Here is a 137408-nt window from a genome sequence, read left to right as displayed (position 1 = left end):
CAGGCAGGTGGGGGCGAGTGGGGTAGGAGGGCCCAGTAGCTCACTCTGCCCACCGCAGCCCCAAACCACCAAAGGGCATTCCTGGCAGAAAGCACTGCACTAAGGAAGACACGGAGGCGGGACCACATCTGCTACAGTCTCCCTCCTGAGGTGGCTTCCAGGCCCTTCCATCACGTGGTGCCTTCTGCTCTGCTCCCTTGACCCCCACAACCCTGACTCGCAGCGGGGCCTTGGGGCCAAGAGCCTTAAATAGTTCATCGCTTTTCACAGAGCACGGACTTTAGTCCCCTCAAAAAACTGACTGGTTTTGCCCGTTCTTCTAGGTCCGTGGTCGGCAAACCGCGGCTCAGGATGCACATGCGGCTCTTCGGCCCCTTGAGTGTGGCTCTTCCACAAAATACCATGTGTGGACGCCCATGAAACTATATATAACATTCCCCACCCCGGCGTTTGAAACTTCATGGCCCATGTGCAGAAGTCAGCATTTTGTGGAAGAGCCACACTCAAGGGGTCAAAGAGCCACATGTGGCTCGCGAGCCGCGGTTTGCCGAGCCGCAGTTTGCCGGCCACTGTTCTAGGCCCATCTCCCAACCGCTGTGCCGCCCTTCCTATCCCTGCCTCCTCATGCATCACCGGCCTCCGGTCCCGGCACTCCTGAATGAAACCCCTTCCCGTGACTCCCAGCTATAGAAGGGTGCTGGCTGCAGCCCCAGCGGGTCAGCTCCTCCAGGACAAGGCTGGAAGCTCGCCTCGCCCCAACAACCAGGGCCACAGCAGGAATAACGCTTCCCACCCCAACCTTGTACAGATTTTCGGAGACAGGCCCTCTGGGGGGAAACTTTGACTCCAGCTCTCAGAGGTAGAAGGGTGTATTCTATTGGTGGAGGAGCCAGGGTTGGGGCCGTACCTGGGGTGGGGTCAGGTGGCCGGGGTGGGGAATGTTATATATAGGAAAGTGGTCATCTGGGTAGCTGCAGAGGTGGTTGCAGCTCTGGGGCCCAGCTAAGGACGGAGGTAAGGGCCAGCCTGTGAGGGCGTGGCCCAGAAGGGAGGGGAGCAAAAGCCTGGGGGAGAGAGGCTAAGAGTAGCTGTGGGCTGACAGTTGCGGCTGGAGGTCCGACTGAACATGGTCTCACATCTGGGGTCTGGGTCAAGCTCAGCCGGCCCCCTGGGCTGCCCACCTGCATCTCCACCTCAGTGGCCAGAAAAGTGAAGATCTCATGAAGTTCACGAATGCTGCGTTCAAGCTGCTGGATCTCGCTGTGCCGGGCCGAGATCTCATTTAGGGCCTGCCGCGTCACCTGCGTGTCCTTCAGGATCTGGGGAGTGGACAGGAGTGGAGGGACAGGTAACAGGGAAGCCAGCAGCAGGTCAGAAGTTCGTGTTGAGGTTTATGGCAGCCCTCGGGTCTAGCACCGGGCCAGGGCCCTGCTGACCGACTCCCGGCATGCAAATCCATTCCCTCCTGGGCCCCAGTATCCCCTCAATCAAAGAGGACCAGAGCTTGGAGAGGACGGGAGGCCCAGCAGAGGGAGGCTGGCTGTGGCCACTCACATTGGACACAAACACCTCGCTCTGCCCGCTGTCCAGCATCTGTTCTAGCTCCTCATCAGACACCATTCCAGCATTTGCTGTGAAGGAAAAGGCCAGGTTGAGAGCTGGGTTGGGCTCGCCCGCCCTGTGGGCCAGGCTCCACAACTCACTGATCTTCAGCTGCCTCCGGATCCGCTCCACGTTCTTCTCCCGGTACTCGGACTGCATCGAGTTGCACTTGTTGATGAGCTCCACGAATTGCTGGGACAGGACCCCATGCTGCAGACAGAGAACACAGGCTGTGCCTTGCTGCGAGGATCCTTGCCCAGTCTGGGCCTCAAGATCGCCACCGGGACAGCGAGCAAACAGCATGAGCTGGTGTAGGTGCTGCTGCCTTCCCAACCTGAAAGGCCCCCCCATTCCCTCAAAGTAAAAGCCGAAGTCCTTACCAGGGCCTACATGACCTGCCTCTCCCCCATCTCCCCTCTGACCTTACCTCCTTCCACTGTCCCTCCCTCATTTCCTCCAACCACAGTGGCTCCTTCCTCCTCCCTGAACAAAGCACGCCCCTACCTTGGGCCTTTGCGCTCACTGCTCCTTCGGCCTAGAAAACTCATGCCCCACGAAGGCCTTGAGTCTTTGCTCCAGTGTTACTGTCGGAATGCAGTTTTCTCCACTTGACTGAAATTGCCACCTGCCTCTGACAGCGCTCTCAATCCCTCTTCCTGCACCTTTTTCCTTAATACGTAACAATGTTCTAAAACACCGTAAGTCTTTATTACGGTGACTGTCTCTCCCCACTGGGATGTAAGCTCCCGGAGGACAGGGATCTTTGGACTGCTGTAGCCCAAACAGCTAGCACTCGATACATACTTGTCGAATGCTTGCTGGACACCAGCCTCACTGCTTAGACTGGGGCGGGGGGGGGGTGTGCTGGTAAAGCCCGGCGTTCAGTCTGTTGCCCAGGTTTACAGGTCCAGCTGGGCCCTCAGCCTCTTACGCTGATGACCACACAGGCCCCCCTTGCAGTGCCCTCTCACCTTGTCCATTTCCCTGATCCTCAGTCCTTGGAGTACCTTCCTCAGAGACACACCTGCTCTCCTGGCTTCAGCACCCTTTCGAGATGCCCAAACCGCTCCACCTTCCATCTCGGCCCTGCTGAGCTCTGGGCCCACTCACTCCAACTCTGACCTCCAGGAACTCCAAACCACTCCTCACAGGGCACCCAGAAGGGGCCAATCAGATCACCTCAAATCTTCCTAAGATGTTGATTAAATGACCTTCCCTCCAGGGAAGTTCCACTTCCTGACTTCCTGAATTCTGCCCACAGGGCAGAGGCTGTCCGGCATCCCTGTCATTTATCACTGCTCCTTTTTTTTTCCTCGGACAGAGCCATTAGCGAACAAGTCCTACCTCAGTAATGTCTTCCTCACCTATTCAAGCTTAACTTCCCATCTTGGCTCCTAGAAAGCATGTCTCCCATAGCTGAGCCCAGGTCAGATCTGGGGACTCAGCAACTTCTCATTGAATGAAGAAAAAGGCAGGGTGTTATAATGGATTGGGAATTCTTGATGTTAGGGGAGTCCTTTCTCTCTCTGAGCCTCAGTTTCCCCATTTGGAAAATCATTAGGCTGGACTTGCTGATCTCCAAGTCCCTTCCCTCTTACTTCCATAAAACACTTGCTGAAATGTTCTAGTTCTGGGAATAACAAACCCACCTGTGTTTTTCTCATTCTTGTGTTGACTGAATTATAATTCTCATCAGCTTCCTCCTTCTGGGGCTCAATGGCTGTGGGAAGACACAAGGGTATTGTGGGGGACGGAGGGTGACCTGTGGCTTCTGAAAATTGGGGATCAGGACGCAGGGCCAGTGTCATACCCAAGCCACACTACAGAGAGATGCTTATATCCATACGATTTGGGGGGGAAATATAATTTATCATTAAATGACTAATTCTAAGTCTCTGACAGGGGAAAGCATATTTTTTCTTTGCAATACGTACATCAGCTAATTCCCAGAAGGATGCAGAGGCCTCCTAACAAAACCCCAAATGCCTGCCCAAAGAATGCACACTGGGCGGCAAGAATTTTAGGAGTAAATGGTTTCATAGTAAATAAAAGAACCCGAGAGGCAGGCATGTGCTGTGGAAAGTGCTATGGGCTGGAACACGGAGACGGAGATTCTAGGACTGCTGTGTGACCTGGATAGATCGCTTGGCCTCTCTGGGCCACAAACTCCCCCAGATATGCCAGGAGCTGGGCAGGACCAAAGGGAAGGATCTGTCTCAGGTGCCAGGAGCTCACCCTTTAGCTGCCCGCGGATCTCCCTCCCCAGCTGTTTGATCTCTTCGCGCAGGTTCTGCAGGTCCTGCTTCATGCCTGAAAAAAGAAAGCAGTCCCTACCTCAACAAATCTCCCTTGCCACCACCTGCGTGGAACTACAATACCCAAAATGCCTCTGGTTGAGCATGCGTTCTGCACCCAGGTTTTCACTCACTCTCCTCGGGAAGGGGCGTGGCCAGGATGGTAACCTGCTGTTTCTCCAACTCGCGGACTTTATTCTCCAGCTTGACAATGGTCTGCCGAATTGTCCGGACCTGGGGAGGGTGACCGAGAGGGCTGAAGGAGATACGAAGGCCCCCCAGACCGCGCTGCTCCTCGGGTCCTCCAGCCCCCTCGGGAATCCAGGCAGAGACCCCAGGCTCATACCTTCTGGAAGAACTCATCGTCCGGGCTCCCCAGCCGTGCCGTGCCCGGGTGAACCACCAGCGCGACCCGCTCCCTGTCCTCATCGTCCGAGCTGTCATCCCCCTGCCAGGGCCGGGGTCATTAGCATCACTTCCTTGCTGTGGCTCTCCCCGCAGGACTCACGGGCTTCCGGGTCTTTCCTTCCTCGCCCTCAGCCACCCCTCCCTGCCCCGAAGACCAGGAATCCTGCATTCCGGCCAAACCCCACCCCGTCCTCCCGTCCCAACCCTGCTGCCCCGACTTCTCACCTGCCTCAGCTCTTGGGTCCTGTCCCGCATGGCGGCCCGAGCTCCCTCTCCCCGCACCTGAGCCCTGAGGGCCTCAAGATTCTAAGTTTGGAACTCCCGTACTGCCCTCACACCCCGACACTGCCCTCCGCCTTCACCCTGCGGGCCCCTAACCCCCCACGAGCCGCCAGAGGCTCTGTCCCTGACACCATCCACAGTCAATGGGATGGTGCTACCCACGGGGACCTCCAGGATTCCACAGGTTGGAATTCCCTTTCCTTTCCCCCCCCCTCCCGCTCCCGCAGCCTAGGCCCCACCCTCTTTTGGATGATTCGGGGCATGCGCACGGGGTTGCGTCTCCTTCCCGTGGGAGGGAGAGGCGAAGGTCGGAAGCTGCAGCGCCCCGACCGGAAGCAAAATTGCCAGGATGTGAGAGCCCACCCCCTTTACCGGAACTGTCTTCCCAAGGCAATCGCGTTGCCAAACGGGGTGGAAATGCCTCATTTGTACGTAATCTGAGAGGCCCTGCATCTCACATCACCCCACGGTGCACCCCCGCGTCACGTGACCGGTCGGGTCCCAGACCACAGAACGTGACGTTTTGACTGTCACGTGCCCCGGCTTCTGTCAACCCCTTCTCTGGAACACCCATGTCCCCACGACAGCTCGAGCTGCGCCCCTCCACCTCCCACGAGGCGGGGAGGGGGCGCTAACTAACTCCAGAGACCTTTTGAAGCAGTGGGTCTTAGGACCCTTGATGAATTCGGCTCTATTTCTCTTGGTCCAGAGGCGTGGGCAGACTGAAGACTTAGAATTTGGAGCTGTCAGCATCATGGGACCTTGAAATTCAGAAAATAATAAGATCCAGCGTCAGAATTGCAGGATTTTGAAGGCAGAGAATCTGGGGGTGGGAAGTGACCTCACCCTAGCAGAAATCTCTTTTCCCCGCATCGTCCTGGCGCAGCCTTCGACGACAGGTGGGCGGCTGGCGCCCTGCTTGGGCACAGCAGTCCCACCGCACTCACCACCTTATGAGCAGCCAGGCCATTTCAGGTTAGCTCAGGCTGAGACAAGTGTCTGTATTATACTGAGCAGTTTGCCTTGCACCTGGCTCTACCCTCCAGGACCCCCCCCCCATCCCCTACCCCACCCCGCCTCCACCACCACCACCCACATAACCAAAAATCTGCACATATTCCACATCATAGTTGACTGTGAGTTCTTGAACTCAGGGCATGACTGACTTTTTTAACCTGAGTTCCCAGCACCTGGTTCCCTACCTAATGGACCCTCAGGAAATATCTGTGGACAGGATTTTAGCCGTTCATGTGTCTGAGGGTAAAGCTCATGTTCCTTGGTTTTCTCTATTAGGCTTCAGACCCTCACAGTGACACTTCTCTAACCCTGGCCGCTAGACGTTCATTCAATAGTTATTTATTGGGCACTTACTATGGGGTAGACGCTGTTCTAGGGGCAGGAGATACATAGGGCCTAACAAATAAAAATACCTTGCACTTGTGGAACTTACTCAGTAGGAGGAGTCTTATAGCCACTGACTGAGTCTCAGCGAACCTGGAATGCATATCAAGTCTCCTGGACTCCACAGCTCTTCACAGGGTGCTTATAAAGGGTGTCCCAAAATTCACGCAAGAAGTAATTTTGATAGAAAACACAGGTTTATAATTAAAAATTGTAAATTTTTTATTGATTCATAAAGTATACAGTATAGGGTTATGTATGGAATAGTATATCGGGTAAATGGCCTCCACAGCTTTGCTGGCACATATGCACTCTTTTGTTGAAATTTTTCATGACCGTTTTGCATAAATGTGGCTGAATTTCGATGAGGCTCATTTTCATCTTGATGGCTTGGTTAATCGACAAAATTGTCGCATTTGGGGTTCATAAAATCCACGAGTGATTGTTGAGAAACAAATGCATCCACAACGTGTCACTGTTTGGTGCGGATTTTGGGCTGGAGGCATCATTGGACCATTCTTCTTCGAAAATGCGGCTGCTCAGGCAATAACAAAAGAGTGCGTATGTGCCAGCAAAGCTGTGGAGGCCATTTACCCGATATGCTATTCCATACATAACCCTATACTCTATACTTTATGAATCAATAAAAAATTTACAATTTTTAATTATAAACCTGTATTTTATATCAAAATTACTTCTTGCGTGAATTTTGGGACACCCTTTATGAAAGTTCAAGCAGGGGAAGGTAAGACCCCTCTCTAGAACGCCCTGGTAAGAAAATCTAGATTCCTATGACTGAGTTGCTGTGGCCTCTGCATAGTCACTTGTCTCTGGGCCTTGATCTCCCATCTATAGAAAGGGGGTGGGGAGATCATCTTTATGGGTATTCCCTGCTGTGAAGTCCAACGATTATGAGTTTGGAAACTGTCAAATGCTGCCTTACCCTATAGAAGGGGCTTTGATCCTTCTCTTCCCTCTAGAACCCGGCTCGCCTGGGGGTCAGGAATGAGGATGCTGCCACTCTGGTCAGCACACAGGGGAAATGAGAGGTTGGAGGGTTTCAGGAGGCCAAGCCTGTTCCGTGGGGTCCCTTGGAGATCAAGAGGAAGATTTCTCTGCTCGTGGGTCTTTCATGTCAACCTCTAGCTCCGTGCCTCCCTGTTCTCTCCTTCTCCCTCTCCCTCGCCTTCTCACTGTGTCTCTCTCAGACTGTCTTTCTGTGGGCACAGCGGAAGGAATTTTGGGCATCTGACTCCCAGTCCTGGGTGTGATCTTGAATAAGTCATTGCTCCTCTCTGGGACTCAAGTTCTCCACTGGACAACTTGGTCAGGTCAGCTCTGCCTTGCCTAAGGTAAAAGCTGAACAATATCAAGTGAGGTTAGGAAGGATGCGGAAGGGCCTGGGAACGTGTTGAGTGTTCTGCCTCTTTGGGCTTTTACTGCTGTGACTCTAGCACCCTCTCAGCCCTGCCTCTCTCTGCTTCTCAGCCTTTTTTGGTTTGTTTTGTTTATTTTTTCTTTTTTTTTTCTTATATATTTTATTGCTTTTTTACAGAGAGGAAGGGAGAGGGATAGAGAGTTAGAAGCATCGGTGAGAGAGAAGCATTGATCAGCTGTCTCCCGCACACCCCCCACTGGGGATGTGCCCGCAACCAAGGTACATGCCCTTGACTGGAATCGAACCTGGGACCCTTCAGTCTCCAGGCTGACGCTCTATCCAGTGAGCCAAACCGGCGAGGGCTATTTTTTCTTTATTGATTAAGGTATTACATATGTGTCCTTATCTGCCCATTGCCCCCCACCCCCACCCCCACTTCTCAGACTTTTTTTTTTTTTTAATCCTCACCCAAAGATATTTTTTCCATCGATTTCTAGAGAGAGCGGAAAGGAGGAGGGCAGGAAGAGAGACAAAGAAACATCGACATGAGAGAGACACATTGGTTGGCTGCCTCCCACACGCGCCGCCTTCTGTGGCTGGGGAACCTGCAACTGGCGTATGTTGCCCTTGACCGGGAATTGAACCCATGACCCTGCGGTCTGCAATGCTCTAACCCAGGGGTGGGCAAACTTTTTGACTCGAGGGCCACAATGGATTCTTAAACTGGACCGGAGGGCCGGAACAAAAGCATGGATGGAGTGTTTGTGTGAACTAATATAAATTCAAAGTAAACATCATTACATAAAAGGGTACGGTCTTTTTTTTTTTTTTAGTTTTATTCATTTCAAACGGGCCGGATCCGCGGGCCGTAGTTTGCCCACGGCTGCTCTAACCACTGAGAAAACCAGCTAGGGCTGCTTGCCTTTAGGTGACTTGCCTTCCTGGTCCTCCCTCGGCTGTGATTTGGAGTTGTTGCTGCCTTTGTTAAATGGCCCAGGATGATGATAGTCACCGTTTTATTTGTGTTCTCTGGGTAGGATCAGAGAGCTTTGGGATGGTGACTGAAGGTCCCAGGAGGCTGGTTCAAAGGCATGAGGAGTGGTATGTGGAGGGGCGGGGAGCAGGGGCCACCTAGAGAGAATGGCGCTGCGGACGGGGCTCTCCAGAGCTGAACCCTTGCCTTTGTTTCACGGTCCTTTACTGCTCAGGCCCTCTGAGGAGCCTAGAAGTGCGTACTAAGTATATTGGCTCTCGGATGTGTCGGTATTGGTGATGTATGCAAATTTTTTTTCATTCGTATAAAGGTCAGGCCCTACCTGATCCTGAGGCTTGGTAACCTGCCCTGTCCTTCCCCTTGTAGGTCCATCCTACACACACTGGAGCTCGATGACCGGGCTCAGAATCCCAGCTCCTTCACCTTCTGTATAATTCTATAAGGCAAGGTGCTTCGCCTTTCTATGCCTCAGTTTACTCGTTTGAAAAATGGGAACAATAACAGCACCAACTTCATAGGGCTGCTGGAAGGATTAAATGAAGCGATGTAAGTGCGGTGAATAGGACAGTGCCGGCTACTGCGCTGTGTAAGTGTTTGCTGCTATCACATGACCGTGTGATGATGATTGTTACTCTGAGGGTGTCAGCAGCCCAGGGTCTCCGCCAGGGATCCCACTCTGCTGCTTGTCCAGGGCCTCCCCGCCTTCCCGTCTCCTGACCCCACTGTGCACCAGGCCCTAGGCCAGTGGCCTTGCTAACTCCTGCGAGTCTCTCATGCCTCCACTCGGATCCGGCACACCATCTATTGGGCTTATTTATTTTACATATTGTTTATATCTTGTACCCCTCCTCTCCACCTACCAGAATGTAAACTCCATGAGGTCAGGAATTTTCACCTGCCTGATTCACGGCTGTGTCCCAGGCACCTACAACCATGCCCGGCACATAGTAGCTGATCAATAACTATTCATAAGTGAATGAGATGATCCCTTTTTAAATGTTTATTTGTTGATTTGGGGGAGAGAGAGAAGCATTGATTTGTTGTTCCATTTATTTATGCATTCACTGGTTGATTCTTGTATGTGCCCTGACTGGAGCTTGAACCCACAACCTTGGCATATCAGGATGATGCTCTACCCAACTAAGCTACTCAGCCAGAGCCAAATTGTTTCCTTTTAATATAAAATTTATACAGCATTTACTATGTACCAGGTACACAGTAAAGCCCTTCATAAATATTTACTTATTTAATCTCCATACTAATTCTCTGAGGTAGATAGAAACTGAAGCACAGAGAGAGTAAGTAACTTGCCCGAAGTTACCCACTAGTACGTGAGAGAGCTAGGATTTGAACCCAGAGAGGACGTTCCAGAGTCTATGCTCTTAACCGCTACCCTAGGATCCAAGGGGAGAACTCATCAGAGGGGGCTCCCGGGGCTCCATCCACCTTGGGGGCTTGCTGCTACCTATTGAGGCCCTGCTCTGGGCCGGACTGCCTGTGAGTCCGAGCCTCCTTCCTTCCCACACCCTCTGTGGTGGGGCCGACAGCTGGGGAAGCTGTGGGTCCTTTTCTCTCTCGTGTTAGCTGTGTCCCGGGAGACACAGATACTCACGCATGCCTCAAGTGAAGGGGCTCTGCTCACCCCACAAATGTCTGTGAGGCTGTTTTTGTGCCAAGCCCCAAAGACCACAGAGACGACGCCCCCACAGCTCTTTTCTTACGGTGCGCTTTGGGCCTGACCTGGGCCACTTCCTAGAGCTTCACTGAGAGCCTCTCCTCCTCAAACTCCCCGCCCATGCCTCTGGCTTTCACTGGCATCCCCATGCTAGCTCCCGAACCCACGTCTCCAACTCAGACTTTTCTCCTGAGTTCCAGACCCTGGAATCTACTTGCCTCCTAGACATTCTAGAGGCCCCACAGGCATCTTAAACTCAACGTGTCCCAAACAGGATGCATCCCCCCCCCCCCGCCCCGAGAATTTCCTAAACCAGCTTCTGATTTTCCTGCTTCTTCTCTATCTGGGTGACATAAGGTCGCCCATGCCATAACCTTGGTCTTAAACTTCACTCTAAAGGTGATGGACCAGCCTGGCCGGCGTGGCTCAGCGGTGGAGCATCAACTTATGAACCAGGAGGTCACGGTTTGATTCCCGGTCAGAGCAAATGCCCGGATTGCAGACTTGGTCCCTAGTGTGGGGTGTGCAGAAGGCAGCCAGTCAATGATTCTTTCTCATCATTGATGTTTCTATCTCTCCCTCTTCCTTCCTCTCTGAAATCAATAAAAATATATTTTAAAAAAGTAAAGGTGATAGATTACACAGTTGTCAGGATAAACTTCAAAAAATTCTAGAAGAAAATATGGGCAAAATCCTTTATAACTCTCGGAGTGAGAAAGGCCTTTCCAACTGCCACTCAAAAGTCAGAAGCTATAAATAACAGAGTAATGCATTTGTCTACATGAAAAAAGGTCTGCATGGAAAAAACATCAAAGCAAGATCAAAAGACAAACAACAAACTGGAAAAATATGTGCAATTCCTATTATGTACAAAGTATTAATATCCCTACTAGTTCAAGAGCTTCCACATATTGATAAGAAAGACCAATCGTTCAATTAAAAAAATGTGAAAAGCATCACAAAAAAGTAAATGGTAAGGATTTAAACACATATGCAGATGTTCAACTTCATATGTAATAAGCGAAATGAAAAGTAAGACAATACTGAAGTAACATTTTTTATTTCATTAACAAAAATCTATATGTTTGATAAAACACGCTTTGGGTAAGACTGGCAGAAACAGTGACTTTTACCCATTGTTGGTAGAAATGCAAAGTGATGCAACCCAGATAACATTTATCAAAATTCTAAATGCACATACAGTTTGAAGCAGCAACCCCGTTCCTGAATCTGTCTGAAGGGTGTTCCTGAGATATCAGGCAGCTGCTGCTCCATAAGACACCATCTCAGTACTCACCGGCGTAAAACAATGATTTATTTTTCCAGATCCTAGGGATGGCTGGGCGGTTTTCTGCTGGTCTTACCTTCGATTACTCAAGTGGTGACAGGGGCTGGCACCTCCGCTGGAGCTGGTTGGCCCATGATGGTCTCTCTCACACGCCCATGTCTGGGATCTTAGCCCTGGTGGCCAGGTGGATGGGATGGTTGAGCCACCCTCTCCGCATGCTGTTTCATCCTGGGTTTCTTCATAGCACAGTGGCCTCAGGCTCCAGGAAGGTGAGAGTAGAAGCTGCAAGGTCTCTTGAGGCACTGCTCAGAAGTTACACATTACTTCTGCCATATCCTTTTTTTTTCTTAATTAAGAAAATTTTAATCCATTGATTTGAGAGAGAGAGAGAGAGAGAGAGAGAGAGAGAGAGAGAGAGAGAGATTTGTTGTTCTACCCACCCATGCATTCATCAGGTGATTCTCATTTGTGCCCTGACCAGGGATCAAACTTGCAATGCTGGTGTATCAGGAGGATGCTCTAACCAACTGAGCTACCTGGCCAGGGCACTTCTGCCATATTCTATTAGTCAAAGCAAGTCACAAGTCCACACCAGCTGCAAAGGGAGGATAAATAGAATTTTCATTCACATTATGAAAGGACATATATCAATGTTCTTTATTGAATATTATTTGCAATAGGTCAGAAACTTGTCCATCAGTAGGCATGCAGCTCTCAAAAAGGATGAGGGTGTTCATTATGTATAAATAGGAAAGAGCTTCAAAATATATTGTTAGCAAATATCAGGGACCAAGGTGTGGAGTGAGTGTATCATGCTACTGTTATATAATTAAAGTGTATGTGTGTGTGCGCGTGCGTGTGTGTGCGCGTGCGCGCGTGTGTGCGCGCACGTGTGTGTGCGTGCGTGTGTGCGTGTGTGTGTGTGTACTAGTATTTGCTTGTATTGTCATAAAGAAATCCTGGAAAGTACATAAGAAACTAATAAAAGTGGTTCTCTATGGGTGTTTTGTGAGAACAAGGTGGCGAGTACAGTTGTTAGAGTAAGAATTTTCACTATACAGTAATATTTAATATTATTTAGATTTTTTTAAAAATACATTTTTATTTATTTCAGAGAGGAAAGGAGAGGGAGAAAGAGATAGAAACATCAATGATGAGTGAGAATCATTGATCGGCTGCCTCCTGCACGCCCCCTACTGGGGATGGAGCCCGAAACCTGGACATGCGCCCTTGACTGGAATTGAACCCGGGACCCTTCAGTCTGCAGGCCGACACTCTATCCTCTGAGCCAAACCAGCCAAGGCTTATTTAGCTTTTTTGAACCATGTTAACGTATTGCCTATTTTATGTAATTAAATCAAGGGAAGAGTGGTAGAGAGGTACCTTTGAATAACTTTAAGCAATGGAATATGTCTTAATGAGCTCCGGCTGCTATAACAAAACACCATAGACTTGGAGGCCTAAACAACAAACATTTATTGCTCACAGTTTTGGAGGCTGAGAAGTCCAAGGCCAAGGTGCTTGCAGATTCAGTTCTTGGTCCAGCCTTCTTCCTGGCTTGCAGGTGGCCGGCCGACTCTCTTCAGGTGGCAGCGGGAAAAGGCTTGGTCTCTCTTCCTTTGCTTCTAAGGACACTAACCCAATCAGGGGCTCTGCCCTTTGTCCTCAACTAACCCCAATCCCTTCCCAAAGCCCTGCCTCCTGATACCATTACTTTGGGGGTTTGATATATGCATTGGGGGTAGGGGGTGGTGGACATTCAACCCATCACAGAATGCTATGATCAGACTTTCATTTTGTAAAGCTCTCTCTGCGGCCGCGTACAGGGCCACCAATGGTGGCTGAGCCCATGTGCACTGCACGAGACAGACACACGAGGGGCACCAAGTGCATTGTAGACATCGTATATTTGAATATTTATTGCAACAATTACCTGACAGAGGGAGGTAGAGCGTCATGAGGAAGGGACTCCTTTTTCTATTTGCACAAGGATCCAGCTAGGGTGGCAGTAGCCCTGCCACATGAAGGTTGATTGGCAGATCAGTTAGAAATCACCTCAGGCCAAAAATAGCGAGGTCTACACTGAGGCCTGGAGGTGGGTGGAATACCCACTGAAGAGAGGGCCTCCGTCAGACACAGCGCCACCCGCCGGGAAGTGCTGCCGAGGGGGTGGGCGGGCCCTAGGTCACTCCCGGGGCTCTGGCTCTGGCTGAACGCGGAGGCAAGTTTGTTGGCATAAGAGAAATATCTTAAAATAAATTGCCTTTTTAAATCACAGCAACAGACTTTTAGAAAATGTAAAAACATCATTTACAAAAGTATGTAGTACCTGAGCAAGTCTTTTAAAGATATGTTAATATCCTTTACGTGAAAAAATTTTAAATGTTATTGTAAGACTTTAAAGAGGTCCTAAACAAATGGATAGGTATACCATGTACATGGATAGGACAGCAGTTCTCAACCTGTGGGTCGAAACCCCTTTGACGGTTGAACGACCCTTTCACAGGGGTCGCCTAAGACCATCCTGCATATCAGATATTTACATGACGATTCATAACAGTAGCAACATTACAGTTATGAAGTAGCAACGAAAATAATTTTATGGTTGGGTCACAACATGACGAACTGTATTTAAAGGGCCAGAAGGTTGAGAACCACTGGGATAGGAGATTCAGTGTCCTAATGACTTAGTTCTCCCAAAATATATCTACAAAGTCAGTGCCGTGTTTCTGCTGCCGGATGTTGACTGTGTTTTTTGGTGGAGAGAAGGGCTGGAAGGAGCCTCCCGGGAGGCAGATAACCAGTTCACCCTGAGAACGAGTCCATAGCCAGGACTTCTGCTGGAGGGGACCCCAGCTCCTGCCCTGAGCAATCCACTTAACTCTTTGTGCTTGAGTTTCCTTGTTTGTAAAGGGAGAGAATAGTGGTACCCTCAGATGGTCGTTATGAAGATTAAATGAATTAACAGAAATAAAACATTTAACACAGAGCTTGGTACATGATAGGTACTATGTAAGACTGCGCTGTTGCCCTTGCTAGGTGCCTCGGTTGGCTAGAGCATTGTCCAATATGCCGGGGTTGCAGGTTTGATCCCCGATCAGGGCACATAAGAAACAATGCATGCATAAATAAGTGGAACAACAAATTTATGTTTCTCTCTCGCTCTCTCCTTGCTCTCTCAAAAATAAAAAAAATCTATTATTATCACTATTAGTATTAATATTACTAGAGGACTAGTACACAAATTCATGCATGGGTGGGGTCCGGCCAGCCCACCCGATCAAGGCTGGGCCGTGGGTGGTTGGCTGCCCGTCTCCTGATCAGGGTGGCGGTGGGGTGGGGGGTGATCAGGGGCAGGGCAGGCCAGGGGGAGGGGCAGCCCGTGGTTGGCCAGCCTGCCCTGCCCCCTGGTTGAACTCTTGGTCGAACTCCTGGTAGAGGGGGAAATTTGCATATTAGCCTTTTATTATATAGGATATTCATGCTTCAGGTTTATGATGATTTGAAGGGGAAGTGGAAAAAGTGAGCAGAGGGTTGTGCTACTAAATTCCAGGGGCCCAAGGAATAAAACCTGAAAATGGGATGTGTGGGCTGGGGGAGCAGCAAGGGGCACACACCAGGGTACCAGTGCCCATTGGCATCCGCTGGCATTGAGATTTTAAGTTGCAAATGGCTTCCATGCTCATTTTCTCAGTAAATCCTCTCACACTGTGCCTGCGGGGTGAGGAATATGGCCCATTCTACAGATTTGTAGATTAGGGCTTAGAGAAGCTAGGTGACTGGCTCCATGGAGCAGGTTGATGTCTGCTTTGCTCATCACTGTGTCTCCAGCATCAGAGCATAATCCCAGTGCAAAGAGTAGTCTCCTGAAATACGAGCTAATGGGTGAGCAGGTCAAACGGGTATTCATTCTTCTCCTGAGCACAGCAGGCGTGATCGGTCCTGTGCCAGGTACCACGGGGAGGCAGAGATGAATGAGATGGGGTCCTTGAATCCGAGGCTCTCCGAGGCCAGCATGTTGCTAAGCTGTGTATAAAGTTCTCCTTCTACAGCACTGAGATTCTCTGAAGGGCAGATGCTCTGGGAAGTAACCCAACCTGCTGCAAAAATAGAAATCGAGCCTTGTAGAGAGACGTCCCTGAGATTTGGGGGGTGTTTCTTACACAGCGTAGCCCAGCCTTAGCCTTGCCACCTGATAAACCCGGACTTGACTGAAAATAGACTGGCCAGAGGTGGTTGTGAAAACCCAGGTTTCTGGGCTCCATCCCAGATTCCTGAATCAGACTGTCCAGGGTGGAGGCCTGGCAATCTGTATGTGTAGCCAGCTCCCCCCCCCCCCCCCCCAGCTTCAGGAGGGTCAAGAAAATCCCAACAGCTAAACTCTGAAAGAAGAGGAGGAGTTGGGTTTGGAAATATGAGAGGATAGGTGTGCCGGGGTCAGGAACACCCCGAGGAAGCACATGGGACTGGGAAATGCAGGGACTGGAATCAGGGTACATGAGGATGGCGCTGTGCCCAAAAGTGGGGAGTCAAGTTAGAATATCTGAGCCTTGGGGGGCTGATGCTTTAGAAAGGCCACATAGGCAGGAGCCTGGACAGGAGGTGGGTGTGTGGTCCAGGCATCCCACCTCACAGAGTTCTGGGGTGGACTTTAAGTGGTCATGGATGCAATTAGTTCAAAATCACTGAACAATGAGAAGAATTACCATTGTCGCATTGTGTGTCTGTGTCCGTCTTTAGAACTGTAGTTAGATTTGAATTGCACACCTTTCACTCATACATTCATTTAACAAATACATGTTTATTGAACACTAGAGGCCCGGTGCATGAAATTCATGCACAGGGACGGGGTGTCCCTCAGCCTGGCCTGCACCCTCTCCAATCTGGGACCCCTCGGGTGATGTCCAACTGCCAGTTTAGACCCAATCCCTGCAGACATCCCTCTCACAATCTGGGACCGCTGGCTCCTAACTGCTCGCCTGCCTGCCTGCCTGATCACCCCTAACCGTCTCTGCCTGCCTGATTGCCCCTTAACTGCCTCTGCCTACCTGAGTGATCGCCCCCATCTGCCCTCCCCTGCCGGCCTGATCCTCCTAACTGCCTCTGCCTCAGCCCCACCACTGGGGCTTGGTCTGGAAGGATGTCTGGAAGGTCGTCCGGAAGATGTCTGGTCTAATTAGCATATTACCCTTTTATTAGTATAGATCTACTATGTGCCAAGTGCTTTAGTGCCACTGGAAAGCCAGCAATGAACAAAACAAATGGAAATGCCTGTCTTCATGGAGCTATTTTCCTTGTCTGTATGCCTGGGTAAAGGTGTGAGGGAATATGGCATCCACTCACTCAGCCACTTAGATTTTTAGTGAACATGTACTTTGTGCCTGACCCTGTGTTGGTTGTTGGGGAGAAGCAGGCATGAGTCAGGCCCAGTCTGGTCTAGTGGGGAAGCAGCCTCAGCCCCCACCTCGTAACGTTGTCTGCCTGGACTGCTGGGAGAGGCTGAACTGGGCTTTGAAAGTCACCATCAGAGAAGGGATGAAGCAGGTACCAAGCAGAGGAAATGGCACAATGACAGACTTGGAGGTATTGGGGATCTGGGACCCTTTTGTGTGGTTAAGGCCTTGGGTTTGTGGCACAGGGAAGGAAGTAGTGGGAGAGATGAGGTGATGGCGGTATGATTTCAAAGGCCAGAGAAGCTACTGAGTGTCACAGGGGGCGGTGGGGGTGCAGGGGGTGGATATTATCACATTGGTTTGGGGACGTCACGCTAGCAGCGGGGATGAAGTACGATGTGAAGGAAAGAGTCCGCAGGTGGGAAGACCAGAGGGGAGGCTTTCCCTCGGGCCCAGGGGAGCGCAGATGAGGGCCTAGACCAGTGATGGCGAACCTATGACACGCGAACTCATTTTTGTGGTTGATTTTTTTTTTGTTACATGGCATTTATATATATAAAATAAATGTCAAAAATATAAATCTTTGTTTTACTCTGGTTGCAAAGATCAAAAACTTTCTATATGTGACACGGCACCAGAGTTAAGTTAGGGTTTTTCAAAATGCTGACACGCCGAGCTCAAAGGTTCGCCATCACTGGCCTAGACTGACCCACGGTGGTTGCAGTGGAGACCCAGGAGGCAGCTCCGGGTTTGGCCCCTGAGGCGAAGCTGTAACATTGTGGCTTCTTCACCAGAATGGGCTCTGTCACCCAAGAATGCAAGTGAGACTCAGCTGAGTGCCCTGCACCGTCCCTCCACGAGGTCAGGTGCCGGGGCTGCTGTGGAAACTAGTAAAAATGTAGTCCCAGAAGATGAACTCTTACTGACACCTCCCAGGAGTGTGAGGTGTGCCCTGGCCAGTGTTGCTCAGTGGTTAGAGTGTTGGCCTATGCACAGAAGGGTCACGGGTTCAATTCCTAGTCAAGGGCACGTAGGGTTGCAGGTTCAATCTCTGGACCTGGTCGGGGTGCGTGCAGGGGGCAACCAATCAATGTGCCTCTTTCACATTGATGTCTCTCTCTCTCTCTCTCTCTCTCCCCTCCCTCCCTTCCACTCTTTCTAAAGATCAATGGGGCCGAGACCGGTTTGGCTCAGTGGATAGAGCGTCGGCCTGCGGACTGAAGGGTCCCAGGTTCGATTCCAGTCAAGGGCATGTACCTTCATTGCAGGCACATCCCCAGTGGGAGATGTGCAGGAGGCAGCTGATCGATGTTTCTCTCTCATCGATGTTTCTAACTCTCTATCCCTCTCCCTTCCTCTCTGTAAAGAATCAATAAAATATATTAAAAAAAAAACAAAAGATCAATGGGAACAAATATCCTCTGGTGAGGATTAACAAAAAAAAAAGGAGAGTGCGAGGCGAGAATGTTGAAGTGAGGAGGGGCTGGGCCTTCTGACCAACCGTGGACGTTTTGCCGTGTTGGTGAAAGTGCGTGAGAGCCCCAGCCCTGGCCTTTCCTAGCCTTGTGAACCTGGCTTCCGTGTTTAACCATTCTGAGCCTCAGTGTCCCGATCCGTACACCCCGGACGATAGCAGCAGCTGCCGTGAAGGAGGGAGGATTATGGGAACGACTCAGCATTGCCCCTGGGACAAGGTGGATGCTCAGATGGGTGAGGGAAGGTGCCCCAAACAGCTTTCTGTGTGCTTTGAGTTCAGGAGGCACAGAGGGGCCATCGCTGCTGGGGAATGCAGGAAGAAGCGCTGGGGAAGGCGCGGCCAGCACGTGTGGCGGTTCGGACATGGAAGCCTTGGCCTCGCTGGTCACACCTTTTGCCTCCGTCCTTGGTGCCCAGCCCAGGGCTCAGGCACGCAACAGACGCTGTCTTTGAGGAGCAGGATCTGGCTTGCGCGTAGATGTCAATATTGTGGACACGTAGACACACAGCCGAACCCGGGGAGGTGAGAGGGTAACGAAAGAAGACGGGATGGGGCCTGGGGAACCCGCTGTTGAGGGGTGTGGGAGAATGGAGGGGTCTGGAAGGAGGCTGAGAAACAACATCCAGAGGTTTGTGTGTGTGTTTTTTTTTGGGGGGGGGCGTGTAGAGGCAGGAGACAGGCTGGGAACTAAGGAGAGGGTTTAAAGAAGAGCCCTGGCTGGTTTGGCTCAGTGGATAGAGCATCGGCCTGTGGACTGAAGGGTCCTGGGTTCGATTCTGGTCAAGAGCGCATGCCTGGGTTGCGGGCTCGGTCCCCAGTAGGGGGTGTGCAGGAGGCAGCCAGTCAATGATTCTCTCTCATCATTGATGTTTCTCTCTCTCCCTCTCCCTTCCTCTCTGAAATCAATAAAAATATATTTTAAAAAATCAAGAAAGAAAGGAGAGAGAAGTCATCAGGGTCATACGTCCCTGAAAGATCCTGGAGGATGAGGCCCGACAGGTGATCAATGGATCTCCCATCAGAGAGCTCACTGGTGCTTGGCAAAAACAGGTCCAAGGCCTGTTGGGGCCAAAGCCCCATCACAGGAAGGAGCAGAGGGGGGAGGCCAGGCTGAGGCCGGGAGACAGGAGAGGTGAGGTGGGCGCCAAGGAGAGGGATGCAGGCACTGGATGGTCAGGGGCATCGGGGTTCCCCTCCCAGTGTGGATGAATTTCCCTTTTAAAAGGCAGCTCTATCTTAAAGGTCGGCCAGGAGGTCTGGTTAGGCAGTGAGCACCCCGTCCCTGGAGGTAGACAAGCAGAGCTCTGAGACTCCCTGCTGCCCAGGGACTCACACTTCGAGTGGAAAAGGCTGTGCAAAAAAAAAAAAAAAAAAATGCCCCTTGTCCTTCTCAGCGAGGCTTGGCTGATTCCTCACATCACAAAAGCCACCTAGGGTCAGTCTTGCTATTTCTAGTGTCCAGAGAGTCTCCTGCAGGGCCACGCGCGCACGAACTCACACACACACACACACACACACACACACACACACACGCAGAGGGGGTCGTGCACAGGCTCACACTGATCCTCCCAGACACAGAACATAAAATCTGTCCGTCCCGCCTGCTGTCGGATTCGCAGCCCCTCTGCCAGGGTGTTCATTCTCTCGCCCCTTCTTGCTGCTGCTCCGCCCCCGCCCCACCGCCTCCCCGGCATCTCAGCCGCCGCTGCGCCTCCTCGTCTCCGCATCCCTCCGGCTCCTCCGCTCCGCTCCTCCCCGCCCCTCCTCGAGGACGCTCCCTTCTCCTCTTCCTGGGTCCCCCTCCCCGGACTACAACCCCCAGGCGCCCCCAGACCCGGGTGCTGCGCATGCCCCCTGCTCCCCGCCCCCTCCCGGTTCCCCCCTCCCTCCCGGGCTCCTCACCTCCCTCCACCCCCCTCCCCCGCGCCTCGGCTCCCGCATCCCTCCATCCAAGCCTGTGCCGCAGCCGCATCGCCACCGCAGCCCCGGCAGAGCCGAGCCGGTCCGGGCCCTTGCCCCTGCTCGGCCCGCCGCCCGCCGCCCCCGGCCCCGCCCCCGCCCGCGGCGCCTCCCCCAGCGGCTCTGCTGCGCCCCCGGCGCCCCCAGACCCCAGCCTCCGGCGCCCAGCCTGAAGGTAGGAGCGGCAGCCCAGGCAGGAGGACGAGGAGGAGGAGGAGCCGTCGCAGGATGAAGGATCGGACTCAGGAGCTGCGGAGTGTGAGCTTGGGGGTGGGGAAAATGGGGGGAGGGACCCCAATATTTGGGGAGCGCGTGGGGGTGGAGTGGGGCAGGTGCTGGGTTGTGGGGGCAGATGATGAGACTGGAGGCGGGTGGCAGGGGCACCACAATTTCTGGGGGCACCTGATGTTCCCCAGTGAACCTGCATTTTGGGGACAGTGGCGGGGAGGTGCTGGGGGCCGGTGAGACGCCGGGGCCGGAGAGGCTCCAGGGCCTTGGACACCCCCATTCCCAGGAGGGCCCTGGTCTAACCTGGGATGGGAAGAGTGAATGTCAGGAGGGAACTGGAGGGTGCTGTCCGCCCGGCGGCGGATTTCGGGATCGGAAGGCTGGGCTGTTACTGGGCCAGGCTGAGTCCAGCAGGACCAGACGTGGGGGTGCTCTGGGGAAGGACACAGGTTGGGACCGAGATGCCCACACCTGGCCGTGAGTGAAGTGTGTGTGTGAGTGTGTGCGTGAGTGTGTGCGTGCGCACGTGCGTGTTGCTCCACGAGAAGGGGGCACCTCAGACGCAGGAGGGAGGGGGCTGCCTCGGGAGACGGCCAGAGGGCCCGGGCCTGAGCCGGGGTGACCCCGGAGGCTGGAGGTGGGGTTGCAGAGGAGAAGGAGGAGGTTCCAGGCACAGGGCGGCGGAACTGGGTTGTCTGACATGGACTGTGCTCTGCGGGGGAGCTGCCCCTGACAGCCGGGCAGGCGGGCGGCCCTGGGCCCGGTCTGCAGGCCCGAGAGGCCAGGCCCCGGAGTCTGGCCCGGCGGCGAGTTGTGCTTGGGGGGCTGGTGTCTGCAGTGAAGGCTGCCGATTGGAGGGGCTGGGGAGAGGGACCTGGATGAGCCTGGTGTGTGGTGCGGAGGAGGCTGGGGATTTGGAGAGATGACCCGGGGCTCCAGGAGGCAGAGCTGACCTGCTGTGGCCCCAGGTCTTGTGGTGAATAAAGCACCCGCCCCAGCTCCTTTACTCCGTTTGACGGGTCAGGGAAACCGGGGCTCAGAGATGGGCAGGGACTTGCCCAAGGTCACCAAGCAAGTGAGTGGGAGGATCAGCCTGGAATGTGGGTTTCCTGTTTGCCAAGTTGACACAGGACTCTGCTTTTTTGGCCTTTGAAACAGTCTCAACATGAAGGGGGGGGGGGGGCGCGGTGAGGGGCGGGGTAAAAACTCTTTGGAGAGCCCCCTGGATTTGGGGGTGGGGAACCAGGTTCCTAAGACAAGAGGTAGGGGCTTGAGGCCAGTGATTGCTGTCTCTGGGGAGAGATGGGCTGGCAAGTGGGAAGGAAGCAGGAATTGGTGGTCAAGGGAGGGAATGGTGAAGGTTTATTTCTTTATTAAACTTACTGAATAGGCATCAGGAAAATAGCAATAATAAAAAACAACCAACACTTATGTGCCAGACACTGTTCTAAGGTTTATACGTATTAACTCATGTTGATTGTCACAGCAACTCTAGGAGGCTGGAACTAGTGTTAGCCCGTTTTAAAGATAAGGAAACTGACGCCCAGAGAGGTTAAGTAACTTAACCGAAGTCACGTAGCTAATAAAAGGCAGCCAGGCAGGGGCTCCATCCGGGCTCTAAACCGCCCTTCTCTCAAGAAGTCGTTTTCACCCAAAGCAGGTTGCCGTCCATGATTTTTTAGACCCTCGCCCGCCTCCTGGAAAGGCGGGTAGACTGAGAGACTCCCTCATTTCATAGTTGAGGAAACTAAAGCCCAGAGATGGTTAAACAACTCGCCCACGGCCACACGCACAACTAGCAAGTGAGGAGTTGAGATTTGAACCCACAGCCCCTGCTGCTAAGACTATCCGTGACTCCAAAATCCAGAGAAATGGAAAGTGGGTTGGGGTGAGGTGGTGGAACTGTGGTGGAATCAGAGAGAGGAGGAGGGAGGGGAAAGGGATGGAGGAGGAGGCAGGGGATGGGAGTCTTCATCTGAGTGGGTCAGGGGACCCTGCCCAGAGGTGAGGACTCTGTCACTCGGGCTCCTGGGGGCAGTGAGGCGGGCGGGGTGGGAAGTGGTATGGAGGGTGAAGGGCTGGGTGCCTGCGGGTGGCTCTGCTGTTAGTCATAGCTCTGGGAAACTGGAGATTTGGGAGGGGGTGGGTGGAGAGGAAAGAAGCTGCCAGATGCAAGGAGTGCTGAGGGTCTCCTGCCAGAGTTAAGAGCAAGGAGGCTGGGAAGCAGGAGAAGCTGCGTAGGGCGTGGGAGGCCTGGGAAAGGGCTCTCTGGGAGGCTGAGAGGGATGGGGGCAGTGGTGGGAGGGGATGTCCGCCCAGCAGGTGATTGTCTTTCCAACAGTGCTTTAGAGTTCCCAAGGGGTTGTCGGGTATGTTTATCACATAGCAGTTGAGGGCACAGATTTGGGAGTCAGACGGTTTGGATTCAAATCCTGACTTTGCTACTTCCTGTGTGACCTTGGGTAAGTTGCTTAACCTCTCTGATGGTCAATTTTTTCACGTGTGAAATCAGAGTAATTGACAATTTGCAGGGTTATCCTAAGGGTTGAAACTAGTTACTTTGCAAAAAGTACCTAGAAGAAGGCCTGGTGCCCAGCAGTACTCGAATGTTTGTAATTCCACAGCTGACTTGTTTATTTCTCTTGAACCCTTGAGATGGGCAGGATGTGACCCTAATTTATTTTAGAGTAAATTGAGGGCCACACAGGTAACCTGACTTGCTCAAGGTCACACAGCTGTTAATGGCAGAGCCAGGGTCAAACCAGGATTTTCTGTCTCCCGTGTACCAAACCCCTTTGGTTGGGAACTGGGAGGTGCTTGGCTGGAATGGAGGCTGCAGTCGGGGTAAGCGGCTGGATTGGTGTCCCGGGATCCACAAACGGGGGCCAGGGACGGGGCTCTGGAGGAGAGGAGGGGGGGCAAGGGAGACAGAGAAGGTCGGTGGGAGAGACAGCACCAGGAGAGACGCTGTGGGCTGAGGAATGGGAAGGCTGGGAAAGGGAGGCGGGCGAGGCCTGCGCTGAGGGAGGCTGGACGCTGAGGCCCGGTGGGAATGGGGGCTGTTAGAGGACCAGTCCTGTGCCCGAGGGCCGGCCGAGTCCGACCTGCAGCGCTCGGGTGTGGACCGGCACAGCGGGCGCTTTGGAAAGGCAGACCTGAGAGGACAGGGAAGAGTAGCCCCATCTGTGCCAGAGGGACCGAGACGCAGACGCCCTGGGTGCCGAGCCGGGGCCAGCCCGCTGCGCAGGGCTTGTTTCTGCTCTTCAAACAGCACGCCCCCCCCCCCCCCGCGCCCCGCTTCTGAGGACCTTGCACTTGTTGTCCCCTCGGCCCAGAGTGCGGGTCCCTCTGTTGCATGCTCTCCCCTCTGCCTGGAACACGCTTCCCTCTGCCGTGAACTCTGTTCCCCAGGCTGTGGCACAGTGGACTCCTCAGGACTTAGCTCAAGGGTCAGCCGGGGAAGGCCCTCCCTGGCCGTCCGGTGTAAAGCCGCCCCTGGCTCCTGCCTCTCTATCACTCCCCTGGCTTCTCTCTCCCCTGCTCCTTAGCACAGCCTGACACTGTCTTGATGGGTTTTCATTGTCTGTCTCCTGGAGGCAGGACCTTCTTCCTGTCTCGTTCGCCACTGTTCCCAGAGCACCTGGGAGAGAGCTTGGCGCCGATCGTACATCCTGGTCTGATGAATGAGTGACTCAGTGGGGCGGAGGGAGGATGCGGAAGGGAGTAAGTGGGAGGCAGGGAAGGCAGGGGACAGAGGTGGGGTGAGGGGGGCTAGCCCAGATGCTGGTAGAAGGAGAGGCCCAGGTCAGGGCACAGATGGGCAGAAGGGGGGAGACAGGCTGCTGCCTCTGGATCAAGCGATGCTTGCACCCCTGAGGAGCACGTGTGAGCACGTGTGTGTGTACATGGGCCCATGTGTATTCACTCACACATACACACACACACACTCTGTGACTTTTCTGTCACCCAATTCCCGTCTCTTTCTACCTCTGTTTTAGTCACCCTGTCACCATCGGTCGCTTTGGTCAGTGACTTGCTGGCTCACATTGTCCCTCTCCTCCTCCCATCTCCCCATCTGTCTATGTTGTCTCCTACTGCTGACACCCACACAAGGGCCCTTGGTATCTAATGGGGAAGGACTGAAGCTGGAGGCTTGGATCTGATCCAATTACCCCTATTTCCCAGGCAGCTCCTGGGGTGCCCAGGAACTCGACTCTCTCATTCCATCCTCAAGCGCTTGAGGGGTGTTGAGCCGTAAAGAGCAGTGTCTGGCTTCATATCTAGGCATCGCCCTATCAGCACCCATCAGCTACATAATCTTGGGCAAGTTACTTAATCTCCCCATGCCTCAGTTTCCTCATCTGTCAAATGGGAATATGGATAGTTTCTAGTTCATGGAGTGGCTGTAAGATTAAACAAGAAGTTCAAAGCACTTGTAACAGGGCCCAGCTGGTAATCAGTACATATGTGTTGTGTTAGATGTACTAGAGATATATAATTCTTTTTAAAAAATATTTTTTATTGATTTCATAGAGGAAGGGAAAAGGGGAGAGAGAGAGAGAAACATCAATGATGAGGATCATGGATTGGCTGCCTCCTGCACGCCCGCCACTGGGGATTGAGCTGCAACTCAGGCATATGCCCGACTGGGAATTGAACCGTGACCTCCTGGTTTGTAGGTCAACTGAACCACACTGGCGGGGGCTAATTCTTTTTTTCTTTTAATAAAATTTTAATTAATTTATTTATTTTAAATATATTTTTTATTTATTTCGGAGAGGAAGGGAGAGGAAGAGAGAGATAGAAACATCAATGATGAGAGGGAATCATTGATTGGCTGCCTCCTGCACATTGGACCGAGCCCACAACCCAAGCATGTGCCCTTGACCAGAATCAAACCTGGGACCCTGCCTTGACTGGTTTGGCTCAGTGGATAGAGTGTCGGCCTCCGGACTGAAGGGTCCCAGGTTCGATTCCAGTCAAGGGCATGTACCTTCATTGCGGGCACATCCCCAGTGGGAGTTGTGCAGGAGGCAACTGATTGACGTTTCTCTCTCATCGATGTTTCTTACTCTCTATCCCTCTCCCTTCCTCTCTGTAAAAAATCAATAAAATATATTAAAACAAAACAAAAAAAAAACCTGCAACCCTTCGGTCCACAAGCCGACGTTCTATCCACTGAGCAAAATCCTCACACAAGCACATACTATTTTTTGTTGTTTTGTTAATCCTCACCTGAGTATATTTTTTCCATTGATTTTTACCAGTAGAGAGAGTGGAAGGGAGGGAGGAGGGAAAAGAGAGAAACATCGATGTGAGAGAGACACATCGATTGGTTGCCTCCTGCACACTGCCCAACTGGCGCTGGGATGGAACCTGCAACCCAGGTGTGTGCCCTTGACCAGGAATCAAATCCAAGACCCCTCAGTTCAGGGGCTGACACTCGAACCACTGAGCAACACCAGCTAGGGCAAGGACATGATTTTTAAACATATTTTTTTAAATATACATTTTATTGAGTTTTTACAGAGAGGAAGGGAGAGGGATAGAGAGTTAGAAACATCAATGAGAGAGAAACATCGATCAGCTGCCTCCTGCACACCCCCTGCCAGGGATGTGCCCGCAACCCAGGTACATGCCCTTGACCGGAATCGAACCTGGGACCCTTCAGTCTGCAGGCTGACGCTCTATCCACTGAGCCAAACCAGTCAGGGCGACATGATTTTTAAAAATTGATTTTAGAGAGGGAGAAAGAAAGAGAAACATCAATTGGTTGCCTCCCACACGGATCCTGGCTGGGGATCAAACCCACAGCCTGGGCATGTGCCCTGACTGGGAATCAAACCGATGACCTTTAGGTGCACGGGACACTGCTCCAACCAATGAGCCACACCAGCCGGGGCGAGATGCAGATAATTCTTATCTTCATTTTGCTCATGAGGAAACAGGGGCTTGGATTGTCCAAAGAGGATCAGGCACATCTGATCCTCTTTTCCTAGGTCGTCTCGTTTGCCCGCAGCCTCGCTCGTTTAGGCTGGCCAGCTTCCAGATATGGAGGCTGTGCTCATGATTGAACATGTAAACCCCAGAGCAGGAAGGACTGAGCACCTGTACAGCCCACCCATTTCACAGCTGAACTGGGGCCCAGAGAGGGGCTGAGATTCTCCTAGGATCACACAGCGAGTCGAGCGGAGGCGAGAATGCCTGGCTTCCTTGTGTGAGCTCCTCCTGCCGCCAGGCACCTCTTATGCTTTGCTGTCCTGGCCACGGAGTTCAGCAGGAGTGAGGACACAGCAGAGCGGACTCTCTGAGGCCAGGTAGGAAGGGAAGGATGGAGGGGAAAGAGCCTGGCATTTAGCACCGGACAGTTCGGGCCCCACCTCTGGCCTTATTTGCTGCGAAGCCTTAGACAGTTAGGCAGCTTCTCTGAGCCTGTTCGTCATCTGTAACCTGGGAGGGGAAGGGGTAATAGCCAGGCCCCAGTTAGCGTTCATTTTCTCTCTGGCAGATGGGGCATCCTCCCCCGCACCCTGCCTGGTTTCATTGCCCTCCTGCCCCCCATTTGGGGTAGACATTATTGCCACCCAGCAAATGCAGAGGCTGAGGTCAGAGGGGAGGAGTCATGTGGCCTTCTAGCTACTGACTTGGGCAAATGCCTTGGCCTCTCAGTCAGTTTCCCCATCTACAAAAGGGAGCGATGATACCTGCCTCAGGAGGCTGTGTGTAAGAATTAGAGGGAGAGCCCTGGCCAGTGTAGCTCAGTGGGTTGGAGCGTCGCCCCATGCACGAAAGGTTGCAGGTTTGGTTCCTGGTCAGGGCACATACCTAGGTTGCAGGTTAGCTCCCCAGTCAGGGTGCATATATAGCTGCTTAATGTTTCTCTCTTACATCGATCTCTCTCTTTCTCTCTCTCTCTCTCCCCCCCTAAAATCAATACAACACATTTTTTAAAAAATAATCAGCCGAAACCGGTTTGGCTCAGTGGATAGAGCTTCGACCTGCGTACTGAAAGGTCCCAGGTTCGATTCCGGTCAAGGGCATGTACCTGGGTTTCGGGCACATCCCCAGTGGGGGATGTGCAGGAGGCAGCTGATCGATGTTTCTCTCTCATCGATGTTTCTACCTCTCTATCCCACTCTCTTCCTCTCTGTGGAAAATCAATAAAATATATTTTTTTAAAAATAATCAAATGGCCCTAAATGGTTTGGCTCAGGATAGAGCGTCGGCCTACAGACTGAAGGGTCCCAGGTTTGATTCTGGTCAAGGGCATGTACCTTGGTTTCAGGCACATCCCCAGTAGGGGGTGTGCAGGAGGCAGCTGATCGATGTTTCTCTCTCATGGATGTTTCTACCTCTCTATCCCACTCTCTTCCTCTCTGTAAAAAATCAATAAAATGTATTTAAAAAATAATCAAATGGATAAATATATGCGGAGTGCCTAAAATGGTATCCATAACGTTCTGTGTAAATGTTTGCCATGATTATAATGTTGGTCAATGGTCCTCATGGAGTTTTAATGAAGATTAAATGAGATAACAAAATGGTAAGGTCTGTGCAAAGGTGCTCTTAAATGGCAGCATTTTGCCAGGATTTCAGGGCGCAGAGCCTCCCCCAGATTGGACCTTGAGAGGGAGGTAGCTGGGGCAGAAGGGCTGGCAGGAGGCGGCCCCGTCTCCAGCTGTGGAGGCGTGTGGGGGAGGCCTTAGATGCCTACGGTTTCCCCACTCCCTTCAGCCTGGGCGCCACTTTCCTTTTTCCCCTCTGACTCCTGTTCCCTCATCTGTGAAATGGGGACAGTGGTATTTGCTCTTCCTTTCTCAGCAGGGCTATGGAGATCAAAAGGGATTATCGATGCAGAAGTGTTTGTGAAGGGTAGCGGATTGTTAGCGCTCGGCTCTCTGTAATTATTACACCAAATAGGTCATCCTTGGGGCCTCTGCCTTTTTTCCTGTCTCAAGGACAGGGAAATAGGCAGGTCGCGTGCCTCAGGGCAGAAGCTAAGGAACTGGCTCTGGGAAGAATAGGAGAGACAGAAATCGGGCTTCAGGAAGTCTAAGTCAGCATGGGGAAGGGAAAGGGAGAGAACAGGAAGGGGAGGCCTGGCGACCTGAGGGCAGCTGGGCTAAGTTGAGTGCTTGAAGGCAGAGAGGGGTGCCAGGGGAAGGAGTCCTCATGGGGTAGCTTGCTTTTTTTTTTTTTTAATGTATTTTTATTGATTTCAGAGAGGAAGGGAGGGGAAGGGAGAGAGAAGCATCAATGATGAGAGAGAATCATGGATTGGCTGCCTCCTACACGGCTCCCACAGGGGATGGAGCCCACAACCCAGGCATGTGCCCTTGGCCAGAATCGAACCTGGGACCCTTCAGTCTGCAGGCTGACGCTCTATCCACTGAGCCAAGCCGGCTAGGGTGACATCTGGCTTTTTGAGGACAAAGCATCATGGGAGGCTGGTGGGGCTTCAGGGACCAGCCAAGCACCCCAAGTCTCTAAGGGCCAAGGTCTGTGGGGGTGGTCCCGGGTCAGGTGGGGGCTTGAGACCCATCAGAGTCCCAAGCCCTACCTGGTGCCACCCGTCTTCTGGGGCAGCTGTGGGCAGAGATGGAGGAGCCTCCCTTTCCTGGTGGATTTTGGGATTCTCTGGAAATTAAATGTCAGTGCGGAGCACACTTTCCGACATGGTGTGGGCCCGTCTGCGGGAGAATTCCTGGAGTTTCCGGGCAGGGCGTGGGCAGGAAGCTGGTGGCTTCTAGAGTCCGGCTGGGTCTTCCCTGGGCTTTCGGTTCTTTCCAGGGCCATCCGGGCTCTGCGGATCCTGCCTTCACCCGCTGTCTGGATTGCAGCTAGGTCCCATCTGGCTGTCTAGGTTCGATCTGAGCTGTCTGGCATCTGTCTGTGCCGAGTCTGGTTCGGTCTGAGCCCGTCGGGTTCTGCCAGGGCCTGTCTGCGATCTGCTTGGACCCTGTTGAGGTTCCATGGGAGCTCTTCTCTTTAGACACCCCCCTCCCCCGGCCCCCGCTAGGCAGACACTTTTTGGATCCTGTCTTGATTTCACTCAGGCTCTGGTACTGACTAGTAGATTCTGAGTGGTTCTTCCTGGGACTCAGGGTGAACCCTTTAAGTTTCCCGTGGGGCTGGTTAGGGCTGCAGGTGTACTTAAGCTGGGAGGGCTCAGCTTTTGTCCTCAGACTTCTGCCCCACGCATAGAATCTTGAGTCAGGAGGGTATCACCGGTGAGCTTCCCTGCCCCTCCCCTTTTCCCAGCTCCGAACGAGTGTGCAGACCTGAGGCTCTGAGGCTCTGAGGCTGGGAGACCAGCTGGGGGGGGGGGGGGGCTCCCAGATGCCCTGGGGTGCGGGTGACCGCGGTGTCCGCACGAAGCAGCACGCAGCTCTGCCCTGGGTCTGCGTGTGGGTGAACGTCAGCCTGTTACTGTGTCTCCGCGTGGGTGTCAGTGGGCCTGTCTGTGTGCCTGGTGTGTGTCACTGGTCTCTCGGTGGAGGTGTGGGTGTGTAAATCCCTTTGTGTCTGTGAGCCCTGGGGGTGGAGGGCTGAGCAGCTGCAGGTTGCAACTAGGAAATCCAAGCAAGTGAGAGTAGGTGGGTGTGAAGTTGGAAGAGGCTGGATGAAAGCAAGTGAATACACCAAGGAGAGTCGGGGAGTCAGCGGGGCAGCGGGGGCAGAGCAAGCTGAGGGGGTGCGGGTGGGCAGGAGGAGGAAGACACAGGAGGGCGGGAGGGTGGGTGCTGCTGTGTCTCCTCCAGCCCTCATGGGGCCTGACTGCTTGCTCAACCCGGCACCGCCCCGCAGCCGGCAGTGAACTGACCTTGTGGAGAGGACGTGGCAGGGAGAGGGGCACGCAGGCCGGGAAGAAGAGGCAGCAAAGTGAGGCCTGGCCCCAGTGGCTGAGGGATGGTGGGGAGGTCCGGCCCCTGGGACTCCATTCCAGACCGCTCCTCAGAGCCCAGAGCCGACCACTGCAAGGCCGACATTCAGCCGGTTGTTACAGCGTTGAAACACCTCCGCGCTGGTTGGTTAATAGCAGGGGCTGTGTGTTCCCAGGGCCACATCCCCCCGAGAGGCGCCTTTAGCTCGTTCCCATCAGCTACCTGGCCTCTGGTGTCCTGGCCACCCATGGCCAGTGTTCGTCCTGACTGCCTGGGGGCTGGCCGCGCACCCTGCCATGGCCCCTCCCAGACTCCTGCTCTGAGCCTGGAGCTGGCAGCAGGGCCAGGGTGGGGCTGCTCATGGTCTCCTCCTTGCTTTGTCTCGCAGGCGAAAGACAGTGACGATGAGGAGGAGGTGGTCCATGTGGATCGGGACCACTTCATGGATGAGTTCTTTGAACAGGTAACTGAGTCTCCAATACCCCAGGCCCAGAACCTGGCCCCCAGCCAACAACTCCGCCCTCCCCACTCTCTAGTCCTCCACCCCTTGGCCTTTTACCAGTCCCTCTGGGTCTGCCCATTTCCCTGAGCCCCGAGTGAGCCCCGTGGATGCCCTGTCTGGCCTGAAGACTTGCCTGGGCATCGCCAATTTGCCGCCCCAGGTGGAGGAGATCCGGGGCTGCATCGAGAAGCTGTCGGAGGATGTGGAGCAAGTGAAAAAACAGCACAGCGCCATCCTGGCCGCCCCCAACCCGGATGAGAGTGAGTGGTGCCGCGGGGCGGCCAGGGGCTGGGGCTGGGCTCCACCCATATTTCTCACTCACTCTGGCCCCCTCCTCAGAGACCAAACAGGAGCTGGAGGACCTCACTGCAGACATCAAGAAGACCGCCAACAAGGTTCGGTCCAAATTGAAAGGTGAGGACTGCAATCCCCCACGAAGGAGAAAAAGGGCTCTGCCTCCCGGCGGCCGACAGGCCTTTCTGTCAGGAATGTCTGCACGCTTCTAGGAGCCAGGTTCTTGCACAGTGAGGAAGCACACAGCCCGTTTCCCTCCTTGCTCCAGATTCCTTGAAGAAAGAGACACGGCAGGGAAATGAGGGAGAGGGGGCGAGCTGTCCAGATTGTATATGAGCTCTGCCGGTTCCATCAGAAAAATAGAGCCTCCCAACTGGCTTTAGCTTCTCTAAGGCCTCGTTTCCCCAGAACAGGTGCCAGGCATGGTCCCAGGCACCCAGTAGGTGGGTTCAGCAAATGCTTCTGAATTGGTATCCTCGGCTCAGGACAGATTGGACTGTGTGGCTGACATCAGGGGCTGGCAAGCTTTCAGGAGGGACTTGCCAAATGCTCATGTATTCACTCTAATTTAAGGACTTGGGTGCTGGTAATAACCACCTTCCCCCAAGGCATTGTGGGTTGGGAACCTCCTTGCCGGCCGGTGCCAGGGGAATAGCAGTGTTACCGTGATGCTGCTCTGTCTGCTCATGGCAATCCAGCAGCAGACAACACTGGCCAAGCGCCTCCTCTGTCTGAGCCACGCTGCCGGGCTGTGGGGGACGGGAGCCGCGGCAGATGCCTGGGCCTGCGTGCTGTGACCTCGGTCCGGGGAGATGAGGACGGAGACCTGATGCCCTCCTGGACTCAACAGGAGGCCGTGCGTTAGCCAGGGCTGATCTGTACACACAAACCTTTTGCACTCAGGAGAGTGTGCGGGAAAGGAAAATGGCCTAAACTGGGAGCACATGCAGTACAAATGCAGGCAGAGGGAGCCCAACTGACACCATCACTCATTTGGACAAGTACCCTTCCCTCAGTAAGAAAAATGGAAGCAATTTCAAAGCTGGTTTGTTGTTGTTTTTTGTAGCAAAATCCTTTCTTCCCAAATGAAATCTTACAAAGAACCCCAGTATATACAGCACATAAAAAGCCGGCTGTTCTGGCTGAACTGGGGCTGGAACACTCCCATCAAGTTCCTTCTCAAAATCAGGGTTCCATGGAACACAGCTTAGAAATAAGTCCCTGGGCTCCGTGATCCTTGGGCCCATCAAGCTCTCACCTTAATAGTCTCTCTGTTAGACCATGAGGAGGGCTCCATGGTTTAGGGGTTCAGGAAAGGGTCAAGAACGTAGGAAAAGTGGCAGGAGCTTCTAAAAGCTGACCTTCCAGACCCCAGAAAGAGGAGCTTCTCTTCCCCGTCTTCCTCCAGCTGTGTGGCGGCAGGGGCTCGGTTCTGTGTGCCGCATTGAGTTGTTTTACGCATTGGAACCTCGGTTTCTGTCTGAAACGTGGATCGACATCACTGACCTCCCAGGGTTTTTGTAAGAAGTCAGTGAGGCTGTCAAGTAAAGGACCCCTGCGCCCAGGGCTGGGCTCCAGTCCCACGGGCAATAGGATCGAGTCTGGACCGGAGTCTGACCTCCCTGGGGCGTGTTTGTGCTTTTCCTGCAGCAGCTGGGCCAAAGCTGCCTCAGTCAGTGCCCCGCATTGCTGCAGGGAGCGGGGTGCCGTCCAGCCCCATAGGTCCCTGCTGCCAGCGGAACAGAGAAGTGATGTTCTCAGGGCCCGGCTGGAGGCCCTTCCAGGGCTGAGAGGACCCGGTGGCGATTCACCCCGCTGCATCTCCGAGCCCAGGACATCTGACCACAAGCTGGTTTTTTTTAGAAAATCTGAATAAGTGTCAGGAGGGCATGATCGGGAAGCAGAAACCCCAGTTAATCTGTGCGCTTTTCCAGAATCCTTTAGAAGTGGGAATTCCGGGACAGGGTACCTGGTAGGGCAAGGGGAGAGCTGTTTTCCCTATGGAGCTTCCATCCACTCACATAGAATTTGCCAAGGAAATGGTGGCCTCTGAGCCACCTGGAAGTGCTCGCCTTCCACGGAAAACCCCAGGGCGGGCTCCGGCCCCTTCCCGAGCACGCGGCGACCGAGCTCCCTGCACACGGGCCGTTCACAGTGGCCTGGGCCGCACTCCCTCGCGGGAATGGGCCGTAGTTACAGCTACGGGCTTTCCAAGGCCCAAGCCAACGACGGAACAAGTAGTGCCCTTCGGTCTGGTGACTCCCCGGCCCTCAACCTCCCTCCCACCTGCCCTCCTGACCCCCTCAAACGTCTGTCCCTTTACTTTTCGGCCTCCTGCCCCTCACCATGGATCCTTTACTGTCTGCCTTCGCCACGGGTGTGACATCTCTTCACAGGCCTGGGGCCTGCCTCGGGGTGTCGGCCCTTCCTCCGTCCCGGACCCCCGCCCCGCACGCCCCGGGTCTGCGGCCCGTCACTGCATCCTCTCTCCCGCAGCGATCGAGCAAAGCATCGAGCAGGAGGAGGGGCTGAACCGTTCCTCCGCGGACCTGCGCATCCGCAAGACCCAGGTGGGAGGCGTGCCGGTGGGGGCGGGGCTACAGCGGGGGCGGGGCCGACGAGCGGGGTTGGGTTACAGCGGGGGCGGGGCCTGGACAGAGCCGGGGAGGGGTTGTGCTGGTGGGGGCGTGGCTACAGCGGGGGCGGGGCCGACGAGCGGGGTTGGGTTACAGCGGGGGCGGGGCCTGGACGGAGCCGGGGAGGGGGGGTCATGCTGGTGGGGGCGGGGCTACAGCGGAGGGCGGGGACGATGGGCGGGGTTACAGCCGAACGCGGGCTCTGGTCACATCCTAAAATGCCCTGCCCGCTGGTTTGGGTGTAAGATAGGGAGACAGGGGACTGTGCTCTGGTGAGGGATTGGGGTGGGGAGTGATCACCCCTCCTCTCCACTCCACCTGTGCACTAACGGCTCCCCCTTGGTCTCTGCTCCCTGCCTCCTGATGTGTGTACCCCCACCCCAGCATTCTACACTCTCCCGGAAGTTCGTGGAAGTAATGACCGAATATAATGCGACCCAGTCCAAGTACAGGGACCGCTGCAAGGACAGGATCCAGCGGCAGCTGGAGATCAGTGCGTGCGCCTCCCCTCCAGACTCCCCAGGCCTGCCCAAGCCTCCTTCCAGGCCCTTCCTCTCGGTGGAGGGGCACCTGGCCTAGGGCCCCAGGGGAGGGTGGTGTCCCGGGTCCCTGCCCCATCCCACCGCCTCAGCGGAGGCTGGCCCAGCCCCTGAGCATGGAGTCCTTCCTCCCCACAGCCGGAAGGACCACAACCAACGAAGAACTGGAAGACATGCTGGAGAGCGGGAAGTTGGCCATCTTCACTGATGATGTGAGCGCGGGCGGGGGTGGGTCTGTTCTGTAAAGCAGTTGCACCTCCTCCCCAAACGCAGGTTAGACTGAAGGGCCTAAGTCCACCTGGAATAGCTGGCATCGCAAGGCCTGGGTCTGGAGCTGGGGAATTCCATGGGAGCAGAGCAGGAAGGCACCCCCATAAAATGGCAAACAGTAGTGTGCCAGGCGCTGTTTTAAGCACTTTACAGATTCACATTTACCTACTAACCTCATTCAGTCCTCACCACAGCCCTCTGAGGGAGCCACATTTCACGGGGGAGGAAATGGTGCCCAAAGAGGTTAAGTAACTAGGTGAGGTCACACAGCTGGGGGCAGAGCCAGTATTGGAATCCACGGTGAAAGTGCAGAGCTGGACTCTTCGGTGCTAAGATGCAGAACGCCCTACTGACGCAGGCTCTTTCACCCAATGACTAATGTGCCTGCCTTTTGAAAATTTCTAAAAAACCCTGTTTTAGTTTTGCACACTGGCCTGCCCTTGTCATCTTGTATGTGAATGGATGGGCTTCCCCCAGCTGTAGTTCTTCTTTCTCTTTTGAATTTTACCCTGGCCTGCCAGTTCTGTCTGTTTATGCTTCTGGTGGTGGAATGGCTCTATGTAAGGCTTCTAGACCAGGTTAAAGTATGTTCAGGGACTTTCTAGCATTTTGTTCCTTAGATAACTGGCCTTTGTTAAATTAGCTTCGAGCAAATTGATTGTGAGCAGCTAGCCTGGAGCTCTCAGCTCTGCTAGGCTGTCTGTCTGTCTGAGGACGGAGGGCGGCTGGTGAGTGGTCCTAAGAAGGCAGAGCTGAGCCCTGCCAGTTAACCAGCCAGTGCAGGGTGGTTGGCACCTTGCTTGAGGGCTGTGCAAGATGCAGACAGGCGCTGTGGTAGCTGACTTCTACAGTCAGGGAAGGCTTCCTGGGAAGTGGCATTGAGCTGAGCCTTAAGAGACAAGGAGCGTTTGGACAGGGGGAGATGGGCAAAGGACACTCTAGAGCAGCGGTTCTCAACCTGTGGGTCGAGGCCCCTTTGGGGGTCGAACGACCCTTTCACAGGGGTCGCCTAAGGCCATCAGAAAACACACATATAATTACATATTGTTTTTGTGATGAATCACTATGCTTTAATTATGTTCAATTTGTAACAATGAAATTGGGGGTCACCACAACATGAGGAACTGTATTAAAGGGTCGCGGCATAGGAAGGTTGAGAACCACTGCTCTAGACAAAGGAACAGACTGGACAAAGACAGGGAGAGTGGACCACTTGCCAAACAGCCATTGGATGATTCTGGCTCCTGTTGGATAGCAGGAGATGAGGGTAGTAAAGGAGCCGGGGCCTTGACTGCTAAGATAAAGGTGTGGCCCTAACCAGTTTGGCTCAGTGGATAGAGCACCGGCCTGCAGACCGAAGGGTCCTGGGTTTGATTCCGGTCAAGGGCACATGCCCCGGTTTCGGGCTCGATCCCCAGTAGGAGGTGTGCAGGAGGCAGCCGATCAATGATTCTCTCTCATCATTGATGTTCCTCTCTCTCTGTCCCTCTCCCTTCCTCTCTGATATCAGTAAAAAAATATTTTTTAAAAAGATAAAGGTGAGTACCCTATGGCTAGGGGAGCCTGGCAGGTTTCAGAGGAGAGGAGTGGCTCGATGTGGTCTAAACAGTAAATCTCTGAGAAGGGAGCGGCCTGGCTCAGGCCAGGCATCTGTGGGGAGGAGTCTCTCTTCCACCGACTCTTGAGGCGTCAGTGCACCCCTTCATTGTTTCTCCCCTTCTCATGTCATAGTCTCCAGGGGCTTGTGGGCACCCTGCCTTCTCACCTGGGCCTCCTTCTCTGCTTGCTGTTCTCCCCCCCTCCCCTGCCCCTTTCTCTCTGCTGTGTCTTCTTCCATTTCTGTCTTCCTTTGACCAGACAGGGGCCCGAATACTGGTGGGGCCTTGGACACTGTCTCCCTTCCCAGAGCGCCTGTGGTGTGTGATAGAGGCAGCCCTGGGCTAAGGGGGAGGGCTGGGGGCAAGTGTTAGTTCTTGTAATTTAACAAACTTGTCTTCAGTGCTTCCTGTATGCCAGGCACTGCTCTTACCAATGTACACATATTGCTCCTCTGATCTTCACAGCGACCATGAGGCGGGCACTATTATTATCCACGTTTTCTAGGTGGGGAAACTGAGGCTCGGGGAGGTTAGATCATTTGCCCGGGGTTGCAGCTAGTGAATGACAGCTAGGGTTGGACCCAGCGCTCTGGCTGCAGGCTCTGGGCTGTTACGGGAGTGAAGGGTGGTCTTCAGCAGCCCCCCCCCCCACCCTAGATCAAAATGGACTCCCAGATGACGAAGCAGGCGCTGAATGAGATCGAGACGAGGCACAACGAGATCATCAAACTGGAAACCAGCATCCGCGAGCTGCACGACATGTTTGTGGACATGGCCATGCTCGTGGAAAGCCAGGTAGGGCCTCTGCCCTGCCACACCATGCGGAAGCCGCCCCCCTCCCCGGGCTCCCTCTTCCAGCCCAGCCCACGCCCCCCCATGCACATACCCTCTGCAGGGCGAGATGATTGACCGAATCGAGTACAACGTGGAACATTCCGTGGACTACGTGGAGCGAGCTGTGTCTGACACGAAGAAAGCCGTGAGATATCAGAGCAAGGCCCGGAGGGTGAGCGGGGCGGGGAGGGCTGTGGGCCGGTGGGCTGGAGCCGGGGGGCGGGGTGGGGCGGGGCTCTGGCCAGGGCTGAGGCAAGTGATGAAATTCTCTGAAAGGCCTTATCTCTGGCTCTGACCTCTTGGTTTTTCTGTTTTCTCTCCCCTCTTCTTTTCCCTCACACCCTCCCCCCATCTTTCTGTCTGTTTCTCTTTCTCTTAAACTGCCCCTCTCGCCTCCTCCTGTCCCATGGCCCTTTCTGCCTGCAGAAGAAAATCATGATCATCATTTGCTGTGTGGTGCTGGGGGTGGTCTTGGCGTCATCCATTGGGGGGACGCTGGGCTTGTAGGCCCACCACCCCTACCTCCCCCAGACCCTTCCCCCACCACATCGGGAGCAATACCCCCACGACCCCTTTCACTCCATCCCCTGCTCCAGGCTCACCCTCAAGACAGACCCAGGCAGCCCTCTCCTGACCCCACCCCCCCATCAGACCCTGGAGTCCCTGGACCTCACTGCACCATGGACCCTGCCCCCACATAAATCGCAGCAGGCGTGATTACACATGCACACCAACATGCATGCCGCCGGCACGTGCGCGAGACGAGTGGACACCCCAGCCTGAGTGTGTGCGTTCACGGATGTGTGTCGGAGCACCACAGCACCCTTCTTGCCCCCCCTTGTCTGTGTGTCGTCTTAGCCTCCCCTTCGCTCGGTTGTTGTGTGGACTGTGGCCGGGATCACACAGCAGCCGCCAAGCCCTGCTGTCTTCTGTGCATAGGTGTGTGTGTCCACAGGTCTGTGGACACATAATTTGTGTACATGGAATTTTGTGTTTGAGTGTTTGAATCTAATGCAATAGCACTTCTTCCACTGACACCCCCGCCCCCACACCTGCTATAAACGGGGCAGGTTGTGCGTGTGCAGATGGTCCTTCCCAGAGGATCCAGGTAGGCCCAAGTTCACGGGCCATGGCAGGCACCCCACCGAGATGTGGCGCAAATCTTCCTGGTTTAGTCACCCCAGGCCTGGGTCCCGGGGGGTGGAGAGAGAGAGAGAGAGAGAGAGAGAGAGAGAGAGTGTGTGTGTGTGTGGTGAGCCTTGGAGTTGAGCCAACGTGAGTGGAAGCGTACACGTATAAATAACCTCGCTTGGCTTGTATATACATGTGCATTTCCCAGCAGGTGATGCGAGAACTGTGTGTGTCTCAGGATCTGCCCGAAGTGCTGGCAGGTCTCCCCAGACAGAGCATCCATGCTGCGCCCTGGACACGGCTGGGCGGGCACAGGACGCGGTTTGGACGGTCCGTGTGAGCGTGTGTGCGCACTGGCACGGAGGCTTGCTCCACGGTGTTTGTCCCGTTTATATATGCGCACACGTTTCTCTTGAAGGTCTCGCGCCCCATCCAGGCTTGTCTATGCAGATTGATTTGCCCCTCCCTCTCTCCCCGGAGCTGCTGCCAGCATCTGGTCATGGCCACACGCTGCAACATCAACGTTGTGCAACTGGCACATCCTGCCCTGCCAGGTGTCAGAGCCCCTTCTCTTCCTCTGTGTCCCGGCCAGAGGACAGGCCTGCACGCGTGAGGGCTGGGGCACGTGTGCTCACTCATGCCCAGGCTCAGCAGGCCTCGTGTAGGTGACCACACCCAGGCACGCAGCAGCACACTGGAGCACACGTGCCCGCTACCATGGGCATGGCGCCCATACAGGCCTGCCCCCCTTTGCACATGAATGCCTCCTGGAAGGGCCAGGGCGAGGACATCAGTGATGAGGCCAGTGTGGAGAGTCACCCCAGACAGCTAGGGAGTGAGAGCCTTCCTGCCTTCCGCACACTTATCTCAGAATATGGGGCCCTCGCCCCATTTGATGCTCTGGGCTCCGTCTCAGGGGCCTTGGTTTGGGGAGCTGTTTGTCGCAGGTGCACTGGAGAGGCCAGTGTGGCAGCAGCCACTCGGGGGGGGGGGGGCTAAGTCCCGGGATCCATCCCCTGGACACATTTGCTGAAATGTCTGCAATCGCTGCTCCCCAACCAGGGTGAGATTGAGGGTGGGCACAGGCCCGGGTTTCTGATGGTGAGGAAAGGGCTAGCTCCTCCCTTGTGTAGGCGACACATGCACAGGTGGGTTCGTGCGTTTGGTGGCTGATGGGAGGTACATGAGCAAAGGATAATGTCAGAAGCTCCCGCACTCCGTGGCTGAGGAACATGGACCCACATATACAGGACTGAACACACAAGTACAGGAATGTGCCCTGCCCTCGGGGTGGGCATCCATGTGCACAGGGCAAAGGACTCAGGGTTGTGTGCAGATCATTTCCCAGGATTCCGCTTTATGTGAAGTGTGTGTGTGTGTGTGTGCGTGCGTGTGTGTGTGTGTGACAATGCAGATGTGACCTGGGACACAGTACCCTCCCCACCCCCATGCCAGCTCCTCCCTGCCAGGCTGTTTGGGCTCTGCTTGTGTGTGGCCAATACGTGCAAACCCCAAGCTGTGCTGTCCTGAAGAGGGGCGCCTGACTGCATTCCCAGAATGCCCTTCTGCAGGACAGGAAGTGGCCCTGTGTCTGCCAGCAGCCCTCCCGCTCCCTTTTCACTTCTTTGGGGACGTCAGAGAGGACCCTAGCACTTCCCCCCCTCCCCCTTTCCTTCCGGTTGCCCGGCCAGGACACCCTTCCGCCCAGGTGTTTCCCCGCACTCCCACAGCCTGGGGGCCACCAGGAGGCTGGAGCCAGGGCTGGAGCCAGGCAGCTGCCTCCTTGCGTGGTATTAGGCCCACAGCTGCCCATCCCAGCGTCAGACCAGAGGATCCCGAGGTCTGCTGTGCGCCAGCCTCCACAAGTCCCAGCCTCATATGATGTGTTTGCGTGTTGGCTGCTGTGTCCCGTGTGTTCTGGAGTGTTGTCTGGGGGGGTGTCTTTTACGTGGTCTTAAAGGAGTGTGTGCTGCCCACCCTCCACACCTATAACCATGTGTGCCCGTGGGTGGTCCCGGGCCTGGCCAGGGCTCACCGCTTCCCTTTCCCTTCCCCCTTTCGCCCTAGCTCTGCCTCTCACAAAGCACACTGCGCGTGTCCATCCCATGTGCCTGTGGGTCGATGCACGCTCATGCCACGCCTTGAGCGTGTGTACATGATGTGTTCTATGCATTCACCCTGCCCCCCAGCCTGCCCCGCAAAGGACAAGATGGTGGCCCCCGGCTCCCTTCCACCCACCTGCCCCCTGCCCGCTGTGCAGCCGTGTGCGTTGGCGTGTGTTTCCGTGTCGCTGGCGTGTCACGTGATGTAGCTGTGTTTGCTGACATGAGCCCGCCCCGTTTCTCCTTTGGTTTCTAGAGCTCTTTCCCTCGCCTCTCCAGAGGGGACAGGACTCTAGGGGCCTGGCTGGGGGCCCAGAGCCAGGCCGCCCGCTCCTGTTCGCCCTCAGAGACCCATTTCTCTCTATTGGTGACCAAGTTGCAAATGGATAAAACACAGGAAAATTCTGCCCTCTCTCCCCAGCCCTGCATGTCCTGTCCCCAGAGCCCCCTACCCCCACCCTGGGCCGGGTTGGGCCCCGTGGAACGGGAGAAATAGCAACCAATCCAACAGCGGGCGTGCTGCGTGCTCACTTCCTTCTGTCCCCAGTGGGACGGGCGCCGCGGGGAGGGGCGCCGCGGGGAGGCAGGCCAGGGAGCTGGGCAGGCACTGGACACGGATGTAGATAAAGGAGTTTTAATCCAGGGCATGGGCAGGCACAGAGTTTCTGGGGCACCCTCAGGCAGAGACCTCACAATATTGCAGGACCTACATTTGGGTAGCGGGGTGGGAAGAAGTGAAAATATAGATTTCCTCAGCTTTCACTGAGGAGAATGAACAGATAAACACCTTAAGGTGATACATGTTTTACAATAATGGGGCTATGACCCTCCCCGAGGGACAGAGGAGGTAGGAGGAGCCAGAAAGCCTCTTCGTTCTGAGCCCAGGCCCGAGGGTCCTGCTTGGGCGGCAGGAGGCCTGTGGAACTTGTACTCACTTCCTGCTGGAAAAGCCAACGGGATGGCAGTGAGAACATCAGGGAAATCACAACCCCGCCAACCAGGCAGCAGGCGGGTGAGAGCGAGACATCCTGCCCTAGAACTGAGAGGCAGCAGGACACGGACGCAGTGCTCACGGCTTAGCATGAGGGCTCCAGGACAGCCGGACCCGCCAGCCCTAGAGTGCAGCCTTCCCTCTCCATCGGGGCCCCGATGGATGTGCTACGCTGAGCTCCGGGCCCAGCTCCACTGTCACTGGGCCGAACTGTCCATGGCCTGCATCCAGCGAATGGTGCGGGTCCGGCTCTCCTCCCATGAGAACAGGGGCTCGTAGCCAAAATGGCGTTGAGCCTTGTTAGTGCTGACGGTGAAGGTGGTGTTGGCCATGGCCAAGGTGTATGGGTTGAGCAGGGGCGCATAGAGCAGAAGCGGCCGCAGGAGCCACTGCAGCAGGGCATTGAGGGCAGCCAGAAGCATCAGTAGCCAGTAGGGCAACAGCGGGCGGGTGCCCACCAGCCGTAGTCCGCAGGGGCCCAGGAACTCCATGTTGAAGTCCTCGTAGCTCTTATAGGGTGACTTGTCATAGCAGAAGTACACCTGGCCGCCCATCAATGCCGGTCGCTGCCGTAGCTCCCGCGCCACCAGCACGTGCATCCAGGCCACGTTGCCTGCCAGAGGGAGCGGGGAGGACATGCCCTGAGTGTCCCTGTGATCATGGAGCTGCTGCTCTCCCGGGCCAGCCCGCACACAAGCCACCTCCTCTCTGGGCCCATGTATGCTGCCCCTCCTCTGCCTCCGCCTATGACTGTTGTGTCTGCCTTCCCAACTTGCAAGGGCACTGTTTCCCTGTGGCCCACGCCTCCTCGTCCACCCTAGCCCATGTACAGGCTGTTCTTTTCTCTGCAGGGTACACACGGCACCCCTCCCAGAACCATGCAGGTTCTTAGCCTCCCCCCTGCCTGGCCCGGGCCTCACCTACATAGACCCGTCCGTGCTCCACAGAGGCTGGGATGGCCCGGAAGAGCCGGCCTCCCAGGCGCAGGCCCTGGTAATAGATGTCCCTCATGATCTGGTGGCCTTCACCATAGATGCCGGTGGGACGCAGAGCACATGTCACCAAGGGCAGCCCCCCACGGACCTGGCAACAAAAGGTAGGCACTGCTGAGACCTAGGACCCAGCGGCCTGCCCTCTTCAAGCCGGAAATAGCAGGGAGGCGCCAGCCGGCCGTGGCTCTGCAGCTCCCCGCCTCACCTTCCTTCCATTGGCTTCCAGGACCAGCTGCTCAGCTCGGGCCTTGCTGGAAGGGTAGGGATGTCTGTGCACTGCTTCATAGGGGGTGTCCTCATTGCCCCTAGTGGGGGAGAGAAGACTCTTAATGCTAAGGGGGGACGGGCTCTGAAGGTATTGGGGGGGCCCCAGCTCACCTGTAGAAGGGGTGGCCTTTGACGTTGGGCCCCACAACTTCCATGCTGCTCGTGTACACCAGGAACTGTGTTCCAGTCTGCACACACGCCTCAATCACATTCTTCGTGCCTGGGGAGGCGGGGTGCGAGTCCGAACTGAAGCTTCCTCCCTCTCTGTACCTTTCCCCTTCCCATCCCCAACCTGGATGAAGGCGTATGGCTTCCTTCCCCAGGCCCAGGGAAAGCCACACAAGTTGGTGAGGTTGTGGGCTGGCCTTCTGTCACAGGGACAGGAGTGCACACAGGACTGTTTGACGCAGGAGAATCACAGAGGTCAAGGTCAGAGCGGGGGGAGGGACACAAACAGTTACGATCAGGCCATGGGCCGGTGTTACGTGCATCAGAATGGCGGGGGGATATCTCACCCTGCACGTTGACCTCATGGATGGTCTCAGGACTGGCCTTCCCAAACACGTCCACCAGCCCGGCTGTGTGGATGACCACATGGGCTCCAGCCACAGCCGCTGCCACCTCGTGGGCCTGGGTCACATCCCCCTGGATGGCAGTCACCTGCACTGGCCCTGGTAGGGGTAAGGCAGCCAGAGGCAACGTCAGAGCTGAGCCCGCATCAGCTGTTTGGTTCAGCCCACACCCCTGGGAACCACATGCTTCCAGTGTGACTCACTCACCCCATTCCTGCGCACTGGAGAACACAAACAGGCATCACCCTTTCCACCACAGCGAAGGGAGTCCACGCCCTCCCCCCAGCTCCCCTCCACCATCACCTGTCTTCAGTTCCTCCAGCCAGGGGCCCAGGTGCAGGTCAAAGATCCGCAGCTCACGGAGCCGGGGTTCCTGCTGCAGCAGCATTCGGACCACGTGCTCCCCCAGGAAGCCACAGCCACCTGTGACCAGGTATACCAGCTTCTGGGCCTGTGCCGAGTCTGCCATGTCCTGCTAGGGAGAGACCCTGGTTCACCTGAGCTGCCTGCGGTGTGCGACCGGCCCCAGCACCGGCAGCTCACTGCTCACTCCGTGAAGGGGCCTCCAGCCTAGTGGACTGGAGCAGTGACCAGGGGCCACAACTGCTCCTAGTGGGTGCGCAGCCAGGCTACCTGCCTCTGACCCTGCTAACTGGTTACTGAGATATGGTGAGGGCTTGCAGGAAGGACTCAGTGTTTGAGGTGGAGGGGAGGTTCTGGGATAAAAACAGAGTGGGGGAGGGAGGGAGGGAGGAGGGAGAGGGGAGGGAGGTGGCAGGGGTGGGGCTAGGGAAGGGGACCTCAGACATCAGCTCTGCCTACCTGCAGCCACAGTCCCAGGGTGCCCAAACTAGCCACCAGAGCTGGTCTTCTCTCGTTTCCGGCCAGCGATAAATGGTTGTCCCCTTCCGCTTGCTCCTCCCTCCCGGCCATTCCAGGAACAGACCAGCCCAGCCTCCACCCCTCCTCTCCTACTCTCTTGCCACAGGGCCCCCCCTGGTGGCCACTGCGCTCCACTGGCATCCGGTTCCAGCCAAGAACTTGGGGAAGAGGGTCGGGAAAGCCAAAACCTGCTGGGTGGGCACTGAGGGGCTTGGGGGAAGGGATGGACTAGGCAGAGTGACCTCACTCCTGCATGTCAGTCCTTGCCTCATACTGGATTTCCCAGGAGGCCAGAAGCCCAGCAGCAGCTGTGGTTCTGGGAATGGAGGCCTGACCTTGGCCAGGTCTGGCTGGCCTTGCTGGGGGATTTCTAGGGGGCTGTGCCAGCCTATCAGGTGGCCCAGAGCAATGGTGGCTGTCTGCGGGTCTGGGTTCTTGCCCCATAGCCCCTCTACCCACCCCAACCCCAGGCCACCCACTTCCCCCTCTTCACTTACCCCACCCCGTCCTCAACCCCCATCCCACCCTACTCTCCCAAAGATACTGACCAAGCACTTTTTGTACAATAAAGTTTAATCACAATTATAAAAATGTGGCATTGGGTTTGCGCTATTAACATATGTACAATCCAGCCCAAAAGGAAGGGCCCGCTCCCCCCGCCATCCTGGCCTGGCCCAACCAGAGCTTAGACACCAGGGTAGAAGGGTGACCCACAGGGTCTGGCAGGAACAGAAGATGAGGCAGGGTTCCAGGCACGGAGTCCCCAGGACTGGGAGGCACAGGGCCCCCCTCCCCAGGGGGAGAACATGGCCACTGCCCCTAGAGACCCCTAAACTGGGGAGGGGTGCACGCAGGGCACAGAAGGGAAGTCCCCATGAACGCAAAGCAAGAGGGCTGTGCAGCCCCGAGAACAGGATCTATACAGGCTGGCACCCCAGGTTTCCACAGGAAACAGCTCTGGCAGCTACAAAACATTTACAGCTTCTTCTCCGCAAAGAAAAAAATTAGGGGGTGGGCGGCAGGGGTGACAGGGGAGGCAGACGCTGCCTTAAGGGACTGAGGCTCCCTTGCAGGGCTCAGGGGCCCAACTCCATATTCAGAGATGGGGCATGTGGGCCCTCCTGAGCCCACTAAGGCTGGGTGCTGGGAGCTCAGGGCACCAAGGGGAATAAATAGGGGGTGGGCGCCCGTCTGCCCACCTCAGTTGAGGGAGCCCCGGCAGCTCTCGGTGCCGCACAGACACGGGATCTTGTTGTCCTCCAGCGGAAACTTGTAGTCGTAGGTGATCTCCTCGTCCACGCCGATGGGCTGCTTGGAGTAAATCACGATCTTCTTCTGGGACTCGATGGTGATCACCTTGGCATAGCAGTTGGGCTGCAGGAGGGAGCAGAGTGAGCTGGGTGCCCTCTGCTTGGACCCCACCGCCCTGGCCAGGCCCCAGCGCACCGTGCAGCAGTGGTTGATGAACCTCGCCAGGTTGCCACACTTGGTAGCATCGATGATGGTGTCGTGGTCCACCCGGAACAGGTAGCTGCTGCCAATGCCCTCCTGCACGTAGCGCTTCTCCCTCATATCGGCCACCATCTGGTGGGATGGGGTGCGACGGTCAGGGACTGCCCCTCGGGGGGTAGCCTCTGTGACTGGGGGTCTGCAGTCTCTCAGCTGCCATCCTGGGGCCACAATGACCTGTCCTGGGTCTGTAGCTCTCTCTCTGGCTCCCACTAACCCCACCTGTGGACACTCCTGACTTGGCTCCCAGGAGCCCTCCCTCTAGTGGCCAACCCTACACCTTCACTGCCATTATTAGCTACCCAAGAGGACCCCAGGGACATGGGCACTGGGCACTGGCTGCTCCTGGAGTGTCTGCCTGGCCCCCAGTCTACCGTGGGACTGTGGCACTTCCCAAGGTGAGTGGTCATTTCACGGACTGAATTCTACTCATCTCTCCTCCCAGGACCCTCTTTCCAAAAAAGGCTGCTGCTGGTTGTCCACATTAGGACCCAGATTCTTGCAGGAGGAGCAACTGCTATTTCCCAGAAAACGGGCTCCACAACCTCCGCGCCCTTCCCTTGGGTGGTCTCTCCCAGGGCTTCGGCGGCTGGCTCGGTGCGGGACTCCTCCCTAGCTTCCCTCTGCAGCCAGAGCCACCTCAGGGGAGCTGCTGGTGCCTCCTCTAGAAGCTCCGATCGGAACTCATCTGAACCACACATCTCCTCCTCCTCCTCACTGGCAGCCCTTCCTGCTCCCAGCTGTTAGAGGCAGCGCCCTGAGAAATGGCCTCACCGCCCCCCTTGCTCTCACTCTGCAAAGCCAACGGGGTTGCCTGTCTTGCCAGCTGCCTTGGACCCACAGACTCCTGCTACCTTGGCTGCCACTGCGTAGCCCAGGAAGCCCACCTTGGACTGGGATCTCTGCAACAGCCCCCACTCCCACCGCACTGCTGTCTCTAGTTCTCTCTCCACACTGCAGCCAGAGGGAGCCCACAACCTCCCAAGTCCTCTCCTGTTTAACACTTCACAGCAACTTTCCTCCTCTCTCACCATCGGTCTAAACTCATTCATGTGGCTCCTAACTTCTGGGGAGCCTGGCCTCCCCTGCCCCTCCTGCTGTATGTCCCTGCCTGACCCAAGTTTCCCATCAGCCACAGCGCCCTCCTTGTGCCTCCCTCACCTGAGCCCGGGGAGTTCAACATCCTTTAGGCTCCCGGTGTAACATCACTGTGTTCCAACCACCCAGTCTCTCCGAACCTCCCCTTTTGTAACAAGCAAACACCATCCTTTACTGTAGTTACTTGTTCAATGCCTGTCTTCCCCACTAAACTGAGGTCCTTAAAGAGAGAGATACTATTAGCCTTGGCTCTTGCTGCATCATTAACATCCAGTTTACTGCTTTACTAGTGCCCATTACTAGAACAGAAGGGAGGGAGGAAGGAAGGGAAGGAGGGAGGGAGGAAGTGGTGTCAATGGCTAGGCCTTGGGCAGGAGGGTATGTGGGGCTTTGTCCAGAGTTGGATGGGTCTCGTGTCAGCATCCCAGGGTGCCGGTGGGTTGGGAGCTGGGTGTGGGGCTGCTCACCTGGCGGATGTTCTGACCCACATACTCAATGACCATCTCATCAGCTGCGATGGGCTCCATGGCAAACAGACCCCACTCGTGGATCCGGCTCCGGCCGAACCGGAGCTTCTTCTTCCGGAACTAGAGGGCAGAAGGCAGACTGCTGCTGGGTGCCCCCCCACCTGTCCCCTGGCTTCCCTGCAGCTCTCCAGGCGGGAGGGTGCTCTAGCCACTCACCCCTCCGCACCCGAGGGGACCCCAGGATGCTGCCCTTCCAGTGAGTCTCTCCCCTGCTGGAGCCCCCGCCCCTCACCTTGAGCTGGTTTAGCTTCAGCAGATCACTGTCCATGATGGCGGAGGTGCCAATGGCACTCAGCAGCCGCCGCTGCTCAGATCGGCGCTCCGAAAGCACACGGTTAGTCCCCTGCGAGAGCCGGACGGAGGAGGAGGTAAGTGACGGGAGCAGCAATGGGAAGAGGATGCCGGAGGGCCATATGCCAGGGCAGGGCTCACCTGAGTGTCCGCCCCTTCCAGCTGCCGGGCTGAGACAGGGCACACGTCCCGGTACCTGTCCTTCTCCTTCTTGCTGATGGGGTAGTAGCCTTCGCTGCGGGCCGAGCCCGTCTGGTGCTCCCGGGGCCCGTCCTGGGGCCGCCGCTTGCGTCTGGGGGCGCTCAGGTTGGTGAGTGCGGGGTGTGTTAAGGAAGAGAATGGGCTCCGCACTGGCCAGGTCCCTGGGGCCCCACTCCCCCGTCCCTCCAGTCCCAGCCCAAGGAGAGGGTAACTGACCTTGGCTGGAGCCCCGAGCATACTTGGTATGAGGAGGACAGAAAGATGAGAGAAATAAGTCTTGGGCCACCTTTTCTGCCAGAAAAATTCTGGGAGGCAGACAAGAGGCAGGAGGCAGAGAGAAAACACCCAGGTAGCCAGAGGAGAAGGACCCAGGCCGAAGGTCGGTGGCGAAAGACGTGGACAGGGAGGAAGAGGAGCGCAGACACTAGAAGGCGTCTGAAGAGAACACTGCCCCCGAGTGCCCGCAGGAAGCCCGCCCCGCTCCCGGGCCTCTCTTCCTGTCCTGGGAAGGCAGCCTCCGGCTCAGGATATTGGTGTGATGGACCCAGTGGGTGTCGTTCAGCCAGTCGGCCCCGCTCGTCTGCTGCAGCAGCTGCTCATACATGAGCCGCAGGTAGCCCATGTCCTCCGAATCCAGGCCTGAGTTCCAAATGTCATACAGGATGGTCATCTGCTCAAACTCACTGCGGGGTTCAAAGGTGGGAGGCGGTGGGGGAGGGGGTGGCGGGGGTGGCCTCCGGCGCCGAGTGTGCGAACGGAGGCTGCGCCGCCGGACGGCCCCCTCCCCGTTGCTGCTGCTGCTGCTGCTGCTCTCAGACGACTCAGACTCCTCCTCCTCCTCCTCCTCACCCTCCTCCTGCGGCTTTGGATCCTCGGCCTCAGCCACCACCACCTCAGGGGCCTCCAGGACCTCATCTGCTGGGGAGCTGAAGAGGGCTGCAGGGGCAGGGGCTGGCTCCGGCGGCCGCGGGGACGGTGCGAAGGGCTGAGGCTTGATGGCCAGGGCATAGTTGTGCTCCAGGAGGATGTGGCTGAACAGAGGGCCCAGGCGGTCTGACTCGTCCGATGTCTCTGTGGCCTCTGAGTCATCGCCAATAGGCAAGGCAGCCAACCCACGTCGGGCTGGGGTCAGGGCCAGGTTGGCCAGCACCGCCAGGTCCACTTCTGTCCCTGGCTCAGCCTCCTCTTCCTCGGTAGAGCGGCCTCGGCCTGCAGCCCGGCTCCGACCTCCTCGGGACACCTCCTCGGGCCAACTCTTGACCAGAGATGCGTGGTCCAGGGGCAAATTGCGAATGGTCCGCTCCACGCCCCGGGGGGCTTTGCGGGAGATGGTGCCAGGAGCCTTGACCTGCTGGGGGGCAGCTGGGGAAGGTTCTGGGGCTGGCACTTCCTCCACAGCAGAGAAGGAGACGGTTTTCCGGCGTTTCTTGGGTGGGGGCAAGAGAGGGATCGGAGAGGAGGGGCGCTCGTCGGGGCAGGGAGCAGGGGCTGGGGGCCCAGCCGGGGGCTCTGGGGGAGGCTGGGGCACACTGGGTGCTGGTTCCTCAGTGGCACCTAGGGAAGGAAGCACAGGGAAGGGAGAGGGTCAGCTTCTTGGCCCAACATCATGAGACTGAGATTCGTCAGGAGCTTGAGGCTGGCCAGCCTCACCGGGGAGTCCACACCCAGCTGCCCTTCAACAGGCCGCACTCATGCTCCCCTCGGCTGCCAGCAGACACGCCTGCGCTCAGGGCCCACGCTGCCGGCCTCGCCTGCACGGCCAGGAGGGACTCTACACCTGTCACTCACACACCCCACATGCCCTGAGCACCACCTGTGTCAGGGAGAGCACGTGGAGCAGACCCTTGCACAGCACTCGGAGGTTAAGTGCAATGGACACAATGACATGAAACAATGCACAGCCAAACTGTGAGGAGTGGGGGTGGGGTGGGGCTCTACGGCGACGAACACTCGGACCCTAGCCTTTTTACAAGACTGGTGGTGACAGAACTACATCCGACAAGCAGGCACACAGACCCAGACGATTTTTGCCAGCTGCATTTACGAGGATACAATGAGCCAGGTCTGAATTAAACTACCCATCATTTCAACCACAAACAGTATTCTGTTTAGTGAGGTGAAAAAGGTACAATATAAGAAGCTGAATCTTTGTGGTAAAATATTTTATAAAATTTGCCTTCCTCCCACTTTCCCCCAAACATCGCTGGGGGTTCACCCAAGTGAGGAGAGGCCAGGAAGTGCTCCTAGAGAAGCTGAAGGTAACGCTGAGATCCAAGGGTGCGGGCAGTTAGGGAGGGACAGGATCCTTGAACAGGCCATGCTGTCTCCCCAACAACCGCACAGGAGGAGCACACCCTCCCTCTGCTGCCCCCCCCCCCCCGCCCTGCCCTCCCCGGAAAGTCTGCTGCAGAACAAAGGGATCTCAACACTGCTCAACACACACAGCCTTTCCCTGGGCAGCCCGTCTTGCCGATCTGACCCATCAGACAATCTCAGGAGGCCAGTTCACGCTCTGCCCTCTCATCCAGGTTCCACCACCCCAGCATGGCCTTTCCGACCTCTGGCCCTTCGCTTACAGGTTCCCTTCGTTTGGAATGCCTCTCCCCTTGCCTGTTGGGAAAGCTGACATGCAGCTTCGAGGCCCAGCTCAATGCCACCTCCTCTGTGAAGGCTCCCCTGACTTCCTCAAACATGGGTAACACCTTCCTCTCAGAACCAGAAGACTGGTGGTTCCCCATGGTCTGTCCTCTGGTTGGCGGCAATAGATGAATAGCTCATATTTGATGCCAAGCACTAACCCAAGCCCTTTACATATATTAACTCGTTTAATTCTCACAACAACCCTAGGGGACGGGCACTGCTGTTGACCCCATTTGACAGAGAAGGACACTGAGGCCGAGAGGTTAGGAGCAGGTCGAGGTCACACAGCCAGCAAATGCCAGAGCAAGATCTACCCCCCGGCAGGCAGTCGAGTTTGTCCTCTTCCCCACGGCCCCACGCTGGCCTGGACGCTCTGCACTGGGACTCAGTGGTTTCACATCGAGCGCCACCGCTCAGAGCTAAAGGGCAGCCAGCACAGGCCCGGCCCGCGCGGGCAGTTATCACACGTGTCCAACGCCCGAACAGATGTTCCCCAATCTGGCAACCTCAGCAAAGCCTGCAGCCTGCATGTCCCAAGGCTCTGGACACCGCCTGGTGTCCACTCTGAAGCTAGCAAGGCCCTGGGGTGCTCGTCCCAGGTTCTCCAGGTGGAGTCCTCTCATCACTTCTCTCCAGCGTTTTGGAACAGCCTCCCCTCCGGCCCCTCCTCCAGGAGCCTGGCTCTTACGAAGAAGAAAGGCCCTTCCTGGCTCAGCTTCTGCACACGTTTCCCGGGCCACGCCTTCCATTTAGGGAGAGAGCTTTTGGGGCACCTTCCTAGTGGACACAACTCCCAGAAGCCAGTGTCTACTGCATGACTGACCCTCATTAACTGATGGCTACCCGACCCACGCCAGCCCAACCAGAAACTTCCCTGAGAGTGAGGCTCTAGGGCAGGAGTGGGTGTGTCTGTGGGGCAGAGGAAGTCCATCTGCAGAAGAAGAATGAACCAGACTGGAAGACAGAAGAAAAGCAGGTCCTAAAGGCAGCAGGTCCGTCTTCGGGTTCCACCAGACAAACCCTGTCCCAGGCTCCTGCCATCGGACCACACAGTCCTCTAATCAGTGTGTCCCTGGCAACTTGCATTTCCCTATCATTCCTAAAAACTAAGGGATCGGCCTTCTCCTCTCCCACCCTTGCCATCTATTTCCGGAACTCTGATATCCCACCTACTTACCCAATTTCACATCTCCAGCAACCTCCTTCCTCCTCAGCTACCCTCCAGTCACACACCTGGCTTTATCACCTTCTAGAATAGCTCCACCTTGAAGCTTACACTCCTTACGCTCTGACCACATTCCCAGGTCCTTTCAGTCTGAACCTTTTCTTGTTGTTGTTTTTGTTAATCCTCACCACTGAAGGTATATTTTCCATTGCTCTTCAGAGAGTGGGAGGGTGGGGGAGAGTGAGAGAAACATCGATTGAGAGAGACTACATCAATTGATTGCCTCCCACATGCGCCCCGACCCTGAGCAAGGATCAAACCTGCAACCCAGGTACGTGCCCTTGACCAGGAATCGAACCTGAGACCCTTTGGTGCGGGGTGACGCTGTAACCACTGAGTCACACTGGCCAGGGCCCACTGGACCTTTTCAATGTCCCGTCCTTCTACCTCCCTCCAGCCTGTCGCCCTCCTAAGTTAGCTTCTTTCTTTCTCAGGCCCTAATTGCAGGGCCCTCACTTTGTCCTCTCCTTTCACAGAACTTCCTACATCCTTCTACCACCTCTACCCTGCAGACCCCCAATCCTGACTCTACCCCACCCGGCCTCTCTCCTCCCTGACCCATAACCCCCAGCCTCAGCAGGGCTTCTGAGTTGTGGCAAATCCAGTCAGCTTGCATCCTCACTCCCACCCTCTTCTCTTCCCAAGGCTCCTACTCCACCCAGCCCCTCAGCCTCAGAAAATGTCCCACTTTCCTACTGCAAAGTGAAAAAGGAGCCTTCAGGCATGAAACCCCACATCTCCTTACCTCCTATTTACAGATTAGCCTCAGACCTAGAGTACCCCGCTTCCCCCCATGCTAATCCAGCAAGCATTCCTCTCTCTCCTGGTTCATCTACCTGCTCCCTGTTCCCTTCAGTGTATGAACATGCTCAAGTTCACCTACTCTGTAAAACTAACCCTCCACAACCCTGCTGCTTGCTGTCTCTCCAATCCCAGCTGGGTAACTTGAGTATCTCACTGAACCTCGAAGTCCTCATGTGTAAAATGGGAATGAGAATGTTGTGAGGATTGCCCTAGCTGATGTGGGTCAGTGGATAGAGCACTGGCCTGTGGACCAAAGGGTCCCGGGTTCAACTCTGGTCAAGGGAACGTACATAGGCTTTAAAAAATCCTCCCCAGCCCGGGCCCTGGTCGGGGCACATGCAGGAGGCAACCAATCAATGTGGTTCTTTCACATCAGTGTTTCTCTCTGTCTTTCCTTCTTTCTGACACTCTCTCAGCAAATCAATGGAAAAAATATCCTCTGGTGAGGATTAAAAATAAAATAATTAAAAAAAAAAAAAAGCCCTAGCTGGTTTGGCTCAGTGGATAGAGTGTCAGCCTGCAGACTGATGGGTCCCAGGTTCAATTCTGGTCACGGCACATGCCTGGGTTTTGGGCTCTATCCCCAGTAAGGGATGTGCAGGAGGCAGCCGATTAATGATTCTCTCTCAGCATTGATGTTTCTCTCTCTCCTTCTCCCTTCCTCTCTGAAATAAATAAAAATATATTAAAAAAGAATGTTATGTAAATTGAATGAGAAAATAAAATTGCAATGTGCCAGGCTCATTACTCAATAAATGCTAATATAATTACAACCCTCAACTCTCTTTTCGTTCACAAGACTAGTCTACCCTCGCAGAAGATTGGTTATCTCTATTGCCTGTCCTCACTGCCATAACTTGGCTCCAGTCTGATCCACTCTATGAAATTGATAAGGTCACCAGTGACCTAACTGCCAAATCCAACAGACACCTTTCCTATCTTACAGACTCTCATGTGACCTGCTGATACAAGCCACTCCCTCCTTCAGAAACTCCAAGCTTCCCACTTTCCTTCCCGCCCATCTGATCTGATCACTCCTGTTCAGCCTCTGCTGGCTCCCCTTTGCCCACCTGTCTCTCTCTCTCTTTTTCTTCTTATTTTTTACCTAAAAAATATATTTTATTGATTTTTTACAGAGAGGAAAGGAGAGGGATAGAGAGGTAGAAACACTGATGAGAAACATCGATGAGCTGCCTCCTGCACACTCCCTACTGGGGATGTGCCTGCGCCAAGGTACACGCCCTTGACCGGAATCGAACCTGGGACTCTTCAGTCCGCAGGCCGACGCTCTATCAACTGAGCCAAACTGGTTAGGGCGCCCACCTGTCTCTTATAAGACTATAAGGCTCTGGCCCCCTTCTCTCATCCCAAACATCCTCTAGGGCAGCGGTCGCCAACCAGCGATCCACAGACCACTGGTGGTCCATGAGGTCCGAAAGGTTGGCGACGGCTGTTCTAGGGCACACATATTTTCACAACCATACTTTCACTACTCTCAAATATCTACCTCACTTCCAGCCTACTGCTCTTTCTTCAGCTCTATTGACCCAACTACCCGCTGAATGTAGTCGCTCACACCACCTACCTGCAGGCCTTGCTGGAGGCTTCTGTTCAGGGAGCAGTGTGACGGGGGAGCCTGCGATCCTCTCTGGCTTGGGTTCCTCCACAGGTGCTGGCAGGGGCACAGGGACGTCTCTAGGTGGCGGTGACACTGAGGAGATGGTTGCTGGCTGCTCTTCTTCCTCTTCTTCTTCTTCAGAGGACTCAGATGAGGATGACGAGGATGAGGATGAGGAGGAAGATGAGGAAGACGAGGAGCTGGACGAGCTGCCACTCTCTGAGTCCGAGGTGCTATCATTTTCACCATCTGAGTCAGCATACAGAGAACATTTGGAGGACGAATCGCTTCCCTCGTCCTCGCCTGGAAATCCAGAAGGGGCAATCAGGCGAGATGGGAAGATCCCTCACTTGGCTCAGTCACTGACTCACTGCTGTGGATGTGCTGGGCTCTGTGCGAGGTGCTGGGAAGCCCCCACCTCAAGGAGCTGGGTAAGCACACAACTGGTTCAGAGTGTGCTAAGCCTCTGGGAAGGGCTAGGGAGCTTGGCAAAGGGAAACCCTGATTTCTGCCTGGAGGGTCAAGTCAAGGAAGGCATCCCTGTGAAGGAGATGCCGAAGTCAAGAAAGACAAGTAGGAGTTCACCAACCAGACGTGGGGCTAAGCAGGGATGTCAAAGGTTAAGAGAAGATGGGGCACTGAGAGCTGGTGAGCAGTCCTCTCAAACTACCGAAGCTTTTCCCACAGAGGTTCTTATAGACACTTCCTGGGCAACAGACTGAATGGATTCCAGGGTAGAATCAGCTTAGGGCTGTTACAAGCTCTGTATTTCTAGGATGTGATAATACATTGTCGGGCTCTAAGAAATTAAGAATTTTGCAGTCTTTGAGGAACATAATTGGGTAAACTAGAACAGAAGGTACTGGTGGCCAGGGAGGGTCTGGAAAATGACCCCAAACAGATAAGCAAGCGCTGGATTATAAGTGGCCTACAGTGTCAGGCTGAGGAGTCGCCTTGTGGAACCCAGGGAGCCAGGAAAGGACTTTACAGAGGCCGGTGTGCGTTTCCATCGACAGGCTGGAAAACGGCTGGGAATGGAGGGAAGCATGGAAACGGAGACAGGAAAATCATCCAAAACCGCTGCAGCCTCTCAGGGAGAAAGGCAGGCCAGCAGGATCTCAGGCGACAATTCAAGAAACACGGAGGTGGTGAAACCGGAAGGCGTCTGGGCCAAGTGGATGTGTAGGGGCCGCACACACGCGCTCCTGGCAGGGAACTCTGCCCGCACTTTACTGAAAAGAGGCTCTCAGACCATCAGTCTCCCCGATCTGGCCTCTGCAGAAATGGCACCATCTTTCCCCAGTTCTCCCACCCTGTTACTCTCTGCCTCATTAACCTATTCTATCTTCTTCAAAACACATATCTGCATCTCAAGTGCTACTATTTGTTCACTTGTCTGTCATGTCTCCCCCTCCCGGTCACTGATGTGTCCCCAACACCGAGAACAGAGCCTGGCAGAACAGGGGCTCAACGGACAGGCTGGATGAAAAGTAGGGTTACAAGTTGCGAGTATGTGAAGCACAGTTTATCCTTTTATTATTATTTTGGATTACTTTCCATACAAACAGCAGTAACCCTGACTTTTCCCCTAACCCAGTGGGCGGCAAACTGCGGCTCACGAGCCACATGCGGCTCTTTGGCCCCTGGAGTGTGGCTCTTCCACAAAATACCGACTTCTGCGCATGGGCCACGAAGTTTCAATCGCACTGTACGTGCACCTGCATGTGGTATTTTGTGGAAGAGCCACACTCAAAGGGCCAAAGAGCCGCATGTGGCTCGCGAGCCACGGTTTGCTGACCACGGCCCTAACCTATGTATTTCTAAACAAAGGAATGAAAAGAAAGACTACACCGTGTACCCAAGCCTCAGTAAATGTGGAGGAACAACAGGTATTCCACCGAAGAGCACAGCTGTGTCTGGTAAGGGCAGCGGCAGGGAGCAGAGGGAGGCAGGGCTCAGGGGCTGAGCCCTAAAGGAAGAGCAGAGCTCAGAGATGGGAAGGCTCGCTCTGATAGCATCCAAGGGCAGCAAGAGAATGCAACCTCTATTTCAAGGGCCTGGGAAAAGAAACAGGCTCTACTGGGTTGTCTTCAGGGGAAGCCCTGTTTCAGGAGCAGAGGTAAGCAGGAGAGAACGTTCTGGGTGTCGGGGTCGTTGTTTACAATGAGCTGAGGGTACCAAAGGGTAGTTGTTTTGGGGGAGGACAACGGTGGCCACAAATCCAGCAGCAACACGTGGGTTCAGAAAAGGACGAGGCAGGTGGCAGCCCTTTCTCCCCACCCAGAATTCTCTGTGCTGCCCGTGCTTACCATCGGAGGCCTCTGCCTCCTTCTTTGCAGTATCCACGGCTTCCTCATGATCGTCATCTTCCTCGTCTTCCTCCTCCTCCTCCTCCTCCTCAAGGAAAGGGATAAACAGGGACTAACAGGAAAGGGCAACTGGTCCTCTAGAAGGCACAGCCGCCTGGTTCCAGCTCACAGGGAAGTGGCCATGGGCACAGGAACACAGGAAGTAGGCTCCTGGCAGGGACCGGGTGCCCTGGCTCCTCACCTTCTCCGAGGAGGACTCCTGGGACGCCTCCTCCCCCTCGCTGTCCAGAGCAAAGGACTTGCGGTGCTTGCCCGGGGTCTTGCTTCGCTCTTCATCTCGCTTTTGGGGCTTGGTCCCTGGCCGTCCTGACTCTGCAGCCTCCTTCTCTCGCTCAGGGTCTAGGCCCAGGTGAGTGGTATTAGGACAATGTACCATCGGCAGTGAGTTACCAGTGCTCGGCCCTGGGAAAGGGGCTGTGCACACACTGTCGCTGATCTCCCCCCAGGCCCACCAGACAGACCTCGTTTTATAGACAAGAAGCTGAAGTTTAGCACAAAACCCTCAGCAATACCTTATATTTTACAGTTTTACACATATCACACTCATTTTATCTTTCACTGTTTTCTGGGTTGGGCAGAAGCCTGGCCCAAGAACATACTGCTAAGGCCAACGGGCTTCCAGGCAAGCAGATCAGACTCAATGAGGAAGTTTTCCAGACACAAACTGTCAACCAATAGCTTAAACTTAGGCAAATTGGTAAGAAGGCACACAAGAGCTTAACCTATTTAACGCTGAAATTCTGTGATCTTTAGATGTGAAAGCTATTATCTCTATTTTACAAAAGGAAAATTAAAATACAGAAAACTTAAATCAACAGACCAGTGTAAAAACCGTAACTAAAATCCAGGACTGTCCCATCTGAAGTTTTTCACATCTCTCAAAACTGCTTTATTTTAACCTTTTACCAACATCTCCACCTGGCTCTTTGCCTTTAAGACACCTTCCTCCCTGCCTCTTGCTTTCCTTATCAGAATCTAAATAACCTTTCCCCTATCTCCTTCTCCCCGACCTTCCCACTCACCATCTTCATCTTCCTCAGCGGGAGTGGAAGGCCGCGGCCTCTTTTCCTCGCTGGCCTCGGAAATTTCTGAAGGCTCTTTTCGTTTTACCTGCGGGACGGGGAGAGACAGAGCCGCTTGGACCTCAGACACTCCCTGTACCCAAGGAGGGGCTGCCCCGTCCCCACCCTCCCAGGCAAGACCACCGTTCTGGTACCTTGAAAGAAGGCAGCCGCAGGGCCCCCCGCAGTCCTGACCCGAAGGCGAAGGCCTCGATGCCTGTGGTACCCCCACTCTTCGCCCAGTCCACGAGGGACAGCAGGCCTGGCTCTCTGAGCTTTGTCTTCTCTTTATCTTCCTCCTTGGCTTGCTGTTTGGCTGCGTTCTGGAATGGCTGCAGGCGGGAGCGGGGCTGAGCCTCAGAACCCAGGTGCTCCCTCCTGCCCCCTGCCTGGAACTACGCCCAGGCCGCAGGAAGAGAACGGCATCTCCTCGCTCCTCCATCTGATGCACATCTGTGCCACCTCCCCTGCACCAGCCCCTGCAGAGGCACTTCCTCACAAGTCTGCTCACTCAGTCCCATCCATCTTAGGAAGCAGCTCCTGTCCTTCCCACTCTGCACACGAAGACACGAAGACTGAAGCCCACAGACGCTGAAGGGCCTGGTCCACTGCGAGGAGGCAGTGGGGCCAGGACAGTTCTTCAGGCTCTTAGGCTCATGCTTCCCTACTGCTCTCTGTGCCCCAATCCCATCCAACCAGAGCCCCGTCTTGTCTACGTGCCTGATCCTCCCCCTATCTTGAGCGGTGTGGAGCCCCAAGTTTCCCTAGTCCCAGGCACTGGCCCTCACCTTGGCCTTCTCTTCCTTGCTCTCCCACCACTGGTCAAAGGCGCCAAAGGCCACATTTTCCACCATCTTGCGGTTGAGGTCTCGCTGCATGATGCTCTTCATCTCCTGGACGAGGGTGGCCAGCACGCGGCCCACAGTGCCCGCTGCCGGCAGGGCCTTGCCCTCTGACAGCTCTGCTTCCTCCCTTGGTGGTAGTCGGGCCTCCTCTCCCGAGAGTGAAGAGGGCAGGGGCTCAGCTGCCACGGGCAAAGGTAGGTGGTAAGCCTCCCGGGAATATGCCCCTCGGCCTTCTTGCCCTTGTGTGTACAGAGCATAGGGCAAGCCATAGGCTGCCTCTTGTGGGGGTGGGAATGGGAGGAAGGCCTCCCCAAAGGCCCCACCGTGGGGACCAGCCGAGGCAGCAGTTAATCCCTTGCCCTGCCGCAGCTGGTGGAGCCGAGTTAACATCTGGGTCTGCATCTGGAAGGACATAGGCATTCCTCCCCACTGAGCCCCAAGTCGATCCATGAGCTCTAGGGAGTTCACAAAGTCATAGATGTGGGGGGGCGGCGGAGGAGGCGGGGGGTACTCAGGGGGCGGTGGCCCATCCGGTCGGGGTGGGAGGAGGTAGGCAGGCTGGTGGGGATAACCAAGGGGAAGGGAAGCCAGGTAGGGAGGGGGAGGAGGGGGTGGTGGGGGAGGAGGGGGAGGCTGTTGGGGGGGCGTTGGGGCCGGAGGGGGTGAGCCGCCCCTGTCGTCGTCGGAGATCTCCATGTCCTCTCCAGAAGAGCATGGAGACGCCTGTAGGGGTGCAGAGGAGGGTCACAGAAAGCTTCTGCCTGTTCCCTGGGCTTTTGCTCAAATCCGTTCTCGTCTAGTTCCCTTCCCTCTCCCCCTGGACTCAACCCTGCCTCCCTGATCCCAGGTATCCCCCCTGGTTGACCCCAACCTCACCTGGTTCTGTCCGTTGGCCTTGGGAGACTCCCGGGTAGCCCCTGGCTCCCCACTCCCTGTAGGTGCCACATCCTCAAAATTAGCTGGGGCTGGAGGCGGCGTGCAGGGCCCGTGACCGGAGCCAGAAGGCACCTCAATGCCCGTGTCTCTAGCCCCAGGGCCTGTGGTGGCGTTCTCTTCCTCCTCCTCCGTGTCAGAGGCCAGGAAAGAAAACTTGGAGCGCTGCTCCTTCAGCAGCATCTCAATGCGGGAATCCAGGCTGCTGTGCTGAGCGAAGGGCACACTCTCGTTGGTGGTCTCCGGGGCTGGGGAGCCGGAACGGGCAGGTGAGGCTGGGCGGGGGGAGGTCCGAGCTTCTTCTCCCTCAGGGCTGGGCCCCCCGGCACCACCGCCTCCACCAGGTTCTGGAGGCTCCGGGGGCGGGGCCTCGGAGGCGGGAGGCCGGTAGTCCTGGTCAGCGGGGCGGCTGGGCTCAGGGGGCAAATAGGAGGTGTAGGAAGGCGGGAAGCGCTCAGCTGTATTTTCAGCAAAAGGTGCCCCGGGGGGCTCCTCCCGGGTTGCCCGGCGGGGTGGGTAGGAAGAATGGCGTTGGTAGCGGTTCCAGCTTTCATAATATGCTGGGTAGTTGGAGTCAGAACCACGAAAATGAGAGGATGAGGAAGAAGCGGACGAGGAGGACGAGGACAACGAGGAGGAGGAGGTGGCGGAGGTGGCGGTGGCTGCGGTGGTGGCGGAGATGGCTGCAGAGGTGGTCGTGGGGGCTGAAGACGCAGAGAAGTGACGGCGGGAAAAGGAATCCTGGTAGCTGTTCTCGGACCGCCGGGGCTTGAAGGAGGCTGAAGTGGTGCTGGAGAGAAGATGCGGGAGTTAGCTGGGTTCGGCTCTGTGTGGCCAGCCCTGCGGTCCCGGTTCTCAGTCCCCGAGCCCTTCTAGCTCCCGAAAGGAAGATCTAAATCAGGGGTCCTCAAACTCTTTAAACAGGGGGCCAGTTCACTGTCCCTCAGACCGGTGGAGGGCCGGACTATAGTTTAAAAACAAACTAGTCGGCTGCTAAGCAACAGGCAGCGGCGGCAGAAACACCCGGCGGGGCGGGCCGGATGAATGTTTTCGGCGGGCCGCATGTGGCCCGCGGGCCGCAGTTTGGGGACCCCTGATCTAAATGCTGCTGGGCTCCTAGCTAGAGCGAGTTCCCTGAGAACAGGGATTTGTTGGCTGAATCCACAGACAAACTAGGACAAATTCTTCCCAACTCCCTTTTCGACTTCGTTTCTTCTTTCCAGTGGCAGCTCCCAGAATCTGGGGGTCCCAAAGGGTGTTTACTCGGTACCTGCTGGAGTAGGCAGAGTCCTGAGAGTAGGGAGTGCTGCCCCGAGACGTGTAGGGGGTTCCTTGGGAGGACTGAGGGGTGAACTGGCCGAAGGAAGATGGGGTGTCTTGTCGGCTGCCGGAGAAGCTTGTGTCCTGGGAGCAAGGGGTGCCATTGCCAGGAGTGCCCACCACAGCAGTGCCTGCTGGGTAGGCAGCTGTGTCAGAGGAGGCGCGGCGGCGGGACTCAGTCTGGAGGGGGAGAGTGGAGCAGGGAGAAAGGAAGAGAGATCAGTTACCATTTAACAATTCACCCTTCTCCAAACTGAGAATCCCCGCTGCCTGTCATTTGAAAGCATCTAGGCCTCTTTTCTTGGCTCTTCCTACACTTAGCAGTGAAGTCCAGAGCCTCCCAAGGCCTGGTCCTGGCACTCAAGGACTGTGCCCAGTGGCTAGGGCTGTGGCAACCACAAGCTTCTCACCGTCTCGGTGGCCGCACCAGGGCCCTGGAACTTCTCACTCAGGGCCTTGCCCCCAGTGGGCACCGTCTGAGGGGTGTAGGAGCCATTGACAATCAGTTCATAGTACTTCATTCGTTGTTGTCCTAGAGGGAGAGAAATGGGAGCCAACAGAGTCAGAGAGAAAAAACAACTCCTTCCTAATATGGCTTTCCCACTTACTCCTCGGGCCTCCAGCTGATCTTGGGTTTGGGGACTTCAATTCTTCTTCCCTGTCTCTGTATCTGGGACATTCTACCCCATCTCCACGTAACAACTACTACAAACGACACACAGTACAACACGTCCCAGTTTCTTCTACGTGTTACGACACTGAACGATCGCCAGAAGGGAAAAGCATCAGAACACCTACTTCACAGGTTTAACGAAAACTGGCCTGCACAAAGTCAGTTAGTAGCAGAACTCAAATTCAGACCCAGCTTGTCTAATGCTAGATCCTATCGTATTCTTCATCCTATACACTGAGGGTGGCAAAAATCAACTTTTATTTGCCTTACATAATCACTGAAAACTACTTTGGGGAGATGTAACATTTTTAAATCATGAGATGATACAAAAACCTTGATTTCTTGCTTTAAAATAAAAAAACCACACAGATTATTTGGCACTATTAGTCCTCATCCCCACTTGCACATTGGCTAATGCCAACTAACCGCTGTCTCCTTTAGATGGCACTGTGCTACAGCGTGCCACAACCCTCCCTACGACCCTAACAGACCGCTTCCTTCCCTCACCTACCAGTACACACGCAGGTCTCTATTTCTCCATCCAAAGTTCCAAAACCTAGTATTTTGGGGAATTTAGTGTTAAAACCTGACCTGAGCTGAAGCTATTTAGTCTAGTTTGTTTTTTAATCCTCACCTGAGGATATAGTTGCCATTGGTTTTTTTCAAAGAGAGTGAACGGGAGGGGAGGGGGGGAAGAGAAAGGTAGGAAGGGAGAAAGATAGTCATCGATGTGAGAGAGCTACGTCGATTGGTTGCCTCCCACAAACGCCCTGCAACTGAGATGCATGCCATTGACCGGTAATCAAACCTGAGACCCTTCCATTGAGCTGAACCAGCCAGGGCTATTTACTCTAGTTTTTCTTTGTCCAACCTAGTGTGACCCTGCATACACTTTCTTACAAAAACAGTCATATGCCGGTGCAGCCCAAATGATGCCGAATACACACAAAAAACACGTGTACCACAATCCGTTTGTAAAATTCTGATTTCAGAAACCCATCCGGCCCCAGGAGTTTCCGACGAGGAATCATGAACCTGATCACAGCTCACCCCAACCGGCACACGCATGTCCGATCTCTGCCAGAGCCAGCCGGGCAGCGGCGGGGCCTCACCTTTGATGTCGAGCTGGGCGTGGATGATGTTGCCCATGACGGAGGTGAGGTGGAGGTTTTTGACCGTCTCCTTGGCCCCCCGGGTGCTGGTGAAGAGCACGCGGGCCAGGCCCAGGTGCTTGCGCGTGCGGGGGTGGAGAAGGATCTCCACCTCCTCCACCTCGCCATACTTCCGGCACATGTCCTTCAGGAAGGTCTCCCGCACGTTGTCATTCAGTCTGGCAAACGTCACTTCCTTCAGCGGGATCTGCCCGATATAGAACTCATCCAGCTGTGGAGGGGACAAGCACGAAGTCTGCGGTCGGAATACTTTTCCCTTTGGGAAACTTTGGAGAGACCCATGAGATCGAGAGAGAGAGGACTGGAAAACTCAGGGGCAAGGGCAGGGGACCCCAACAAGGGATACATCAGTCTCAACTCCTCTCTCTCTCGAGTTCTTTCACCACAGAATAATGGCAAGAACCAGGAAAAGAAAGGTATGAACTGAGAAATAAACACACATGGAAGAAACCAGATGTAAAGAAATCTCACTAACTCTGCTTTCACTAAGTAATTACCATCGACCGGGCACTAGGAATATAGAGATGAAAAAACAAAAAGGAGATTCCTGGTCAGAAAATAGACAAGACAGAGACACATACAATTATGCCACGGTGGTGCGTGTCGGCAGAGGGGTACAGAGTGCGTCTGGGAGTCCAGAGAGGAGCAGGGAAGCATTCATACAGATGGTGCCATTCGTACTGGGCTTTTGGGATAGACAGGAGTTCACCAAAATTACAAGGACTTACTGGTAAAAGACCATGAAATTATGAAATAACTTAGCATTTCCTAGAAAGTGAGGAGTGTATAGAGGATGGAACACAGGTGAGCAGCATCAAGGCAGGAGATGAGGCTTGACCAGCTCAATAATCATAAATGTCAATGCACAAAAACATGGACTTGGCAGCAAAAGTAACATAAGAGAATAGTAAAACTACAGCGACAATGGCAGCAGGTGGAACATGAAATGAAGAGAATGGAAGCAAGGACACCAGGTGAGATGAATACAAGGGTATGTGTGAAAGATACAGCAACGGGAATAGAATAATTCAGACAAAACGGTTTAGGAAAAAGCGTCGCAGAACTTTGTGACAGACTATGCGGCAGATAAAGGACAGGAGGGTCCTAGGGTGACTGCCAGGTTTCTAGCTTGTGCAGCCAAGTAGGTGGAGCGAGCGCAGGATTAAAGGGGTGAAGATCATTTGCTTGTGGTGTCTCGAACCCGAGATGTCTGTGGGGCCTCCAGATGGAGCTTCCCACTACCAGGCATACACGTTTGGAGTTCGAGACTGACCTTGGCTAGAAACAGACTTAGAAGTCATGCACATTTTGGTAACAGTAGAAATCATGGATGTGAAAGAGATTGTCCAGGGAAAGTGCACCAAGTGAAAAAAGGGGTAAGGGGACCCCGCAAATGATTTATTTAAAAGTGAAGAAGAAAGAATTAGTGAGGAGAGCCAAGAACCACCCGTTTTCTAGGCCCAGCCCAAGGCCCGATGAGCACCCTGCCTGGACAGAGACATGGAATCCTCTGACACAAGGTGGAGGATCAAATGGCCAAAGGAGAGGGGAGGAACAGGACTCCAGGGATGGAGCCCCTGGCCTGATCACCCCCTTATTTGTTGGGAAACTGGGGTATCAGGCCAGAGCACTGTCAAGGAATACATATGCTGTCCAGGAATACACAGTGGTAAGTACAGCAGCTAAACATGTCTTGATGTCATTCAAGGAGTCACCCACTGGCTTGGGACACCTCACCCACGCCTTTCTGGAAGGTAAATAGATTTCCTGTCCAGAACAACTCAGTCCCACAGCCGCACAGACGGTCAGACCAGCCGTGATCCTGTCACTGGGAAACTCTCTTATTCAGCGACATTAAGACGAGACGGCCAGGATGGAGCCTCCACTCCCTCCCAGGGCCACCACCCCACGGCACCAGCAGACACGTACCTTAAACTTAGGGACCGGGAGGGAAAAGTCTCTGTTTTTGGACCTGACATGGCAGCGGGGGTCTTGCAGGTCTTCCACTGGAATATACTTTGAGTCCTAGGAAGGAAAGCAGGAACAGAAAGACAGCTCAAGGTGAAACCACACGGCTGAGCGCTAAGCCCGTTTGGAGACCCATATGCAAAGGAGCTGGGTTCTGGTGAACCACTTTTTCGGAGGCAGGCCCTGGACATGGGAGTGCTGGGCGCAGAGCAGCCCCCAGGAGAAGGGGCCTGGGGGCTCCCGGGGGCGGAAAGGCCTGGGCACTCACGTTGACACTGAAGTGGACCCCATCGTAGCGGTACACCTTCTGAGAAGGCCTGCGCAGGGCAGGGTCCAGGGCAGGATCCACGATGAGCTTGTAGTTGCGCCACTGGAAGCTCGGGGTCTTCTGCCCGTCTCCCCCACCTTCCTGATCCATCTTTGCTCATTTACACTGCGACGAGAGGAATCGCAAGGGGGTTCAGCTCGGGGGCCCGGCTCCCCTGCTGCCCTCACCGCCTAGCCCCGACTCCAGGCTCGCTCATCACCCCGGGGTCCGCACCTCACTAGGACCGGTGGCTCCCCCGGATTTTCCAAGTACACTCTCCCACCGTAACCACACATTCTCTCCACCTCCCAACTCTTGCCCTCAGCCCACCAGGCCCATCTCGTGCCCCCAGCTCTACCCAGCGCGCGCCCCCCTTGCCCTCCGAGCAAGACCCCTCCCCCGCCCCCTGGCAGGCCCCGCCCCCTCCCGCCTCCTCACCGGCCAGCGGCCCGGGCCAAGCCCGGCTCCCGCTCCCACACACCCGATCGGGTCCCCGCGCCCCGATCCTCTCGCCAAGAGGTGGCACCTATTCGGGGCGTTGGAAACACCGCGAGACCGAGCCCGAGACCCGGCTTCGGCCCCGAATCTGGGCGGGGGGGGGGTAGGGGAACGCGCACCGCTGCCCTCTCCTCCCGCCCCGGTGCGTTCTGCCCCCCCCATCCCCGCGCACGCGCGGCGCGGCCCCACTCACCCGCTCGTGTCGAGCGGCTCCCCCTCCCCCCACCCCGCGCGGCACCTTAGTGGCGCGAGGCGGCGGCGGCGGCGGCGGCGGCAGCGCGAGACCCGGCCCCGCAGCGGTGGCGGCGGCGGCGCCCCCCCACCACCACCTCCCCGGCGCGCGCACCAAACACCACCGCCACCTGCGCGAGGCCCAGCAGGCACAGCGTCGACATTCGCACTTTCGCCACGGGCGCCACTGGGAGACCGACGGGGCCGAGGATAGCGGTTTCGCCTCGGCCGGCTCCCTAGGAGGCTTGAGAATTGCAGCCTAGGGGGCCTGGAGATTGGCCGCATCCCCCGGAGAGTGGGCTTCACCACGGCTGTCCAGCTGCTCTGGCCTGGGGCCGTTGACGAATCGGCGGCGACGAAAGCAGAGGCTAGTCCCCGAGGAAAAGGGGGCGGGGCGAAGGGGAGGCGGCCGGGCAGAGCTGGGGAGATTTGAGTGGCGCGTTGAACGGGCGCAGATTCGTCAGGCGGGCGGGGCGAATGGGTGGACGAGACGCGGGCTCCTCTGCTCCTCTTGCCTGCCCCTTGCGCGGCCAAACGTCCCAGAGGCTGCAGATTCGCCACAGGTTCTGGCCCCAGCTCTTGCCTCCCTTTACCCGCTTGGGTGAAGTCAAGAAAATAATGCCTGTTTAGGCAAGCCCTGTTGGCAGGTCAGCCACTTTTCTGGATTTTCTTCCCATACAATTCGGGGGACTGCCCAACTCCGACCCGAGGAAAGTGGCTATGGCCCAAAGCTCCCCAGAGTCCGATGAGGATTTCCGGCTGAGCATCGGGGCCTGAGCAATCCCGGGGAGCCGGCCTCACGAATCTGCGAGCCTGTGGGCGGGGCCGCGGCGCCTGCGCAGAGGGCGTGGCCAGCGTGCGGCCCGGCGTCGCGGGGCTCTTCCTGGAGGACCCACCGAAACCGGCGGCTGGGCAGGGGCGCCCGTGAGATGGAAACGACAACCAAGAGCGGTGACTCAGGCTGCTGGCCTGGCGCCGCACATAATGCAGGGAGCTTTTTCCTTTCGCGATCCCCCTGGGGCCACTGGCTGCTTAAGATGCCCACTTGGCAGATGGGGCGACTGAGACCTGCAGAGGGCTCCGCCTTTTGCCTGCACTCGGCCACTACTAGTCTTAAAGTTGGATGATAAACGCGGTGGGGCTTGCAGACCCTCGAATGGGTCCTGCAAAAAGTAAACTCGGTTTTACAGGAACTAGGCGAGCGGGGCGCATCGTGGTCCCAGTGCCCGCCGTTTTCAGTGGGATCGGGTTGGGGGTGTGGGGGGGAACTAGCCTTACGCGGTCTCGCCGCTCGAGGGCAGCACCGTTCCAGGCTTACGGTGGGACCCGGGGCCTGCGGTCGCGCGGGGCTGGGCACCCTTTATGTCTGTCTTGGACGCAGGGTATTCTGGTCTCCAGGCAATGGCATGCCCAGGAGGCCCCTCTGCCTGAGCTGAGGGTGCGCTAGGTCCCAGACATCTCTGTCTGCATCTCTCGCGGCATTACTTTGGGCAAATCATTGACCTCTCAGAGCTTCAGATCCTTACTCTGAAATGGATATTGATGTCACGCAGGATTAATGTAGGCATTAAAAAAAAAAAAAAAGCAGCCCTAACCAGTTTGGCTCAGTGGATAGAGCATCGGCCTGCGGACTGAAGGGTCCCAGGTTCGATTCTGGTCGGGGGCATGTGCCTTGGTTGCGGGCACATACCCAGTGGGGAGTGTGCAGGAGGCAGCTGATCGATGTGTCTCTCTCATCGATGTTTCTAACTCTCTATCCCTCTCCCTTCCTCTCTGTAAGAAATCAATAAAACATATTTTTTTAAAAAAAAGCATAGGAAAGGCCCTGGAAGCCTTGTCCATGCACATTTATCATTTTAAGCAATAGGAAAAGAGAAAAGGGGGTACTTGTTCAAGATGTCACACCATAAGAATAGAAGAGATCGGACTGGGACCTTTTAAATTTTCGAGGAAAGCGAGGCTGAACAAATGAATTCACATGGAAGCATGGGTGATGAGATCATACTGCTTTCTCGTCCAAGTTGAAAGGTATTGGCTCCTTTTCTCAAGTCAAACAGAGATTCCCCGTGTGATGGCAAAGGTAACCCAAGTTTTCACTGACGTGCGGTGTGGTTCTGGGCAAGATCCTCAGCCTCTTGGACCCCAGGTCCCTTACCTCTGAAATGGAAATAAGAAGGACTTGTCTCTTCAGGTGGTTATGAGGGTTAAATGAGATAACCTGTGAAAAGCCCCTACTATGTAATAGTCACACAAAGGAAAAAACTTAAGTCTTTCTAGACCAGCTGTGGGCAAACTACGGCCTGCGGGCCGGATCCGGCCCGTTTGAAATGAATAAAACTAAAAAAAAAAAGACCGTACCCTTTTATGTAAGGATGTTTACTTTGAATTTATATTAGTTCACACAAACACTCCATCCATGCTTTTGTTCCGGCCCTCCGGTCCAGTTTAAGAACCCATTGTGACCCTCGAGTCAAACAGTTTGCCCACCCCTGGTCTAGACTCTCAGTGGAAGAGAGACCCTGGGCTCAGGAACAAGAGCGCAAAAGCCCTTTGCCTTGGAATGACTCAGGCTCTACATTCAGAAGCTACTGGCCAGAAGCGGTCACACTTGGAACCTACTCTCCCACACCCTTGCCCAGCACCCAGTCTCTACTGGTCTCTTAGGAACAAGGCGCCCGATCCTAAGAAAGCCTCCCCTTCCCTCCATTCACAGCCACAGACACATCTGTGAAACACAATTTATTATACAAACAAGGTGCATCAAAAACTCAGTGTCAGAATAGCTCTGTATTCCAAGGGTTAGGGACTGGACCCCCCTTAAAACCTCACCCCATCCCTTGCCAGGGAGTCAAGCTGGGAACACAGGCCTTCAGTCTCCAAAGACCCCCAAGACTGGCACAGAAGAGGGAGAGCAGATATAGAAGCATTAACTGTGGGTCTGGGGAGTTGGACAGGCACTTGAACCTCCAAAAATAGGGAGGCTCCTAGAACATGCTGGACCTATGCCTGGGCAGAACACCCAATCCCTCTCTAGAACAACTAAAGCAAGAGTGTGAAACCCATCAAGACTGATAGGTGTGGCCAGAGTGGCTCAGCGGTTGAGCATCAACCTATGTACCAGGAGATCATGGGTGTGCAGGAGGCAGCCGATCAATGATCCTCTCTTATCATTGGTGTTTCTATCTCTCTCTCCCTCTCCCTTCCTCTCTGAAATCAAAAGGAAGAGGGGAAAAAAGGAGCATGTACCGCTTGCAGGTTCATCCCCGACTAGTTGGGGCAAGTGTGGGAGGCAAGCAGTCAATGGGTCTGTCTCACATGGATGTCTCTCGCCCTCCCTCCCTTCCTTTCATTCTCTCTAAAAAGCAATGAAAAAATAGCCTCAGGTGAGGATTTTTAAAAATTAACAAATAAAAATAAGGGGAGGGCTGGCTGCCTTCTAGGGCAGTTGGGTGGGCATGTAATCTGACCTCCACATCCTTATAGGGGCGAGTGGCCAGGGGTCAGCACCGCAGGTCTGACCAGGGTCTCCCTGCCTTTCTTCCACTTCGTGTGTGAACCTTAGACTGAAGGCCTTCCACTTCCTCCCTTGCTCCTCCCAGGCAGTCGGGGAGCAGTGGTCTAGACCAGGGGCCTCCGGCTGACCCCTGAAGAAGGCAGTGCTTGTAACTGGTGGCTAACACACCTGTCACACAGCCTGTAGCTCCCCCTGCAGGCGACTCAGCTCCTCTAACTCCTGCTTGTGGCGGTCTGTTTTGTGTGCCACCAAGGAGCGGTAAAAGTGCAGGGCAAAGGCCACAAACACCAGCCCCACAGGTACCATGATTGCCGTGGAGGCCATGGCTGCTTGCCATCCTGGTCCATGGGCCCCACTACCACCACATGCTTGCTGGGGTGGGCAGGGCTCAGATGGCACAGCCTGTGGAGGGGCTACTGAAGCAGAGGGTGGATGAGAAGCTGGACGCAGGGAAGTGGCCATTGGTGGCAGAGTCCCAGGCACCTGGGAGGCAGGTACCACAGGTGCTGGCTTGCCCATGGGGGCCCCAATGGGCACAAACTTGACCCAGCCAACAAGGACAACTTCAGCGAGGAAGAGGAAGGTGCCTAAGGCAGTGGAGAAGCCCCAGGCCAGCTCCACGTAGCGGTGGAGTCGCTGGTGTGGAGACTGGTGGACAGAGTTGAGGTTGTGGATGTTGCTGACAGCTTCAATGTGGGGCAGCAGACACGTGGAGACCATCAGTGCAAAGAGGTGCACGGCCACGAGCACAGTGGTGCAGGCACTAAAGGCCACCAGCAGGCCTGGTGGGTATTCGTAGTTGTTCTCCAGTTGTACTTCCACCATGGCCACCTGTGGGGACAAGAGGGGATGGACTGAGTGCCTATAACTTCCTGAGCAGTAGCAAGGCTGTATCCTTAGGACCTAGAACAGTGCCTGGCAGAAAGACTCTCAGTCTTGCCCTGGCCAGGTAGCTCAGTTGGTTAGAGTGTCGTCCCATACACCAAAAGGTTGCAGGTTTGATTCCTGGTCAAGGCACATACCTAGGTTTGGGTTTGATCCCTGGTTGGGGTGCATACGGGAGGCAACCAATAGCAATAGCAGTTTCTCACATTCTCTCTCTCTCTCTCCTCTCTCTCTCCCATCTTCCTCCCATCCAAGTACTAACCAGGCCCAACCTTGCTTAGTTTCCAAGATTAGATGAGATCGGACCCATTCCAGGTGGTATGGCCATAGACTTCTCTCTAAAAAGCAATAAAAACATATCCTTGGATGAAGATTGAAAAAAAAGACTCTCAGTCTTTGTCGAGTGCACGGATGGGCAGCCTTGGGAAGGCTCTGGCCTGCCTGGGCCTTAGTTCCCCCACCTCGCTGTTAACACAGCTGCATGACATTTTTCTGACAATCTTACCTTGTTATAAACATAGGGGTTAAAAAGCAGATTCTGGAGCTGGAGTGCCTGGGGTCATTCTCAGATCTACAAGCTGTGTAGTCTTGAGCAAGTGACTTAGTCTCTCTGTGCCTCAATTGCCTCATCTGGAAAATGGGGATTGATAATAGCACCTATCTGCTTTATAAAATTGTGAAAATTGAATTAATAGACATCAAATGATAAGAATAGTGCAAGGCACATAGCAAGCACTAAGTGTCTGCTGTTATTATTAGAGTTATCAAGAAAGTCCAAGGCCAGTTTGCAAATTGGCACACCATGAACCCAAGAATTAAGTTGCCAATTTTTAAAACTCAAGAGATTTTGCCCTGACAGGATGCTCAGTGGTTAGAGAGACCCAAAGGTCTCAGGTTCGATTCCCAATTCTTGGTCAAGGGCCAAGGGCACATACCTCAGTTGCAGGTTCCATCCCCTGGGTTCGGAAAGGGACCTCATCCAGGAGGGAGGCAATCAATCCATGTGTCTCTCTCATGTCAGCATTTCTTTCTCTCTCTCTCTCTCTCTCATCCCTCCCTTCCACTCTCTCTAAAAATCAATGAAAAGAAAAATCCTCGGGTGAGGATAAAAAAATAAATAAAACCCAAGATAGTTCTTAGAAATATCCCAATTTCCAGATCCTCTTAAAAATTTGGAGGATCTGGTTACACCCGGTCCGCATTCTTCCATGACAACTGTCAGCTAGAACTGAGTCATGGCTGCCGCCTTTGGACAAGACAGGGTCTCTTTATAGCCACAGTCCCCACAAAACCAGCTTGGCTTCCATATTACCTGCCTGGACCCTGTTCAAGGTTTGTATAAATTTGGCCTCTAGAACTAGACTGCCAAAGTCCAAATCCCGCCACTTGCTTGCTGTGGGACTCTGGGCAGGTGATATAACATCTCTGGTCCTGTTTTCTCATCTGCAAAATCGCCATTAATAGTGGTGCCTATTTCGTAGGATAGTAGATAACACACATAAAAGCCCTAAGCACAGTGCCTGGTACTTAATGACAGTTTAATACTGTTTGTATGTTATTTTCACCCAGGCCACCTGAATTCCAGAATCTGGATCTTTTCCCAATAATTCTTGCAGGACCCATTAGATTGCTCTGGGGCTGAGGGAAGGAGGAAGATGAAGACCTGGAGAGTGGTGATAGAAAGACAAGGATGAGTGTTTTGGGAAGCTGGGCCATGAAGGGTATTAGCAGGTGTCTCCCACAGACGGGCATCGGGGCCAGGCCTCCTGCTTTCTCCCATAGCCTGACCCAGGCTTGTTTTCTCCGGGCACGACCGCAGCCAGTCCTGCCCCCAGAACCTACTCATCTGGCCTCTGGATCCTGCAGAGAAGATCCTGGCCTTTAAGCGGTCACCCCAGCAACATGCAAGTCCCGCAGCAGGCCAGACTGAACCATGGGGTGGATGGGGGTGGGGACCTCCCTTAGATGGGTCCATGAGACTGCCTCTCTTCCTCTCCAGTCTGTATGGGGGAGGAGAGCCAACTCCCTGTCCCTAGATGACTCCATGTTAGGAAGGGTAGACTGGCCTGTGGATCCTGGGCCCCCACATTAAAAAAAAAAATTAGACCTAGAATGAGCCTTGGGGATAGAGACTTTCCCTCTGATCATTTTAAATACAGAGGCTGTGGCACTGAGAAGGGTAGGGACTAACCCAAATCACCTAGTGCTCTGACCCTTCTATCCCCATCTCAATTTGCCCCCCAAAACAGGTTCCTATAAGGATGCCTCCCCTCCCCCCACACACACCTCTCTCCTGCCAGCCAATTAACAGGTAGTCTGAGCCATCTTTGATGTATATCTTGCTCTAACATGCTTAGATCTAGGGTTTGAGGACAAGAATCAGCTCATCCTAGGACAGGCACTTGGCAGACTACAGAGGGCACACCCTCCACCATCTCCCAATTTCCCACTGACCTGCAAAGTGGGGGAGACCTGCCCAGGGTGTCCGGCCACGGCCACGAGCAGGAACGAGCTGACTCCTCACCTGGGACCTCCCTCAGTCCCACTTCCCGAGGCCTCCTCTGGGACCGTTAGCTGACATCATCTTCCCACACCACCAGTTTATCAGCTCGGGAATCATGTAATCAGTTTCCTAATCAGCTTCTTCCCCCACAGACTTCCTCACAGGCATCCTCTCCTCCCAAAGCTTCCTGGGCTACACTCAGCACCCTTTGTACCTGCTGGGTAGATGCCTTCCTTGGGATGGGCCGCACTTTCAGTTGGGTGACCACCCCATGTTTATTTTCTCTAACCCCACCCCCAGCGGTTGATACAGTCCCTCCCCAGCTCTGATTTGCCTTTGAACCTCTCCTGGCCGGGGTGGGAGTGGTGTCTAGTAACCACTCTGCCTGGACCAGGCTTTTGGACCTTTGTCCCACCCGTGCACATGCAGCCCCCTTGGTGGGTTATCTATCCCCACGACGTGATCTGTATCCTCCATGACATTTTTAGCACTTGTTTATCCTCCCTGTGGCCCAGTGTGTGCCAGGGGTCTGTTCACACCCCCCACCCCCCACCCCCACCCCAATTAAAAAGGGATTTGTCATCCCTTGGGAACTTGTTCGTTCCCCCCTTAAAACCCAGTCATTCCCTTTCCTTTGCCCAGCCTCCCTTGGGTACCCGTTTACTTTGCCTATGGCCCCCTTCCTCACCCCCACCCTGTGCGCCCCACCCCTCCCCTCACCATGGCGAAGCCCGAGAGCAGGGCAGACGTGCGGCTGGAGGCTTTGAGCTTGGCCCGGCTGAGGTAGAGGCGGCGCCAGCTGAGCGCCCGCAGCGAGTGCTGACTGGCCCCCATGAGGTCCAAGTAGCCGCGGTGCACGAACTCTCGGTACGTGGCGGAGCCCGTGGGGCACTCGGCCTCCGGGTTCAGCGGGGCCTGTTCGCCCGCGTCCCCCTGGCCGCCCTTCATCCTGGGGGGCCGCAGCACCAGGGGGCCTGGGCAGTCAGGGCGGGGTCGAGTAGCCTCGGGGCGTCCAGGAGGGTCGGTCCAGGCCGGGAGGAGACCCCATCCCCCTGCGGGGCGAGCCGAGATGTGGGCGGCAGGTGCCCAGGAAGAGGCAGTCGGGACTGAGCAGAAAGAGTAGGCGTCTGCCGGGAGCCCCAGGGGCCGAAGCGGGACAGCAGAGGCCGAAACAGGAACTGGGGCAGAGGCGGAGCCGGGGCGGCCACATGATGGGGTGGAGCCCGGGGGCGTCCGCGGAGATCTCAAGGGACCCCTGTGACACGAGTCCAGCTAGAATGTCATGCAGGCGCCCGAGCTCCACTGAGGTTACCAGCCCCGCCTGCCCCTGGGAGTTCCCGGACCCTGGACCACGCCAAGTACATCGGGACGTCCCCAAAGCTCCGGTCCTCCACCTAAACTGTAAACTCGGGAAAGGTGAGCCCATCTGCTGGAGGGGGCCTTGTGAACTCAGTTCCGGGAGCCAGGGAGGTCCAAGGCTCCCAGGTGCACCCCAACAGCCCTGCCTCCGAGAGCCCCCAAGGGTAAGCACTCAGGTCCTCCCTGCCCTACCCCCCTCTCCCGACGCCGCAGACACAGGAACTCACACCCCAGCTGGAAGATTTTGAGTTTTATAGCAAACCATATAGTACAGACCCGGGGCCCAGCCCCGGCTGGGTCCCCCACGTGCCCCCCGCCGGGCTGCCTCTTTCCCCTCCCCCAAGCGGCCCCAACCTCAAGCCTGCGCGACCCCCAGGACCCCCTCCCGTCGACCTCTGATCCGCCCAGTCCCTCCCCCCACCCGCGCACCTCCCTGTTACCTGAGGTATGTGGATAAATTCCCCCCTCCCCTACATGGTACAACCCAGCTACCCCGAGGCCTGGGCTGAGGGGCGGGCCCTGGCTCCCCTAACCCCGCCCCCACACCGGAGGAAGGGGCAGGGGTGGGCCAAGACTGTTACTAAGTTCCCACGGCAACCAAGAGGGGCCATTACCAGCCTTAGCCCTGGCTTTGGGACGTGTCCATTGGCTGCTATTTCCATGGCAACCAGGAGTGGCAGTTCCCTGGGCAAATGGGATACAAGTTTCCATGACGATGAGTGGGAAGAGCCAAACTGAAGGAGTCTCATCTTCCCCATCGCTGGGATGGCACCCCACTCCACTGCAGGTCAGGAGGGGTGAACTGCTCAATACAGTAAAGCAAGAAAGAGCCTGGTGGTGGCGCAGCGCCCACCGGTCCAGTCTCAGTCCAAGCGGTCCGGCCCTCACACTCCAGCTCCCCCGAGTCCGAGATTCCCCAGGTTCAAGTAACACTTCAGTACAGATGAATGTTCAAGTATTGAACGGGGAGGCAGGTAGGGGGCTGGGGTACCCCTCACCACTCCCCTGGGCCACGCTGAACAGCAGATAGGCCAGCTGGCCCCCACTCCTCGCAATAGCTGCCATTGTCAGTGACTTTCAAGGAGTCAGGGTTGGGGGAAGGAACTGAAACTGGGGAGTAAGAGGAGGAGTAACCCCCGAGGGAGTGCTACTGCCCCCACACCTGCTCTCGCCCCTCACCCCTTCCTTAGCCCTGGCTTTCCCTGGTTCCCCGAGTATCCCCACCTCTGACACCTGGACTCCCAATTGCTCCTCTGGTTTCCCTTTTTGCCCCTCCACCCCCCAACTCCAAGTATCTGGTCTGTTCCCTGCACCCTTGGTGGTCTGCTTTCTGCCCCCCTCCCCCAGCCCATCCTCCACCTCCCCCAGCCCCTGGCTCCCAATATCCTGTATGCAGATGTGTTTTCCCCATTCTCCCTCCCTCAAACTTGCACCTGACCCCCCGCCCACCATCCCTTTGGCTCAGCAACCCCAGTACCTCTGACCCACTCCCCCCAGGGGATGGACAATGAAGCAGGTGGAAGGGGGAGGGGATGGGAAAGAGACCCCCAGAAATATCAGTGCAGGGGGCAGAGTGGGGAGGCTGGCTCAAGTCCCTGGGCAGGAATCCCAAGTCGGAAAACTCAGGAATCCCAAGTCATGAGGTGGGTAACCTGGCCTCCTGGCAGGAGTGAAATGAAGGCCGGAGGTCCAGGCTCCTGAAGAGTTGGGGGCAGGGGGAGGCACCCAACTAGCTGTCCTTGAGAAGCAACTTCTCCTCTGGGCAGCGGAAGGGGCCAGGGGGCCCGGCAGCTGCCAGCCGGGCACAAGCTTCAGGTGAGAGCTGGCGGCAGGAGCGCAGGTCTAGGCGGCGTAGGCGAGGGCAGCGGCGGAACAGCGGAAGGCAATGGTCAGTGAGGCGGTGGCAACCTGGGGATAGGGTAATGGTAGCCAACACCAGGAGAGTGAGTAGGGTGTGGGCACTGGTCATGGGAATCAACAGGCCAGCAGGATGGACAGACAGGGGACCATGCTTACCAGCAAGATTGAGGTGTACCAGGGTCTCTCGAAGTGGGGAGGTGGGGGCTGTGAGGAGATGAACACTGGGGTCCCCGACATGGGCGCAGTGGCTGAGGTCCAGGGCGCTCAGCTGGGGCGCGTGGCGCAGCAGGAGTCGCAGGGAGGCATCTGTCAGCTCTAGGCCTGCCAAGCGCAGCTCTGCTACCCCCTGCAGCCGCCCACGGCTCTCCGTTTGCCCTGGGCAGGCAGATCAAAGGTCAGCACACCCCACTGCTTCCATTCCTGCACCTAGGCCCCCAGACCAGCTATGTTTGCATACCCATATTCCTCACCACCCCCTAAATCTGCAGCCACTATGTGAGCCTCGGCTGGTGCTCTCTGCGTGGCTTACTCTTGTCCTCATCTCATCTGTTCATTGCTCACACTGCCTCCTCAGTGAGGCCTGCCATGATTACTCCACTTGAAACTGTAATATTCCACAATATTATTTTTCCCTGCTTTCCCACCATCTGGCATATATTTTTCCCCCTCTCCTTCCACTAGTGTCGGTTCCATGAAGGCAAGAATTTTTGTTTGTCTTGTTCTTGCTTTAACCCCAACAATTGGGACATAGGTGCTCAATATATAGTCACTCATCTAACAAACGACATCCCTACCAGGAGTGCCATTGCAGGCTGCTCTCCCACGTTCCTCTCCTTCCATGATTAGTAAAGTCACCAACTGGATACCTTTCTCTCCATTCCCCCCGTCACCACTCTGAGTCAACACCACTCTTGCCTCACCTCCTGCCCCAGCCTCCTCACTCACTCTAGTCTCGCCTCTTCTTTCCGGAATCCAAAGAGAGCCATTCTCAAATACAGGTGGGCCAACATCCCTTCTGTGCTAAAAACTCTGAGAGCACCTCAAAGAAGTTCAATCTCCTTGGTGGAACACTGCAGCTCCTACAAGGTCTTATCACTTTTTCAGCTCTTCACTCCTCTCCCTCACCCCCAAACACTTGCACCCAATTCCACAGGTGACTCTGCCCTGAGACTCTCCTGAGGCCACCTGTGCTCCGTCCTCTGCTGGCCAGTGTCACTGGCTTTCAGGTCTGAACTCGGCCTTTCCCTTTATCTCCGGGGTACATGAGCTTACACTGCTCAACTCTGCACCCAAAGCGCACAGTCTGCTTTCCTTTTATTGAATTTACCAGATTCCTGGCATTACAGTTTCTGTGTTTTTTAAAAAACTAAACGCCTATGGTGCACCAGCAGCCACTAATTGAGCACTCACTGTGCGCCAGACACAGGCTAAATGGCTGCCTGCCTGCCCCTAGGCCAGTGGCTCTCAAACGATGTCCCTTGGAAGGCTAGTTAAAATGGATTGCTGGCCCTGCCCCCAGAGTTTAGGTGCTCTAAGCTGGGGCCTCAGAGTTTATTTTTCTAGCAAGTGATGTTGAAGCTGCTGGTTTGGAGACATGCTTTAAGAAGCACAGCCTTGGGAGATAAGCTCTCTGATAATCACTCCTGTTTACTGATGAGAAAATGGAGGTTTAAACCATTAAGCAATCTGTCCAAAGTCACATGACTATGAAGTAACAAAGCTAGGACAGCAGGCCTGGTGGCTCCAAGTCCAAACACCTACCACCATGCTATATGCCTCCCGGGCACCAGCCTGGCGCTTAGATAAACTGGATCAGATGCCACAGACTCATGAACCTAGCCTACGCGAGTGTTTTATGGAATCTGCAAATGCTAAAAATTTTCTAAGTGACTAAGCCTACCAAAAGGACATTTAAAAAATACATATTTTTTTCTTGTTGATTTGAAAGGAAGTGAGAGGGAGAGATAGAAACATCAATGAGAATCACTGATCAGCTGCATGTCCCCCGCCCCCCACACACACACACACACTGGGGATTGAGCCCGCAACCCAGGAATGTGCCAACTGGGAATCAAACCATGACCTCCTGGTTTACAGGTCAATGCTCAACCACTAAGCCACATGGGCCGGGCCTACAGGACATTTATAATTATTTTTAAATTTTTTTTTGGGTTTTTCTTATTGATTTCAGAGAGGGAAAGGGAGAGAAACATCAATGATGAGAATCACTGATTGGCTGCCTCCTGCACACCCCCTACTGCAACCCGGGCACATGCCCTTACCAGAATTGAACCCAGGACCCTTCAGTCCACAGGCCGATGCTCTATCCACTGAGCCAAACCAGCTAGGGCAAAGGACATTTTTATAAAGAAACTAGAGGCCCAGTGCACGAATTTGTGCACAGGTGGGGTCCAGCTGGCCCCCCCATGGGGTCCCAATCGGCCAGGCTGGCAGGGAGGGGGGATATGGAAGGTGGGGAAGAGGACAAACCAGCGAGGGCAAAGGCCATTTTTATAAAGAAACTAGAGGCCCAGTGCACGAATTTGTGCACAGGTGGGGTCCAGCTGGCCCCCCCATGGGGTCCCAATCGGCCAGGCTGGCAGGGAGGGGGGATATGGAGGGTGGGGAAGAGGACACGGGAGGTTGGCAGGCCTGCCCTGCCCATGATGGGGGTAAGGGCGCAATCGGGGGGCGGGGCTGGCCGGCCCGAGGAAGGTTGGCTGGTTGGCTTGGCTGGCCACCCTGTCCCTGATGGGGTGGGTGGAGGGCTGGGGGTGGGTGGGGCCAGTGGGGGGGAGGGCCTCCCCCCCCCCCCAATTGGGCTGGTTGGCTGGCTGCAGTGCCAGTATTTCTGGTCACTTGGCTTTAATATATATAGATTTAGATATTGAGCTTTTCCTTGAAAATTGTAAGATCTGACATCACTGGGCTACCCTTTCACCTGACAATTGGCTGGGAATGGGTTGCTAGAGGCTACTGCCTAATGTCCTGCACCAATCTCATCACTTGCTGCCTCTGTGAGTACCTGACTTGGCAAGCTCTGAATTCTAGCCGCTCCTTTTTTTCATTTGAGGAGCTGAGAGCTTAGAGAGGGAATACATTACAGATGCCATCAACCTTGGGCCGCAGCTTAAGCCATTAGAGGAAAGCAGAGGAAAGGGACCCTGGCTTGGACAGGGAAAAGGAGGCATCAGTGAGGGTTTCGCTGAGGTGGCAGCATTTAAGTTGGGCCTTCAAGGACTAACCCTGTGGAGAGGTGGGAGAAGAGTACGCCAGGCAGAAAATAGCAGGGGCAAAAGCAAGAAGTAGAACTTTAAGTTTTGCTCCAGGAATGCTGTACAAACCAGGCAGCCAAGATCAGAAAAGTAGGTGTAGAGTTCCAACATGCACAATAGGCCTCGAGGGCCCAGAAGGCTCATCTTTGCAAACTCCTGATAAAGGCGCTTAAACTGAAATGAATTCAGGCAGAAGGAGATGGGATCAGTCTGCCAGCCAACCAGCACTTCCTCGCCTCATGGAATGCACTGCTCCCAATGCCCACCCTTACATGAGCCCACATCTTCCCGGCTCAGTCCAGTTCCAGTCAGAGTGGGCAATGGGTGAATGCTCTGGTCTGGCTTTGCCTGTGTGACTTGCAGCACTCAACCCGTCTGGACTTCTGGTACCTCATCCAGAAAATGCAAAGAATCCTAGTTGCTTCTCTACCTCTGTTCCAAGGCTGCTGTGAAGGGGTGCAGTGGAGGAGGGTGGGAAGAAGGGAGCCATGAAAGAGCGGTGAAAGCTAGTCCTTGCCCTCACAGAGCTTAAGAACCTAGTGAGAGGAAAGATTTTAATCAAATCATTTCTGTACTGGGAAGGAACGCTCTCAAAGTTGAAGAGGGACCTGAGTTCAATGGGGAAGAGAATCATGGAGGACTTCTAGGAAGAAGTGGCATTTACCTTGCAGCCTGAAAGGTGATTAGGTGTTAATTAGATGAAGGAAGATATGAGCATTCTAGGCAAAGAAGAGTAGGCAAAGGCCCTGAGGCTGGAGGGAACTTGGCAAGGAGGTTGAGGTGGCTAAAATGCAGGAACCTCATGGATGAGCAGGAACCAGACTATGGCAGGCCTTAGTGAATACAGTAAAACACTGATCTTTATCCAAAGAACACCAGGAAGCAACAAAAAAAGAGTTTACAGCACAGGAGTGAAATGGATACATTTGTCTTTCTGGATGGTTCCCCTGACTTCGGAGTGAAGAACAGACTGGTGCAGACCAGAGAGGATGCTACTGTAAGCATCCTATTTCTTGGCTAGACAAGGAGGCCCCAGACCTCAGGACCCCACACCTTGTATGACCCCCAATGTGACCAGACCTCTGCTCATCTGACTAGCCTCAGCTCCCAGCATCCCCCTCAGTCAATATAGGCCTCCTGCCCCACAAAACTACTTATTCTGCCTCAAACTCCCTGGAAAAACCCTGTCCCTTTCAGGACTCAGTTTAGCTCCTTTAAGGAGGGCTTCTTGCATTGCTCCTTCGCCCCCACCACAGCCCTTAGCCTACCACATCATGCTATATAACCTTCTATTTCTGAGCCTCCCTCTCTCTGCATGACTGGGGTTCCACCAGGGTGGGGAATGAGGCTGATTCAGGCTGAGGTCTCCACAGTCCTATACAGGCCCAGGCTCAGGCCCAGGCCCAAAATGTGTTCAACAATAAACCTGACTTTACTTGGCAGGGTACCTGGGCCTGAGCCCAGTGAAGAGGTGGCTGGTCTGACTGGGGAGATACTACCACTCCACGCAAACTTCCAAGTCAATCGGCTCCCTCTTTCTGCTCTTTTCCCTTAGGAAAATCCGTATCTTTTGACTGTACGGCAAGGGAGTCTAGGGACTAAATCTATTGCTCAGCCATATTTTTACTGGATCCACACGTGAATTTTAAAAGAATCTGAATTAATTTCCATCATTTAAAAACCAGGATATGCTACAGAAAATATATATTCCTGGCTCCTCTTGACAAACAGAACTGACTGGCCACAGAGGTGACATCCTTCCACAGCAATAGCCACGGCTCCCTTTGGAGAAGGCTGTCCCGTGGAGCCCACCATACCCCGGGGCTTCACTTAGACCCCTGGCTTTTCCCAGAATCCAGTGTCATCCTCCTGTCCTCTATTGTGCTTCATCCCATAATCATCTCCCCCCCGGAGGCCCGGGACTACATCCTCTGCATCCTGTTCCCTCCACGCCTATCACAGGCCCAGCACACAGTAGGTGAGTGAATGAACAATGGCCGAGCAGGGCCTTCCTTTTCAAACTCAAGTATTCTGTCCTTTCTTCAAACCCTTTAACACCTCGCATGGGCCTCAGAACCCCACCTTGCCCAACCCGTTCTACAAACGAGCCAACGGAGGCTGCACCTGGTTTGGTGTCTGGCGGAGGCAGCAGCAGCTCTCGGAGCTGGGAGTCTTTAACATCCTCAATCCAGCGCAGGTCCAGGAGCCGCAGGGCTGGCAGTGGGGCTGAGCCCAGGGCAGAGACAGAGAGCCAGGAGCAGCCAGACAGCACCAGTTCCTGCAGGCCTGGGGGAAGTTAGGAAGCTGGTGCTGGGAGGGCTCTGTGCCAGGCTTATCCCACAAGTCATTCTATCCAACCTCACCACCTTGTCATACCTTGCAGTCGGTTCAGAAGCCACATGAGTTGCTTCTTGGAGACACCTGTCCAGCTGAGGTCCAGGGCTCGGGGCTGGCGACGAACCACACCACTAAGCATGGGGGGAGTGAGTGACTTCCGCCGGCTCAGGTCCATTCGAGGCCACAGACGCTTGTCATAGCACCTGGCAGCCACAAGAGGGTAGACAGCCCTCAGCTCTCAGGGAGCCCGCAGCCCTCCCCACTCAATGGCACACCCGTTTTCTCCTGATCCACACAGAGGGTGGGAGGAGGGGGCTGCTGGAAGCTCCGGGACCCAGGCCAAGAGGACTGAGTTTGGGTCTCAAACCCATTACTAAACTAGATGCAAGTTTCGTTAAAAACTATTTTAGTTAAGAAGTTTTCAAACAGTCTTCCTCCTGGGAAACTCCAATTCTCCTTGCGCCTCAGGGGCCTAGTTTAGAAAATGAAGATAATGGTCCTTACTGGCCTGCCCCTCAGGGCTGCTCTAAGAGCAAATGAGGTCATTCTGGTTTTCTTACCTTACAGCTTTAAGACACAAACATCCTAGATACTGTAGTTTCTGTAACACCAAAGGGAGCTTCAGCACTCCCAGCCCCCACCTGGGACTGCTCACCAAGTTATGTTGTTGGCTTGTGGTCACTTCTCCTCTACCAATTTCTGCTCTTTTTCTTTCTTTTTTTTTTTTTTTTTACCACCACTAACCCTGGAGTTCTTCAATTAGATGCCACTATAGTTCATGATAAAGTATATTTTTGAAGATTTACTCTGGATCATTCCTATCCTTTAATACAATATAATGTGCTGACTTTATGAATACATTTAAAAGGATAAACAGTCCTTTCAATGCCAATTTCTGCTCTTGATCCACATCTGCCCACCCTGATGGCCACAGCTGCCTCAGGCTTGACTTACAGCCCTGGTTGCTCTTTAGTTGACTATTGAGTCCCATGAACTACAATGTGGGCTCCACAAGGGCAAATCTGGCCTTTTCCCTTTGGCTTCCCCAGTACCCAGCTCTGTGCCATGGGCACGGCAGGTTATCTGTTGCGCATTTGTTGTAACGAATGGGGCCAAGCTTCCATGAGCACTGCTCACACACACTGCAGTTACAGCTCTTCATGTATTCACCCGGTCAATGTTTATGGAAGACCTGGCAGGCCCCAGGTATTGAAGCTACAAAGATGAATGAGGTCTGAACAAAGGTAAAGCAGGTTTCCTGATCCCAGCATTTCTGACAGCCTTGACATGCCCTTTGGGAAAGGGCTTTCCAAACTTATTTCATCAGGGAACCCTTCCCCAGCAAAGGTTATCTATTAATACTTTGCGGTGCACTAAGAGTTCCTTGAGACTCCCTTTGAAAAGTCTTTTTTTCTTAAGTATATTTTTATTGATTTCAGAGAGGAAGGGAGAGAGAGATAGAAACATCAATGAAGAGAATTATTAATCGGTTGCCTCCTGCACGCCCCCTAATGGGAATCAAGCCTGTAATCCAGACATGTGCCCTTGACCAGGATCGAACCTGGGACCCTTTAGTCTGCAGGCCAATGCTCTATCCACTGAGCCAAACTGGCTAGGGCTGAAAACTCTTCTTAATGCAGTTCTTGAGGGCATGTCAGGAATTTCCCACTGGGTTAGATGAACTGTGTCAGAAGCAGCAGGGGTGGAGAGGGCTCAGGAAGATGTATCTCTCCCTGTCCCCCAATTCTGAAGGGCTTTTTCGCCAACCCCAGTCATTTGCTATTCACTTATCTGCAGAACATGAATTTATCTTTAAATTGATCCCCTCTATGCACTTGAAACCAACACTGTTTCACATAAATGTGTTAACCATAGAAATAAATGTAATAAACACAGACCAGGGTTATTAAATTCTAGCCAGTTGTCGATGTAGCTTTGGGCTACCACCTAAAGACTTTTTGTTAAACAAGGAGACGAGTATAAGAAAGGTATTAAAGATGTGCAACAGCACACAATGGAGAGACCTCTTTTTCAAAATTAATGAAAGAATTAAGCCTTTTTGTGCTACTTAAAACTGCCAGGCATACCTCAGAGCCCCTGGGTGACATGTTAGGGAAGTCTGGAGGCCCAGACCTTAAGGCTTCAATCCCAACAATTCCACCTCCCTGCCCTATCACCTCCTACCACTCCTCCCTCTTCTGGCATTCCAGCCTCTCCCGCTCCAGGTTCCATCCACTCAACCACTACCATTTGCAAATCTCTCCAATTCTAAAAAGGAAAAGAACAAAACAAAAACCCCACCCTCAACACAACTTCTGTCCTTAGGTCCTGCCCTTTCTCTCTACTCAGCAAAATCTTATTCCATTCAAACCTCTTTCTCCCCACTCTGACCCAATCCAGAGTCACAGCTCAACTGCGACCATCACCTTGAAGCTCCTCCTGGATCTTCCATGGCTAGAAAGGAACCCCTTCCCCCTGGAGGTACACAGTTGTTCTGTATCGTACTCCACAAGAGCCAGGACCAACCACAGCCTACAGATACACAAGGCTGTCCGGTGCCAACACATTTTGGCACATACATTGTGCTGGAAATGCCAACCAATCCAGATCCTTAAAGGCTCAGCGCCAGTGCCTCCTCTTCCAGGAAGTCTCCCCTAACATTGCTTGTCCTGGAGCTAATGGATCCCTTTGCTCTTGCATGACCAGGAAACTGGAGTTGAACCTCAGAGCAGCAGCCAACAGTCACTGAGGGCCCTACTGACACTCAGTGTCCAGCCTCCACTGGGCACAAAGCAGTCAGGAAGTGGGGGAGACACAGCCAGTCCACAGAAACTGAAGCAACAAAGAACATGATAAGAGTCGATGAGGAGGCTGAGACAGGGAGCCGCCCAAGGAGACAATGCCTGATGAGATTTGAAGGACAGCAGTCACTACTCCAGGGAGGAGTGGGTAGGAAGCCAGTGTACATCCCAGACGGGGAAGAACTAGTACCCGGGTCCAGGATACAGAGAGAACACAGAGAGCTCCGAGAAGTCAGGCAGCATGAACAAAGGACAATTCATCATCTCCTAATAAGAATGATGATGATGATGACGACTATAGCACTAATAACTACTATTTATCAAGGGTTTACTATGTGCCAGGTACTGTTGTATGTACTAAACATTTAACCTCACAATAGCCCTAGCAGGTAAATACCATTATCTCCTTTTTATAGTAAAGAGAAATGAGGCTCAGAGAGGTTAAGAAACTTGTTCAAGGTATCACAGCTACTAAATGGTAGCAGAGCCAGGGTCTGGATCGGGATCCTGAACTCTGGTGAGTAGGGAAGAGGCAGAGGTTGAGGCTACAGAGGAGGCCTAGGGTAGGGGTGACATGTCAAGAGGGACTAGAATGGCCCTGGCCACCAAAGGGTCGAGGGTTTGGGCCCCGGTTAGGGTGCATGTGGGAGGCAGCCAATCAATGTTCTCTCTCTCTCTCTCTCCTCTTCCTCTATCTTTAAAATCAATTTAAAAAATATCTTTGGGTGAGGATATAAATAAGTAAATAAATAAATAGAATAAAAAACCCATTTTTTTAAAAAAAGAAGGACTAGAATGCCAAGCTGAAGTGCTGTGGCCACAGAGCTCAGAGGTGAAGGGCATGGGTACTAAATCCTAGCTCTGCCACCTCTGTGCTCTGTGTGACCTTAGACAAGTCACTTGCCCTCTCTGGGCCATTCTCCAAACTATAAGAGGAATTAAATGCAACACTTAATTCAAAGGTTTGCTGCAAAGACAAAGAGAGTACAGGGGAAGTGTTTACTGCAGCCACGGGGGCACCGTTCGTGTCCAATCGGACTGTGGGAGCGCGTTGTGAGGGCAACAGGGAGCCATGGATGGGTGCTTTCTAAGCTGGGGAATGACACTAAGGCAAAAAGCAGGAAGAACTCCTCAGGGATAAAGCATGCCATCATCCAGGGGGGTCAGGGTTTCATGTCAAGTTCTCTAAACCATTCACTTTACCCTTAACTCCAGCTACCCCCTGAGTCATCCCCTACTAAGCCCACCTCAAAAATCCTAAAATGCAGTCCTAAACCTCCCTCTTGCAGAGGCCCTTTAGGGACACAGAGATGGAGCAGCCCAAACGGCCACCTGTAAGGAGCTCAACAGCCTCCTGGTCTCCAGTCAAAGCCAGTTCTTCCCTCTCAGCTCGCGGTTCCCTGATGCTTCCATTGTCCTCCAATCTGTCATCTCTAAGCCTCTACTTCCAACCCCAGCTGGCCTTGACCCTGTGTTCCAGTCCCTTTCTTGCCACTCTCTCTGCCCATGTTCTCCAAAGTCCCACCCCTCTTCCCTGCAACTCAACAATTTCGACACTTCTGCCTGCCTTCTCTCCCCTCCTTTTTTAAAAATGATTTGAGAGATCGATTTATTGTTGCACTTATTTATGCATCCATTGGCTGCTTCCTGTATGTGCCCTGGTCAGGGATCGAACCCCAAACCTTGGCGTATCAGGACAACTCTAACCAACCGAGCTACCCTGCCAGGGCTTACCCTCAGTCTTGACAGGTCACTTCGCCTCCCAGTTCCAAGAAAAGATAGAAGTCACCAGAGAGGAAAGCCTGCAACTTCCTGCTCCCCACCTACAAATTTCTCTCCCCACCTCTTTCTACACTCCATCCTGATTTTCTCACTGTCTTTCATTCATTCAACAAATATTTCCTTAGTACCGACTGTATGCCAGGTACCATTCTAGAAAGCAGGTACAGTCCGAGCCATCAAGTCCTGTCCTAGAAGCTGATGTCCTTGACCCTGTGTGACCTGGCTTCGGTCTCCCCATCCCCATGTAGCACAGCCAAGGACACCAAGGCCTCCTTGTAGCAAAACGCAATCGCCACTCTGGTCCTTGATCTCCTTTTGGCAACATGCAACACTGTTCAGCACTCACTCCTTCCTCCATCTCCCTCCCTCAGAGCACAGCTCCGCCCTTGATTCCCTCCAAGTCTCTGGCTGCTCTTTCTGTAACTCACAAATACTGACATTCTGTCCTCTGCCTTCTTCCTGGAAGCCGATATCTATAGATTAAAACTCCCAAACTTGGATCTTTCTCTTCGTAAATCACTTCACCTTCTAGTTCCAAGAGAAGACAGAAGCCACCAGACAGGACAACCTGCAACCGCCTGCTCTCCTGCTGTCTGTTCACTGCTGTGCCTCTAGTTTCTGAACTTGGACCTTTCTCTTGAGCCTCAGACTTGTACATCCAGCCGTTTCCCTGCTAGCTCCGACTGGCCCACAAACCTTCCAGACCACACGTGTCCAATCTGTGTGCTTCCCTTTCCCCTACAACTTGCTTCTCTTCCTTTGGTATTCCCCAACGTGACGACCGGCACTGCTGTCCAGCCAGGCTTGTGGCCCAGAAACTCACTTGAGTCACCCTGCGGCCCCATAGCCACTGAGTCACCAAATCCAAGCTCTTCTGTTTTTGTTTTTGTTTTTTAAATATATCTTTATTATTGCCGAAACCGGTTTGGCTCAGTGGATAGAGCGTCGGCCTGCGGACTAAAGGGTCCCAGGTTCGATTCCGGTCAAGGGCATGTACCTGGGTTGCGGGCACATCCCCAGTGGGAGATGTGCAGGAGGCAGCTGATCGATGTTTCTCTCTCATCGATGTTTCTAACTTTCTATCTCTCTCCCTTTCTCTCTGTGAAAAATTAATAAAAATATGTTTAAAAAATAAATAAATAAATAAATAAATAAATAAATATATCTTTATTGATTTCAGAGAGGAAGGGAGAGGGGAGAGAGATAGAAATATCAATGATGAGAGAGAATCACTGATTGGCTGCCTCCTGCCCGTCCCCTACGGGGGATCGAACCTGCAATACCCTTGGCCAGAATCGAACCTGGGACCCTTCAGTTCGCAGGCCCACGCTCTATCCACTGAGCCAAACCAGCCAGGGCTCTTCTGCTTCTTAAAAAAGTTCTCAACCTGAGTCACTTCTCTCCATTCCCTGCCCCTGCTTCTGCCCACAGGCCTTACAGAGCCTTCTGAGTGTTCCCATTGTGCCCCACGGGTCCCTGCTCTGCCCTACCCTCTGCCTCTTATGGAAAACCACCATTTTACTGAGTATTTAGTACCCTCCAGGAACGATGCTAAGTACTTTGCAAGAACCATCTCATTGAATCCCTACAAAGTATTAACTTGAACTCCAGACAGTGGATGAGAGCACCGAGGCGTTGATAGGTAGAACTGTCCAACCACAGCCATACATCCAGGAGGGCCGGAGTCACAGCTGATGAAACACATAAGGACCCAACTCCAGGGCCCAAGCTGGAAACCACTGTGAGTCCAGCCTCTCTCTACCTCTGGTCACACGTATCTCCTTGAGGCCGAGATCAAGACCTCTTCAGGTCTGGATCCCTTGTACCAAGCACAGAGCTGGCCCTGATGAAGAGGCCTCAGCCAACACTTCCTCAACTATCACATGAGGCCGGGGTGGTCATCTCCAGCAACCGCTCTCACTATTTGCTTCTATGCTGCAGGCTGACGTGGAGCTATGTTCTGAGGATGTGAAAGTCTGTGCTTTCAGTAATTACTTGTAGCTGAGTGAATAGTAATGATTATGGTTAAGGCATCAAGTAGTTTCTTTTTCCCAGGTACTGCCCTCAGCTACAAAACACCATGAGGTATACAGACAATGCAGTATAGAATCTTACTAATCAATGTCAACACAATAAGTTAAATTAAAAACACCACACCAACAACTCTGACGTAAACGTTCTGGTCCTGCGTTAACAGGTGAAGAAGAGGAGGCCAGAAGCAGCTAAGGAATTGGCCCAACGGCAGACGCTCCTGAGAGGAAGAGTCAGGCTGAACCGCAGGCACTGACCTCCAGACGCCAGCAGGCATGAACTGGCACCCAGAATCCACAGGAAAAGCATCAGAGTTCGAGCTCAGCCACTAACTTGCACTGTGACTTCAGGAGTCCCTCCTTCCCTCCCAGGGCTGCTATCATGAGGAAAATCAGCCAACATTTGCAAAGTGGCCAACAGGGTGTCTAATCCACGGTAAGTGCTTGAGAGAGAGCCTGGATTTTCTCATGTAATAAAATATTTCTTGAGCATCTATACTGCCCTTTGTCTCGTGCTGGGAACATGAAGATAAAACAGACACAGTATCTGCACCACCCCAGAAACTGATTAGAACATGAAAATGAACAAATGAATGAAGGCTCATCCCCTCCATGAGCTGGGAGGGGAACAGAGTGTTCCGAGAGTTTGACTGGGGGAGGAAGGCCAGGGGTTTGGAAGCTGAGGGAGATTTCTGAGTAAACAAGGTTCAGGAAGCAGTGGGGAGATGGGGGAGGACAGGCAGAGGGAGCTGGTGGTGGCTCTGGGGCATGAAGGCGTTACTCGAGGTCAGGAGGCCCAAGTATGGCTGCCTGTGAGAGGGCAGGGGCTGGCGCAGCCAGGAGTGTTCTCATGTGTAAATGGAGCAGGTACGATTGTCCTCGGAAGAGGAAGTGTGAAAAGCAAATGCGATGATGCATATACAGCCGTCAGCACTGTGCTTGGCACATACTAAACACTCAAAAATGATATTGTTAAGAGGAAAGATTCGGGAACCCAGCAGAGAGGGGCTGGGTTCAAATTCCTGGTTCTCTTGCTTCCTGTCCACATGATCTTGACCTCAGCTTCATCTGTAAAGGGGAGGAATAGTACCTACCTCACAAAGTCGTTATGAGGATTAAATGAGCTCAAAATAGAAAGCAGCCCATGCACAGTAAATGCAGAAGTATCGTGCTGTCGTGTGCAGACACTACAGAAGTAGCAGTGACCAGGGAGGAAGGATAAGGAACAGGTGACAAGCCACCCAGAAAGTGAGGAGGGTGTCGGCAATAGAGCCTAGGCCTGTGCAGGCCACTCACCAGCGGCTCCAAGTCCGGCAGACTCGCATGCAAACGCACAGCTCTCGGGGCCCCAGGTGCTGGAAGACACGAAGCCAGGCAGCCCGGGGCAGAGGGTGGTCGGATCCAGCAGCCAAAGGCAGTGTGTCGGGCTCAGGACTTCGAGGTGGGGGCCGTACCACATGACGCTCCAGCTGTGGGGGCCGGGGTGGTGGGGCAGGGCCCAAAGGCCAACTGAGGAGGGGCCCCCCACTGCCAGGGCGTACGGCCCGTCGCCCCCCGCGGTTCTCCTTCTCGCCTGAGCTGCCCCTGGCTGGCCGTCGCCCGTTTCGGGCCTCGCCAGGGGCCTCATCCTCACTCAGGGATGTGCCTGATGAGTCGGAGTCTGAGTCTGAGTCCGAGGAGGACGAGGAGGTGTCAGGCACCCGCTCTAGCAGCTGGCACATCCGCTTGAAACGCTCTAACTTCTCCCTCTGTGGTGACGGGGACGGCACCGCTGGGCCCTCGGCAGAGGCCAAAGGTGGCTTTGGTTTCTGCAGAAAGATAGGAGACGGCTCTAGGGTCCGACACACACTCTCCCACCCCCTGCCCTCGAGGAGCCACCAGGGGATGAACAGTCCAAGGGATAGTCCTGATCCAGCCCTGGCTCTGGGCGATGTGAGGCCTTAGCTAAGCCAGGCCTGAACCTCACATTCCTTATGTCACATGAAGGCACTGATTGAAAGAATTAAACACCTTATGGGTTCCAGTAGCTCATGAATTTCCACAAGCAGTGTGCTATGAAAACACAGTCCAGATTTGAGTATTGGCTTGGCCATCAACTTGGAAAGCCCCTATCTCACCATCTACAACATGGGGCGTTGGACTAGACAATTCCAAGTGTCCAGTCAGGGGTGTGAGAATAACAAAGATCACCTGGCCCCAGGCAGAGCATCCCCCTCGCTGACCCGGCACATCCTCACAGCGCTTGAATGGAGTGGCAACCTGGGTCACTCTTTTTAGACATGAGGCAAATAGGCTCAGAGAGATTAAGCGCCAAAGTGACAAATGGCAGGGGCAGGATTTGAATGCAATCAGGCAGGTTTAGTGTGTCCATGCAAAGTGACATCTGATTCGGAGCTTTGCTGTATGACCTTAGACCAGTCTTTTAACCTCTCTGGACCTCATTTTCCTCGAATCTAGGTGATTTTATAATTTACAAAGTCCATTTACTTCCAGTAGATTTAAACAGTGCGACAGGCAGATAAGGAAGGTAGATTTCCCAAATGAGAAAACTGAGTCTCAGAGCAGCTGACAGATTGCCAAGACCACACAGGGAGTCAGCAGGCAGAGATTTGGACTCCGTTCTTTCCCCTTTAAGGTTTAGAAAGATGGTGCAAAACGGTCAGATAATACCCTGAGGGTTCTTGGAAAGTCAGGGGCTCCTGAGGCCCCGGCCCCAACCCACTCTCCCCCTCCACTCTTCCAGGGTCCAGATGCCCATCGTGGCCAAGGGGGGCAGGGGTAGGACAAGGTGAGCAGGAAAGCACAGATCTGTCTCCAGGGTGGAGGGTGGGGCAAGGAAAGACGGGAGAGGGAGGGAGGAGGTCCCCGGCACACCTCCCAGTGTTCGGGAGGGAGCCCAGGGTGGCAAGACGAGAAAGCTTGGCTTGGATTCAGAACCCTGGGGGGCAGAAGGCCTGGGCCGCCTGGGTCCGATCCTCGGAGGAGGCAGGCGTCTCCACCCACCTTCTTCAGGTGCCTCTCACGGCCTCCTTTCACCTACCAGGGAAAGAGGGAGACATAGGGAAAGGAAGAGACCCTTAGTCCCTCATTGTCCACAAACCTAAGATCCATGGCCTCCTCTTGGACTACAATTCCCAGAAGCCCCCACCTCAAGGAGAACTCTGAGCATGCTCACCTTCTAACCAATGTCTTGGCTCAGTGAGTATGCTCTCATCTCTTCTTTCTTCCCCCTCAGGCCCTTCCTAGCCCCTCCTTCTTCCTCTGTAGCAGCTTTGAGAATGCTCTTTCCCTAATCCCTAAAGTACCCAGGGCTCCCAAAGCTTCACTGCCCAGTGCCAGCTGCCCCTCTCACCTGAACCTCTTCTCTACACTGAGTGTGCCCCATCCTCCCCAGCACCTCCTGAATTACATCTCCCAACAATCCCTGAGGGAACCCACAGAGGGCCCACCCTCCCCAAAAAGGAACAGGACTACCACTCCCAGATTCCCTGGGGCTGAATGTAGTGAGCATGCTCCCTGGCTCACCTTTTTCTTTGGGGTTGGGGGCTCATTCCCTGACTCCCTCTCCTTTCTTTTGGGGGGCCCAGGCACGTCCTCTGGGGGGGGCCCAGCAGGCAGGGGGCCCTTGCGCCTGGGTGGAGGTGGTGGAAGTGGCGGCTCCTCCGTCAGCTTCCATCCACTCCCCAGGCTGGCACCCTCCTCTCCGTTGTCAGTCCTTCGGCGGCCTGGTCCCTCACCTGAATCCTGAGGAGATGGATGCTGGGGGTGAGATTCTGCACAGCGCCCCAGCCCACTGGGAGCCCAGCACCCAAGCCCAGTCCTGCCCCTACCTTGCTGGTCCGGCCTTCCTGGGTACAGCGAGGGCACTCCCAGCAGTTAGGAATTTCCGCATTGATGACACCCTCAGCCTTCCCCATCTGTGGGCAGAGGCAGGGAATGGATAGGGTATCCGTGAAGTCAGAGGCAGTGTTCCCAGCCTCCTTGCTCCCTGACAATTTGCCCATCCCAGGCTCCAGGTTCCCCGGGGCCATCACCTTCAGGCAGCCAGGGTGGACGATCTCGTTGCAGATTGTACACTCCATGAGGCTCAAACCAAATTTTTCTTCCTCTCCCTCCACTGTGTCCTCCTTCCCAGCCTCCCCACACAAGAGGCACACGGCTGTGTGTGGGAGCACGGGCTGTTGGGGAAGAGGGGGCATCAGGGACCCAAAAGCAAGCAACAGGGGAAAGACCCTTCTTTCTGGGAACCTTGCCGGCTACTGGAGGAGGTTTAGAACCTAAGGCCAAGCTGGATCAGATCTTGAATTATTTCTTCTTTTTTGGCAGTATGACCTTGAGCAACTGATTTAATCTCATTCCTGTTTCTCCATTTGTAAAATGGGGCTAGGAATTTTTCCTGTGCAGAACTCTTTAAGGATGAGATAATGCAAGATGGGCATTTGTTACATAGTTTGTTCTCACTGTTGTGAATGTTCAGCTAGATCCAGGGCCTGTATGACCCTGGAACTGTTGCTGGCTTTGTGAGGAAGGGAGACCAGAAGCAAACATGACACTAATACTCAGAGAGGGCTGGAGGGGAGGCGACAGCAGCCTGGGCTGATTCTGAGTGTGCTCAGTGGGCAGCCTAAGCGTTGCTCTGGAGCTCACCATGAACCGGGTTTGGGCAAGACTCCTAGGAACACTACAGGCTGGTCTTAAGGAAAAGGGAGCAGCCTTCAGATAACATGACTTTGGGGAAGACAGTGGTAATACTGAGTCCTATCAGGGAAAAAGGTAGTGAAATAGGCTCAGGGAAGAAGCAGGTAGGGGGAAGAAGGAACAGGAAAGTGGGCACGGGCTGGGGGACAAAGAGAAGAGAGGGGCTGTGGGTGAACAGACCAAGCAGTAAGAGTCGCTGGAGGGGAAAAAGGAAGTGATGGTGTGGGGAGGGGGCACAGGATGCTACTGGAGGCTCATGGCTGCAGGGGAAGGGCCGCTCTTCGGAGCCCTGGAAGCTCAAAGGATGCGGACGGCTGAGAAGAAACCTATGCTCCTCAGAAACCTACTGTGCGCTGGGCCTTGTAGCAGGCGCTTGCGTGTCTGTGCTGTTGTTTATAACTCAGCAAAAGAAACATTTTGCAGAGACAGTGCCTTCGAGATTCCGTGATTTGCTCAAGGTCACACAAAGGGTAAGCTCAGCCTCAAATCCAAGGCCACTCTGGCAGGTGAGGAAGAGGCCAAAGAAGGCTAAGTAAGACCTATTCACGGGGGCTCAAGAGGTATTCACAGATACCTCTAGGCCAGTGGTTCTCAACCTTCCTAATGCCGCGACCCTTTAATACAGCTCCTCATGCGGTGGTGACCCCCAACTTCATTGTTACAAATTGAACATAATCAAAGCATAGCGATTAATCACAAAAACAATATGTAATTATACATGTGTTTTCCGATGGTCTTAGGCGACCCCTGTGAAAGGGGCGTTCGACCCCCAAAGGGGTCGCAACCCACGGTTGAGAACCGCTGCTCTAAGGAGTGGGATGCGAGGGGCCAGGTTTTCTGTGGGTCTGTGCCTCTGAAAGTCGGGGAACGTATGACGGTAGAGACTGGGTTAGATTCCTCTGTGCCCTAACATCGCCCTCAGCTTGGAGATGGGGGGCAGGGGCGGGGGTGGGGAATGGGCCCGATGGACATCTGAACAAACCAGTGAACGAATGAGTGAACTAACCAACCCCAGAGTAAACCCTAGGAAGGAGCTACCCGCCACCCCAGAAAGGCACTTGGGCCAGCTGGGGAGGGCGCCCAGAGCCCCACGGGGGTGGGGGCGGAACTCACGGCAGTGCACTGCCGGAGCAGGCACGACTGCTTCATACGCCCGGGCCCGCCGAACTTCTTCATGTCTCGGCAGAAGTGGCAGTCCCCGCACTCAGTTCGCACACAGGCCCGGCAGCGGCGGCAGCGGGTTCGGCGTCGGCGCGCTCCGGCCCCCGGCCCCCGGCTGCTCGACGACATTGGGGGCGTCAGCAACGCCGAGGGCTGTGGGTGAATGGCGACAGGGTCAGGTGGGCCCACTGGAGCCCCGAAACTCCCGACAGCTCCCTCCATTTCCAGGCAGAACTCACCCTCCTACCCAGGGAGCCAAGGAGCATGGAGGTCACCCTCCTGCAGGGCGTAGGGACCCCTCTCTGCAGCCTGGCTCTCCCCAGCGGCCACCTGCCTCCTCTAGTGCTTCCTCAGGCCTCCCTGACGGGCCCGAGGAGGATGAAGGGAAGCGGCCTCTCCACTGACACCCCCACTTCCAAGCTCCGTGGGAAGCAGGGCTCCTTGTCTGTGGCGTCCCATTAGGGGGCCCCAGCTTCTCCCGCCCCCCACAGGCGCTGTACCCATGCTCTCCCAACCTAAATCCTCCCGATTTTCCGCCAAGACGCCCAGGCTCCTAAGTGGGAGCGCCAGACCTTCCCCCCCCCCCCCCCATACACAGTGCCACCCAATTTCTCCTCCCCCAACCAGACCCAGTGGGATCCTTGCCCCCCCCCCCCCATCCCTGAAGACCCACTCAGCCGCCCAACTTCCGGGGCTGAGACCCTCCTGCCCCCAAGACCTCCATCCCCAGCTCCCCCGAGCCCTCTGCTCCGAGACGCCTCCTTTCGTATTTATTTCTCAGGTCAACCTGGGCAACTGCTAGATCCCCTGGGACCCTAGGACCCGCCTGACACCTCAACACACACAGGGGGGGCTCCTCCGTGCGTCCCCAACCCGCTTCCCAGGCTGCTTCCCCCCAGTTGTCTGGAGTCCCTGGGGCTGTCCTTCCCATGGAAACCGAATCCTCCCAGATAGATCCCCGCAGGCCCGGAGGGTCTCTTCACCCCGTCTTACCCCGGCTTCCCCTTCCAGGGACTTGCAGACCCATCTATGGGGGTGGGAAGGGGCCCTCCAGCGCTCGGGGGAGGGGCCTAGAGGGCGGCAACTGCAGGCGGGGATGGGGGTCTGCGAGGGGAAGCGGGATCTAGGAAGGAAGGCCAGCTCCCCAGGGTTGAGAGGGAACAGGATGAAGGACGGGAGATGAGGAGTTGGGAGCAGAGAGGGTGAGGCTGGGGGCGGGGGAGGCAGAGAGGCCGGGCTGAGGATGAATGGGAGTGGGAGCTGCCCAGGTTTGGGGGTGAGGAGCCGCACGAACCCACCTCACACGTGTCCCGGGAGCCATCTCTCCCTTCTCGGCAGCTCCCGGCGGGTCGGCGGCCATCGGCGGCGGGGGGGCCGGGCGGCGCGGGGCGCGGAACGCTCAGAACGCCGGGGTCCACGGCCCCCCGAGGGCGCTCGGCCCCTCCCTCCGGCGGAGGCCGGGACGGCGGCGAGTGGAGATGGGGGGCGCCGGGGGCGAGGCCCTCCCACGGGCTGCGGCGCGGCCCTTCCAGGGGGAGGTCCTGCTCTGGGGGGCTCAGTCCCTCAGCCCCCCCAGGCCAACGGGGGCTCCTCGGGCGCAGGGTGCTCAGCTTCTGCCCGGGCCCCACTCAGTCCGGGGTCCGAGTCTCAGCTCCCCTCCCCCTTCTCTCCCCAGCGCCCCCGACCCTTTAACTGGCCCCTTCCCGGCCCCCACTGCCCAGGGGTCTAGGGCCCGGCCTGGGCCCCCCCACCGTTTCCGGGGTTCAAGCCCCGCCCACCACCGGTTCCCGGGGAGGGGGGGGTCCCTGTAACCTGCCCCCCTCCCCTGGGTCCTCCCCTAGACTGCGGCCCCTGCGCTACCACTGTCGGGCGAGCCGAGGGGGGTGAAGGAAGCGGCTCCAGCCCCGCCCCCCCAGCCTGCGCACGCCCCCGCCCTTTCCCCCTCCCCCAGCGCGCGACCCTCCAGAGAGAGGGATTTAAATAAAATTTGAATAAATCCCCTTCCTCAAGCAGAAGGTTGGAAGGAAAGGATGGAAGGAGGTAGGGAAAGGGGGAGGGGACAATCGGGGTGCCTCAGCCCCCTTGGTCCCCCGGCCCCGCGCAGCTTCGGCCCGGGGCCCTGGCCGCCTCTCTCATCCCTCCAGAGCTCCTTCCTCCTTCCTCCTCTCTTCCCCCTCCCGTCCCTCCTCCTTCCCTCCTCCTCCTCCTCCTTACTCCCTCCTTCTCCCAGAGGAACCCCGCCCCCTGCCTCCTCCTTCCCTCACCGCTCCACTTGCCAGGACGAGCACGCGCAGGGGACGACGGGAGTCGTAGTCCTGCTGACCTGGTACTACCGTGGAAACAATGGGGCGCTGGGGCTAAAGGGACTACAAATAAGATGGCGGAGGGCGTGCCAAACTGAGCGCTGAGGATGCCGGGAGTTATAGTCCGGTTGCCCGGAGGCTCCCCGTTGCAGAGCATACAGATGGAGGGGGAACGATGACTACAAACAAGATGGCCTTCTTCCCCGACCCGACCTCCTTCCCAGGCACTCACACGCCCTCCGGTCCACAACCCTCCGCGTGTGTGGTACCTGACGGGAGTCGCAGTCCGTCTGCTGCCTTCCCGCTGCCATTTCTACTTCTCAGGAACAATGGAAAGGTGAAAAGGAACGAGGACTACAAACAAGATGGCTGCAGAGGGGCGTACAACCTGACTAGTAGCCGATCTCATGAGGTGCGATGGGAACAGTAGTTTTTCTAGGTTGCTAGTGTTCCTTAAGAATGACGACACTGGGGGGTTAAGGAGACTACCATAAAGATGGCAGGTTACCTAGCCTCTTCCCGTCGCCTCACTCTACCACCTTGAGTACCTCGCCCGCCTGTAATATCGGAATCCCCCTCCCGGTGGCGCAGAGCCTGGTGGGAGTTGCAGTCTTCCCGTCTCTTCTATTATCTCCGGTCGAGACAATGGAAATAAAAAGGGGCGGGGACTGTCTGCAGAAATGGCGGCCGAAGGGAAGGGGAGACGACGACCTGGGATTTGTAGTCCACGCCCTAAGGCTACTCCCTGCGAAAACCGGGGAAAGGACTACAGGAAAGATGGCGGCTCACCGCGCTCCCTTTGTGGCAAGGCCTGCTGGGGGATGTAGTCCTGTGGCTTCTACAGAGAAAGGACGGGGGCTGCAGGAAAGTGCATTAGCGCAGGCAAGCCGAACTGCGAGCGAACGCGAACCTGGGGTTGTCCTCTCCCTGTACCCGCTTCTCGGTGCTCTGCCGGGAAATGGAGTCCCAAGCCTCCCCTCGTTAGTGGAGGGGGCGGGTTTATGTCACTCGTAGGATCAGTGCCGGCGAGGGAGGAAGAAGGATGGGCAATCCAAGAACATGTCATGTCCGCCTCCCAGTGTGGCGAGCACTTAGTATTTCTGGGGCGGCTCTTAAAGGAAAGCACATTAGTATTGTCGCGACAAGGGGGGTGGTTCAGGCCGAAAGCACCGTCATGCTGCTTGTACACCTCATATCCGATGCTTGTTTCCCCATCCACAGGGAATCGGTATCTTTCAAGTCGTGAGGGTTCCAGGGAGAAGGCTCTGAGGTCATGCAAAACCCCCGCCCCGCCTTCGGAAGTCACCAACTCTCAGTTCTCACATCTGAAAAATGGGGATAATGCTACCCACCTCCAAGCAGATTAGGAGAATAAAGACAATGGTCACGAGAGTTCCCAGCTCAGGGCCCGCCATGGGGCACGTGGTGGTGGTCCCTGTTTCAAGCTCCGTCTTAGCCCGGTTGTTCTGGGCTCCCGGGAGTCCATCATGCTGGAAGTGCGCTCCTGGCGGGCAGGCTATCTATCCCCAGTTGAACCTCCTTCTCTCCCCGCACCCCGCTCGGTCTGGTCCTCCAGCGTCCACTACCGAGCACTGCTCCTAGGGGGCGCCCGTTCTCCACTTGACCGAGGTGCTACTTCGATCTGAGGTTGTCGGCGCTGCCTACTGCCCAGCCTCCTCTCCTCTCCTGCCAGCTTTGGAGGGATCCTCCTAACCTCAGCTGCCAAAGCAAACCGAACTGCTTTCCACCTCCCCGCCTTCTTGCCTGCCTTTTCTACCTGGGAAAGGGTCCTGCGAAAGACTCGATGGGCCTGGCGCTGGCCAGTAAGGTGTGAAACGCTAAGTTTGCAGGGGCTGAACTGAGAGGCTCCTCCTAGCTCACATTTATCAGGAAATCATGCTGTCGATCGATTGTCCCTGTGTCTTCATTGTTTTAGCGTCGGCTTGCACGATTACTTCAGAAAAGCTTGGGAACGGTTCCCTCTGCCTGTTAGGCCTTTCCCCTCCTCCCGTTCCACTTCTCCACCCAACTAATTACTCACCCTCAGGTCTCTGTTTAAATGCCACTGTCCCAACGAAGCTTCCTGTAATTCCCATTTGAGATTCTCTTATTGACTCTTCTGCTGGATTATAAGTTTCATGAGTTAAGTGCTTCCAGCATTTCATTTGATCCTCATAAGAATGCTGTGAGGTAGAATTCCATTTTGTAGATGAGAAAACTTGGGCTGAGAATGGATGATTGTAGTCAGGATTCAAACCCAAGACTCCAGAGTCCGTCTTCATAACTACTGGAACATCCGCAAACTGATCAAATCTAACCCATGTGCATGTTTGGTTTGGCACAACAACAACAAATTCTCATGCAAAAATGGATTTTTAATTTTAAATCCTGAAGTCTAGCAATTGGGTGGGTAGGGGGAAATGGCAGAGTTAGAGTGCGTATAAAAATATAAGAAATGCCCTGGCTGGTTTGGCTCAGAGAATAGAGGGTTGGCCTGCGGACTGGAGGATCCCGGGTTGGATTCCAGTCAAGGCACATGCTGGCTTGATCTCCAGTGGGGGGGGTGTGCAGGAGGCAGCCGATCGATGGTTCTCTCTCATCATTGATGTCTCTATCTCCCTCTCCCTCTCTGAAATCAATAAAAATATATTTTAAAAAATATATAAGAAAACTTTTACTTTTCACTTTATAACCTACTCTACAGTTTGAGATCTTTACCATATGCAGATATTATTTATATGCTGAAAACATGAGCTGAAAATTACTATAATCTAGCCATGTTGACATTCAAATATAAAGATGATAGGGAAGTAGGGGGTTGGGTGAAAAAGGTGAAGGGATTAAGAAGTACAAATTGGGCCGAAACCGGTTTGGCTCAGTGGATAGAGCGTCAGCTTGCGGACTGAGGGGTCCCAGGTTCGATTCCGGTCAAGGGCATGTACCTTGGTTGCGGGCACATCCCCAGTAGGAGATGTGCAGGAGGCAGCTGATTGATGTTTCTCTCTCATCGATGTTTCTAACTCTCTATCTCTCTCCCTTCCTCTCTGTAGAAAATCAATAAAATATATTTTTTAAAAATTGGTTGTTAGAGAATAGTCTTGGGGATGTAAGGTACAGTATAGGGAATGTAGTCAATAATCTAATAACTATGTATGGTGTCATGGGTATGAGATGGGTATGAGATTTATTGGAATGACCATAGTAAATGATATAATGTCTACTCACTGGGGTGTATACCTGAAACTAATATAATATTGTATGGCAACTGTAATTGGAAAATAAAAAGTGATTAAAAAAAAAAAAAAAGACCAGCTCAGCCAGCATGGCTCAGTGGTTGAGTGTCAAACTATGAACCAGGGGGTCACCGTTCTATTCCTGGACTGGCATATGCCTGGGTTGAGGGCTGTGGGGCATGCAGGAAGCAGCTGATCAATGATTCTCCCATCATTAATGTTTCTCTCTCTCCCTCTCCCTTCCTCTCTGAAATCAATAAAAATATATTTTAAAAAATTTAAAAGACCATATTCAGACCTTCTCAGACATAAGTGAGCTCAGGGAATACAGCACCCATGAGCCCCTTTACTTTTGTACAAAAATGATGTTTGGCCCTGGCCAGTCGCTCAGTGGTTAGAGCATCGGCCTGCAGACTGAAGGGTTGAGGGTTCCGTTTCCCATCAAGAGCACGTAACTGGGTTGCAGGTGCCCCAGCCCCCCCTGTAGGGGTGCATGCGGGAGGCAACCAATCAATGTGTCTCTCTCACATAGCTTTTTTTCTGTCTGTCTCCCCACCGCCCCCCTTCCATTCTTTCTAGAAATCAAAGGAAAAAAATATCTTCAGGTGAGGATTAACAACAAAAAAATGATGTTTGTTTTCTGTCAACCTTTTCAATGCATTTCGTTTAAGAATCTTTGGAAGGATGGCTGAAGGCCACTGGTTAGGGTGGCTTCCCATGCGAGGCCTGGGCTGTGGTGCTGCAGACCAGCTTCAGCCGCAGGCTGGCCCATTCAGGCTCTGGTGAGGAGCTGCTGGAAGGAATGGAGGGCACCTGCCTGCTCTCCGACCTGTCCGCAACCTTGGAATGAGCACAGCACACCGAATTCAGGAGCGGGAGCAGCCCACTAATCCTGCGGTTCCTTGAACAGTGGCTGCTCGTCCTTCTCAGCCTCTTCTGGGTCTTTGTAGAAGTTCGTAGGTTCTGTGTCAGCAGGGTAGGCGAGGCTCTCCTGCAGCAACAAATAACAAGCACGTTGTAGGTGCCTTGTGGCAGCCAAGGTCTGCCGCTTGCTCAAGCCGCACGCCTCCTGCCGGTCAGTGGAAGGCGGTCTGCTCCTCCGGGAGTGAGGCGGAGGGAAGAAGCTCAGTATGAGCTGCTGTGATCGCCATCCAATCACACAAGAATGGGGAAGGAGGGCTTGGTGAAATGCTCACAGGTTTTTTAGCAGGCCGACGCTCTATCCACTGAGCCAAACCAGTTTCGGCCTAATTATTTCTTTTAAGTTTTTCATTATGTTACGGTAGGAACTACAGATAAAACAGAATGGATTCCTCTAGGTAGAATGGAAAGGGCACGATCCTTTCTTTAAAATGCTATCTATATGTATAAAAGCTGAAGCAACCGGTCGACTGGTAGCTATGACGCGCATTTCTTTTTCTCCCGCTAAATTTAAATAAAGGAAATGTAATGTTTTTGTCTTAAAATAGGACATCTTATATAATAAAAGGCTAATATGCAAATCGACTGAAAGGCGGAACAACCGGTTGCCATGATGCTCACTGACCACCAGGGGGCAGACGCTTAATGCAGGAGGAGCGCTGCTTAGCTAGAAGCCCTGAGCCAGGCTCACGGCTGGCGAGAGCAGTGGTGGTGGTGGGAGCCTCTCCTGTCTCCTCGGTAGCACTAAGGATGTCCAACTGCTGGCTTAGCCCCACTCAGATATCCCCCGAGGGCTCCTGGACTGTGAGAATGCGCAGGCCGGGCTGAGGGAGAGGGACTCCCCCTCTGAGTGTACGAATTTCTTGCACTGGGCCTCTAGTATAGTATAAACTGATTGTTACAAGTTTCTTTTTTTCTATTTCTTTACCTATGAGATTACTAGGATGATGTTCACCAAATCTTAATACAGTAACAGCTATTTCTGGGTAGTGAAATTTGGCTGTTAGTTTTTTTCTTTGTTTTCTGGTTTGCTTGAATTTTTATAATGAATGGGTATCATTTTAACCAAAACAATAAAGTCATTAGTCTTTAAAAATATATTCTTTTATTGATTTAAGAGAGGAAGGAAGAGGGAGGGAGAGAGAGATAGAAACATCAATGATGAGAAAGAATCATTGATCAGCTGCCTCCTGCACTGCCCACACTGAGGATCGAGCCCACAACCCAGTGATGTGCCCTGACCCAGAATCGAACCAGGACCTCCTGGTTCTTAGGTCCATGCGCAACCACTGAGACCCACCGACCAGGCAAGTCATTAGTCTTTTAAATATATATTTTTAAGAATTTAGTAGCAGACTTTAATAGACATTTCTCCAAAGAGATATACAAATGGCCAATAAGCACATGAAAAGATGCTCAACATCATTAGTTATTAGGGAAATGCAAATCAAAACTAGATGATATACCACTTCACACCTCCTGGGATGGCTATTATTTAAAAACAAAATAACAAGTGTTGGTGCGGATGGGGAGAAATTGGAATCCTTGTGCAGAACAATGTGGGTGGTTTGCTACTGTTTGTTTTAAAAAGGCAAAACCCAAACATACATATTTGGTGACATATACATAAATGTACTTGAGCGTAGAAGAAAGGAGTAGGCGTGGTTGCCTCCAGGGAGGGGAGCTGGGTGTCTGGAGAACAGAGGTGGGAGGAAACCCTGTCACAGATGCTTTTAGGCCCTTTTGAATATTGAACTAGGCAAGTGAATTACTTGTTCCAAAATGACTGCATTGCCTTAGTAAAGAATCACACACAATTATAAAGAATCAAATGATGTTAAAAGATGTCTGAAGCCCTAGCTGGTTTGGCTCAGTGGATAGAGCATCGGCCTGCGGACCAAAGGGTCCCAGGTTCGATTCCTGTCAAGGGCACATGCCTGGATTGCAGGCTCGATTCCCAGTAGGGGGCATGCAAGAGGCAGCCAATCAATGATTCTCATCATTGGTGTTTCTATCTCTCTCCCTTTCTCTCTGAAATCAATAAAAATATATTTTTTTAAAAAGATTTCTGGAAAATTCAAATATGCATAAGTGGTTGATTGAGGACCACTACCACTAGATGGAATAAATGAATAGTAAGCACCTCTTGTATGCCAAGCCCCATGCCAGGCCTCCCTGACGTAAAACTCCTGTCCTAATCCAGAATGAGAAGGGACCTCAGGCCTTTGTCTAGAGATGAGGGTGTGGGATTTATTCTCCCCATAATGCAGGGTCTGTAAGACTAGGGCATCCTGCACAACATTACATCCAAAGCACGGCCAAGAGCCCAACACCAGCTGCCTCTGGGCCTCCTGTCTCCATGCCCGTTCTGAAATGGGCTCAGCTTCTCCATCCCTCTGGGCCCAGGACAGCCCCTAAACTCCAGCCACTCCTTCCCAGACACTAGGAAACCCCAAGGACTTAGATTTGCTGCCCAACATGCTCTTTCACTAGAATGACCTGAATCTCCCTGCTTTCTTTGGTTAAACTGAGTCAGGAGTCAGCTGCCTCTCATAGAGGGCTGGTTCCCCCCCTCCCTCCCTCCCTTCCTCCCTCTCTCCCTCCCTTCCTTCCTTCCTTCCTTCCTTCCTTCCTTCCTTCCTTCATTCCCCCCTCTTTTTTTTTTCTCTTTCACATTTATGGTTATCTTTCCCCATCTGAAATATGTCTCTCTTTTTTTAAAAAAAAAATATTTTATTGATTTTTTACAGAGAGGAAGGGAGAGAGACAGAGAGTCAGAAACATCGATGGGAGAGAAACATTGATCAGCCGCCTCCTGCACATCCCCCACCGGGGATGTGCCCGCAACCCAGGTACATGCCCTTGACCGGAATCGAACCTGGGACCTTTCAGTCCCCAGGCCGACGCTCTATCCACTGAGCCAAACCGGTTTCGGCTGAAATATGTCTCTCTTACTGTTTTCTCTAACAATTAAAATGTAGTCAATATGCAACAGCTTTCAAATTTGCATATTATTTCAATTTTAGTGTGCAGCTTTTAGTTTCAATTCACTTTGATTTTTAACTCTTTATTATGGAAAATTTTGAAAACATAAAAGTAGAACAGTGTAATGAAACCCCTTACCCATGTAGCGCTTATTCATGTCAGCATTTATCAGCATACGACTAACTCAGTTTCATGTAATCCCCCATTCATCCCCCTCCCCTATCCCCACTGCATTATTTTGAAGCAAATCCCAGACATCATAACATTTCACTTGTAATATTCTTCAGATATATCTCTAAGATATGAGGAATATTTTTTCTTAACCACAGACTTTTGTCATATCTTACTAAATAATGGTAATTCCTTAATATAATCTAATACATAGTCCATGTTCAAATTTCCTGGATTATCTCATAAATGTCTCTTTACAGTTGGTTTATTGAAACCAGGTCCACGCATTGCATTTGTTGCTGAAGTGGGCGGCGTCTGAATGGCTCCGAATGATCCCTGCCTCCTGGTCTTCCCTCCCCTCCACATAGGCTCGACCTAGTGACTTACTTCTATAAAGAACAGATTCAGCAAAAGGGATGAGCTGTCACTTCTAGGATAAGGCCATAGAGGTCTACGGGGCCAGGAACTGTGAGCAGTCTCCAATGAACAACGGGGGGGGTTGGGGGGGCGGGCGGACAGAGGTCATCAGACCAACCACTCCTGGGAACGGAATCCTGCCAATGTCACTGGAGTGACCTTAGACGCAGATTCTTTGGCCACTTGAGACTGCAGCCCTGACCGTGACTGCAGCCTTTTGAGAGCCTCTTAGCCCAGTTTCCTGACCCACAGAAATGGAAATAATAAATGTTGTCTTATTTTTTATTGATTTTTTAAAAAATATATTTTATTGATTTTTTACAGAGAGGAAGGGAGAGGGTTAGAGAGTTAGAAACATCGATGAGAGAGAAACATCGATCAGCTGCCTCCTGCACACTCCCCAATGGGGATGTGCCCGCAACCAAGGTACATGCCCTTGACTGGAATCGAACCTGGGACCCTTGAGTCTGCAGGGGATCAAATCCCCAACCTTGGCATATCCAGACGACACTCTAACCAACTGAGCTGCCTGGCAGAAGCGAATAAATGTTATTTCAAACCACTAGGTTTGGGGGCAACTTGTCGCGTAGCGATAACTAATCCTGCTTCATGCCTCTCTAATATACAACAGCTCCCCAGCCTTTTCTCCTTTTTGCGGGGCAAGGTCTGGTTCGTACGGAGGATAGGGTTGTTCATTTTGTTCAGTGACCCTCAAAGTGGGACCGGGACTCCCCTGGGGGACGGCCCCTCTTAAAAATCCAGACGCCTGGTCTCCTTGGGACCGACTGACTCTCTGAGGAGGGACCAGGAACCTGTTTTGGTAAGAGCATCCCGGGGAGTCTTTCATCCACCAAAATCGGGACTCAAATAGGCCTGATTTGGAGACCTGGCGACCCACTGGCTGGGGGCATTGTGAGCTCACCTCTCTGAACCTGTTTTCTCATCTGTAAGATACGATTCTCACAGTATTTACTTCGCAGGCTGCTGTGCCTCGGGCTCCCTTTCTGTCTCGTGGTTCATGGATGTGCTCTCTCTTTTGTGAGAAAGAGTTTGCGTTGTAGATAGAGTGAGGGCGAATTGGGCCTAGGGATGGTTTCACACATATCCTTGCACACTCAGTGTTACTGGAAGCATGTACAACAAGCATGCCAAACTCATGGCCCACGGGCCACATGCGGCCCACAAGGAATATTTTTGCAGCCCAGCCAATATAACGGTATGTAGGAAACGTTTTGATAAAAGTTTTGTAACTTAATTTTTACAATATCCTGTTATACATAATTATTAATAACGAACTACAACGTTCGCTAATGACTGATTGCTGTAATCATGTTGCATGCATTTCCCTTACATGCCTCACACGCAGGTGCGCCATTTCTCTCCATTAACACTTGCAGCGAATATTTTAGCAGCCAATTGCCACGTCTTTAGTCTTGGACTGACTTGTTTGGTGTGCGCAACAGGAAATATTTCACTTTTGGAGAACAAGAAACATAGGTTTATTTGCGTGACGCTGATTAATTTGTGGTATTCAGTGTCTGGTAAGTTAATGTTCAAGAAAAAATATTAATTTTCATTAAAATGTTCTATTATTTTCTGTTAATGGTTACTCATTTATCGCAGCTCTTTGTATTCAGCCATGTCTCTATTGAAATCAAGTGGCAGTAAAAATAAATGAAAAATTGCTGATGAACATAGAAATTTCCAAGAAAATTGGGAATTGGAGTATTTTTGCCAAGAAGTAAGAAATAAAATAATGTGATATGTAATAATGCCATTAGTGTACCAGAGTTCTACATTGAAAGTGGCAGCTTTTGTTTTTTGCGGCCCACATAAACTTAAACCTTGTGTATTTGGCCCGGGTTAGCCACTGAGTTTGGCAAGCTTGCTGTCCAAGCTCAAGTCCTTGCACAGGAAAGCCAACCTGTTTTTTCAGTTTGCCAAACAGAAGTTTCTTCTGCATGTTAATTTTTATATATTTAAGACAGCAAACTATATGTATGGGAAAATCAGCTCGACTGCATATGAAATGTTGAAAACAAGAAATTGTAGGGAATCTGAAATGTCAGACCCCCCCCCCCCTTTGTTTTACTTCGTTTTTCTAAAATATATATATTTTTATTTCATAGAGGAAGGGAGAGGGAGAAACATCAATGATGAGAGAGAATCATTGATTGGCTGCCTCCTGCACGCCCCCTACTGGAGATCGAGCTCACAACCGGGACATGTGCCCTGACGGGGAATCAAACCATGACCTCCTGGTTCATGGGTCCACGCTCAACCACTGAGCCACGCTGGCTGGGCTTACTTTGTGTTTTGAACTGTCTGGATTTTTCCTGCAAATGACTACTGGGTCTGTGCAATTTCATTGCTCTTCATTTCTATGCCATATATTTCAGTCCTTCTTTTAGTTATCTCTTGCTTCCTAAATTTAGTGGCTTAAAACAGCAGCAATCATTTATGATCTCTCCTGGTTTCTGTGGGTCAGGAATTCAGTCAGGCCACAGTAGGGATGACTTGTCTCTGGTCTACCATGTTTGGGGTCTCAGCTAGAAGTCTTGAAAGTTGGGGGCTGGAATCATCTAAACCAGTGGTTCCCAGCCTTGGCTGCACATTAGAATCACTTGGGAATCTTTTTAAAATCCTGATTTCTGGGCCTCATCCTCCGGAAATTCTGTTTCTTTTTTATGGGGCGGGGCCACAACATTAGTAACAAAGAAAGAGAATTTCCAGAGGATGAGGCCCAGAAATCAGAATTTTAAAAAGCTTCCCAGGTGATTCTAATGTGCAGCCAAAGTTGAGAACCACTGGTCTAGAGAGAGTGATGGAGACCCAATTGTCCCACCCAGTTAGTGGCACCTGGAGGCAAGGAATTGGCCCTTCACGCATCCAGACCGTTCAGACCCTGGGCAAGGTCTGCCATGAGGAGGAGGCGGGGGCAGCTGGGGGCGGCTATGCTGTTGGAAAGGGACCTGGGGGGCACCACAGAGGCAACTACGGCCCAGAATTTCTGACTGTGGCCACGGTGACCACTTCCTCATCAGTGGAGGGTCCATTCAGAGGGTCCATTCTTACACGAAGGAGCCGGGTCACGTTCCGCTCGGGCGCTGCAGGCCCTCCTAGGCTAGGGGCTCCCAGGGACCCACTGCACCATGTCTGGGCCCAGGCGATGCCCCAGGATCCTCTTCTCCTCAAGGCATCTCCCCATCCTCACCCACTACATCTACTGGAAACTTTACTGGTCTTTTTATTTTTTAACATTTTATTTACAAAAAATTAATTTATTCTCAGAAATGAAACTCTATTAAGGTGTCGATTGTTTCTCTTCACAGACCTGTCTTGGGAGGAAGAGGAGGTGCAAGGACAGGGCGAGGGAAGTGAAGGGGGAGGACATAGAGGGAGGGGGCAGGGGTGGGGCGGGAAGGGGGAGGCAGCAGTGGACGGGCTGGGGGTGGGGTGGGGGGGGAGGGGAACAGTGACAAGGTGTCCCTTCCTGGAGCTGAGGCTGAGCTGCACACATGCTCATGCGGGCGAGAGGAGATAAGAGTGAGGGAAAAGGGAGACCAGTGACCTCGAAAGTCACTTGGGTAAAGGGGGGGGGGCAGACCCAAGGGATGGAGAAAAGAGGGAGAAAGCGAGAGTGTGACAGAATGAGGTCACATAGGAGACCAGAAGGTCCCTGGAGAAAAAGGGAGGACGTACAGCGCAGACAGACGACAGAGGCAGAGAGATGGAGAGAGATGGAGAGAGTGAGGTGGAGAGATGGAGAGATGGAGAGAGAGATGGAGAGTGAGATGGAGAGTGAAATGGAGAGTGAGGTGGAGAGATGGAGAGATGGAGAGTGAGATGGAGAGTGATGGAGAGAGTGAGATGGAGAGATGGAAGGAGATGGAGAGAGATGGAGATAGAGAGATGGAGAGAGATGGAGAGTGAGATGGAGAGAGTGAGATGGAGAGATGGAGATAGAGAGATGGAGGGAGCTGGAGGCGCTGGCAGGAGGCGGCCGCGAGCTGCGGGCCGCCGCGCTCAGGCGGGGCCCCCGGGCAGCAGCTGGCCCAGGTCGGCTTCGGTGCAGCGCACCCACTCGCGGTAGAGGCTGCACACGCGGAGCCCCAGCACCTTGGCGGGGAAGACGCCGGCGGCGGCGGCGGCGGCGGCGGCGGCGGCGGCGGCGGGCTCGGGCCGGGGCTCGCGGGGCTCGGCGCCCAGCGCGGCCAGCACGGCCTCCACGGCGGCGCCCAGCGCCCGGGCCCGGCGCGCGGCCTCCTCCAGGCGCCGCAGCAGGCGCGGCGCGCGCGGGTCCAGCTCGGCCTGCAGGCGGCGCACCGCGTCCAGCAGCGGCGGCAGCGCGGCCAGCGCCCCCGCGTCCAGCCGCAGCCGCTCGGGCACCGGCAGGCCCGCGTGGCCCGGGGCCGGGGCGCTCAGGCCCGCCACCGGCAGCCGCGGCGGCGAGAAGCCGGGCCGCCCGAAGGGGTCTCCCTGGTGCTGCACCTGCGGAGACAGGCCGGTCAGTGGGGCCCGGGACGCCGCCCGCTCCTGGGGCCTCCGCTTCCCCATCTCGCAAAGGACACGTTCCGTGACACACAAAGCAACCACCAGAAAAGTGTCCTTACACCAGGGCCTTTGCTTCTTCATCTCTAAAATGGAATAACACTGCCAACTTCCTAAGGTGGCTATGAGCGTGTGAAAATCTCAAGCCAGGTCCTGGCCCCTGGGGAAGGCACAACACACTAGGGCAAGCATGTCAAACTCAAAGGCTCACACGGGCCAAATCAACAAGGCGGAAGTGTATGTGGCCGCAAAAAAACAAAAGCTCCAATTTTCATAGAAACCTAGGTTTATTTCGATAGAGGCATGCTGAATACAAAGGGCTGAAATAAATGAGTCATTGCTACATAAAATAATAGAACATTTTAATAAAATTAATATTTTTTCTTGAACACTGACTTACCAGACACTGAACACCTGCACAAATTAATAAGCGTCACGCAAATAAACCTATTTTTCTTGTTCTCCGAAAGCGAAATATTTCCTGTTGTGCACACCAAACAAATCAGTCCAAGACTAATGATGTGGCCATCGGCTGCTAAAATATTCGCTGCTAGTATTAGTGGAGAGAAATGGTGCGCCTGCGTATAAGGCATGTAAGGGAAATGAATGCGACACGATTATAGTCATCAGTCATTAGCGAACGTTGTATTTTGTTATTAATAATTATGTATAACAGGATATTGTAAAAAATTAAGTTACAAAATTTTATTAAAACGTTTCTTACATAGCGTTATATTGGCTGGGCCACATGCGGCCTGTGGGCTGCAAGTTTGACATGCTTGCACTAGGGTGCAAATCCTGTCTCCATTTACTAACTGTTCAGTTTCTTACAAAACCATTTCCCGTCTCTGAGCCTCAGTCTCATCTGTATAAGTGTGTTTGGGGGGGGGGGGGGGGGAGGTGGTACAGATCCTGTTCTGTCTTCCTACCAGGGATCTCCAGAGAATCAGGAAAGATAGTACGGGAACTAGTCCTTTTCACTCCGCCCTCCCCCCCCAAACTCTCCCACCTCTGCACCTGCGTGAATAACTGTCCTATGAGTGAACAGATAAAAGCTAAAGGTGATTTGTAATTTGTAAAACTGCTATACAATACCATTTATCATTTGCTAATATCTTGCCTCTGGTTCAGGCATTGTGCTTGCTGCTTTAAGCACACTATTCCTAATTGTCCCAATAATGGGTGTGATGGAATTATGATGACTTTGTAAATGAGGACTCTGGGCTGAAGAAGTACAGTGACTTGACCTGGGTCCTCCATCCAGGAAGGGGCAGAACTGGGATCGGAACCAAAGTTGGTAGGACTACAAAGCTGATTCTATTATCCCGCTACCTACTGTCATAATTGTTACATCATTATTGTAATGTTATCATTCCTGCCCAAGGTCACAGTAAGACTGGCAGGCCCACAGTCTGTCTGCTTCAAAACCATACCCCCCTTCACTACACTATAGTAATTTGGGGAACTATCTTCTGTTCTCAGGCAGGCCCTCTACCCCACCAAAGACATTGGCAGATCTCCCTCCTTTGTAAAAGTCCCCCGGGGATGGATTTTTTGACCCGGATTGAAACCCCTTCGTGGCCTCTCTGTATAACACAGGTCAGAGTTCACATCTCGTCTTGTTCAAATGCCTCCTCTGACAGCTGGTGAGACCAAGGCCATGGAAGCGAGGTGACAAACCCGTACAGAGTCTGGAACCTGGGTTTCCTGACTCCCAGACCAGAGTTCTCTACACTCTCAGGTTGCCTCTGTCTTAAGCACCAAGGGAGCCTCCAAGCTTAGGTGGATGTAGGGGCCTTTGGGGAACAGAGATGACCCCCCTCCAAGTGCTGTGTGGCCTGGGGCAAGTTACTGATCTCTCCTGGAGCCCCAGTTTCTGCAGCTAGGAAATGAGGTTGAGGAAACAGGTAGTCAAGTAACCCTATGATCTGTATTTCCCTGATCCCCAGGCCCCCCCACACCCATCCCCACTCACATATTCCTGGAAGAGCTGCTCAGCGTATATGGTGAGGAGGCGGGCAAGGCTGTGTGTCTGATGGATCTTGGCCTCCAAGAGGGGAAGGGGTGAGACTGAGGAGTCAGCCTGGGGGTCTTCTGGTGGGAGAAGGGGGGAGGAATGAGGGCAGCCCCAAGCCCTCCTGACCACTTCGGGCAGGCCCTTTCTTCCCGAACCCAGAAGCTCAGCTCTGAATTCTCCAACTTTTAAGCCAGGCAGGCTCTGTCCCATCCCAACTGAGGGAAAATGAGACACCAGACATTTGCCAAACGTTTTTTCTGCGTGAAATGTGTTCCCTGTCTCGAATTACTGTTGAAATACTATTAAAGCCAAATTCAAATACTGCCTCCTTAGTATTTGATTCACTTGGATTCACTCCTTCCCTTAAATTAACTTCTTTCTTCTTCTTAAGGCCATTTGTTCATACTTCCAAAGTAGTTCTTTTAATGGCTCTTTTATGTGTGTGAATTGGCCTCATCTTGGGAGCCATTTGAGGGTAGGGCTCACATACCTCTGTACCTCTGTAATTGTTGGTGGAATTCAACATCACTGAAACACAGAACTTCAAACCGGAATGCGCCTTTCAGCCCATTTTACAGATTGGGAGACTTAAATCCCATTCCCTTTCTGATAGCCTTTTTACGCAAGGCGCTGGGCTGGGCACCAGGCAGCATTAATTGAATCAGCGACCCGTCTTCCTTAACACAAGCTGAAAGGTGGTGCCCGGGAAGGACTACATTTCCCGAGACGCCCCGCGCACGCGCCCGGGGCATGCTGGGGAATGTAGTACCGGCTTCTCAACCCTGGCGCCGCATCCCCACCCCCACCCCGCCTGAGTTTCCCACCGCCTAGTCCTGTCTTTATCAGCCTTGACTCTCGTCTCTGGTTGTCATTCACTATCTACCGTGGCCCAAAGACTTCCCCTCCTAACCCTATCACTCCCTCTGGCCCCAGCTCTGATTCTTTGCCAATATTCAAAGAGCACCCAGGCGTACAGCCTCGGCCACGACCCCAGTCCTCCCCCAGGCTGGACTCGAACCGGTCATCTCACCCCTGAGCCCACGTCCCTGAAGGCACAGCCCCCGCCTCCTCGAACTCCGGCGCCAGCACCGTCCCACAGCTCACCCACAGCTCACCCACAGCTCACCGCCTGTTACCTGACACCCGGCCCCGCTCTCCCCCTCTCCGGCCGCTCCCTTCCCCGACCCGAAGGTAGCGGGGACCCAGACCCCAGCTGCCAGCCCTTCAGACCACTGCTCCCCGTGGGCACTCGACAGTCACATTCAGCCCCTTACCCAGACTCCCCTCCCTCCGGCTCATGCTGGCCCCAGGCTGATCCCGTGGCCTCCACGCCCCCCTTCCAGGACGGGGAGAAGGGGGAAAGGGTAGGGGCGGGCCCGGGCGCAGCCAATCAGGGCTCAAACCCCAAACAATTTCCCCCGCTCCCGCCCCAGGCGAGATTCCTTGTCCCGGAGTCCAGTTCACTGCCTGCGCGGCCGGGTTGAGCAGGGGCCTGGGCGGGGAAGCAGGTTGCGTGCCTGGTGGGTTTGGGACCTGGACGCCGGGGAGGACGGGGACCAGGGCTGGGAGGCAGCCCTGCATCAGGCCAGGAGGAGAAGAGGAGGCTCAGGCTCCGGTCTGGGACCAGGCTTGGCGCCGGGCTGCCTTTCGGAGAAAACTAGGGCTGTGGGAGAGGGTGGGGCCGGCAGGACAGGAATGTGCGGCACCCTCTCTTGGCTGGAAAGGAGGGGGAGCGGGGGTTCGAAGGCTTAGGTAACACCTGACCAGACACACACCTCCTTCCTTAGATACTGTATGTCCTCTGTTCCCGTTGCACCCACTAGGAGAGGGACAGGTACACCAGCTCAACTACCTTACCAGGCTCACACACCTGCTTTGACTGCATATAGACGTTCATTCTCACACAGGAACAAGCTTCAGAGACAGGTGTGTGTGTGTGTGTGGGGGGGGGGGGGGTGGGTGTCTTACCCACATGTCAACTCCACTAACCTGGTGCAGACAAAAGCCCAGTCTGTCCTAGGCTCTGGGACCCCGAGATGACCCAACTTGCTTTCTGGTTCCCTGGGGAGTTCACAGTCTGATGGGGGAAACCAGAGGTAACAGCAGGTAAAGTGACTAACGGGGCCGGGAAGAGGCTGTGTCTGTGAGGATGATGCCAGAAGAAAGAAAGAAAGGGATCGCTGGCAGAGGGCACAGCAGGTATGATGGGACCAGATTGTTCACAGGGTCCACAATCACATACTCATTTTTAAAAATATGTTTTTATTGCTTTTTAGAGAGAGAGGAAGGGAGAGAGCTAGAGATAGAAACATCGATGAGAGAGTGTAAGAAACATCATCGGTGGGCTGCTTCCTGCAGGCCCCCCCTGGGGATCAGGTTCGAAACCCAGGCTTGTGCCTCTTGATTCCCGGGTCAGTGCTCAGCCACGGAGCCACTCCAGCTGGGCTCGCACTCTTATTAACGGTGAATATTTATTGAGTATTTACAATGTGCAAGGCACTGTTCTAAGAGCTCTACACTTACGAACTTACCCTCGTGTTATAGTTGAGGAATTAGAAACAAGTGACTTACCCAGGGTGACTGGGCAACCAGAGCTGGGATTTTACCCCAGCAATTTGGTTCCCCAAATGCTGCCATAACCATCTTCCTGTACCTTAACCTCTGTGGACCTAGTCTCACCAAGACAGACACAATAGCCACACCTTTGAAATAGACACACACACACACAACACACATTTAGCCATCATATCTGGCAAACAGCCTCAAATCAACCAAGACTTGCTCCTTTTAAATAAACTTTTCCTTTATTTAAAGTACAAACATCCATGAATTTTTACAGAGTAAATATGCCCAGGGGACCAGCACCAGATTAAGAAACAGAACATGACCAGTTCCCAGAGCCCCTCCCAGCCCCTCCCAGGTCCTCCCAGGCCCAAGGGTGCCCCCTCTGCTGACTTCTCACACCCTAGGTTAGTCTGTCCGTTTGGAACCTCACAGAAATGGAATCTGACAGTTTGTACCGTTGTGTCTGACTTCTTTCGTGAGGCTCATTCCCTTTGTTGGGTGTAACGGGACTTCATTCTCCTGTGTCCAAGGTGTGAATGGGCTTCAGCTCCTTTCCCACTCTCCTTCGATGGGTTGTTTCCAGCCTGAGGCTGTGATCAATAGCGCTATGAACAGTCCAGCACCCCTCGCTCCTCTCTAGGTCCTCATACCGACGCATTTCTGATGATGTAGGTGTGGCATTGCTGGATCCCAGGGTTGGGGTGTATTTGGGGCTCCATTAGAAAACTGCGTTTTCCAAAGTGTCTCTATCAACGTACACTCCCCCAGAAGCACGAGGGGTCCCGTTACTCCACTTCTTCCCCCGCCCTCGGTGCATCAGTCATTCTCATTTCAGCCATTGTGGGGGGTGGAGCCCCACTCCTAGGCAGCGTCTGGCAGGTCCGTGCGCTCAATTAATAGACCGCTGAAGGAATGGCTGGCCAGCGTACAACTAGACAGCCTGGCGAGGGTGGACACACACACACACACACACACACACACACACACACACACACACACACACGTGCGCGCGCGTCACAGGCGCTCACGCGCAGAGGACGCCGCCCAGACAGTCCTTCCCGTTCCCGGCGCCCACGTGCTCTGAACGCACCCCCAGCCCGGCCGCGCGCATCCAGCTCGGGGCCGCCCCCAACCTCCCTCTGGGCGGCGGGCAGGGGGCGCTGCGCGTCCGGACACCCCGAGGGGGCGGGCCGGGGCGGGCGGGCTCCCAGGCCTGGCCTCAGTCCGTCCGCGCTGCGGGGCCGCCCCGGGGACTGGCCGGCGGGCGGGCGGGCGGGGCGGGGCTCGGCGGCAGGAAGCGGGGCGGGGACTCGCGGAGGCGCTGGGGAGCGAGGGAGGGCGCGGCCAACTCCCGGAGGGACGGCAGCCCGCGAGCACCGCCGCCCGGCCTGGCGCCGAGCCTGAGCCCGCCGGACGGGAGGCGGCCCAGCCGCGGGCTCGGCCTCGGCCCCAGCCCCGCCAGCATGGCCGGCCGGACCGTGCGGGCTGAGACCCGGAGCCGGGCCAAGGATGACATCAAGAAGGTGATGGCGACCATCGAGAAGGTCCGGAGATGGTGAGCGCTGTCCCGGGGCCAGGGTCGGGACTGGCAGGGCCATTCCTCCTCCGAAGGCGCCTACCCGCCCTTCACCAGCGGTGCCCCAGGTGTTAGGTGTGTCCGCCAGCGGCGCCCCGGATCTACAGAGCTCCGTCCCCTTCTGGCTACACCCCGGGGTCTACAGACCGTGTGCCCCAGCCGTGCCCGTCCAGAGCAGGAGCCCCCTTTATGCCCCGCCCCCTAAGGCTCTGACACTCCTCCCCAAAGTGTGCCGACCCCAAGCCAGGCCCGTCGCCTGCTGCCCATGTCTACCCCGGCGTCTGTGAGCCATGGCCCCTTCTCTGTCACTGGAGGCACCTCCAAGGATGCCCTGGGATCTGCCGGTCCCCTTTCTCCCTCTAACGATGCCCCATTAGCAAAGCTGCCCCTTCCCTGTGCTCCACCCGCACCTCTGTAGGCATCCCCAGATGTGCCTCGCTGCGGAGGGAGGCTCTCAGCTCAGGCCTCTCTGACCTAGTCCCGCCACTCTCCCACAGGGAGAAGCGCTGGGTGACTGTGGGCGACACGTCCCTTCGTATCTTCAAGTGGGTGCCAGTGGTGGACCCCCAGGAGGAGGTGAGCAAGCTCCCCCACACCAGACCCCGCATCTGTGCAACCCCAGGCGAGCCCCTCCCCATCCTGGCCTCCACCTCCAGTCCCCACTCTGAGACCTCAAATGCAGCAGCCGAGACACATGTTAACAATTATTGGCAACTCCACCCCTTCTCCCTTTCTCCTGCTCCAGACCCGGGAATTCCAGACCTCACCCGGTGTGCACGCCTTTCGCTTCTCTGCCCTCCGCTTCCTTTTCTGTAGGGTGGGGGCTTTGCAAGCGCTAACTCTGATCCTTGCCCCTCTAATCCCTAGGAGCGCCGGAGGGCAGGTGGCGGGGCAGAGAGATCCCGAGGTCGGGATCGTCGGGGTAGGGGTGCCAGCCCCCGAGGGGGTGGTCCTCTCATTCTGCTTGATCTCAATGGTATGTAGGGATCCTGGGACTGGGGGGCGGGGGGAGGCTATGGGATTGAAGGAGGGGACTGGGGACCTCAGGCCCAACCCTCTCGACTTTTGCTCTCACAGATGAGAACAGTAACCAGAGTTTCCATTCGGAAGGCTCCGTGCAAAAGGGCACCGAGCCCAGCCCTGGCGGCACCCCGCAGCCCAGCCGCCCTGCATCACCTTCCGGACCACCCGAAGGGGTCCCAGAGGAAGCTCAGCCTCCACGGCTAGGCCAGGAGAGAGGTAGGACCAGGTGCCACCCAGGAGCCCTCCCTTCTGAGTCTTGTCCTCTCCAAGGTTGAAGCCACCAGCTTATCCCTGTACCTGCTCCCCCTCTTCTGGTGCCTCCTCAGGAGGCCTTCCTGACTCCTGTGGAAGGTCACGGACCTTTCTCTTGACTTCTGGTCTGTTGATAACTTATCACTGGGATTTTCATATACATTTAATGATTACCTAAGTGTCGTTCTTTCCCTCGTCCACCTCATGTCAGCTGCCTGAATGTTGGGTCCATATTGGTCTTGTTTGCTACTGTGTCTTCAGAACACCACGTGGCACACAATAGGTGCTCAATAAATATTTGTTGAGAAATCAATAACAGTGCTGATCTTAAGAGTGATTAATAATATGTGATAATGACAGCTAATACTTACTGAGCTCCTACTGTGTGACAGGCACTCTTCTAAGCTTTTTACATGTTTTATTTGATCTCCTTTAATCCTTACTACAACCCTATGAGGATTATTATCACCACTTATAGATGAGAAACTGACCGCCCAGCTCGCGAGCCTTGAGCACGAGTGCTCCTCTGATTCTCTTTTTTCCATATAGTCAGCGCCCTCGCTGGTCAGTACCTCCTCCCAACATCGCCCACCTCCCTCCCCTCCCCAGGCTCTGTCACCTCATCCTCACCAAACTCCAGCCTCCTTGTAGGCCTCCTTTCCTTCAGTCACCTCCACGTAGCTGACGGAGCGACTTTTTCTAAAGCACACGTTTGACGGGTCGTTTTCCCGCTCGCAGCCTTCGGTGGCTCTCAGCCTGCCACTCTGGGCCCTTTGTGCACCGTGCCCTCGCGACCTCCTTCCCTTTCAGGAACACCTTGACTTGGGCCCATGGCTGTGTCTAGATTGTGCCATGTGCTTCTGGACCTTTACTACTAAAAAACAATAACTGGCCTTTACTGAGCACTAGTTAACTATGTGCCAGACGCTGTGCTGAGGACTTTACCTGTATTATCTCATTTAAGCCTCACACAGGCTCATGTGGTAGCTTCTATTAACTATCTACATTTTACAGGTGGGGAAACAGGTCCAGAGAAATTAGGTCACTAGCCCAAGGTTGGGATTTGAACCCCAGCAGTCCAACCCCAGAATCTGTGCTAAGTGCCTGTTCCCTCTGCCTGACATGCGCTCCACCTCCCCGTCTGCCTGGTCAGATCTTACTCCCACAGCCGGGGGCTTATGTGACTGGTGTTTGTCCCCCCTGGCCCGTGCTGTGGCGCAGAGCGGCTGCTCAGGGAATATCTGTTGCCTTGACATTCCAGATCCCGGGGGTGTCACTGCAGGCGGCACCGATGAACCCCCAATGCTGACCAAGGAGGAGCCTGTCCCAGAGTTGCTGGAGGCTGAGGTGAGAGAGGCCAGAAGGCTGGACTCCCGGGTCTTGGAGGGAATGGGACGCGGGGGCAGCACAAGGCTCGGGGGCTGCACTCTTGAGGTCTGGGTGGGAAATGCGGACTCAGACACAGCTGAGGGCTCAGAGCTGGGATCTTGGGACGGAAAAGGAAAGGGTGTCTTAGAAACAGCCCTGCGGGCCGGCTCAGGGCTGATCTAAGACCATTAAAAGCCTGAACAGATCATGGTGCTCCTCCAAGTACTGTTTTTTAAATCCGAAACGATACAATGAGCTTAAGAAAGCCCTACAAAGATGACTTCCCACAGGGACTATCTTGATGTATTTCCCAGAAATACCAAATATCAATTTCTTTCCCCAAAACAGTATTTGTTGTGTCCAGTGCCCCATTTAATCTGCATTCTGGGTCCCTGGCTCTGGGCTAGACTCCTGGGTCCCGGAGGGGAGTGGAGTGGAGGCTTTGGAGAAGGCAGAGGCGAGGAGGCTGCACTCCTGGGTCTGGGGGAGCTCATGCCTGTCCGTCCTTCCTCTCCAGGCCCCCGAAGCTTACCCTGTCTTTGAGCCAGTGCCACCTGTCCCCGAGGCAGCCCAGGGTGACACAGAGGACTCGGAGGGCGCCCCCCCACTCAAGCGCATCTGCCCCAATGCCCCTGACCCCTGAGAAGCTGGTCTGTCTTTCCTGTTGCCCGAGGGGCCCCTTTGATTTTTTACAAATAAAGACCCTTTTGTAATTTTGTGTCATGTCATTTCCCGGTCAGGGCTGGGGAGGGTCTGTGGAGCCAGCTTTGTCTCCTGCTCCATTTCTCAGATGGTGTCCCTTGAAGCTCTAAGAGGATCTTCCTATAGTCACACCATGAGTTGGATATGGAATGAGGGCTTGAGCCAGGACCCTGTCTCCCTGACACTCCCTCCACCCTGCCCTGTACCCCTGACCTTTGACCCTCCTGACCTTCAGCCAGAGAAGGAATCCAGGGACCTGGGCCCAGCAATGACCAAAGCTCTGGGCACCAAGGCCCACGATTCCCATCCATACACAGGGACATGGAGGCCAAGAGGGACTTTGGGGCCCGGGACGCCCCAACCCCTCTGCTGCCCTCAGGAAGCTGCAGCATCGTACCTCGCTGCCTCTGCGTAGTCATTCCTCCCCTGGTACCTGCCCACACTCAGGGTTGAGTCTTATTTGTCCCCAGCTCGATCACCACCTCCTCCAGGAAGCCTTCCTTGGCCCCAGGCATAGTTGGTTTTCCTTCTTTTGGGCTCCCTCTGTGCTTCCTTCCCTTTGCCTCAGTATTTATCAGGCTGTTTGGGATGGCTGGCTTGTGTCTTCTTCACTAGATTGTGGGCTTCTGAGGGCAGAACTTGGTCCCCAGTTTCCTTAGCACCAAACTGGGCACAGAGCTGTCATAGCAACTGTTTGGTGAATGAATGAATGAATGAATGGGCTGAGGCTATCCAGGAAGGCTTCTCTGAGGCGGTGGCACATGAGCTAAGCTCTGAGACATGAACCTCAGTGTGCTAGAACTGAAGTCAGAAGTCCTGGTCCAAGTCCTGGCTCTGTTACTAGCTGTATGGCTCTGCATGGGCTATTTCCCTCCCCTTAATTTGTTCATCTGAGCAATGGGGGCAATAACTAGACCTCATCTGTCCCGGTGGTTTATGGGAACCTTCAGATAATGTAAAACACCTTCATTCATTCTGTGCCTACAAAAGAGTTAGGGTCAGGTGTATTAGCCCTACTTTTATATTTTATTTTATTATTATTTTTTAAATCCTCACCTGAAAATATGTTTATTGATTTTAGAGAGAGGAAGGGAGAGAGAAACATCGATGTGAAAGAGACACATTGACCGGTTGCCTCCCATATGCTCCCTGACCAGGGATCGAGCCCGCAACCTAGGTATGTGCCCTGACTGGGAATCGAACCCCCAACCTCTCAGTGTACAGGATGACGCTCCAATCAACTGAGCCATCTGGCCAGGCCCAGCCCTATTTTTATTTTTAACAAAGAAAGAGACTGAGGTTCACTGAGAACCAAATTGGAATTTTAAAGAACTATTAAAAAATATAAGGGTGATTCACGATAGCAGCTGCAGTAGTAGCAGTTGAGCCAGAGCTGGCCAGGGGAGCCAGGTGTGTAGTGATGTGATATATTCACTTTCTGTTGCTGCTATAACAAAATACCACAAACTTAGTGGCTAAAAACAACACAAATTTATTAACTTACTGCCTAGAGGTCAGAAGTCCAAAGTAATTGTTAACGGGTTAAATTCTGGGTGTCTGCGGGGCTGGTTCCTTCCTGCAGCTGGAGGTGAGAACTTCTCCCGTTTCTGCAGACCTCCTGCATTTTTTGGCTCCGTTCATCTTCAAACCTAGCAGCATAGCACCTTCCAAACACTCTCTCTCTCACTCTCTCTCCCCGCTTCCATCAGCACATCTCCTTTTCTGTCTCCTGCCTCCCTTTTCTAAGGACCCGTGTGATGACATTGGACCTGGATGACCCAGGGTAATCTTCCCGTCTCAAGGTCCTAAATTTAATCACAGCTGCAAAGTCTCATTTGGTGGATGAAGTAACATAGTCCCAGGTTCTGGGATTGGGGCACGCACATCTTTGGAGGGCATTATTCAGCCTCACCAATATCTCAGCCATTTTCTGGGTGTGCAGGTCATCTCATTATTCCCCTCAACCACCCCATGAGGTGATGAGAGTGCTCTGTAAAGTGCCTTGTATGGGTCAGTAGTACAGTATTATGACCCAGAATTCAGGCTCTGGGTTTGAATCTCGGTGTCTCTATTCAATCACTGTGCTATCTTGAACAAGTGACTTATCTCTGTGCCTCCGCTTTCTTATCTGTAAAATGGGAATAATAGTAACATTCACCTGGTGAGACTATTGTGAGGATTAAATGAGGCAATACATAGAGTCCTTGGCTTGGCACATAGTAAGTGCTCAATAAATGGCAGCTGTTTTTCCCGTTACCCCATTTTACAGATGAGGATACTAGGGTTTAGGGATAGAGGCCAGAGACTTGCCTATCAGTAAGACTGGGGAGGAGGAGTCCATTTCTGAACAGCCTTGAAAGGCTAAAGCTTGAGTCTCCCTGATTCCTGTCCTCCTGGTCCCAGCTCCCAAGCCCCAGGCATCTGTTCTTTAGCCCAGGCCTATGCAACCCCTACTCCCCTACTAGTGACCTGGAATAAAAGCCACCTTTTCCATAGCCACACCCCTAACATCACCTGACCATGCCCAGCCCGCCCCTCCCCGTGACCATACTCTTCTATCCCTGGCTCTGGGGCCCCAGTGCTACTCTCCCTCTGTCACTCTCTCTTCTTCCTGATCCCTTAAATCCCTCTTGCCCTGGCCTAGCTCTTCTCTCCATGGAGCTCTTCTCCCTGCTGGGTCCCAGCTACTCCTTGAATCTCTGCCTCCAAGTTCTGCCCCCACCTCCAGACTCAAAGAGCAAATGCCTTCAGACTTCTTCCCTGGATGTCCCAGACCCTCAGCCTCCGCCTTCTCCCATGTTTCCGCCATCCCCTGTGCAGAGAAGCAGCCCCCCAGTGCCAGGAGCTGGCTCGGATGGGAGCATCCAGAAGTCACAGTCAATGTCCCATGTGCTATCATGTCCCATTAAGTCTCTGTTCTAAGTACCCTCCCCTATGCCCCTTTCTCTAGGGCCCCGCTGTTTCCTGGGTGCCTCTCTGTAGGTTCCCTGCTTCACTCTTGCCCACCCCCAGTCCGTTCTCTGCCGAGCCGGTGGGCAGTCTCAGAAACCCGAACCTGTTCACGCTGCTGCCCTGGGTTAGAACCCTCCAGTTCGCATTACCTGCAGGACGGAGCCCACACTCTGACACGCCACCCTGCACAGCTGCCCTCGGAACTGCTTATAATCGCTCCCAAATGCACTCGCTGTTTTTCATCTCTAAGGCTTAGCTCATGCTATTTGCTCTGTCCGGAGGGCCCCTCTCATCCCCTCTTCCGCTGGCAGATGCCTTCTTGTTTTTCAAACCTCTGCTTCCTGGAGGGGTCTTTCCTTTCATGCCCCCTGCCCCTCTTCTGCCATTTCATGGAGCACTGGTTATTGACCTGATGGGCTGGGTTTGCTTTGGCACCAGACTGTGAGCTCCACTAGGGAGGGGAATTCCTTTATTCACAGCAACATGTATTGTGGGTACTGCTTGCTGGGTACTTTTCTAGGCCCTGGGAATACAACATAAAATAGAAAAAATCCCTGCCTCATGGAGCTTACTTTCAGTAAATTATATCATATGTAGGAAGTTATAACTACTTTTTAAAAAACAGAGTAAGGAAGATGGGGAAAGAATGGACTGCAATTTTAAATGGGGAGCTCAGGGAAGGCCGTACTGAGAGACATTTAAAGAAAAGCTTGAAGGAGGTAAGGGAGAGAGCCATGCAGATATCTGGGGGAAGAGAATTCTGGGCAGATGGAACAGCCAATGCAAAGGTCCTGAGGGGGAGCATGCCTGGCAATGAGATCAGTGTGGCTGGAGCCAAGGGAGGGAGGGAGGGAGGAGAGAGAGAGGTATGGTGGAGGGAAATGAGGTCAGGTCAGGGAGGGCCTCACAGGCAAGGCAGGCACATATTCTGTCATTCAAACTTTGAGAATAAAAGAGGATGATGCATTTATAATTATGCCCAGATAACAGGTGAAACCTGGGGTAACCAGAGTGTATGGTCATTTTGTTGGAGGCCATCGTCAGGGCTTTGGGTTTTACCCTGGAAGAGATGAAGAATTATTGAAGGGGTCTGAGCAGAGGATGACATGATCAGACTTAGATTCCCCAACTAATATCCTATATAATAAAAGGCTAATATGCAAATCGACCGAATGGCAGAATGACCGGTCGCTATGACGTGCACTGACCACCAGGGGGCATATGCTCAATGCAGGAGCTGCCCCCTGGTGGTCAGTGCGCTCCCACAGGGGGATGCCTTTCAGCCAGAAGCCAGGTTCATGGCTGGTGAACGCAGCAGCCATGGTGGGAGCCTCTCCCACCCCTGTGGCAGCACTAAGTATGTCCAACTGATGGCTTAGGCCCGCCTCCCGCAGGGAGCAGGCCTAAGCTGTCAGTCAGACATCCCCTGAGGGCTCCCGGACTGTGAGAGGGCTCAGGCCCGGCTGAGGGACCCCCCACCCCTGAGTGCACAAATTTCATGCACTGGGCCTCTAGTCTATATATATAAACCCAAGTGACTGAACCACCAAATGACTGATTGACTGGTGGCTATGATGTGCACTGACCACCAGGGGGCAGACACTCAATGCAGGAGCTTCCCCCTGGTGGTCAAGTGTGCTCCCACAGCCAACCTCTCACGGTGTTCCCCCCCCCTCCCCCCCCCCCCCCCCCCCCCCGCCCCCCAAGCTGGCCAGCCCAATTGGATTGCCGGCCAGACTAAGGGACCCTACCCATGCACACACTAGAGGCACCAGGCCTCTAGTTTACTTATAAGTTTGTTTTTCTTTTCTGTTGAGGCAAAATATCCATATAATGAAATGCCCAGTTGTTAACTGTATGGTTCAGTCAGTTTCAACACATGCACACATCTGTATAACACAAGCCCTTATCAAATACATCACTATCTTCCCCCAATTCCTGTTGCCCCTTCCTGTTGCCCTTGTCCCCGCTTTCTGTCCCAACTTCCCAGAGGCAACCATTGTTCTGATTTTGGTTTTGAAGGTTCACCTGTTGTACATGTTCATATGCATTGACTTATGCAGTATGTGCTCATTTGCATCTATTCATTCACTTAGCAGAATGGTTTTAGAGGCATCCATACTGTTGCCTGGATCCTCAGTCTGTCCCTTTCTATTGCTCGGTGGTATTCCAGAGTTGGGTTTGACTCGGATCGCTCTGCCAGGTGGAGAACAGATGGCTCTAACTCCTCTCCGTTTCTAGCTCCCTGGACAAGCCTGTCAGGCCTGGGGCTCAGCACCCCAGGAGAATGTACCCCAAGGAGACACAGGACCCTTTCTTAGGGACCCTTTTAGAATGTAGAGTTTGTGGCATCAGTCCCCAGAAATCTGGGGAGACAGAACTATATCAGGGGCAGGATCTAGAGTGACGAAGCAGTTCAAGTTCCATGTCCCAAGAAACCACTCAGTCCTGGGCAAACTGGGATGGTTGGTCCCTAGCAGGATCCCACCACTGCCCCCTTCTCACCCCAGATTGCACTGTCTTCCTCCTAAGGACTGATTTTCCTGTAACTACACTGGTCTGTTCCTCCCCTGCTCTGAACTTCCCAAGGCTCCCCTTGCCTTTGCCTGGCAACCCAAATGACACACAGGTGTACTCCGATTTTGGGGTCCCACTGCAGACCACCATAATAAAGCAAGTACCACAAGAAAGTGAGTCATAATCTTTTTGCTGGTGGAGGGTCTTGCCTTCTGTTTGTAAAAACCGCAACACCTCTGAGGCACAATAAAATAAGGTTTGCCTGTACTTAGCCTACAGCACTGGTTCTCAAAATGCTGCACATTGAAACTACCTGGGATTTCATACCTGGCTCCTGCCCCAGACACCTTCATTGGTATGGGAGGTGACTTGGGCATCGGGATTTGTAAAAGCTCCACAGGTGATACAGAGTTTGGGCCCACTGGCCTATCGATATGATTTGCTTGGCTTACCTGGTGTTGAATATATTGCAAACATTTGAAATCAAGTGATTTCATATAAAAAAAAATCTGAACTCCCAGCTCTCTTTGACAAAGCAGATGGTCTGAGACATTGCGGCTGCCTCCAGGCATGGTAATCACCAGGGGTGGTGGAGCACTGGCTGCCGCAGAGACAGTCGCCACAATCCCCACTGCTCCCCAGTGTCTTAGTCCTCATTTACGTCCATTTGCATGGCCTGCCGGCTAATGTCCGAGCCCTGCAGCCAGGCACTGTAGGCCTTCCAGGTGCAGGTGTCTGCTTACCTCCTCAGCCTCTTCAGTTACTGTTCCAGAACGCTCATGCCACTTCCTGCCCTCCGGCCACGGGGCCTCCGGTTCCGTCTCACACCTGCCTTTGCCCATGCAGTTCTCCCACCAAACTTGCTCAGCTTGGCCCCTGCCCATCTCTCACTCCTCTCCCCTCACCCTGCAACACACTGAAGCAGTCCTCTCTGGGCACCTGCTGCTCCCTGGCCTGGGTAACTTCCCTTCCTTTCTTCCTGGCCAGTGCCTGCTTATCTTTCAGGCCTTGGCTGAGCTCTGACCTTCAGGAAGGTCCCCTGACCCTCAGACTAGTCACTGTGCTTCCCCTTTTGCTTCCCATCTCACTTCCCCGGCTAGAATGAGGCCGAGGGCGACAGCTGTCCTCCTGGGCTCTAGTCTAGGTGTTCATTCACGGGAAACGGATGAAAGAACAAAACAAGCACATGTCCCTTTCTCCACCCCTCTTCTGCTTGCGTTTCTCTGGCAGCACTGGACCCTCCGTCCTCCTGGAGACCCAGGCCTCCCTGAGCTCAGGCCCATCTCACAGTGGGCCCACCCTGTGGCTCCCCACCTGCAGAAGGCGCACGCGGAACAGGCTCACGCAGCCACCGCAGTCCCCACACCGGGACGGGCGCCTGCACTGCTGCAGGGCAGGGCCGTGTCTGGGGGGCGACTCTGCCCTGCACGGGGCAGACGCTTCCTCTCCGTCCGCGCGTTCGTTCGCTTCCTCTCCGTCCGCGCGTTCGTTCGCTTCCTCTCCGTTCCGCGCGTTCGTTCGCTTCCTCTCCGTCCTTTGTTCGCTTCCTCTCCGTCCCGCGCGTTTGTTCGCTTCCTCTCCGTCCCGCGCGTTTGTTCGCTTCCTCTCCGTCCCGCGCGTTTGTTCGCTTCCTCTCCGTCCCGCGCGTTTGTTCGCTTCCTCTCCGTCCCGCGCATTTGTTCGCTTCCTCTCCGTCCCGCGCATTTGTTCGCTTCCTCTCCGTCCCGCGCATTTGTTCGCCTCCTCTCCATCCGCGCATTTGTTCGCCTCCTCTCCATCCGCGCATTTGTTCGCCTCCTCTCCATCCGCGCATTTGTTCGCCTCCTCTCCATCCGCGCATTTGTTCGCTTCCTCTCCGTCCGCGCATTTGTTCGCTTCCTCTCCGTCCCGCGCATTTGTTCGCTTCCTCTCCATCCGCGCATTTGTTCGCTTCCTCTCCGTCCGCGCATTTGTTCGCTTCCTCTCCGTCCGCGCATTTGTTCGCTTCCTCTCCGTCCGCGCATTTGTTCGCTTCCTCTCCGTCCCGCGCATTTGTTCGCTTCCTCTCCATCCGCGCGTTTGTTCGCTTCCTCTCCGTCCCGCGCGTTTGTTCGGGGCTTCCTGGGGGCAGTGGCTTTGCTGCTGGTCCCTCCGCCTCCCGGCAGCTCTGGGAGGGAGCTGCGGTGGGGACGGGCCCAGACCCAGGGTGGGGTGGGCTTTTTTTTTTTTTTTTTTTTTTTTATTGCTTAAAGTATTACAAAGGGTATTACATATGTGTCCATTTTATCCCCCCGCCCTAGACAGTCCCCCAGCCTCCCCTATCCCCCAGTGTCTTATGTCCACTGGTTATGCTTATATGCATGCATACAAGTCCTTAGGTTCATCTCTTACCCCCCTACCCAGGGTGGGGTGGGCTTTTCCAGGTCCGGCCGATCTGCGCTGAGGGGCCTGGGGCAGGCACTTACCCACTGGGCCTTTTGGCCTCTGAAACATGGAGCCAGCCATCTTTTCCTCATCTCTGGGCCGTCCGTCTGCCAACCTTGTCAGGAACGGCCGGCATCTGAGACGCTGTGTGTGAACCAAATGGTTGGAAAGTGAATTATTTCCAACCTTTCCCTTTTAGACTCACCGCTAGGAAATTTAGGAAGTGCAGTGCCGAAGGAAAGAAAGGAAAACTGCCTGCAGTGTGTGACAACCCCAGCTGAGGATTTACTGTACGTATTTTAAGATGCTGTGAGGCGGGTGGGATCCATGAAAACTGCCCCAACGGGGCGCCCGCGCTGGTCCGGCGGCTGTGAGCGCGGCCGGGGCTGTAGGACGGGCGCCGCTTCCCACGTGGCCTCGGTGAAGTTCGGGGCGGTCACAGGAGGGCGCGCCGGGCGGGTGAAGGCACCGAGTGCGCGCCGGCGTCCTAGAGGGGCCGCGGGCGGACTTCCGGCCTCCAGCCGCCGCCGGAAGCGACGCCCGCCGCGGAGGGCCGGGCGCGCAGCCGGCACCTATCGGCTCCCCGGGCAGCCTGGCCGCGCCGCCTGTGAGCGGGTCTCCTGGGCTGGGCCCCTGCCGACGTGTCCCGGCAGCATGTGAGCCCCTCTGGCCCTTGGTTTCCCGGCGTGAGGATCGGGGACAGCGGGTTCTTGTCCTTGCCCCGTGGAATCCGCAGCGTCCCCATTGTACAGCCGAGGAGGCTGAGCCCCGGAACGATGACCTTGGCGTGCAAAGGCCTGCTTTCCCGCTAGGGTATCCGGTCGGGCGGAGGCACGGTCCACTGCACTGGCCTGGAGCGCTAGCGCCGCTTCTGCTGGATCGGGTGTGTCTGAGCGCCGCTGTCCCGGGCAGGACCCCGAGAGCGGGTCGGGCTGGTAGCGCGTGGGTTCTTGATTTTTTGCAGGGATATTTCACCGCGTGAGTCCTGGTGACTCTGAGAGTCCGTTCATTGCAGCTGGGGGCAGTGCAACAGGGACGGGCTTAGGGGAGAAGGAGCAGCAGGAGGGACGGGCAGGGCCGCTTTGGCTCTGGAAACGCCGTGGGAAGGAAGGAGCCAACGGGCTGCTGCCCGCTCGGTGAGCGTCCGAGCGAAGGGGGCCTTGGGGACGGGGTCCGGGGGAGCCCAGGACCAGCGGCCGCTGGTTGCAAGTCTGGAGAGGACACAGGGTTGTGGGAGAGCCCTGGCTCCGTGTTGGAGCTCCGGGCTGCACAGCAAGGGTCCTGGATCCGGCTCCCGCGCTAGGGCACCTTCCTGGGCTGCAGGGTCACCCCTGGCCCCAGCTGACCGGTGTGAGAGGCGACCAATCACTGTGTCTCTCTCACATCGATGTTTCTTCTCTCCCCGCTCCCAACCTCCCTCCCTTCCACTCTCTAAAATGCAATGGAAAAAAATATCCTCAGAATTAACAAAACAAAAAAAACATTTTTTAAAAAATTTTAGGAGAAAGAAAGTAAAAAGCTCATGCCTGCGCAAAGTAACGGACATGCTCCACCGAGAGCCCTCTGTCCTGAGGGTTTTTAACTCGCTCTCGTGCAGGAATCATAGGTGCGGTCTTAGGGGAGGGTTCCAGCAGGATAGTCATTCCTTTTCCAGGTGTGTCCTGCAATATGTTGATTACTTGGTTAGCTCCATGGCTTTGCTTTTGTCTTGGGTCTGTCGGGTTTTTGGTATTTGTTTCCTTGACTTCGTCCGTCCTTGGGTTTGGCTGGCACAGATGGCACTGATTGGGTCTCTGTTACCTGTCTCCCTGACCAGGCTGACTTAGGCTATTTATTCTCTGGGGGCGGGGGGGGGGGGGGTGGTGGGGGGGAATAAACCATTTGCCCTCACGTGTCCTTGGTTAGGGAAGGTTACGTCTTGCAGTTTACTAGCTGGCTATAAATTGGTCAAATTGTTGGCCTTATTTAATGATCCTGCCTCAGGTTTCCCATCCCACTTGCCAAGGAATTTTCCTAGGTTCTTCCCATCCTGCCTCACCGCTGCTGAGAGCTGTGTGCCAGGAGCAGGACCCACACGTCTCCCCCCACCTTTATCACACCCTCCGAGGCAGGTGCTGTTCGCACTTTACAGGTAACAGAAACGGGCCGGGCCATTTTCTCCAGAGTCATGATGCTGGCCCGTTGCTGGGCAGGGAGGAATACAAACCCAAGTTTGACTTGACTGACAGAGCTGCTTGGGGGAATATTAGTGACATTGAGTGATTACAGCTAAACCCTTTCACAAAGGGGCAAAGTTTACCACCAGGAGATGATGGGGAGGGGTGTCACAGCCCTGGCGGTCCTGGCTCAGGGATCTTTGCACCCCTTCATTTACTCAAGGAGCAAGAAACAGATTTAACATCTTTCTTTTTCTTTTATAAATATATTTTATTGATTTTCTACAGAGAGGAAGGGAGAGGGATAGAGAGTTAGAAACATCGATGAGAGAGATACATCGATCAGTTGCCTCCTGCACATCCCCCAGTGGGGATGCGCCCGCAACCCAGGTACATGCCCTTGACCGGAATCGAACCTGGGACCTTTCAGTCCGCAGGCCGACGCTCTGTCCACTGAGCCAAACCAGTTTCGGCAACATCTTTCTTTTTCATAACAGCTTCACGGAGATGTAACTCACTGTACAGTTCACCCATTAAAGCGTACAATTCAGTGGTTCTAGTACATGCACAGAATTGTGCAACTACCACCACTCAGTTTAGAACATTTTCAACACCCTCAAAAGAAACCGTGCTCATTAGCAGTAACTCCCATCCGACTTCCCACCCCACCCGGACTGTCACTCACCTACTTCTGTCTATAGAATAAGGCCACAGGTGGCCTTTTGTGACAGATCATTTTTTTTTTTAAATATATTTTATTGATTTTTTTACAGAGAGGAAGGGAGAGAGATAGAGAGTTAGAAACATCGATGAGAGAGAAACATCGATCAGCCGCCTCCTGCACATCTCCCACTGGGGATATGCCCGCAACCCAGGTACATGCCCTTGACCGGAATCGAACCTGGGACCTTTCAGTCCGCAGGCCGACGCTCCATCCACTGAGCCAAACCGGCTTCGGCGACAGATCATTTTTTTAAAACGAAGTCCAGGCTTTGAGCTCCAAGCTTTGGCTTATAACCATAGCCAGCTAGAATTGAGTAGCATTGTTTTGATTTTGTTGTATTTATTTTTACTACTCTAGGGCAGTGATGGCGAACCTATGACACACGTGTCAGAGGTGACACGCGAACTCATTTTTTTGGTTGATTTTTCTTTGTTAAATGGCATTTAAATATATAAAAGAAATATCAAAAATATAAGTCTTTGTTTTACTATAGTTGCAAATATCAAAAAATTTCTTTTTTTAAAAAAAAATATATTTTTATTGATTTTTTACAGAGAGGAAGGGAGAGAGATAGAGAGTCAGAAACATCGATGAGAGAGAAACATCGACCAGCTGCCTCCTGCACACTTCCCACTGGGAATGTGCCTGCAACCAAGGTACATGCCCTTGACCAGAATCGAACCTGGGACCTTTCAGTCCGCAGGCCGACGCTCTATCCACTGAGTCAAGCCCAGTCTTGGCTCAAAAAATTTCTATATGTAACACGGCACCAGAGTTAAGTTAGGGTTTTTCAAAATGCTGACACGCCGAGCTCAAAAGGTTCGCCATCACTGCTCTAGGCTAAGCAATAAGTATTTCCAACATATGGTAGTGACATTGTTTCCTTTTTGAATAAGTTCATTTCCATAAAAAGTTTATATTTTAAATTTTTTATTTATTGATTTTTAGATAGAGAAAGGGAGAGAGAAACATTGATTTGCTACACGTATTTATGCACTCATTGGTTGCTTCTTGTATGTGCCCTGACAATGGATCAAACCCCACAACCTTAGCGTTTCAGCACGATGCTCTAACCAACTGAGCTACCAGGCCAGGTCGTGAGTTGATATTTTTAAGGAAGGAGATTAAGTAAATAATAGAGTGGTAAACAAATATGCCTAACGAATGTGCATAAGGTTTGGAAAACACTAGATTGATTTGAGGTTCTCCAGGACCTAGTTTGGAAACCACTCTATTCAATTTCATTCTTCTAACAACTCCTACGATGAAACACATCATTTTACTGATGAAGAAACAGGTGCAGAAAAGTTAAGTACAGTAGCTTGTCCAGGGTGATGCAGCTAGTGACAGAACCTAGACCGGACCTGTGAATGTTCCCCCACGTCCCGCGTGGTGCAGGGTTCAGGATCTGGAAGAGGGGCCGCACGCAAATGAAAGAGACGAGACAAGAAATAATAATTTGGAAATATTGGGGCCAGGCGGGCAAGCCCAACTCAAGGGGAAGGGCTTCCACTGGTGCCCAGGCCTCGCCAGCCTTTTATTCAGTTTTGGACACACATCTAGCTCTTAGGTAATTGTGGTAACAGACAGACTGTCTTAAAGGTCAGTAAATATTAGAAGGATTTACTCTGAGACTATTTGATCAGGCAATAACTTGAGCCCCCATTGTCTGGACTAGACAGTCAGTACATAACTGGCCATTGCCCTGGGTTCAAGGTTCACCAGCGTTCCGGGATCCTTGCTTGCACTTCTCTGCTAGTGAAGACGATGAGCGGCTGCCTGCATGAACCTAAAGTCTGTCTAATTCCGAAGACCACCTACTTTCCAAGTCTGGAAGTAAACGGGGTGAGGAATGGGCGAGGAAGCTGAAGAAAGGACTGTAGCCACTAGACAAACACATGTGGGGCTAGTTAAGTTGTTTTGAGTTCAAACAATATTCAAATAATTGAAACAAATATTTCTCTAAAACTACTTGTGACTTAAACAGAAACCCTCTTTTAGCCACTGTTGGACTTTCTTCCTCAAGGGCATACCAGAATCCAAGTGTTGCTTGGATATCCACAGTTTCTGTGCGTGTGTGCGTGTGTGTGCGTGTGTGTGTGTGAAGGGGAGAGAGAGAGAGAGAGAGAGAGAGAGAGAGACTTGTTGCTTCACTTAGTTATGCATTAATTGGCTGGTTCTTATATGTGCCCTGACCCCACAACCTTGGTGTATGGGGACAATGCTGAGCTATCTGGCCAGAGCTCAGTCCTCATTCTTTTTTTTTTTTTTTAATATATTTTATTGATTTTTTACAGAGCGGAAGGGACAGGGATAGAGAGTTAGAAACATCGATGAGAGAGAAACATCGATCAGCTGCCTCCTGCACACCTCCCACTGGGGATGTGCCCGCAACCCAGGTACATGCCCTTGACCGGAATCGAACCCGGGACCCTTCAGTCCGCAGGCCGACGCTATCCACTGAGCCAGACCGGTCAGGGCTCAGTCCTCATTCTTGAGGGAATGGAGACGAGGGTCATACTTCTGTAAGTGCTTTCAGCTTAGCATGGACGGAGTCTGTCTTTAAATTAGAGGAGTGAAATTCTCTGGCTTCCTAATTCATGAAAGTCTTGGAGTCCCCTAGGTTCTGGGATTCCTGAGAATAGGAATGTACTTCTGAACATCACTTTTCTTTTGAAGAGCAGCTTGAGGTCAGCCTGGCTCGCAGGAGTGCTGTAGATCTGGGTCCTTGTTCTCACTAGGGATATAGATGGCTTCCCTTGAGAGGAATGTGTGCAGGAAGGTTTATCTTGTTGAAGAGAAGAATGAGTTGTGAATAACACCAAATGCGGATCTGTCCATATTAGGTTCAGTTGATCTTGCAGGGATCCTGATTCCAGGTTTTTAAATATACCCGGTTCCCTGGATAGAATGGGTGTAGTTTGGTATCTGGTGTGGGTAAAATCAGATTAGCATATTTATTTACATTTTCCGTTACGTTTCCTAATTGGATAATGTGTTTAACAGCCTGTTCTGTAAATGGGTCTGGGCATTCTAAAATCTGGGAGGAGTATAAAAAGGGTCTGCCTTACCTTAATTCAAAAGACTCATTGAAGCATCCCTTTGGGCCTGCCCTGATCCGGGTCAGGGCAATTGGTTGGAACCTAAGCCAGGTCACATGGGTTTCCTGGCACAGGTTGGCCAGGTTCTTTATGAGCATCGATTGCATCGTTCTGTTTTTCCTGAGAACTGTGGTCTCCACGGAAAATGTAAGGCCCAGCTAACTTGGAGAGCCTACGCGACTCCCGTCATTACAGCCGCTGGGAAAGCTGGCCCATCGTCACTTTGAAAGGCCGCGGGGAGTCCAGGTTTAGGCATTTCCTAAGCCGTGCCTTCACACTTCACTGCTCCTCCGGTTCTGCGGGGAAGCTTCAGTAAAGTTACCCACTCCCGCGAATACGTATTTGGATCGTCCAGGAGCAGAGGGCATCACTGTAGCCTACCTGCCCCTCTTCTCCAGAACATTCCCGGGCTTGGCCTGCCTGCCTGGAAAGTGGGACTGGAGGTCTAGTGTCTGCATGAGTCTATGAGGATTCTTCTCATGACTCTTCTCTACCCTAACTAACCATTCATACGATGTTTACTTTTCATAACGTGTGGAATCCTGAGCTTCTGTTACTCTTTTCCAACGTAGCCCTCGAGGAACTATACACACACACACACACACACTCACACTCTAGAGGCCCGGTGCACGAATTCGTGCACAGGTGGGGTCCTTCAGCCTGGCCTGCGATCAGGGCCAATTGGGACTGGCTGGCTGAGGGAGGGGGGGGAGGGGAAGGACTGCGGGAGATTGGTTGGCTGGGAGAGGTTGACTGTTGGAGTGCACTGACCACCAGGGGGCAGCTCTTGCATTGGTCAGTGCACATCAGTGCATAAAGGTCGCTTAGGCTTTTATATATAGAGGATTTTTTTAAATTCTCACCTGAGGATATTTTTCCATTGATTTTTCAGAGAATGGAAGGGAGGGAGGGCAGGGGGGAGAGAGAGAGAGAGAGAAACATTGATGTGAGAGAGTCATGTCAACCAGTTGCCTCCTGTGTGCACCTGAATGGGGCCAGGGAGCAAACCTGCAACCCAGGTACATGCCCTTAACCAGGAATCAAACCCAAGACCCTTTGTTCTGCAGTCTGACGCTGTAACCACTGAGCCAAACCGACCAGGGTGAGGAACAATATCTTTTTTATATTCATTTATCACCCACCCCTTAGACACAGGAGTCTCCTTAGAGCCCCTTTCCTGGGCAATTTTGAGGCCATTTTTGCTGTTTAAAGGAGTGGATTGATTTAGTCAGGCTGGGAAGGAGGGCCAGGCACGTGACCGTTGTGTTCAGAGCTGCTCTTTTCGCTGTGGCATCCACAAGGCTATTCCTTTTTTTTTTTTTTAATATATTTTATTGATTTTTTTACAGAGAGGAAGGGAGAGAGATAGAGAGTTAGAAACATCGATGAGAGAGAAACATGGATCAGCTGCCTCCTGCACATCTCCTACTGGGGATGTGCCCGCAACCCAGGTACATGCCCTTGACCGGAATCGAACCTGGGACCTTTCAGTCCACAGGCCGATGCTCTATCCACTGAGCCAAACCGGTTTCAGCAAGGCAATTCCTTTTCACCGCCTCCGAGTACTCTCTCTAGCAGCCCTGCTGTGTGCCGCTGCAATTTCCTTAGGTTTTGCGATGGTCTCTAATAAGCTTAGGATCGAGGGTCCACATTTTATCTCTTATTTCCAGCGGTCAGCAGTCCCCATTCCTGCCAAATAGGCCCATGGGCGCGGAATAGAGGGTGTGCATGTCTAGAATCAGTATATACAGTCAGGGGTTTGTTTTCGCCTAATCCCAGGCTCAGGTCAACGCTGCGAGTTCAGCTTTTTGAGAAGAAGTCCCACGGGAGCCCCTGCTTCAGTGGTGTCTAACGAGGACACCACTGCAGTCCCTGCCCTCCTAACTCCCCTGGCTTCCTTTCCTAATTGGATAATATAAAGCTACTCCCGCCAGAAAATGATATTTCTTCTGAGCTGGCTAATGGCTCACTTTTAAAAGTCTTTCCTACTAGTATACACTTGCTCAGTTATTTCAATGCCGTTATGATCTCTAACCCTAAGGAGGTTGGCAATCGAGTGGCAGGTTTGAGGGTGTGACAACTTTTTGTAGTGATATTAGGATTATCCAACAACATGGCCTGGCATTGAATTATTTTGTTAGCCGCCCCTATAGTCAGCTGCTGTCTCATTGTTAATCTTTCTGCTTCAAATATTAACATGCAAGTTGCAGCCACCACCCTCAGGCAGGGCCGCCACCCTTGTGCCAGGGTCAAGTTGGTTAGAAAATAGTCCATCACAAGTCTTACCGGCTCAGCATTTGAGTTAGGATTCCTAGGGCAATTCCTTGAGTCTCAGACACAGACAATTGAAAAGGCTCCTTCAAATCAGGTAAGCCAGGGCAGGAGCTTCTTGTAGTTTTGCCTCACTTAAAAAAAAATGTTTTTATTGATTTTAGAGACAAGAAGGGAGAGAGAAACATCGATTGGCTGCCTCCTGCACGCCCCACTGGGGATCGAGCCTGCAACCCCGGCATTTGCCCTGCTCCATTGCCCCGCTCCGGAATTGAACCCGTGACCTCTAGGTGCACGGATGACCCTTAGCTAACGGAGCCAAACTGGCCAGGGCTCACCTTACGTTTTTCCAAAGCATCCTGCCACTCTTTGCCCCACCCCACGGGGGCATTCTCTGCCCCTTTCCGTTTATCTTGGCGATAAAACCCAAATGAGGGATTGTGGAGCCGGGGACCATCCCGCAAAGGAGTCGCTCACACACTTGTGTCCTCCCACAGTTTGTTAGGGAGCCCTCCCCAACCAGCCGGTAGGGTTACACGCAGAGAGGGGCAGCTTATGCGAAAGAAGCAAGCGCGAGTGTCGGGGTGAAGTCCCAGTCACTGGCAGTGTCGGCAGCTGGAGAGGTGGGCGTTGGTCTCAAGCGCCCAGTGGTCCACCCTTCGGGGTGGGTTGGAAATCTGGCAGCGACACTGGACACGAAATGGGTCTGGGCCACTGTCACTACGTGAGCCAAATTAAACAGGGACAGGCATGAGTCATACCTGAGCGTTTAGTCCAGTAACCCGGCAGTATGGAGAGAGCAGCAGGTATCCCGTAAATTCTGCCCTCACCTCCTCTCCTAGCCGACTGATTGCATATGGATAAGAAAGGCTGCATGCAGGGGAAGGGGGCAGGCTAAGGGCTGCAAGGTCCGTGGTCTGTGTGTCTCCCTTCCATGATCTTTTTTTTTTTTTTTTTAATATTTTTTATTGATTAAGATATTACATATGTGTACCCTCTACCCCCCCTCTCCCCGCTCACCCCCTCACCCCCCCGTTGTCCGTGTCCATTGGTTAGGCCTATATGCTTGCATATAAGTCCTTTGGTTGATCTTTCCCCCTTGCCCCCACCCTCCCCTACCTTCCCTCCAAGGCCCGACAGTCCAATCAATGCCTCTCCGTCTCTGGATCAGTCCTTGTTCATCAGTTTATGTTGTTCATTATATTCCACAAATAAGTGAGATCTTGTGGTATTTATCCGCTCTCCAGTTCCATCCATGCTGTGGCAAATGGTAAGAGTTCCTTTTTCTTCTTCCTCTTCTTAAAGAATACCTTTCAGCATTTCATATAATGCTGGTTTGGTGGTGATGAACTCCTTTAGCTTTTTCTTATCCGTGAAGCTCTTTATCTGACCTTCCATTCTGAATGATAGCTTTGCTGGATAAAGTAATCTTGGTTGCAGGTTCTTGCTATTCATCTCTTTGAATATTTCTTGCCACTCTCTTCTGGCCTGCATGGTTTCTGTTGAGAAATCAGCTGACAGTCGGATGGGTACTCCCTTGTAGGTAACTGACGGTCTTTCTCTTGCTGCTTTTAAGATTCCCTCTTTATCTTTTGCTCTTGGCATTTTAATTATGATGTGTCTTGGTGTGGTCCTCTTTGGATTCCTTTTGTTTGGGGTTCTCTGCGCTTCCTGGACTTGTAAGTCTATTTCTTTCACCAGGTGGGGGAAGTTTTCTGTCATTATTTCTTCAAAAAGGTTTTCAATATCTTGCCCTCTCTCCTCTTCTGGTACCCCTATAATTCTGATGTTGGTACGCTTGAAGTTGTCCCAGAGGTTCCTTACACTATCTTCATATTTTTTGAATCTCTTTTCTTTTTTCTTTTTCGGTTGGGTATTTTTTGTTTCTTTGCATTTCAAATCTTTGACTTGATTCTTGGGATCCTCTTGTCTGCTGTTGGAGCTCTGTAAAGTATTCTTTATTTCAGTCAGTGTATGCATAATTTCTAATTGGTCCTTTTTCATGACCTCCATGGTCTCACCATACTCCTTGAGGGATTCATTAAATTTATCGGCGGTTTCCATAAAATTCTTGACAAACCTTATAAACGTGGCCTTGAACTCTATATCCAGTCGTCTGGCCTCCTCCGTTTCTGCCAATTGTGACCTGTTTCTTTGTCTCCGCATTTTGGCTGCTTCCCTGTGTTGATAGAGTGGCCTGCGCGCCAGGTGTCCTGTAGGGCCCAGTGGCTCAGCCTCCCCAGTTACCTGGGGTGGACACTCTTGGTGCACTCTTGGTGCCTCGCTTGTTGTAGGATCACTGGGAGGAATTGACCTCCAGGCCAATTGGCTGTGGGAATCAGCTGTGTCTGAAGTGGGAGAATGGTCCCCCTCTGACCACTGGGTACAGTGGCTCCTGGATCTAAGGAGGTGCTAATTCAGCCCCTGCCTGAGGCCACACAGCAGGAACTACGAAGAGGCTCAGCTGTGAAGCAATGCAAGCCACTGCGGGGCCTTGGGCCTTCTCTTGGAAGTTCCGGGTCTGGCTGGCCCGGCTGCAGTTAGGTAATTATCAGGTTGCAAAGTTCTGGGGCATTCACATGCAAAAGCCTCTGCCGCAGCCCGGGTGGGGCGGGGTCTCAGGGAGTCAAAAGGGCGGGGAAAGAAGCTATGGCTGATTCTCCGCGCCCGGAGTCGCGCGTCTCAGTGTCCCGGCAATGGCTGCAAGCACCTCCGAGGGAAATCTGCCCCCAAGTTCGCCCGCTGCCGCCTGAGAGAGCAGCCTCTGCCCGTATGAGTCCTGGGTCCCCAGAGACTTCCCAGAACCGGAGATCAGAGCAGTCGGGAGCTTGTGATTCAAAAAGACAGCCGCGTCCTCAGGTGCCACCCCCTTTCCGCGCGCGCGCGTGCCGCCGCGTACCTCTGCACTCAGCCTCCGCAGCTCCTCTGGCTCTCAGCGTGCTTTTCTTGTCTTCTAGTTGTAGAAATTACACTCAGCCAGCCTTCCTGTTGTTTTGGACGATGTTTGCTCCGTCCTTTGGGCTAATTTTCAATTGTTGTGTGGGGCGACTATTTCCCGGTGTTTATCTATGCCACCATCTTAGTTTCTCCTCCCTTCCATGATCTTGAAGTCTGATAACAAGGTAGTTAATTTTCTGTGATGTTCAGAACAGCTCTGTCTGTTTCTGGGACTGGAGAATGGTCAGCATTCCTGAGGCAAACTCCTGGAGGGGGTCAGGGTCCAGGCACAGCAATCAAATCAAAGCATGTCCTGTCCTTGGTTTGTTCTCAACATATATTTTCTTTTCCAAGTAATGGGCCCATCCAGGCTCAGAGGCATCTGTTATCTTTTTACAGCCATTTTTCTCCTTGCAACACATCCGCCAGTTCCCCAGGGCCTGTAAGAAAACCTCTCCTCTATAGTTAATAAGGTGAATAATCAAACAGCTGTGGTCCTATTCTTTTAAAAACATTAAAAAATATATTTTTTATTTATTTCAGAGAGGAAGGGAGAGGGAGAGAGAGAATCATTGATCAGCTGCCTCCTGCATGACCCCTACTGGGCATGTGCCCTGACCGGGAATGGAACCATGACCTCCTGGTTCGTAGGTCGACCCTCAATCACTGAGCCACACTGGCCAGGCGATGGTCCTGTTCTTGTTGCATGCCCTTCCCCCGTCAGCAGGGCTCTGAGCCTGACCCGTGGTATAGCCAAGCTTAAGCATCGAATAATTGGAGCTCTGAGTTCTTATAGCCCACAGTGGGCAGGGGTCCCACTCAAATCAGTGTCCAGACAGAGTCCTTATCAGGGTGTCCAGATTGATGGTTTGGGGCTTCTTGGCCTTTCCTAAGG

General features: G+C 53.8%; 8 protein-coding genes across 13 annotated transcripts in view; 2 read left to right on the top strand and 6 right to left on the bottom strand.

The window, feature by feature from the left end:
• STX4 (syntaxin 4) overlaps positions 1 to 4837 on the bottom strand; it is a 5482-nt gene extending 645 nt beyond the window's left edge. The window contains exons 1-8 of the mRNA XM_081088600.1: positions 4530 to 4837; positions 4243 to 4344; positions 4031 to 4130; positions 3838 to 3912; positions 3252 to 3322; positions 1704 to 1812; positions 1555 to 1631; positions 1182 to 1319 (exon numbers count right to left, since the gene is read on the bottom strand). Coding sequence (XP_080944726.1) covers positions 1182 to 1319; positions 1555 to 1631; positions 1704 to 1812; positions 3252 to 3322; positions 3838 to 3912; positions 4031 to 4130; positions 4243 to 4344; positions 4530 to 4559 — 702 coding nt within the window. The 5' untranslated portion in view covers positions 4560 to 4837. The remainder of the gene's footprint in view (positions 1 to 1181; positions 1320 to 1554; positions 1632 to 1703; positions 1813 to 3251; positions 3323 to 3837; positions 3913 to 4030; positions 4131 to 4242; positions 4345 to 4529) is intronic.
• A 15491-nt stretch (positions 4838 to 20328) lies between these two features.
• On the top strand, positions 20329 to 40684 carry STX1B (syntaxin 1B). Its single transcript, XM_081089644.1, has 10 exons — positions 20329 to 20409; positions 30652 to 30726; positions 30926 to 31025; positions 31105 to 31179; positions 33556 to 33629; positions 34080 to 34188; positions 34373 to 34446; positions 36760 to 36897; positions 36998 to 37108; positions 37363 to 40684. The coding sequence occupies exons 1-10, from the start codon at positions 20380 to 20382 to the stop codon at positions 37441 to 37443; spliced, it is 867 nt and encodes a 288-aa protein (XP_080945770.1). The 5' UTR covers positions 20329 to 20379; the 3' UTR covers positions 37444 to 40684.
• A 104-nt stretch (positions 40685 to 40788) lies between these two features.
• HSD3B7 (hydroxy-delta-5-steroid dehydrogenase, 3 beta- and steroid delta-isomerase 7) lies at positions 40789 to 44137 on the bottom strand. Of its 3 annotated transcripts, none has more exons than XM_081089641.1 (7): positions 43814 to 44137; positions 43295 to 43466; positions 42935 to 43090; positions 42531 to 42639; positions 42358 to 42457; positions 42081 to 42243; positions 40789 to 41773 (listed from the first exon to the last, which is right to left on the bottom strand). In XM_081089641.1, the coding sequence occupies exons 1-7, from the start codon at positions 44012 to 44014 to the stop codon at positions 41358 to 41360; spliced, it is 1317 nt and encodes a 438-aa protein (XP_080945767.1). In that variant the 5' UTR covers positions 44015 to 44137; the 3' UTR covers positions 40789 to 41357. The 3 variants fall into 3 exon arrangements, with proteins under 3 accessions (XP_080945767.1, XP_080945768.1, XP_080945769.1); XM_081089642.1 differs by having other exon boundaries at positions 43295 to 43463; XM_081089643.1 differs by having other exon boundaries at positions 42358 to 42403; positions 43295 to 43463.
• A 295-nt stretch (positions 44138 to 44432) lies between these two features.
• On the bottom strand, positions 44433 to 64545 carry SETD1A (SET domain containing 1A, histone lysine methyltransferase; the record flags this gene model as incomplete). The annotated part of the gene is made up of 18 exons (XM_081089640.1): positions 44433 to 45247; positions 45320 to 45457; positions 46948 to 47067; positions 47240 to 47350; positions 47440 to 47612; positions 48031 to 49053; positions 53754 to 54089; positions 56096 to 56183; positions 56337 to 56494; positions 57178 to 57265; positions 57372 to 57548; positions 58005 to 58784; positions 58938 to 59784; positions 60265 to 60494; positions 60725 to 60846; positions 62100 to 62370; positions 64089 to 64184; positions 64396 to 64545. 18 exons carry the CDS (start codon positions 64543 to 64545, stop codon positions 45074 to 45076), a joined length of 5082 nt encoding a protein of 1693 aa, XP_080945766.1. The 3' UTR covers positions 44433 to 45073.
• Positions 64546 to 66966: 2421 nt separating this feature from the next.
• On the bottom strand, positions 66967 to 73506 carry ORAI3 (ORAI calcium release-activated calcium modulator 3). Of its 2 annotated transcripts, XM_081088957.1 has the most exons (3): positions 72786 to 73242; positions 68846 to 69508; positions 66967 to 67320 (listed from the first exon to the last, which is right to left on the bottom strand). In XM_081088957.1, exons 1-2 carry the CDS (start codon positions 73011 to 73013, stop codon positions 68849 to 68851), a joined length of 888 nt encoding a protein of 295 aa, XP_080945083.1. In that variant the 5' UTR covers positions 73014 to 73242; the 3' UTR covers positions 66967 to 67320; positions 68846 to 68848. The 2 variants fall into 2 exon arrangements, with proteins under 2 accessions (XP_080945083.1, XP_080945082.1); XM_081088956.1 differs by lacking the exon at positions 66967 to 67320 and having other exon boundaries at positions 67890 to 69508; positions 72786 to 73506.
• Positions 73507 to 73660: 154 nt separating this feature from the next.
• FBXL19 (F-box and leucine rich repeat protein 19) lies at positions 73661 to 93649 on the bottom strand. The gene is made up of 11 exons (XM_081088955.1): positions 93608 to 93649; positions 93321 to 93521; positions 91544 to 91687; positions 91340 to 91426; positions 91035 to 91253; positions 90513 to 90545; positions 88806 to 89317; positions 80936 to 81099; positions 80684 to 80845; positions 75441 to 75659; positions 73661 to 75332 (listed from the first exon to the last, which is right to left on the bottom strand). Exons 1-11 carry the CDS (start codon positions 93632 to 93634, stop codon positions 75154 to 75156), a joined length of 1947 nt encoding a protein of 648 aa, XP_080945081.1. The 5' UTR covers positions 93635 to 93649; the 3' UTR covers positions 73661 to 75153.
• Positions 93650 to 107424: 13775 nt separating this feature from the next.
• Positions 107425 to 111265, bottom strand: CTF1 (cardiotrophin 1; the record flags this gene model as incomplete). 3 transcript variants are annotated; one of them, XM_081090134.1, is made up of 3 exons in its annotated part: positions 107425 to 107889; positions 109925 to 110043; positions 111241 to 111265. In XM_081090134.1, 3 exons carry the CDS (start codon positions 111263 to 111265, stop codon positions 107425 to 107427), a joined length of 609 nt encoding a protein of 202 aa, XP_080946260.1. The 3 variants fall into 3 exon arrangements, with proteins under 3 accessions (XP_080946260.1, XP_080946261.1, XP_080946259.1); XM_081090135.1 differs by having other exon boundaries at positions 109925 to 110040; XM_081090133.1 differs by lacking the exon at positions 111241 to 111265 and adding an exon at positions 110465 to 110492.
• Positions 111266 to 113559: 2294 nt separating this feature from the next.
• Positions 113560 to 117463, top strand: BCL7C (BAF chromatin remodeling complex subunit BCL7C). The gene is made up of 6 exons (XM_081089578.1): positions 113560 to 114086; positions 114605 to 114683; positions 114975 to 115083; positions 115185 to 115346; positions 116644 to 116729; positions 117268 to 117463. Exons 1-6 carry the CDS (start codon positions 113995 to 113997, stop codon positions 117391 to 117393), a joined length of 654 nt encoding a protein of 217 aa, XP_080945704.1. The 5' UTR covers positions 113560 to 113994; the 3' UTR covers positions 117394 to 117463.
• Positions 117464 to 137408: the final 19945 nt, after the last annotated feature.

Source organism: Myotis nattereri (genome assembly GCF_964212035.1).
Source record: "Myotis nattereri genome assembly, chromosome: 4".
NCBI classification, from domain to species: domain Eukaryota; kingdom Metazoa; phylum Chordata; class Mammalia; order Chiroptera; family Vespertilionidae; genus Myotis; species Myotis nattereri.
Note: the sequence above shows the minus strand (reverse complement) of the source record. Positions and strands in the feature narration are given on the sequence as shown.

Coding starts and splice junctions, on each gene's coding strand:
- STX1B (XM_081089644.1), top strand. CDS start 20,380: ATGAAGGATCGGACTCAGGAGCTGCGGAGT. Junction 31,026..31,104: donor CGCCCCCAACCCGGATGAGA/GTGAGTGGTGCC, acceptor CCCCCTCCTCAG/AGACCAAACAGGAGCTGGAG. Junction 31,180..33,555: donor GGTTCGGTCCAAATTGAAAG/GTGAGGACTGCA, acceptor TCTCTCCCGCAG/CGATCGAGCAAAGCATCGAG.
- HSD3B7 (XM_081089641.1), bottom strand. CDS start 44,014: ATGCCAGTGGAGCGCAGTGGCCACCAGGGGGGGCCCTGTGGCAAGAGA. Junction 43,091..43,294: donor GCTGGAGGAACTGAAGACAG/GTGATGGTGGAG, acceptor TACCCCTACCAG/GGCCAGTGCAGGTGACTGCC. Junction 42,244..42,357: donor TGGAAGCCAATGGAAGGAAG/GTGAGGCGGGGA, acceptor TTTTGTTGCCAG/GTCCGTGGGGGGCTGCCCTT.
- ORAI3 (XM_081088956.1), bottom strand. CDS start 73,013: ATGAAGGGCGGCCAGGGGGACGCGGGCGAACAGGCCCCGCTGAACCCG. Junction 69,509..72,785: donor TGCTCTCGGGCTTCGCCATG/GTGAGGGGAGGG, acceptor TTGTCCCCACAG/GTGGCCATGGTGGAAGTACA.
- FBXL19 (XM_081088955.1), bottom strand. CDS start 93,634: ATGCTCCTTGGCTCCCTGGGTAGGAGG. Junction 91,254..91,339: donor AGGAAGGCCGGACCAGCAAG/GTAGGGGCAGGA, acceptor CCATCTCCTCAG/GATTCAGGTGAGGGACCAGG. Junction 89,318..90,512: donor GTGAGAGGCACCTGAAGAAG/GTGGGTGGAGAC, acceptor ATCTTTCTGCAG/AAACCAAAGCCACCTTTGGC.
- BCL7C (XM_081089578.1), top strand. CDS start 113,995: ATGGCCGGCCGGACCGTGCGGGCTGAGACCCGGAGCCGGGCCAAGGAT. Junction 114,684..114,974: donor TGGTGGACCCCCAGGAGGAG/GTGAGCAAGCTC, acceptor TCTAATCCCTAG/GAGCGCCGGAGGGCAGGTGG. Junction 115,347..116,643: donor ACGGCTAGGCCAGGAGAGAG/GTAGGACCAGGT, acceptor TTGACATTCCAG/ATCCCGGGGGTGTCACTGCA.